Source organism: Chiloscyllium punctatum, chromosome 15 (genome assembly GCF_047496795.1).
Source record: "Chiloscyllium punctatum isolate Juve2018m chromosome 15, sChiPun1.3, whole genome shotgun sequence".
Taxonomy (NCBI): domain Eukaryota; kingdom Metazoa; phylum Chordata; class Chondrichthyes; order Orectolobiformes; family Hemiscylliidae; genus Chiloscyllium; species Chiloscyllium punctatum.
This window is the reverse complement of record NC_092753.1, coordinates 27,646,380-27,790,558: the sequence shown is the minus strand read 5'-3', so window position 1 is coordinate 27,790,558 and position 144,179 is coordinate 27,646,380.

Below are 144,179 nucleotides of genomic sequence, written 5' to 3'. Positions count from 1 at the left end.
ACCGCTTGTTTCAATGAATGAGTGAGTGTAGTTTGATTCATTGAATGAATGAATGCAGTTTCATACATTGAATAAATCAGTTAAGATCGTTACGTTGAATGAACGAGACAAGCTCAAAATGTTGAATCAAAACGTCTTATTTTATTGTTGGAATGAATGAATTATTGCAGTTTGTTTAATTGAATGAAGGCGTTAAGGTGTAGACATTGAATCAATGGGATAAGCTGGATTCAATGAATGAATGAATACCGCTTGTTTCAATGAATGAGTGAGTGTAGTTTGATTCATTGAATGAATGAATGCAGTTTCATACATTGAATCAATCAGTTAAGCTCGTTACGTTGAATGAATGAGACAAGCTCAAAACGTTGAATCAAAACGTCTTATTTTGTTCTTGGAATGAATGAATTATTGCAGTTTGTGTCATTGAATAAAGGCGTTAAGGTGTAGACATTGAATGAATGGGATAAGCTGGATTCAATGAATGAATGAATACCGCTTGTTTCATTGAATGTGTTTAGTTTGATTCATTGAATGAATGAATGCAGTTTTATACTTTCTATAAATCAGTTAAGCTCGTTACGTTGAATGAATGAGACAAGCTGAAAACGTTGAATCAAAACGTCTTATTTTGTTTTTGGAATAAATGAATTATTGCAGTTTGTTTCATTGAATGAAGGCGTTAATGTGTAGACATTGAATGAATGGGATAAGCTGGATTCAATGAATGAATGAATACCGCTTGTTTCACTGAATGTGTTTAGTTTGATTCATTGAATGAATGAATGCAGTTTTATACTTTCTATAAGTCAGTTATGCTCGTTACATTGAATGAATGAGACAAGCTCAAAACGTTGAATCCAAACGTCTTATTTTGTTGTTGGAATGAATGAATTATTGCAGTTTGTTACATTGAATAAAGGCGTTAAGGTGAATACATTCAATCAATGGGATAAGGTGGATTCAATGAATGAATGAAAACCGCTTGTTTCAATGAATGAGTGAGTGTAGTTTGATTCATTGAATGAGTGAATGCAGTTTCATCCATTGAATAAATCAGTTAAGCTCGTTACATTGAATGAATGAGACAAGCTCAAAACGTTGAATCCAAACGTCTTAGTTAGTTCTTTGAATGAATGAATGAATGCAGTTTGTTTCATTGAATGAAGGCGTTAATGTGTAGACATTGAATGAATGGGATAAGCTGCATTCAATGAATGAATGAATACCGCTTGTTTCACTGAATGTGTTTAGTTTGATTCATTGACTGAATGAATGCAGTTTTATACTTTCTATAAATCAGTTAAGCTCGTTACATTGAATGAATGAGACAAGCACAAAACGTTGAATCCAAACGTCTTATTTTGTTGTTGGAATGAATGAATTATTGCAGTTTGTTTAATAGAATTAAGGCGTTAAGGTGTAGACATTGAATGAATGGGTTAAGCTGGATTCAATGAATGAATGAATACCGCTTGTTTCAATGAATGAGTGAGTGTAGTTTGATTCATTGAATGAATGAATGCAGTTTTATCCTTTGAATCAATCAGTTAAGCTCGTTACATTGAATGAATGAGACAAGCTCAAAACGTTGAATCAAAACGTCTTATTTTGTTGTTGGAATAAGTGAATTATTGCAGTTTGTTTCATTGAATAAAGGCGTTAAGGTGTAGACATTGAATGAATGGGATAAGCTGGATTCAATGAATGAATGAACACCGCTTGTTTCAATGAATGAGTGAGTGTAGTTTGATTCATTGAATGAATGAATGCAGTTTCATACAGTGAATAAATCTGTTAAGCTCGTTACATTGAATGAATGAGACAAGCTCAAAACGTTGAATCAAAACGTCTTTTATAGTTCTTTGAATGAATGAATGAATGCAGTTTGCTACATTGAATAAAGGGGTTAAGGTGCAGACATTGAGTCAATGGGATAAGCTGGATTCAATGAATGAATGAATGCAGTTTCATACGTTGATTAAATCAGTTAAGCTCGTTACGTTGAATGAATGAGACAAGCTCAAAACGTTGAATCCAAACGTCTTAGTTAGTTCTTTGAATGAATGAATGAATGAATGCTGTTTGTTTCATTGAATGAAGGCGTTACGGTGTAGACATTGAATGATTGGGATAAGCTGGATTCAATGAATGAATGAATACCGCTTGTTTCAATGAATGAGTGAGTGTAGTTTGATTCATTGAATGAATGAATGCAGTTTTATCCTTTGAATCAATCAGTTAAGCTCGTTACATTGAATGAATGAGACAAGCTCAAAAGGTTGAATCAAAACGTCTTATTTTGTTCTTGGAATGAATGAATTATTGCAGTTTGTTTCATTGAATAAAGGCGTTAAGGTGTAGATATTGAATCAATGGGATAACTGGATTCAATGAATGAATGAATACCGCTTGTTTCAATGAATGAGTGAGTGTAGTTTGATTCATTGAATGAATGAATGCAGTTTTATCCTTTGAATCAGTCAGTTAAGCTCGTTACAGTGAATGAATGAGACAAGCTCAAAACGTTGAATCAAAACGTCTTAGTTAGTTCTTTGAATGAATGGATTATTGCAGTTTGTTTCATTGAATAAAGGCGTTAAGGTGAATACATTGAATCAATGGGATAAGGTCGATTCAATGAATGAATGAATACCGCTTGTTTCAATGAATGAGTGAGTGTAGTTTGATTCATTGAATGAGTGAATGCAGTTTCATACATTGAATAAATCAGTTAAGCTCGTTACATTGAATGAATGAGACAAGCTCAAAACGTTGAATCCAAACGTCTTAGTTAGTTCTTTGAATGAATGAATGAATGCAGTTTGTTTCATTGAATGAAGGCGTTAATGTGTAGACATTGAATGAATGGGATAAGCTGGATTCAATGAATGTATGAATACCGCTTGTTTCACTGAATGTGTTTAGTTTGATTCATTGAATGAATGAATGCAGTTTTATACTTTCTATAAGTCAGTTATGCTCATTACATTGAATGAATGAGACAAGCTCAAAACGTTGAATCCAAACGTCTTATTTTGTTGTTGGAATGAATGAATTATTGCAGTTTGTTTCATTGAATAAAGGCGTTAAGGTGAATACATTCAATCAATGGGATAACTTGGATTCAATGAATGAATGAAAACCGCTTGTTTCAATGAATGAGTGAGTGTAGTTTGATTCATTGAATGAGTGAATGCAGTTTCATCCATTGAATAAATCAGTTCAGCTCGTTACATTGAATGAATGAGACAAGCTCAAAACGTTGAATCCAAACGTCTTAGTTAGTTATTTGAATGAATGAATGCAGTTTGTTTCATTGAATGAAGGCGTTAATGTGTAGACATTGAATGAATGGGATAAGCTGCATTCAATGAATGAATGAATACCGCTTGTTTCACTGAATGTGTTTAGTTTGATTCATTGACTGAATGAATGCAGTTTTATACTTTCTATAAATCAGTTAAGCTCGTTACATTGAATGAATGAGACAAGCACAAAACGTTGAATCAAAACGTCTTATTTTGTTGTTGGAATGAATGAATTATTGCAGTTTGTTTAATAGAATGAAGGCGTTAAGGTGTAGACATTGAATGAATGGGATAAGCTGGATTCAATGAATGAATGAATACCGCTTGTTTCAATGAATGAGTGAGTGTAGTTTGATTCAGTGAATGAATGAATGCAGTTTCATACAGTGAATAAATCTGTTAAACTCGTTACATTGGATGAATGAGACAAGCTCAAAACGTTAAATCCAAACGTTTTAGTTAGTTCTTTGAATGAATGAATGAATGAATGCTGTTTGTTTCATTGAATGAAGGCGTTACGGTGAATACATTGAATGATTGGGATAAGCTGGATTCAATGAATGAATGAATACCGCTTGTTTCAATGAATGAGTGAGTGTAGTTTGATTCATTGAATGAATGAATGCAGTTTCATACATTGAATCAATCAGTTAAGCTCCTTACGTTGATAGAATGAGACAAGCTCAAAGCGTTGAATCAAAACGTCTTATTTTGTTGTTGGAATGAATGAATTATTGCAGTTTGTTTCATTGAATAAAGGCATTATGGTGTAGACAGTGAATCAATGGTATAAGCTGGATTCAATGAATGAATGAATACCGCTTGTTTCAATGAATGAGTGAATGTAGTTTGATTCATTGACTGAATGAATGCAGTTTCATACATTGAATAAATCAGTTAAGCTCGTTACATTGAATGAATAAGACAAGCTCAAAACGTTGAATCAAAACGTCTTATTTTGCAGTTGGAATAAATCAATTATTGCAGTTTGTTTCATTGAATAAAGGCGTTAAGGTGTAGACATTGAATCAATGGAATAAGCTGGATTCAATGAATGAATGAATACCGCTTGTTTCAATGAATGAGTGAGTGTAGTTTGATTCATTGAATGAATGAATGCAGTTTTATCCTTTGAATCAATCAGTTAAGCTCGTTACATTGAATGAATGAGACTAGCTCAAAAGGTTGAATCAAAACGTCTTATTTTGGTTTTGGAATGAATGAATTATTGCAGTTTGTTTCATTCAATGAAGGCGTTAAGGTGTAGACTTTGAATGAATGGGATAAGCTGGATTCAATGAATGAATGAATACCGCCTGTTTCAATGAATGAGTGAGTGTAGTTTGATTCATTGAATGAATGAATGCAGTTTTATCCTTTGAATCAATCAGTTAAGCTCATTACATTGAATGAATGAGACAAGCTCAAAACGTTGAATCTAAACGTCTTATATAGTTCTTTGAATGAATGAATGAATGCAGTTTGCTTCATTGAAAAAAGGCGTTAATGTGTTGACATTGAATGAATGGGATAAGCTGGATTCAATGAATGAATGAATACCGCTTGTTTCAATGAATGAGTGAGTGGAGTTTGATTCATTGAATGAATGAATGCAGTTTCATACATTGAATAAATCAGTTCAGCTCGTTACATTGAATGAATGAGACAAGCTCAAAACGTTGAATCAAAACGTCTTATTTTGTTGTTGGAATAAATGAATTATTGCAGTTTGTTTAATTGAATGAAGGCGTTAAGGTGTAGACATTGAATGAATGGGATAAGCTGGATTCAATGAATGAATGAACACCGCTTGTTTCAATGAATGATTGAGTGTAGTTTGATTCATTGAATGAATGAATGCAGTGTCATACATTGAATAAATCAGTTAAGCTCGTTACATTGAATGAATGAGACAAGCTCAAAACGTTGAATCCATACGTCTTAGTTAGTTCTTTGAATGAATGAATGAATGCAGTTTGTTTCATTGAATACAGGCGTTAAGGTGTAGACATTGAATCAATGGGATAAGCAGGATTCAATGAATTGAATGAATACCGCTTGTTTCAATGAATGAGTGAGTGTAGTTTGATTCATTGAATGAATGAATGCAGTTTCATACATTGAATAAATTAGTTAAGCTCGTTACATTGAATGAATGAGACAAGCTCAAAACGTTGAGTCAAAACGTCTTATTTAGTTCTTTGAATGAATGAAGGCGTTAAGCTGTAGACATTGAATGAATGGGATAAGCTGGATTCAATGTATGAATGATTGCAGTTTGATACATTGAATAAATCAGTTAAGCTCGTTACATTGAATGAATGAGACAAGCTCAAAACGTTGAATCCAAACGTCCTAGTTAGTTCTTTGAATGAATGAATGAATGCAGTTTGTTTCATTGAATGAAGGCGTTAAGGTGTAGACATTGAATCAATGGGATAAGCTGGATTCAATGAATGAATGTATACCGCTTGTTTCAATGAATGAGTGAGTGTAGTTTGATTCATTTAATGAATGAATGCAGTTTCATACATTGAAAAAATCAGTTCAGCTCGTTACATTGAATGAATGAGACAAGCTTAAAACGTTGAATCAAAACGTCTTATTTTGTTGTTGGAATAAGTTAATTATTGCATTTTGTTTCATTGAATAAAGGCGTTAAGGTGTAGACATTGAATGAATGGGAAAAGCTGGATTCAATGAATGAATGAACACCGCTTGTTTCAATGAATGAGTGAGTGTAGTTTGATTCATTGACTGAATGAATGCAGTTTTATCCTTTGAATCAATCAGTTAAGCTCGTTACATTGAATGAATGAGACAAGCTCAAAACGTTGAATCAAAACGTCTTATATAGTTCTTTGAATGAATGAATGAATGCAGTTTGCTACATTGAATAAAGGGGTTAAGGTGCAGACATTGAGTCAATGGGATAAGCTGGATTCAATGAATGAATGAATGCAGTTTCATACATTGAATAAATCATTTAAGCTCGTTACGTTGAATGAATGAGACAAGCTCAAAACGTTGAATCAAAACGTCTTATTTTGCAGTTGGAATAAATGAATTATTGCAGTTTGTTTCATTGAATAAAGGCGTTAAGGTGTAGACATTGAATGAATGGGATAAGCTGGATTCAATGAATGAATGAATACCGCTTGTTTCACTGAATGTGTTTAGTTTGATTCATTGAATGTATGAATGCAGTTTTATACTTTCTATAAATCAGTTAAGCTCGTTACATTGAATGAATGAGACAAGCACAAAACGTTGAATCAAAACTTATTATTTTGTTCTTGGAATGAATGAATTATTGCAGTTTGTTTAATAGAATTAAGGCGTTAAGGTGAAGACATTGAATGAATGGGATAAGCTGGATTCAATGAATGAATGAATACCGCTTGTTTCAATGAATGAGTGAGTTTAGTTTGATTCATTGAATGAATGAATGCAGTTTCATACAGTGATAAATCTGTTAAACTCGTTACATTGAATGAATGAGACTAGCTCAAAACGTTGAATCCAAACATCTTAGTTAGTTCTTTGAATGAATGAATGAATGAATGCAGTTTGTTTCATTGAATGAAGGCATTACGGTGTAGACATTGAATGATTGGGATAAGCTGGATTCAATGAATGAATGAATACCGCTTGTTTCATTGAATGAATGAATGCAGTTTCATACATTGAATCAATCAATTAAGGTCGTTACGTTGAATGAATGAGACAAGCTCAAAACGTTGAATCAAAACGTCTTATTTTGTTGTTGGAATGAATGAATTATTGCAGTTTGTTTCATTGAATAAAGGCGTTAAGGTGTAGATATTGAATCAATGGGATAAGCTGGATTCAATGAATGAATGAATACCGCTTGTTTCAATGAATGAGTGAGTGTAGTTTGATTCATTGAATGAATGAATGCAGTTTTATCCTTTGAATCAATCAGTTAAGCTCGTTACATTGAATGAATGAGACAAGCTCAAAACGTTGAATCAAAACGTCTTAGTTAGTTCTTTGAATGAATGGATTATTGCAGTTTGTTTCATTGAATAAAGGCGTTAAGGTGAATACATTGAATCAATGGGATAAGGTGGATTCAATGAATGAATGAATACCGCTTGTTTCAATGAATGAGTGAGTGTAGTTTGATTCATTGAATGAGTGAATGCAGTTTCATACATTGAATAAATCAGTTAAGCTCGTTACATTGAATGAATGAGACAAGCTCAAAACGTTGAATCCAAACGTCTTAGTTAGTTCTTTGAATGAATGAATGAATGCAGTTTGTTCCATTGAATGAAGGCGTTAATGTGTAGACATTGAATGAATGGGATAAGCTGGATTCAATGAATGAATGAATACCGCTTGTTTCACTGAATGTGTTTAGTTTGATTCATTGAATGAATGAATGCAGTTTTATACTTTCTATAAGTCAGTTATGCTCGTTACATTGAATGAATGAGACAAGCTCAAAACGTTGAATCCAAACGTCTTATTTTGTTGTTGGAATGAATGAATTATTGCAGTTTGTTTCATTGAATAAAGGCGTTAAGGTGAATACATTCAATCAATGGGATAAGGTGGATTCAATGAATGAATGAAAACCGCTTGTTTCAATGAATGAGTGAGTGTAGTTTGATTCATTGAATGAGTGAATGCAGTTTCATCCATTGAATAAATCAGTTAAGCTCGTTACATTGAATGAATGAGACAAGCTCAAAACGTTGAATCCAAACGTCTTAGTTAGTTCTTTGAATGAATGAATGAATGCAGTTTGTTTCATTGAATGAAGGCGTTAATGTGTAGACATTGAATGAATGGGATAAGCTGCATTCAATGAATGAATGAATACCGCTTGTTTCACTGAATGTGTTTAGTTTGATTCATTGACTGAATGAATGCAGTTTTATACTTTCTATAAATCAGTTAAGCTCGTTACATTGAATGAATGAGACAAGCACAAAACGTTGAATCCAAACGTCTTATTTTGTTGTTGGAATGAATGAATTATTGCAGTTTGTTTAATAGAATTAAGGCGTTAAGGTGTAGACATTGAATGAATGGGTTAAGCTGGATTCAATGAATGAATGAATACCGCTTGTTTCAATGAATGAGTGAGTGTAGTTTGATTCAGTGAATGAATGAATGCAGTTTCATACAGTGAATAAATCTGTTAAGCTCGTTACATTGGATGAATGAGACAAGCTCAAAACGTTGAATCCAAACGTCTTAGTTAGTTCTTTGAATGAATGAATGAATGAATGCTGTTTGTTTCATTGAATGAAGGCGTTACGGTGTAGACATTGAATGATTGGGATAAGCTGGATTCAATGAATGAATGAATACCGCTTGTTTCAATGAATGAGTGAGTGTAGTTTGATTCATTGAATGAATGAATGCAGTTTCATACATTGAATCAATCAGTTAAGCTCGTTACGTTGATAGAATGAGACAAGCTCAAAGCGTTGAATCAAAACGTCTTATTTTGTTGTTGGAATGAATGAATTATTGCAGTTTGTTTCATTGAATAAAGGCGTTATGGTGTAGACATTGAATCAATGGTATAAGCTGGATTCAATGAATGAATGAATACCGCTTGTTTCAATGAATGAGTGAGTGTAGTTTGATTCATTGACTGAATGAATGCAGTTTCATACATTCAATAAATCAGTTAAGCTCGTTACATTGAATGAATAAGACAAGCTCAAAACGTTGAATCAAAACGTCTTTTTTGGAGTTGGAATAAATCAATTATTGCAGTTTGTTTCATTGAATAAAGGCGTTAAGGTGTAGACATTGAATCAATGGGATAAGGTGGATTCAATGAAAGAATGAATACCGCTTGTTTCAATGAATGAGTGAGTGTAGTTTGATTCATTGAATGAATGAATGCAGTTTCATACAGTGAATAAATCAGTTAAGATCGTTACGTTGAATGAACGAGACAAGCTCAAAATGTTGAATCAAAACGTCTTATTTTATTGTTGGAATGAATGAATTATTGCAGTTTGTTTAATTGAATGAAGGCGTTAAGGTGTAGACATTGAATCAATGGGATAAGCTGGATTCAATGAATGAATGAATACCGCTTGTTTCAATGAATGAGTGAGTGTAGTTTGATTCATTGAATGAATGAATGCAGTTTCATACATTGAATCAATCAGTTAAGCTCGTTACGTTGAATGAATGAGACAAGCTCAAAACGTTGAATCAAAACGTCTTATTTTGTTCTTGGAATGAATGAATTATTGCAGTTTGTGTCATTGAATAAAGGCGTTAAGGTGTAGACATTGAATGAATGGGATAAGCTGGATTCAATGAATGAATGAATACCGCCTGTTTCAATGAATGAGTGAGTTTAGTTTGATTCATTGAATGAATGAATGCAGTTTTATACTTTCTATAAATCAGTTAAGCTCGTTACATTGAATGAATGAGACAAGCACAAAACGTTGAATCAAAACTTATTATTTTGTTCTTGGAATGAATGAATTATTGCAGTTTGTTTAATAGAATTAAGGCGTTAAGGTGAAGACATTGAATGAATGGGATAAGCTGGATTCAATGAATGAATGAATACCGCCTGTTTCAATGAATGAGTGAGTTTAGTTTGATTCATTGAATGAATGAATGCAGTTTCATACAGTGATAAATCTGTTAAGCTCGTTACATTGAATGAATGAGACAAGCTCAAAACGTTGAATCCAAACATCTTAGTTAGTTCTTTGAATGAATGAATGAATGAATGCAGTTTGTTTCATTGAATGAAGGCGTTACGGTGTAGACATTGAATGATGGGGATAAGCTGGATTCAATGAATGAATGCATACCGCTTGTTTCATTGAATGAATGAATGCAGTTTCATACATTGAATCAATCAATTAAGGTCGTTACGTTGAATGAATGAGACAAGCTCAAAACGTTGAATCAAAACGTCTTATTTTGTTGTTGGAATGAATGAATTATTGCAGTTTGTTTCATTGAATAAAGGCGTTAAGGTGTAGATATTGAATCAATGGGATAAGCTGGATTCAATGAATGAATGAATACCGCTTGTTTCAATGAATGAGTGAGTGTAGTTTGATTCATTGAATGAATGAATGCAATTTTATCCTTTGAATCAATCAGTTAAGCTCGTTACATTGAATGAATGAGACAAGCTCAAAAGGTTGAATCAAAACGTCTTATTTTGTTCTTGGAATGAATGGATTATTGCAGTTTGTTTCATTGAATAAAGGCGTTAAGGTGAATACATTGAATCAATGGGATAAGGTGGATTCAATGAATGAATGAATACCGCTTGTTTCAATGAATGAGTGAGTGTAGTTTGATTCATTGAATGAGTGAATGCAGTTTCATACATTGAATAAATCAGTTAAGCTCGTTACATTGAATGAATGAGACAAGCTCAAAACGTTGAATCCAAACGTCTTAGTTAGTTCTTTGAATGAATGAATGAATGCAGTTTGTTTCATTGAATGAAGGCGTTAATGTGTAGACATTGAATGAATGGGATAAGCTGGATTCAATGAATGTATGAATACCGCTTGTTTCACTGAATGTGTTTAGTTTGATTCATTGAATGAATGAATGCAGTTTTATACTTTCTATAAGTCAGTTATGCTCGTTACATTGAATGAATGAGACAAGCTCAAAACGTTGAATCCAAACGTCTTATTTTGTTGTTGGAATGAATGAATTATTGCAGTTTGTTTCATTGAATAAAGGCGTTAAGGGGAATACATTCAATCAATGGGATAAGGTGGATTCAATGAATGAATGAAAACCGCTTGTTTCAATGAATGAGTGAGTGTAGTTTGATTCATTGAATGAGTGAATGCAGTTTCATCCATTGAATAAATCAGTTAAGCTCGTTACATTGAATGAATGAGACAAGCTCAAAACGTTGAATCCAAACGTCTTAGTTAGTTCTTTGAATGAATGAATGCAGTTTGTTTCATTGAATGAAGGCGTTAATGTGTAGACATTGAATGAATGGGATAAGCTGCATTCAATGAATGAATGAATACCGCTTGTTTCACTGAATGTGTTTAGTTTGATTCATTGACTGAATGAATGCAGTTTTATACTTTCTATAAATCAGTTAAGCTCGTTACATTGAATGAATGAGACAAGCACAAAACGTTGAATCAAAACGTCTTATTTTGTTGTTGGAATGAATGAATTATTGCAGTTTGTTTAATAGAATGAAGGCGTTAAGGTGTAGACATTGAATGAATGGGATAAGCTGGATTCAATGAATGAATGAATACCGCTTGTTTCAATGAATGAGTGAGTGTAGTTTGATTCAGTGAATGAATGAATGCAGTTTCATACAGTGAATAAATCTGTTAAACTCGTTACATTGGATGAATGAGACAAGCTCAAAACGTTAAATCAAAACGTCTTATTTTGTTGTTGGAATGAATGAATTATTGCAGTTTGTTTCATTGAATAAAGGCATTATGGTGTAGACATTGAATCAATGGTATAAGCTGGATTCAATGAATGAATGAATACCGCTTGTTTCAATGAATGAGTGAATGTAGTTTGATTCATTGACTGAATGAATGCAGTTTCATACATTGAATAAATCAGTTAAGCTCGTTACATTGAATGAATAAGACAAGCTCAAAACGTTGAATCCAAACGTCTTAGTTAGTTCTTTGAATGAATGAATGAATGCAGTTTGTTTCATTGAATGAAGGCGTTAATGTGTAGACATTGAATGAATGGGACAAGCACAAAACGTTGAATCCAAACGTCTTAGTTAGTTCTTTGAATGAATGAATGCTGTTTGTTTCATTCAATGAAGGCGTTAAGGTGTAGACTTTGAATCAATGGGATAAGCTGGATTCAATGAATGAAAGAATACCGCTTGTTTCAATGAATGATTGAGTGCAGTTTGATTCATTGAATGAATGAATGCAGTTTCATACATTGAATAAATCAGTTAAGCTCGTTACGTTGAATGAATGAGAAAAGCTCAAAACATTGAATCAAAACGTCTTATTTTGTTGTTGGAATGAACGAAATATTGCAGTTTGTTTCATTGAATAAAAGCGTTAAAGAGCCGACATTGAATCAATGGGATAAGCTGGATTCAATGAATGAATGAATAACACTTGTTTCAATGAATGAGTGAGTGTAGTTTGATTCAGTGAATGAATGAATGCAGTTTCATACAGTGAATAAATCTGTTAAACTCGTTACATTGGATGAATGAGACAAGCTCAAAACGTTAAATCCAAACGTCTTAGTTAGTTCTTTGAATGAATGAATGCTGTTTGTTTCATTGAATGAAGGCGTTACGGTGAATACATTGAATGATTGGGATAAGCTGGATTCAATGAATGAATGAATACCGCTTGTTTCAATGAATGAGTGAGTGTAGTTTGATTCATTGAATGAATGAATGCAGTTTCATACATTGAATCAATCAGTTAAGCTCGTTACGTTGATAGAATGAGACAAGCTCAAAACGTTGAATCAAAACGTCTTATTTAGTTCTTTGAATGAATGAAGGCGTTAAGGTTAGATATTGAATGAATGGGATAAGCTGGATTCAATGTATGAATGAATGCAGTTTCATACATTGAATTAATCAGTTAAGCTCGTTACATTGAATGAATGAGACAAGCTCAAAACGTTGAATCAAAACGTCTTAATTAGTTCTTTGAATGAATAAAGGCGTTAAGGTGTAGACATTGAATGAATGGGATAAGCTGGATTCAATGAATGAATGAATACCGCTTGTTTCAATGAATGAGTGAGTTGAGTTTGATTCATTGAATGAATGAATGCAGTTTCATACATTGAATAAATCAGTTCAGCTCGTTACATTGAATGAATGAGACAAGCTCAAAACGTTGAATCAAAACGTCTTATTTTGTTGTTGGAATAAATGAATTATTGCAGTTTGTTTAATTGAATGAAGGCGTTAAGAAGTAGACATTGAATGAATGGGATAAGCTGGATTCAATGAATGAATGAACACCGCTTGTTTCAATGAATGATTGAGTGTAGTTTGATTCATTGAATGAATGAATGCAGTGTCATACATTGAATAAATCAGTTAAGCTCGTTACATTGAATGAATGAGACAAGCTCAAAACGTTGAATCCATACGTCTTAGTTAGTTCTTTGAATGAATGAATGAATGCAGTTTGTTTCATTGAATACAGGCGTTAAGGTGTAGACATTGAATCAATGGGATAAGCAGGATTCAATGAATTGAATGAATACCGCTTGTTTCAATGAATGAGTGAGTGTAGTTTGATTCATTGAATGAATGAATGCAGTTTCATACATTGAATAAATCAGTTAAGCTCGTTGCATTGAATGAATGAGACAAGCTCAAAACGTTGAATCCATACGTCTTATTTTGTTCTTGGAATGAATGAATTATTGCAGTTTGTTTCATTGAATAAAGGCGTTAAGGTGTAGACATTGAGTCAATGGTATAAGCTGGATTCAATGAATGAATGAATACCGCTTGTTTCAATGAATGAGTGAGTGTAGTTTGATTCATTGACTGAATGAATGCAGTTTCATACATTGAATAAATCAGTTCAGCTCGTTACATTGAATGAATGAGACAAGCTCAAAACGTTGAATCAAAACGTCTTATTTTGCAGTTGGAATAAATGAAATATTGCAGTTTGTTTCATTGAATAAAGGCGTTAAGGTGTACACATTGAATCAATGGGATAAGCTGGATTCAATGAATGAATGAATACCGCTTGTTTCATTGAATGTGTTTAGTTTGATTCATTGAATGAATGAATGCAGTTTTATCCTTTGAATCAATCAGTTAAGCTCGTTACATTGAATGAATGAGACAAGCTTAAAATGTTGAATCCAAACGTCTTATTTTGTTGTTGGAATGAATGAATTATTGCAGTTTGTTTCATTGAATAAAGGCGTTAAGGTGTAGACATTGAGTCAATGGGATAAGCTGGATTCAATGAATGAATGAATACCGCTTGTTTCAATGAATGAGTGAGTGTAGTTTCATACATTGAATAAATCAATTAAGATTGTTACATTGAATGAATGAGACAAGCTCAAAACGTTGAATCAAAACGTCTTATTTAGTTCTTCAAATGAATGAAGGCGTTATATTGTAGACATTGAATGAATGGGATAAGCTGGATTCAATGTATGAATGAATGCAGTTTCATACATTGAATAAATCAGTTAAGCTCGTTACATTGAATGAATGAGACAAGCTCAAAACGTTGAATCAAAACGTCTTATTTAGTTCTTTGAATGAATAAAGGCGTTAAGGTGTAGACATTGAATGAATGGGATAAGCTGGATTCAATGAATGAATGAATACCGCTTGTTTCAATGAATGAGTGAGTGTAGTTTGATTCATTGAATGAATGAATGCAGTTTTATCCTTTGAATCAATCAGTTAAGCTCATTACATTGAATGAATGAGACAAGCTCAAAACGTTGAATCTAAACGTCTTATATAGTTCTTTGAATGAATGAATGAATGCAGTTTGCTTCATTGAATAAAGGCGTTAATGTGTTGACATTGAATGAATGGGATAAGCTGGATTCAATGAATGAATGAATACCGCTTGTTTCAATGAATGAGTGAGTGTAGTTTGATTCATTGAATGAATGAATGCAGTTTCATACATTGAATAAATCAGTTCAGCTCGTTACATTGAATGAATGAGACAAGCTCAAAACGTTGAATCAAAACGTCTTATTTTGTTGTTGGAATAAATGAATTATTGCAGTTTGTTTCATTAAATAAAGGCGTTAAGGTGTAGACATTGAATGAATGGGATAAGCTGGATTCAATGAATGAATGAACACCGCGTGTTTCAATGAATGATTGAGTGTAGTTTGATTCATTGAATGAATGAATGCAGTTTCATACATTGAATAAATCAGTTAAGCTCGTTACATTGAATGAATGAGACAAGCTCAAAACGTTGAATCCATACGTCTTAGTTAGTTCTTTGAATGAATGAATGAATGCAGTTTGTTTCATTGAATACAGGCGTTAAGGTGTAGACATTGAATCAATGGGATAAGCAGGATTCAATGAATGAATGAATACCGCTTGTTTCAATGAATGAGTGAGTGTAGTTTGATTCATTGAATGAATGAATGAAGTTTCATACATTGAATAAATCAGTTAAGCTCGTTACGTTGAATGAATGAGACTAGCTCAAAACGTTGAATCAAAACGTCTTATTTTGTTGTGGAATGAATGAATTATTGCAGTTTGTTTCATTGAATAAAGGCGTTAAGGTGTAGATATTGAATCAATGGGATAAGCTGGATTCAATGAATGAATGAATACCGCTTGTTTCAATGAATGAGTGAGTGTAGTTTGATTCATTGAATGAATGAATGCAGTTTTATCCTTTGAATCAATCAGTTAAGCTCGTTACATTGAATGAATGAGACAAGCTCAAAACGTTGAATCAAAACGTCTTATTTTGCAGTTGGAGTAAATGAAATATTGCAGTTTGTTTCATTGAATAAAGGCGTTAAGGTGTACACATTGAATCAATGGGATAAGCTGGATTCAATGAATGAATGAATACCGCTTGTTTCATTGAATGTGTTTAGTTTGATTCATTGAATGAATGAATGCAGTTTTATACTTTCTATAAGTCAGTTAAGCTCGTTACATTGAATGAATGAGACAAGCTTAAAATGTTGAATCCAAACGTCTTATTTTGTTGTTGGAATGAATGAATTATTGCAGTTTGTTTCATTGAATAAAGGCGTTAAGGTGAATGCATTGAATCAATGGGATGAGTTGGATTCAATGAATGAATGAATACCGCTTGTTTCAATGAATGAGTGAGTGTAGTTTGATTCATTGAATGAGTGAATGCAGTTTCATACATTGAATAAATCTGTTGAGCTCGTTACGTTGAATGAATGAGACAAGCTCAAAACGTTGAATCAAAACGTCTTATTTTGTTGTTGGAATGAATGAATTATTGCAGTTTGTTTTATTGAATAAAGGCGTTAAGGTGTAGACATTGAGTCAATGGTATAAGCTGGATTCAATGAATGAATGAATACCGCTTGTTTCAATGAATGAGTGAGTGTAGTTTGATTCATTGACTGAATGAATGCAGTTTCATACATTGAATAAATCAGTTAAGCTCGTTACATTGAATGAATAAGACAAGCTCAAAACGTTGAATCAAAACGTCTTATTTTGCAGTTGGAATAAATGAATTATTGCAGTTTGTTTCATTGAATAAATGCGTTAAGGTGTAGATATTGAATCAATGGGATAAGCTGGATTCAATGAATGAATGAATACCGCTTGTTTCAATGAATGTGTTTAGTTTGATTCATTGAATGAATGAATGCAGTTTTATACTTTCTATAAGTCAGTTAAGCTCGTTACATTGAATGAATGCGACAAGCTTAAAATGTTGAATCCAAACGTCTTATTTTGTTGTTGGAATGAATGAATTATTGCAGTTTGTTTCATTGAATAAAGGCGTTAAGGTGAATGCATTGAATCAATGGGATAAGCTGGATTCAATGAATGAATGAATACCGCTTGTTTCAATGAATGAGTGAGTGTAGTTTGATTCATTGAATGAATGAATGCAGTTTTATCCTTTGAATCAATCAGTTAAGCTCGTTACATTGAATGAATGAGACAAGCTCAAAACGTTGAATCAAAACGTCTTATATAGTTCTTTGAATGAATGAATGCAGTTTGCTACATTGAATAAAGGGGTTAAGGTGCAGACATTGAGTCAATGGGATAAGCTGGATTCAATGAATGAATGAATGCAGTTTCATACGTTGAATAAATCAGTTAAGCTCGTTACGTTGAATGAATGAGACATGCTCAAAACGTTGAATCAAAACGTCTTATTTTGTTGTTGGAATGAATGAATTATTGCAGTTTGTTTCATTGAATAAAGGCGTTAAGGTGTAGATATTGAATCAATGGGATAAGCTGGATTAAATGAATGAATGACTACCGCTTGTTTCATTGAATGTGTTTAGTTTGATTCATTGAATGAATGAATGCAGTTTTATACTTTCTATAAGTCAGTTAAGCTCGTTACATTGAATGAATGAGACAAGCTTAAAATGTTGAATCCAAACGTCTTATTTTGTTGTTGGAATGAATGAATTATTGCAGTTTGTTTCATTGAATAAAGGCGTTCAGGTGAATGCATTGAATCAATGGGATGTGGTGGATTCAATGAATGAATGAATACCGCTTGTTTCAATGAATGAGTGAGTGTAGTTTGATTCATTGAATGAGTGAATGCAGTTTCATACATTGAATAAATCAGTTAAGATCGTTACATTGAATGAATGAGACAAGCTCAAAACGTTGAATCAAAACGTCTTATTTTGTTGTTGGAATGAATGAATTATTGCAGTTTGTTTCATTGAATAAAGGCGTTAAGGTGTAGACATTGAGTCAATGCGATAAGCTGGATTCAATGAATGAATGAATACCGCTTGTTTCAATGAATGAGTGAGTGTAGTTTCATTCATTGACTGAATGAATGCAGTTTCATACATTGAATAAATCAGTTAAGCTCGTTACATTGAATGAATAAGACAAGCTCAAAACGTTGAATCAAAACGTCTTATTTTGCAGTTGGAATAAATGAATTATTGCAGTTTGTTTCATTGAATAAAGGCGTTAAGGTGTAGACATTGAATGAATGGGATAAGCTGGATTCAATGAATGAATGAATACCGCTTGTTTCAATGAATGAGTGAGTGTAGTTTGGTTCATTGAATGAATGAATGCAGTTTCATACATTGAATAAATCAGTTAAGATCGTTACATTGAATGAATGAGACAAGCTCAAAACGTTGAATCAAAACGTCTTATTTTATTGTTGGAATGAAAGAATTATTGCACTTTGTTTAATTGAATGAAGGCGTTAAGGTGTAGACATTGAATCAATGGGATAAGCTGGATTCAATGAATGAATGAATACCGCTTGTTTCAATGAATGAGTGAGTGTAGTTTGATTCATTGAATGAATGAATGCAGTTTTATCCTTTGAATCAATCAGTTAAGCTCGTTACATTGAATGAATGAGACAAGCTCAAAACGTTGAATCTAAACGTCTTATATAGTTCTTTGAATGAATGAATGAATGCAGTTTGCTACATTGAATAAAGGGGTTAAGGTGCAGACATTGAGTCAATGGGATAAGCTGGATTCAATGAATGAATGAATGCAGTTTCATACGTTGAATAAATCAGTTAAGCTCGTTACGTTGAATGAATGAGACAAGCTCAAAACGTTGAATCAAAACGTCTTATTTTGTTGTTGGAATGAATGAATTATTGCAGTTTGTTTCATTGAATAAAGGCGTTAAGGTGTAGATATTGAATCAATGGGATAAGCTGGATTCAATGAATGAATGAATACCGCTTGTTTCAATGAATGAGTGAGTGTAGTTTGATTCATTGAATGAATGAATGCAGTTTTATCCTTTGAATCAATCAGTTAAGCTCGTTACATTGCATGAATGAGACAAGCTCAAAACGTTGAATCAAAACGTCTTATTTTGCAGTTGGAATAAATGAAATATTGCAGTTTGTTTCATTGAATAAAGGCGTTAAGGTGTACACATTGAATCAATGGGATAAGCTGGATTCAATGAATGAATGAATACCGCTTTTTTCATTGAATGTGTTTAGTTTGATTCATTGAATGAATGAATGCAGTTTTATCCTTTGAATCAATCAGTTAAGCTCGTTACATTGAATGAATGAGACAAGCTTAAAATGTTGAAACCAAACGTCTTATTTTGTTGTTGGAATGAATGAATTATTGCAGTTTGTTTCATTGAATAAAGGCGTTAAGGTGTAGACATTGAGTCAATGGGATAAGCTGGATTCAATGAATGAATGAATACCGCTTGTTTCAATGAATGAGTGAGTGTAGTTTGATTCATTGAATGAATGAATGTAGTTTCATACATTGAATAAATCAGTTAAGATCGTTACATTGAATGAATGAGACAAGCTCAAAACGTTGAATCAAAACGTCTTATTTAGTTCTTCAAATGAATGAAGGCATTATATTGTAGACATTGAATGAATGGAATAAGCTGGATTCAATGTATGAATGAATGCAGTTTCATACATTGAATAAATCAGTTAAGCTCGTTACATTGAATGAATGAGACAAGCTCAAAACGTTGAATCAAAACGTCTTATTTTGTTGTTGTAATAAATGAATTATTGCAGTTTGTTTCATTCAATAAGGGCGAAAAGGTGTAGACATTGAATCAATGGGATAAGCTGGATTCAATGAATGAATGAATACCGCTTGTTTCAATGAATGAGTGAGTGTAGATTGATTCATTGAATGAATGAATGCAGTTTCATACATTGAATAAATCAGTTAAGATCGTTACATTGAATGAATGAGACAAGCTCAAAACGTTGAATCAAAACGTCTTATTTTGTTGTTGAAATAAATGAATTATTGCAGTTTGTTTCATTTAATAAAGGCGTTAAGGTGTAGACATTCAATCAATGGGATAAGCTGGATTCAATGAATGAATGAATACCGCTTGTTTCAATGAATGAGTGAGTGTAGTTTGATTCATTGAATGAATGAATGAAGGTTCATACATTGAATAAATCAGTTAAGATCGTTACATTGAATGAATGAGACAAGCTCAAAACGTTGAATCAAAACGTCTTATTTTGTTGTTGGAAAGCATGAATTATTGCAGTTTGTTTCATTTAATAAAGGCGTTAAGGTGTAGACATTGAATCAATGGGATAAGCTGGATTCAATGAATGAATGAATACCGCTTGTTTCAATGAATGAGTGAGTGTAGTTTGATTCATTGAATGAATGAATGCAGTTTCATACATGAAATAAATCTGTTAAGCTCATTACAGTGAATGAATGGGACAAGCTCAAAACTTTGAATCAAAACGTCTTATTTTGTTTTTGGAATGAATGAATTTTTGCAGTTTGTATCATTGAATAAACGCGTTAAGGTGTAGACATTGAGCCAATGGGATAAGCTGGATTCAATGAATGAATGAATACCGCTTGTTTCAATGAATGAGTGAGTGTAGTTTGATTCATTGAATGAATGAATGCAGTTTCATACATTGAATAAATCAGTTAAGATCGTTACATTGAATGAATGAGACAAGCTCAAAACGTTGAATCAAAACGTCTTATTTTGTTGTTGGAATGAATGAATTATTGCAGTTTGTTTCATTGAATAAAGGCGTTAAGGAGTAGACATTGAATCAATGGGATAAGCTGGATTCAATGAATGGATGAACACCGCTTGTTTCAATGAATGAGTGAGTGTAGATTGATTCATTGAATAAATGATTGCAGTTTCATACATTGAATAAATCAGTTAAGATCGTTTCATTGAATGAATGAGACAAGCTCAAAACGTTGAATCAAAACGTCTTATTTTGTTGTTGAAATAAATGAATTATTGCAGTTTGTTTCATTGAATAAAGGCGTTAAGGTGTAGACATTGAATCAATGCGATAAGCTGGATTCAATGAATGAATGGATACCGCTTGTTTCATTGAATGAGTGAGTGTAATTTGATTCATTGAATGAATGAATGCAGTTTCATACATGGAATAAATCAGTTAAGCTCGTTACATTGAATGAATGAGACAAGCTTAAAATGTTGAATCCAAACGTCTTATTTTGTTGTTGGAATGAATGAATTATTGCAGTTTGTTTCATTGAATAAAGGCGTTAAGGTGAATGCATTGAATCAATGGGATAAGCTGGATTCAATGAATGAATGAATACCGCTTGTTTCAATGAATGAGTGAGTGTAGTTTGATTCATTGAATGAATGAATGCAGTTTTATCCTTTGAATCAATCAGTTAAGCTCGTTACATTCAATGAATGAGACAAGCTCAAAACGTTGAATCAAAACGTCTTATATAGTTCTTTGAATGAATGAATGAATGCAGTTTGCTACATTGAATAAAGGGGTTAAGGTGCAGACATTGAGTCAATGGGATAAGCTGGATTCAATGAATGAATGAATACCGCTTGTTTCATTGAATGTGTTTAGTTTGATTCATTGAATGAATGAATGCAGTTTTATACTTTCTATAAGTCAGTTAAGCTCGTTACATTGAATGAATGAGACAAGCTTAAAATGTTGAATCCAAACGTCTTATTTTGTTGTTGGAATGAATGAATTATTGCAGTTTGTTTCATTGAATAAAGGCGTTCAGGTGAATGCATTGAATCAATGGGATGTGGTGGATTCAATGAATGAATGAATACCGCTTGTTTCAATGAATGAGTGAGTGTAGTTTGATTCATTGAATGAGTGAATGCAGTTTCATACATTGAATAAATCAGTTAAGATCGTTACATTGAATGAATGAGACAAGCTCAAAACGTTGAATCAAAACGTCTTATTTTGTTGTTGGAATGAATGAATTATTGCAGTTTGTTTCATTGAATAAAGGCGTTAAGGTGTAGACATTGAGTCAATGGGATAAGCTGGATTCAATGAATGAATGAATACCGCTTGTTTCAATGAATGAGTGAGTGTAGTTTGATTCATTGAATGAATGAATGCAGTTTCATACATTGAATAAATCAGTTAAGCTCGTTATATTGAATGAATGAGACAAGCTGAAAAGGTTGAATCAAAACGTCTTATTTTGTTCTTGGAATGAATGAATTATTGCAGTTTGTTTCATTAAATGAAGGCGTTAAGGTGTAGACATTGAATGAATGGGATTAGCTGGATTCAATGAATGAATGAATACCGCTTGTTTCAATGAATGAGTGAGTGTAGTTTGATTCATTGAATGAATGAATGCAGTTTCATACATTGAATAAATCTGTTGAGCTCGTTACGTTGAATGAATGAGACAAGCACAAAACGTTGAATCAAAACGTCTTATTTTGTTGTTGGAATGAATGAATTATTGCAGTTTGTTTCATTGAATAAAGGCGTTAAGGTGTAGACATTGAGTCAATGGTATAAGCTGGATTCAATGAATGAATGAATACCGCTTGTTTCAATGAATGAGTGAGTGTAGTTTGATTCATTGACTGAATGAATGCAGTTTCATACATTGAATAAATCAGTTAAGCTCGTTACATTGAATGAATAAGACAAGCTCAAAACGTTGAATCAAAACGTCTTATTTTGCAGTTGGAATAAATGAATTATTGCAGTTTGTTTCATTGAATAAAGGCGTTAAGGTGTAGACATTGAATGAATGGGATAAGCTGGATTCAATGAATGAATGAATACCGCTTGTTTCAATGAATGAGTGAGTGTAGTTTGGTTCATTGAATGAATGAATGCAGTTTCATACATTGAATAAATCAGTTAAGATCGTTACATTGAATGAATGAGACAAGCTCAAAACGTTGAATCAAAACGTCTTATTTTGTTGTTGGAATGAATGAATTATTGCAGTTTGTTTCATTGAATAAAGGCGTTAAGGTGTAGATATTGAATCAATGGGATAAGCTGGATTCAATGAATGAATGAATACCGCTTGTTTCAATGAATGAGTGAGTGTAGTTTGATTCATTGAATGAATGAATGCAGTTTTATCCTTTGAATCAATCAGTTAAGCTCGTTATATTGCATGAATGAGACAAGCTCAAAACGTTGAATCAAAACGTCTTATTTTGCAGTTGGAATAAATGAAATATTGCAGTTTGTTTCATTGAATAAAGGCGTTAAGGTGTACACATTGAATCAATGGGATAAGCTGGATTCAATGAATGAATGAATACCGCTCTTTTCATTGAATGTGTTTAGTTTGATTCATTGAATGAATGAATGCAGTTTTATCCTTTGAATCAATCAGTTAAGCTCGTTACATTGAATGAATGAGACAAGCTTAAAATGTTGAAACCAAACGTCTTATTTTGTTGTTGGAATGAATGAATTATTGCAGTTTGTTTCATTGAATAAAGGCGTTAAGGTGTAGACATTGAGTCAATGGGATAAGCTGGATTCAATGAATGAATGAATACCGCTTGTTTCAATGAATGAGTGAGTGTAGTTTGATTCATTGAATGAATGAATGTAGTTTCATACATTGAATAAATCAGTTAAGATCGTTACATTGAATGAATGAGACAAGCTCAAAACGTTGAATCAAAACGTCTTATTTAGTTCTTCAAATGAATGAAGGCATTATATTGTAGACATTGAATGAATGGAATAAGCTGGATTCAATGTATGAATGAATGCAGTTTCATACATTGAATAAATCAGTTAAGCTCGTTACATTGAATGAATGAGACAAGCTCAAAACGTTGAATCAAAACGTCTTATTTTGTTGTTGTAATAAATGAATTATTGCAGTTTGTTTCATTCAATAAGGGCGAAAAGGTGTAGACATTGAATCAATGGGATAAGCTGGATTCAATGAATGAATGAATACCGCTTGTTTCAATGAATGAGTGAGTGTAGATTGATTCATTGAATGAATGAATGCAGTTTCATACATTGAATAAATCAGTTAAGATCGTTACATTGAATGAATGAGACAAGCTCAAAACGTTGAATCAAAACGTCTTATTTTGTTGTTGAAATAAATGAATTATTGCAGTTTGTTTCATTTAATAAAGGCGTTAAGGTGTAGACATTCAATCAATGGGATAAGCTGGATTCAATGAATGAATGAATACCGCTTGTTTCAATGAATGAGTGAGTGTAGTTTGATTCATTGAATGAATGAATGAAGGTTCATACATTGAATAAATCAGTTAAGATCGTTACATTGAATGAATGAGACAAGCTCAAAACGTTGAATCAAAACGTCTTATTTTGTTGTTGGAAAGCATGAATTATTGCAGTTTGTTTCATTTAATAAAGGCGTTAAGGTGTAGACATTGAATCAATGGGATAAGCTGGATTCAATGAATGAATGAATACCGCTTGTTTCAATGAATGAGTGAGTGTAGTTTGATTCATTGAATGAATGAATGCAGTTTCATACATGAAATAAATCTGTTAAGCTCATTACAGTGAATGAATGGGACAAGCTCAAAACTTTGAATCAAAACGTCTTTTTTTTGTTTTTGGAATGAATGAATTTTTGCAGTTTGTATCATTGAATAAACGCGTTAAGGTGTAGACATTGAGCCAATGGGATAAGCTGGATTCAATGAATGAATGAATACCGCTTGTTTCAATGAATGAGTGAGTGTAGTTTGATTCATTGAATGAATGAATGCAGTTTCATACATTGAATAAATCAGTTAAGATCGTTACATTGAATGAATGAGACAAGCTCAAAACGTTGAATCAAAACGTCTTATTTTGTTGTTGGAATAAATGAATTATTGCAGTTTGTTTCATTGAATAAAGGCGTTAAGGAGTAGACATTGAATCAATGGGATAAGCTGGATTCAATGAATGGATGAACACCGCTTGTTTCATTGAATGAGTGAGTGTAGTTTGATTCATTGAATGAATGAATGCAGTTTTATACTTTCTATAAGTCAGTTAAGCTCGTTACATTGAATGAATGAGACAAGCTTAAAATGTTGAATCCAAACGTCTTATTTTGTTGTTGGAATGAATGAATTATTGCAGTTTGTTTCATTGAATAAAGGCGTTCAGGTGAATGCATTGAATCAATGGGATGTGGTGGATTCAATGAATGAATGAATACCGCTTGTTTCAATGAATGAGTGAGTGTAGTTTGATTCATTGAATGAGTGAATGCAGTTTCATACATTGAATAAATCAGTTAAGATCGTTACATTGAATGAATGAGACAAGCTCAAAACGTTGAATCAAAACGTCTTATTTTGTTGTTGGAATGAATGAATTATTGCAGTTTGTTTCATTGAATAAAGGCGTTAAGGTGTAGACATTGAGTCAATGGGATAAGCTGGATTCAATGAATGAATGAATACCGCTTGTTTCAATGAATGAGTGAGTGTAGTTTGATTCATTGAATGAATGAATGCAGTTTCATACATTGAATAAATCAGTTAAGCTCGTTATATTGAATGAATGAGACAAGCTGAAAAGGTTGAATCAAAACGTCTTATTTTGTTCTTGGAATGAATGAATTATTGCAGTTTGTTTCATTAAATGAAGGCGTTAAGGTGTAGACATTGAATGAATGGGATTAGCTGGATTCAATGAATGAATGAATACCGCTTGTTTCAATGAATGAGTGAGTGTAGTTTGATTCATTGAATGAATGAATGCAGTTTCATACATTGAATAAATCTGTTGAGCTCGTTACGTTGAATGAATGAGACAAGCACAAAACGTTGAATCAAAACGTCTTATTTTGTTGTTGGAATGAATGAATTATTGCAGTTTGTTTCATTGAATAAAGGCGTTAAGGTGTAGACATTGAGTCAATGGTATAAGCTGGATTCAATGAATGAATGAATACCGCTTGTTTCAATGAATGAGTGAGTGTAGTTTGATTCATTGACTGAATGAATGCAGTTTCATACATTGAATAAATCAGTTAAGCTCGTTACATTGAATGAATAAGACAAGCTCAAAACGTTGAATCAAAACGTCTTATTTTGCAGTTGGAATAAATGAATTATTGCAGTTTGTTTCATTGAATAAAGGCGTTAAGGTGTAGACATTGAATGAATGGGATAAGCTGGATTCAATGAATGAATGAATACCGCTTGTTTCAATGAATGAGTGAGTGTAGTTTGGTTCATTGAATGAATGAATGCAGTTTCATACATTGAATAAATCAGTTAAGATCGTTACATTGAATGAATCGGACAAGCTCAAAACGTTGAATCAAAACGTCTTATTTTGTTGTTGGAATGAATGAATTATTGCAGTTTGTTTCATTGAATAAAGGCGTTAAGGTGTAGATATTGAATCAATGGGATAAGCTGGATTCAATGAATGAATGAATACCGCTTGTTTCAATGAATGAGTGAGTGTAGTTTGATTCATTGAATGAATGAATGCAGTTTTATCCTTTGAATCAATCAGTTAAGCTCGTTATATTGCATGAATGAGACAAGCTCAAAACGTTGAATCAAAACGTCTTATTTTGCAGTTGGAATAAATGAAATATTGCAGTTTGTTTCATTGAATAAAGGCGTTAAGGTGTACACATTGAATCAATGGGATAAGCTGGATTCAATGAATGAATGAATACCGCTTTTTTCATTGAATGTGTTTAGTTTGATTCATTGAATGAATGAATGCAGTTTTATCCTTTGAATCAATCAGTTAAGCTCGTTACATTGAATGAATGAGACAAGCTTAAAATGTTGAAACCAAACGTCTTATTTTGTTGTTGGAATGAATGAATTATTGCAGTTTGTTTCATTGAATAAAGGCGTTAAGGTGTAGACATTGAGTCAATGGGATAAGCTGGATTCAATGAATGAATGAATACCGCTTGTTTCAATGAATGAGTGAGTGTAGTTTGATTCATTGAATGAATGAATGTAGTTTCATACATTGAATAAATCAGTTAAGATCGTTACATTGAATGAATGAGACAAGCTCAAAACGTTGAATCAAAACGTCTTATTTAGTTCTTCAAATGAATGAAGGCATTATATTGTAGACATTGAATGAATGGAATAAGCTGGATTCAATGTATGAATGAATGCAGTTTCATACATTGAATAAATCAGTTAAGCTCGTTACATTGAATGAATGAGACAAGCTCAAAACGTTGAATCAAAACGTCTTATTTTGTTGTTGTAATAAATGAATTATTGCAGTTTGTTTCATTCAATAAGGGCGAAAAGGTGTAGACATTGAATCAATGGGATAAGCTGGATTCAATGAATGAATGAATACCGCTTGTTTCAATGAATGAGTGAGTGTAGATTGATTCATTGAATGAATGAATGCAGTTTCATACATTGAATAAATCAGTTAAGATCGTTACATTGAATGAATGAGACAAGCTCAAAACGTTGAATCAAAACGTCTTATTTTGTTGTTGAAATAAATGAATTATTGCAGTTTGTTTCATTTAATAAAGGCGTTAAGGTGTAGACATTCAATCAATGGGATAAGCTGGATTCAATGAATGAATGAATACCGCTTGTTTCAATGAATGAGTGAGTGTAGTTTGATTCATTGAATGAATGAATGAAGGTTCATACATTGAATAAATCAGTTAAGATCGTTACATTGAATGAATGAGACAAGCTCAAAACGTTGAATCAAAACGTCTTATTTTGTTGTTGGAAAGCATGAATTATTGCAGTTTGTTTCATTTAATAAAGGCGTTAAGGTGTAGACATTGAATCAATGGGATAAGCTGGATTCAATGAATGAATGAATACCGCTTGTTTCAATGAATGAGTGAGTGTAGTTTGATTCATTGAATGAATGAATGCAGTTTCATACATGAAATAAATCTGTTAAGCTCATTACAGTGAATGAATGGGACAAGCTCAAAACTTTGAATCAAAACGTCTTTTTTTTGTTTTTGGAATGAATGAATTTTTGCAGTTTGTATCATTGAATAAACGCGTTAAGGTGTAGACATTGAGCCAATGGGATAAGCTGGATTCAATGAATGAATGAATACCGCTTGTTTCAATGAATGAGTGAGTGTAGTTTGATTCATTGAATGAATGAATGCAGTTTCATACATTGAATAAATCAGTTAAGATCGTTACATTGAATGAATGAGACAAGCTCAAAACGTTGAATCAAAACGTCTTATTTTGTTGTTGGAATAAATGAATTATTGCAGTTTGTTTCATTGAATAAAGGCGTTAAGGAGTAGACATTGAATCAATGGGATAAGCTGGATTCAATGAATGGATGAACACCGCTTGTTTCATTGAATGAGTGAGTGTAGTTTGATTCATTGAATGAATGAATGCAGTTTCATACATGGAATAAATCAGTTAAGCTCGTTACATTGAATGAATGAGACAAGCTCAAAAAGTTGAATTAAAACGTCTTATTTTGTTCTTGGAATAAATGAATTATTGCAGTTTGTATCATTCAATAAAGGCGTTCAGGTGTAGCCATTGAATCAATGGAATAAGCTGGATTCAATGAATGAATGAATACCGCTTGTTTCAATGAATGAGTGAGTGTAGTTTGATTCATTGAATGAATGAATGCAGTTTCATACATTGAATAAATCAGTTACACTCGTTACATTGAATGAATGAGACAAGCTCAAAACGTTGAATCAAAACGTCTTATTTTGTTGTTGGAAAGCATGAATTATTGCAGTTTGTTTCATTGAATAAAGGCGTTAAGGTGTAGACATTGAATCAATGGGATAAGCTGGATTCTATGAATGAATGAATACCGCTTGTTTCAATGAATGAGTGAGTGTAGTTTGATTCATTGAATGAATGAATGCAGTTTCATAAATCAGTTAAACTCGTTACATTGAATGAATGAGACAAGCTCAAAACGTTGAATCAAAACGTCTTATTTTGTTGTTGGAATAAATGAATTATTGCAGTTTGTTTCATTCAATAAAGGCGTTAAGGTGTAGACATTGAATCAATGGGATAAGCTGGATTCAATGAATGAATGAATACCGCTTGTTTCAATGAATGAGTGAGTGTAGTTTGATTCATTGAATGAATGAATGCAGGTTCATGCATTAAATAAATCAGTTAAACTCGTTACATTGAATGAATGAGACAAGCTCAAAACGTTGAATCAAAACGTCTTATTGAGTTCGTTGAATGAATGAAGGCGTTATATTGTAGACATTGAATGAATGGGATAAGCTGGATTCAATGTATGAATGAATGCAGTTTCATACATTGAATAAATCAGTTAAGCTCGTTACATTGAATGAATGAGACAAGCTCAAAACGTTGAATCAAAACGTCTTATTTAGTTCTTTGAATGAATAAAGGCGTTAATGTGTAGACATTGAATCAATGGGATAAGCTGGATTCAATGAATGAATGAATACCGCTTGTTTCAATGAATGAGTGAGTGTAGTTGGATTCATTGAATGAATGAATACAGTTTCATACATTGAATAAATCAGTTAAGATCGTTACATTGAATGAATGAGACAAGCTCAAAACGTTGAATCAAAACGTCTTATTTTGTTGTTGGAAAGCATGAATTATTGCAGTTTTTTCATTGAATAAAGGCGTTAAGGTGTAGACTCTGAATCAATGGGATAATTTGGATTCAATGAATGAATGAATACCGCTTGTTTCAATGAATGAGTGAGTGCAGTTTGATTCATTGAATGAATGAATGCAGTTTCATACATTGAATAAATCAGTTAAGCTCGTTACATTCAATGAATGAGACAAGCTCAAAACGTTGAATCAAAACGTCTTATTTAGTTCTTTGAATGAATGAAGGCGTTAAGGTGTAGACATTGAATGAATGGGATAAGCTGGATTCAATGTATGAATGAATGCAGTTTCATACATTGAATAAATCAGTTAAGCTCGTTACATTGAATGAATGAGACAAGCTCAAAACGTTGAATCAAAACGTCTTATTTAGTTCTTTGAATGAATAAAGGCGTTAAGGTGTAGACATTGAATGAATGGGATAAGCTGGATTCAATGAATGAATGAACACCGCTTGTTTCAATGAATGAGTGAGTGTAGTTTGATTCATTGAATGAATGAATGCAGTTTTATCCTTTGAATCAATCAGTTAAGCTCATTACATTGAATGAATGAGACAAGCTCAAAACGTTGAATCTAAACGTCTTATATAGTTCTTTGAATGAATGAATGAATGCAGTTTGCTTCATTGAATACAGGCGTTATGGTGTAGACATTGAATCAATGGGATAAGCAGGATTCAATGAATGAATGAATACCGCTTGTTTCAATGAATGAGTGAGTGTAGTTTGATGCATTGAATGAATGAATGCAGTTTCATACATTGAATAAATCAGTTACACTCGTTACATTGAATGAATGAAACAAGCTCAAAACGGTGAATCAAAACGTCTTATTTTGTTGTTGGAATAAATGAATTATTGCAGTTTGTTTCATTCAATAAAGGCGTTAAGGTGTAGACATTGAATCAATGGGATAAGCTGGATTCAATGAATGAATGAATACCGCTTGTTTCAATGAATGAGTGAGTGTAGTTTGATTCATTGAATGAATGAATGCAGTTTCATGCATTAAATAAATCAGTTAAACTCGTTACATTGAATGAATGAGCCAAGCTCAAAACGTTGAATCAAAACGTCTTATTTTGTTCTTGGAATGAATGAATTATTGCAGTTTGTTTCATTCAATAAAGGCGTTAAGGTGTAGACATTGAATCAATGTGATAAGCTGGATTCAATGAATGAATGAATACCGCTTGTTTCAATGAATGAGTGAGTGTAGTTTGATTCATTGAATGAATGAATGCAGTTTTATACTTTCTATAAATCAGCTAAGCTCGTTACATTGAATGAATGAGACAAGCTCAAAACGTTGAATCCATACGTCTTATTTTGTAGTTGGAATGAATGAATTATTGCAGTTTGTTTCATTGAATAAAATCGTTATGGTGTAGACATTGAATCAATGGGATAAGCTGGATTTAATGAATGAATGAATACCGCTTGTTTCAATGAATGAGTGAGTGTAGTTTGATTCATTGAATGAATAAATGCAGTTTCATACATTGAATAAATCAGTTCAGCTCGTTACATTGAATGAATGAGACAAGCTCAAAACGTTGAATTAAAAAGGTCTTATTTTGTTGTTGGAATAAATGAATTATTGCAGTTTGTTTCATTGAATAAAGGCGTTAAGGTGTAGACATTGAATGAATGGGATAAGCTGGATTCAATGAATGAATGAACACCGCTTGTTTCAATGAATGATTGAGTGTAGTTTGATTCATTGAATGAATGAATGCAGTTTCATACATTGAATAAATCAGTTAAGCTCGTTACATTGAATGAATGAGACAAGCTCAAAACGTTGAATCAAAACGTCTTATTTAGTTCTTTGAATGAATAAAGGCGTTAAGGTGTAGACATTGAATGAATGGGATAAGCTGGATTCAATGAATGAATGAATACCGCTTGTTTCAATGAATGAGTGAGTGTAGTTTGATTCATTGAATGAATGAATGCAGTTTCATACTTTCTATAAATCAGTTAAGCTCGTTACGTTGAATGAATGAGACAAGCTCAAAACGTTGAATCAAAACGTCTTATTTTGTTGTTGGAATGAATGAATTATTGCAGTTTGTTTCATTGAATAAAGGCGTTAAGGTGTAGACATTGAGTCAATGGTATAAGCTGGATTCAATGAATGAATGAATAACACTTGTTTCAATGAATGTGTGAGTGTAGTTTGATTCATTGACTGAATGAATGCAGTTTCATACATTGAATAAATCAGTTAAGCTCGTTACATTGAATGAATGAGACAAGCTCAAAACGTTGAATCAAAACGTCTTATTTAGTTCTTTGAATGAATGAAGGCGTTCAGGTGTAGACATTGAATGAATGGGATAAGCTGGATTCAATGTATGAATGAATGCAGTTTCATACATTGAATAAATCTGTTAAGCTCGTTACGTTGAATGAATGAGACAAGCTCAAAACGTTGAATCAAAACGTCTTATTTAGTTCTTTGAATGAATGAAGGCGTTAAGGTGTAGACATTGAATGAATGGGATAAGCTGGATTCAATGTATGAATGAATGCAGTTTCATACATTGAATAAATCAGTTAAGCTCGTTACATTTAATGAATGAGACAAGCTCAAAACGTTGAATCAAAACGTCTTATTTAGTTCTTTGAATGAATAAAGGCGTTAAGGTGTAGACATTGAATGAATGGGATAAGCTGGATTCAATGAATGAATGAACACCGCTTGTTTCAATGAATGATTGAGTGTAGTTTGATTCATTGAATAAATGAATGCAGTTTCATACATTGAATAAATCAGTTAAGCTCGTTACATTGAATGAATGTGACAAGCTCAAAACGTTGAATCCATACGTCTTAGTTAGTTCTTTGAATGAATGAAGGCGTTGAGGTGTAGACATTGAATGAATGGGATAAGCTGGATTCAATGTATGAATGAATGCAGTTTCATACATTGAATAAATCAGTTAAGCTCGTTACATTGAATGAATGAGACAAGCTCAAAATGTTGAATTAAAACGTCTTATTTAGTTCTTTGAATGAATAAAGGCGTTCAGGTGTAGACATTGAATGAATGGGATAAGCTCGATTCAATGAATGAATGAACACCGCTTGTTTCAATGAATGAGTGAGTGTAGTTTGATTCATTGAATGAATGAATGCAGTTTTATCCTTTGAATCAATCAGTTAAGCTCATTACATTGAATGAATGAGACAAGCTCAAAACGTTGAATCTAAACGTCTTATATAGTTCTTTGAATGAATGAATGAATGCAGTTTGCTTCATTGAATAAAGGCGGTAATGTGTTGACATTGAATGAATGGGATAAGCTGGATTCAATGAATGAATGAATACCGCTTGTTTCAATGAATGAGTGAGTGTAGTTTGATTCATTGAATGAATGAATGCAGTTTCATACATTGAATAAATCAGTTCAGCTCGTTACATTGAATGAATGAGACAAGCTCAAAACGTTGAATCAAAACGTCTTATTTTGTTGTTGGAATAAATGAATTATTGCAGTTTGTTTCATTGAATAAAGGCGTTAAGGTGTAGACATTGAATGAATGGGATAAGCTGGATTCAATGAATGAATGAATACCGCTTGTTTCAATGAATGAGTGAGTGTAGTTTGATTCATTGAATGATTGAATGCAGTTTCATACATTGAATAAATCAGTTAAACTCGTTACATTGAATGAATGAGACAAGCTCAAAACGTTGAATCAAAACGTCTTATTTTGTTGTTGGAATAAATGAATTATTGCAGTTTGTTTCATTCAATAAAGGCGTTAAGGTGTAGACATTGAATCAATGGGATAAGCTGGATTCAATGAATGAATGAATACCGCTTGTTTCAATGAATGAGTGAGTGTAGTTTGATTCATTGAATGAATGAATGCAGTTTCATGCATTAAATAAATCAGTTAAACTCGTTACATTGAATGAATGAGACAAGCTCAACACGTTGAATCAAAACGTCTTATTTTGTTCTTGGAATGAATGAATTATTGCAGTTTGTTTCATTCAATAAAGGCGTTAAGGTGTCGACATTGAATCAATGGGATAAGCTGGATTCAATGAATGAATGAATACCGCTTGTTTCAATGAATGAGTGAGTGTAGATTGATTCATTGAATGAATGAATGCAGTTTCATACATTGAATAAATCAGTTAAGATCGTTACATTGAATGAATGAGACAAGCTCAAAACGTTGAATCAAAACGTCTTATTGAGTTCTTCAAATGAATGAAGGCGTTATATTGTAGACATTGAATGAATGGGATAAGCTGGATTCAATGTATGAATGAATGCAGTTTCATACATTGAATAAATCAGTTAAGCTCGTTACATTGAATGAATGAGACAAGCTCAAAACGTTGAATCAAAACGTCTTATTTAGTTCTTTGAATGAATAAAGGCGTTAAGGTGTAGACATTGAATCAATGGGATAAGCTGGATTCAATGAATGAATGAATACCGCTTGTTTCAATGAATGAGTGAGTGTAGTTGGATTCATTGAATGAATGAATGCAGTGTCATACATTGAATAAATCAGTTAAGATCGTTACATTGAATGAATGAGACAAGCTCAAAACGTTGAATCAAAACGTCTTATTTTGTTGTTGGAAAGCATGAATTATTGCAGTTTTTTTCATTGAATAAAGGCGTTAAGGTGTAGACTTTGAATCAATGGGATAATTTGGATTCAATGAATGAATGAATACCGCTTGCTTCAATGAATGAGTGAGTGCAGTTTGATTCATTGAATGAATGAATGCAGTTTCATACATTGAATAAATCAGTTAAGCTCGTTACGTTGAATGAATGAGACAAGCTCAAAACGTTGAATCAAAACGTCTTATTTTGTTGTTGGAATGAACGAAATATTGCAGTTTGTTTCATTGAATAAAAGCGTTAAAGGGTCGACATTGAATCAATGGGATAAGCTGGATTCAATGAATGAATGAATAACACTTGTTTCAATGAATGAGTGAGTGTAGTTTGATTCATTGAATGAATGAATGCCGTTTCATACATTGAATAAATCAGTTAAGCTCGTTACATTCAATGAATGAGACAAGCTCAAAACGTTGAATCAAAACGTCTTATTTAGTTCTTTGAATGAATGAAGGCGTTAAGGTGTAGACATTGAATGAATGGGATAAGCTGGATTCAATGTATGAATGAATGCAGTTGCATACATTGAATAAATCAGTTAAGCTCGTTACATTGAATGAATGAGACAAGCTCAAAACGTTGAATCAAAACGTCTTATTTAGTTCTTTGAATGAATAAAGGCGTTAAGGTGTAGACATTGAATGAATGGGATAAGCTGGATTCAATGAATGAATGAACACCGCTTGTTTCAATGAATGAGTGAGTGTAGTTTGATTCATTGAATGAATGAATGCAGTTTTATCCTTTGAATCAATCAGTTAAGCTCATTACATTGAATGAATGAGACAAGCTCAAAACGTTGAATCTAAACGTCTTATATAGTTCTTTGAATGAATGAATGAATGCAGTTTGCTTCATTGAATACAGGCGTTAAGGTGTAGACATTGAATCAATGGGATAAGCAGGATTCAATGAATGAATGAATACCGCTTGTTTCAATGAATGAGTGAGTGTAGTTTGATTCATTGAATGAATGAATGCAGTTTCATACATTGAATAAATCAGTTACACTCGTTACATTGAATGAATGAAACAAGCTCAAAACGGTGAATCAAAACGTCTTATTTTGTTGTTGGAATAAATGAATTATTGCAGTTTGTTTCATTGAATAAAATCGTTATGGTGTAGACATTGAATCAATGGGATAAGCTGGATTTAATGAATGAATGAATACCGCTTGTTTCAATGAATGAGTGAGTGTAGTTTGATTCATTGAATGAATAAATGCAGTTTCATACATTGAATAAATCAGTTCAGCTCGTTACATTGAATGAATGAGACAAGTTCAAAACGTTGAATTAAAAAGGTCTTATTTTGTTGTTGGAATAAATGAATTATTGCAGTTTGTTTCATTGAATAAAGGCGTTAAGGTGTAGACATTGAATGAATGGGATAAGCTGGATTCAATGAATGAATGAACACCGCTTGTTTCAATGAATGATTGAGTGTAGTTTGATTCATTGAATGAATGAATGCAGTTTCATACATTGAATAAATCAGTTAAGCTCGTTACATTGAATGAATGAGACAAGCTCAAAACGTTGAATCAAAACGTCTTATTTAGTTCTTTGAATGAATAAAGGCGTTAAGGTGTAGACATTGAATGAATGGGATAAGCTGGATTCAATGAATGAATGAATACCGCTTGTTTCAATGAATGAGTGAGTGTAGTTTGATTCATTGAATGAATGAATGCAGTTTCATACTTTCTATAAATCAGTTAAGCTCGTTACGTTGAATGAATGAGACAAGCTCAAAACGTTGAATCAAAACGTCTTATTTTGTAGTTGGAATGAATGAATTATTGCAGTTTGTTTCATTGAATAAAGGCGTTAAGGTGTAGACATTGAGTCAATGGTATAAGCTGGATTCAATGAATGAATGAATAACACTTGTTTCAATGAATGAGTGAGTGTAGTTTGATTCATTGACTGAATGAATGCAGTTTCATACATTGAATAAATCAGTTAAGCTCGTTACATTGAATGAATGAGACAAGCTCAAAACGTTGAATCAAAACGTCTTATTTAGTTCTTTGAATGAATGAAGGCGTTCAGGTGTAGACATTGAATGAATGGGATAAGCTGGATTCAATGTATGAATGAATGCAGTTTCATACATTGAATAAATCTGTCAAGCTCGTTACGTTGAATGAATGAGACAAGCTCAAAACGTTGAATCAAAACGTCTTATTTAGTTCTTTGAATGAATGAAGGCGTTAAGGTGTAGACATTGAATGAATGGGATAAGCTGGATTCAATGTATGAATGAATGCAGTTTCATACATTGAATAAATCAGTTAAGCTCGTTACATTTAATGAATGAGACAAGCTCAAAACGTTGAATCAAAACGTCTTATTTAGTTCTTTGAATGAATAAAGGCGTTAAGGTGTAGACATTGAATGAATGGGATAAGCTGGATTCAATGAATGAATGAACACCGCTTGTTTCAATGAATGATTGAGTGTAGTTTGATTCATTGAATAAATGAATGCAGTTTCATACATTGAATAAATCAGTTAAGCTCGTTACATTGAATGAATGTGACAAGCTCAAAACGTTGAATCCATACGTCTTAGTTAGTTCTTTGAATGAATGAAGGCGTTGAGGTGTAGACATTGAATGAATGGGATAAGCTGGATTCAATGTATGAATGAATGCAGTTTCATACATTGAATAAATCAGTTAAGCTCGTTACATTGAATGAATGAGACAAGCTCAAAATGTTGAATTAAAACGTCTTATTTAGTTCTTTGAATGAATAAAGGCGTTCAGGTGTAGACATTGAATGAATGGGATAAGCTCGATTCAATGAATGAATGAACACCGCTTGTTTCAATGAATGAGTGAGTGTAGTTTGATTCATTGAATGAATGAATGCAGTTTTATCCTTTGAATCAATCAGTTAAGCTCATTACATTGAATGAATGAGACAAGCTCAAAACGTTGAATCTAAACGTCTTATATAGTTCTTTGAATGAATGAATGAATGCAGTTTGCTTCATTGAATAAAGGCGGTAATGTGTTGACATTGAATGAATGGGATAAGCTGGATTCAATGAATGAATGAATACCGCTTGTTTCAATGAATGAGTGAGTGTAGTTTGATTCATTGAATGAATGAATGCAGTTTCATACATTGAATAAATCAGTTCAGCTCGTTACATTGAATGAATGAGACAAGCTCAAAACGTTGAATCAAAACGTCTTATTTTGTTGTTGGAATAAATGAATTATTGCAGTTTGTTTCATTGAATAAAGGCGTTAAGGTGTAGACATTGAATGAATGGGATAAGCTGGATTCAATGAATGAATGAATACCGCTTGTTTCAATGAATGAGTGAGTGTAGTTTGATTCATTGAATGATTGAATGCAGTTTCATACATTGAATAAATCAGTTAAACTCGTTACATTGAATGAATGAGACAAGCTCAAAACGTTGAATCAAAACGTCTTATTTTGTTGTTGGAATAAATGAATTATTGCAGTTTGTTTCATTCAATAAAGGCGTTAAGGTGTAGACATTGAATCAATGGGATAAGCTGGATTCAATGAATGAATGAATACCGCTTGTTTCAATGAATGAGTGAGTGTAGTTTGATTCATTGAATGAATGAATGCAGTTTCATGCATTAAATAAATCAGTTAAACTCGTTACATTGAATGAATGAGACAAGCTCAACACGTTGAATCAAAACGTCTTATTTTGTTCTTGGAATGAATGAATTATTGCAGTTTGTTTCATTCAATAAAGGCGTTAAGGTGTCGACATTGAATCAATGGGATAAGCTGGATTCAATGAATGAATGAATACCGCTTGTTTCAATGAATGAGTGAGTGTAGATTGATTCATTGAATGAATGAATGCAGTTTCATACATTGAATAAATCAGTTAAGATCGTTACATTGAATGAATGAGACAAGCTCAAAACGTTGAATCAAAACGTCTTATTGAGTTCTTCAAATGAATGAAGGCGTTATATTGTAGACATTGAATGAATGGGATAAGCTGGATTCAATGTATGAATGAATGCAGTTTCATACATTGAATAAATCAGTTAAGCTCGTTACATTGAATGAATGAGACAAGCTCAAAACGTTGAATCAAAACGTCTTATTTAGTTCTTTGAATGAATAAAGGCGTTAAGGTGTAGACATTGAATCAATGGGATAAGCTGGATTCAATGAATGAATGAATACCGCTTGTTTCAATGAATGAGTGAGTGTAGTTGGATTCATTGAATGAATGAATGCAGTGTCATACATTGAATAAATCAGTTAAGATCGTTACATTGAATGAATGAGACAAGCTCAAAACGTTGAATCAAAACGTCTTATTTTGTTGTTGGAAAGCATGAATTATTGCAGTTTTTTTCATTGAATAAAGGCGTTAAGGTGTAGACTTTGAATCAATGGGATAATTTGGATTCAATGAATGAATGAATACCGCTTGCTTCAATGAATGAGTGAGTGCAGTTTGATTCATTGAATGAATGAATGCAGTTTCATACATTGAATAAATCAGTTAAGCTCGTTACGTTGAATGAATGAGACAAGCTCAAAACGTTGAATCAAAACGTCTTATTTTGTTGTTGGAATGAACGAAATATTGCAGTTTGTTTCATTGAATAAAAGCGTTAAAGGGTCGACATTGAATCAATGGGATAAGCTGGATTCAATGAATGAATGAATAACACTTGTTTCAATGAATGAGTGAGTGTAGTTTGATTCATTGAATGAATGAATGCCGTTTCATACATTGAATAAATCAGTTAAGCTCGTTACATTCAATGAATGAGACAAGCTCAAAACGTTGAATCAAAACGTCTTATTTAGTTCTTTGAATGAATGAAGGCGTTAAGGTGTAGACATTGAATGAATGGGATAAGCTGGATTCAATGTATGAATGAATGCAGTTGCATACATTGAATAAATCAGTTAAGCTCGTTACATTGAATGAATGAGACAAGCTCAAAACGTTGAATCAAAACGTCTTATTTAGTTCTTTGAATGAATAAAGGCGTTAAGGTGTAGACATTGAATGAATGGGATAAGCTGGATTCAATGAATGAATGAACACCGCTTGTTTCAATGAATGAGTGAGTGTAGTTTGATTCATTGAATGAATGAATGCAGTTTTATCCTTTGAATCAATCAGTTAAGCTCATTACATTGAATGAATGAGACAAGCTCAAAACGTTGAATCTAAACGTCTTATATAGTTCTTTGAATGAATGAATGAATGCAGTTTGCTTCATTGAATACAGGCGTTAAGGTGTAGACATTGAATCAATGGGATAAGCAGGATTCAATGAATGAATGAATACCGCTTGTTTCAATGAATGAGTGAGTGTAGTTTGATTCATTGAATGAATGAATGCAGTTTCATACATTGAATAAATCAGTTACACTCGTTACATTGAATGAATGAAACAAGCTCAAAACGGTGAATCAAAACGTCTTATTTTGTTGTTGGAATAAATGAATTATTGCAGTTTGTTTCATTGAATAAAATCGTTATGGTGTAGACATTGAATCAATGGGATAAGCTGGATTTAATGAATGAATGAATACCGCTTGTTTCAATGAATGAGTGAGTGTAGTTTGATTCATTGAATGAATAAATGCAGTTTCATACATTGAATAAATCAGTTCAGCTCGTTACATTGAATGAATGAGACAAGTTCAAAACGTTGAATTAAAAAGGTCTTATTTTGTTGTTGGAATAAATGAATTATTGCAGTTTGTTTCATTGAATAAAGGCGTTAAGGTGTAGACATTGAATGAATGGGATAAGCTGGATTCAATGAATGAATGAACACCGCTTGTTTCAATGAATGATTGAGTGTAGTTTGATTCATTGAATGAATGAATGCAGTTTCATACATTGAATAAATCAGTTAAGCTCGTTACATTGAATGAATGAGACAAGCTCAAAACGTTGAATCAAAACGTCTTATTTAGTTCTTTGAATGAATAAAGGCGTTAAGGTGTAGACATTGAATGAATGGGATAAGCTGGATTCAATGAATGAATGAATACCGCTTGTTTCAATGAATGAGTGAGTGTAGTTTGATTCATTGAATGAATGAATGCAGTTTCATACTTTCTATAAATCAGTTAAGCTCGTTACGTTGAATGAATGAGACAAGCTCAAAACGTTGAATCAAAACGTCTTATTTTGTTGTTGGAATGAATGAATTATTGCAGTTTGTTTCATTGAATAAAGGCGTTAAGGTGTAGACATTGAGTCAATGGTATAAGCTGGATTCAATGAATGAATGAATAACACTTGTTTCAATGAATGAGTGAGTGTAGTTTGATTCATTGACTGAATGAATGCAGTTTCATACATTGAATAAATCAGTTAAGCTCGTTACATTGAATGAATGAGACAAGCTCAAAACGTTGAATCAAAACGTCTTATTTAGTTCTTTGAATGAATGAAGGCGTTCAGGTGTAGACATTGAATGAATGGGATAAGCTGGATTCAATGTATGAATGAATGCAGTTTCATACATTGAATAAATCTGTTAAGCTCGTTACGTTGAATGAATGAGACAAGCTCAAAACGTTGAATCAAAACGTCTTATTTAGTTCTTTGAATGAATGAAGGCGTTAAGGTGTAGACATTGAATGAATGGGATAAGCTGGATTCAATGTATGAATGAATGCAGTTTCATACATTGAATAAATCAGTTAAGCTCGTTACATTGAATGAATGAGACAAGCTCAAAACGTTGAATCAAAACGTCTTATTTAGTTCTTTGAATGAATAAAGGCGTTAAGGTGTAGACATTGAATGAATGGGATAAGCTGGATTCAATGAATGAATGAACACCGCTTGTTTCAATGAATGATTGAGTGTAGTTTGATTCATTGAATAAATGAATGCAGTTTCATACATTGAATAAATCAGTTAAGCTCGTTACATTGAATGAATGTGACAAGCTCAAAACGTTGAATCCATACGTCTTAGTTAGTTCTTTGAATGAATGAAGGCGTTGAGGTGTAGACATTGAATGAATGGGATAAGCTGGATTCAATGTATGAATGAATGCAGTTTCATACATTGAATAAATCAGTTAAGCTCGTTACATTGAATGAATGAGACAAGCTCAAAATGTTGAATTAAAACGTCTTATTTAGTTCTTTGAATGAATAAAGGCGTTCAGGTGTAGACATTGAATGAATGGGATAAGCTCGATTCAATGAATGAATGAACACCGCTTGTTTCAATGAATGAGTGAGTGTAGTTTGATTCATTGAATGAATGAATGCAGTTTTATCCTTTGAATCAATCAGTTAAGCTCATTACATTGAATGAATGAGACAAGCTCAAAACGTTGAATCTAAACGTCTTATATAGTTCTTTGAATGAATGAATGAATGCAGTTTCATACATTGAATAAATCAGTTCAGCTCGTTACATTGAATGAATGAGACAAGCTCAAAACGTTGAATCAAAACGTCTTATTTTGTTGTTGGAATAAATGAATTATTGCAGTTTGTTTCATTGAATAAAGGCGTTAAGGTGTAGACATTGAATGAATGGGATAAGCTGGATTCAATGAATGAATGAATACCGCTTGTTTCAATGAATGAGTGAGTGTAGTTTGATTCATTGAATGATTGAATGCAGTTTCATACATTGAATAAATCAGTTAAACTCGTTACATTGAATGAATGAGACAAGCTCAAAACGTTGAATCAAAACGTCTTATTTTGTTGTTGGAATAAATGAATTATTGCAGTTTGTTTCATTCAATAAAGGCGTTAAGGTGTAGACATTGAATCAATGGGATAAGCTGGATTCAATGAATGAATGAATACCGCTTGTTTCAATGAATGAGTGAGTGTAGTTGGATTCATTGAATGAATGAATGCAGGTTCATACATTGAATAAATCAGTTAAGATCGTTACGTTGAATGAATGAGACAAGCTCAAAACGTTGAATCAAAGCGTCTTATTTTGTTGTTGGAATGAATGAAGTATTGCAGTTTGTTTCATTGAATAAAGGCGTTAGGGTGTAGTCATTGAATCAATGCGACAAGCTGGATTCAATGAATGAATGAATACCGCTTGTTTCATTGAATGAGTGAGTGTAGTTTGATTCATTGAATGAAAGCATGCATGTTCATACATTGAATAAATCAGTTAAGATCGTTACGTTGAATGAATGAGACAAGCTCAAAACGTTGAATCAAAACGTCTTATTTTGTTGTTGGAATGAATGAATTATTGCAGTTTGTTTCATTGAATTAAAGCGTTAAAGAGTAGACATTGAATCAATGGGATAAGCTGGATTCAATGAATGAATGAATACCGCTTGTTTCAATGAATGAGTGAGTGTAGTTTGATTCATTGAATGAATTAAAGCAGTTTCATACATTGAATAAATCAGTTAAGCTCGTTACATTGAATGAATGAGACAAGCTCAAAACGTTGAATCAAAACGTCTTATTTCGTTCTTGGAATGAATGATTGATTGCAGTTTGTTTCATTGAATAAAGGCGTTAAGGTGTAGACATTGAATCAATGGGATAAGCTGGATTCAATGAATGAATGAATACCGCTTGTTTCAATGAATGAGTGAGTGTAGTTTGATTCATTGAATGAATGAATGCAGTTTCATACATTGAATAACTCAGTTAAGATCGTTACATTGAATGAATGAGACGAGCTCAAAACGTTGAATCAAAACGTCTTATTTTGTTGTTGGAATAAATGAATTATTGCAGTGTCTTTCATTGAATAAAGGCGTTAAGGTGTAGACATTGAATCAATGGGATAAGCTGGATTCAATGAATGAATGAATACCGCTTGTTTCAATGAATGAGTGAGTGCAGTTTGATTCATTGAATGAATGAATGCAGTTTCATACATTGAATAAATCAGTTAAACTCGTTACATTGAATGAATGAGACAAGCTCAAAACGTTGAATCAAAACGTCTTATTTAGTTCTTTGAATGAATAAAGGCGTTAAGGTGTAGACATTGAATGAATGGGATAAGCTGGATTCAATGAATGAATGAACACCGCTTGTTTCAATGAATGATTGAGTGTAGTTTGATTCATTGAATAAATGAATGCAGTTTCATACATTGAATAAATCAGTTAAGCTCGTTACATTGAATGAATGTGACAAGCTCAAAACGTTGAATCCATACGTCTTAGTTAGTTCTTTGAATGAATAAAGGCGTTAAGGTGTAGACATTGAATCAATGGGATAAGCTGGATTCAATGAATGAATGAATACCGCTTGTTTCAATGAATGAGTGAGTGTAGTTGGATTCATTGAATGAATGAATGCAGTGTCATACATTGAATAAATCAGTTAAGATCGTTACATTGAATGAATGAGACAAGCTCAAAACGTTGAATCAAAACGTCTTATTTTGTTGTTGGAAAGCATGAATTATTGCAGTTTTTTTCATTGAATAAAGGCGTTAAGGTGTAGACTTTGAATCAATGGGATAATTTGGATTCAATGAATGAATGAATACCGCTTGCTTCAATGAATGAGTGAGTGCAGTTTGATTCATTGAATGAATGAATGCAGTTTCATACATTGAATAAATCAGTTAAGCTCGTTACGTTGAATGAATGAGACAAGCTCAAAACGTTGAATCAAAACGTCTTATTTTGTTGTTGGAATGAACGAAATATTGCAGTTTGTTTCATTGAATAAAAGCGTTAAAGGGTCGACATTGAATCAATGGGATAAGCTGGATTCAATGAATGAATGAATAACACTTGTTTCAATGAATGAGTGAGTGTAGTTTGATTCATTGAATGAATGAATGCCGTTTCATACATTGAATAAATCAGTTAAGCTCGTTACATTCAATGAATGAGACAAGCTCAAAACGTTGAATCAAAACGTCTTATTTAGTTCTTTGAATGAATGAAGGCGTTAAGGTGTAGACATTGAATGAATGGGATAAGCTGGATTCAATGTATGAATGAATGCAGTTGCATACATTGAATAAATCAGTTAAGCTCGTTACATTGAATGAATGAGACAAGCTCAAAACGTTGAATCAAAACGTCTTATTTAGTTCTTTGAATGAATAAAGGCGTTAAGGTGTAGACATTGAATGAATGGGATAAGCTGGATTCAATGAATGAATGAACACCGCTTGTTTCAATGAATGAGTGAGTGTAGTTTGATTCATTGAATGAATGAATGCAGTTTTATCCTTTGAATCAATCAGTTAAGCTCATTACATTGAATGAATGAGACAAGCTCAAAACGTTGAATCTAAACGTCTTATATAGTTCTTTGAATGAATGAATGAATGCAGTTTGCTTCATTGAATACAGGCGTTAAGGTGTAGACATTGAATCAATGGGATAAGCAGGATTCAATGAATGAATGAATACCGCTTGTTTCAATGAATGAGTGAGTGTAGTTTGATTCATTGAATGAATGAATGCAGTTTCATACATTGAATAAATCAGTTACACTCGTTACATTGAATGAATGAAACAAGCTCAAAACGGTGAATCAAAACGTCTTATTTTGTTGTTGGAATAAATGAATTATTGCAGTTTGTTTCATTGAATAAAATCGTTATGGTGTAGACATTGAATCAATGGGATAAGCTGGATTTAATGAATGAATGAATACCGCTTGTTTCAATGAATGAGTGAGTGTAGTTTGATTCATTGAATGAATAAATGCAGTTTCATACATTGAATAAATCAGTTCAGCTCGTTACATTGAATGAATGAGACAAGTTCAAAACGTTGAATTAAAAAGGTCTTATTTTGTTGTTGGAATAAATGAATTATTGCAGTTTGTTTCATTGAATAAAGGCGTTAAGGTGTAGACATTGAATGAATGGGATAAGCTGGATTCAATGAATGAATGAACACCGCTTGTTTCAATGAATGATTGAGTGTAGTTTGATTCATTGAATGAATGAATGCAGTTTCATACATTGAATAAATCAGTTAAGCTCGTTACATTGAATGAATGAGACAAGCTCAAAACGTTGAATCAAAACGTCTTATTTAGTTCTTTGAATGAATAAAGGCGTTAAGGTGTAGACATTGAATGAATGGGATAAGCTGGATTCAATGAATGAATGAATACCGCTTGTTTCAATGAATGAGTGAGTGTAGTTTGATTCATTGAATGAATGAATGCAGTTTCATACTTTCTATAAATCAGTTAAGCTCGTTACGTTGAATGAATGAGACAAGCTCAAAACGTTGAATCAAAACGTCTTATTTTGTAGTTGGAATGAATGAATTATTGCAGTTTGTTTCATTGAATAAAGGCGTTAAGGTGTAGACATTGAGTCAATGGTATAAGCTGGATTCAATGAATGAATGAATAACACTTGTTTCAATGAATGAGTGAGTGTAGTTTGATTCATTGACTGAATGAATGCAGTTTCATACATTGAATAAATCAGTTAAGCTCGTTACATTGAATGAATGAGACAAGCTCAAAACGTTGAATCAAAACGTCTTATTTAGTTCTTTGAATGAATGAAGGCGTTCAGGTGTAGACATTGAATGAATGGGATAAGCTGGATTCAATGTATGAATGAATGCAGTTTCATACATTGAATAAATCTGTCAAGCTCGTTACGTTGAATGAATGAGACAAGCTCAAAACGTTGAATCAAAACGTCTTATTTAGTTCTTTGAATGAATGAAGGCGTTAAGGTGTAGACATTGAATGAATGGGATAAGCTGGATTCAATGTATGAATGAATGCAGTTTCATACATTGAATAAATCAGTTAAGCTCGTTACATTTAATGAATGAGACAAGCTCAAAACGTTGAATCAAAACGTCTTATTTAGTTCTTTGAATGAATAAAGGCGTTAAGGTGTAGACATTGAATGAATGGGATAAGCTGGATTCAATGAATGAATGAACACCGCTTGTTTCAATGAATGATTGAGTGTAGTTTGATTCATTGAATAAATGAATGCAGTTTCATACATTGAATAAATCAGTTAAGCTCGTTACATTGAATGAATGTGACAAGCTCAAAACGTTGAATCCATACGTCTTAGTTAGTTCTTTGAATGAATGAAGGCGTTGAGGTGTAGACATTGAATGAATGGGATAAGCTGGATTCAATGTATGAATGAATGCAGTTTCATACATTGAATAAATCAGTTAAGCTCGTTACATTGAATGAATGAGACAAGCTCAAAATGTTGAATTAAAACGTCTTATTTAGTTCTTTGAATGAATAAAGGCGTTCAGGTGTAGACATTGAATGAATGGGATAAGCTCGATTCAATGAATGAATGAACACCGCTTGTTTCAATGAATGAGTGAGTGTAGTTTGATTCATTGAATGAATGAATGCAGTTTTATCCTTTGAATCAATCAGTTAAGCTCATTACATTGAATGAATGAGACAAGCTCAAAACGTTGAATCTAAACGTCTTATATAGTTCTTTGAATGAATGAATGAATGCAGTTTGCTTCATTGAATAAAGGCGGTAATGTGTTGACATTGAATGAATGGGATAAGCTGGATTCAATGAATGAATGAATACCGCTTGTTTCAATGAATGAGTGAGTGTAGTTTGATTCATTGAATGAATGAATGCAGTTTCATACATTGAATAAATCAGTTCAGCTCGTTACATTGAATGAATGAGACAAGCTCAAAACGTTGAATCAAAACGTCTTATTTTGTTGTTGGAATAAATGAATTATTGCAGTTTGTTTCATTGAATAAAGGCGTTAAGGTGTAGACATTGAATGAATGGGATAAGCTGGATTCAATGAATGAATGAATACCGCTTGTTTCAATGAATGAGTGAGTGTAGTTTGATTCATTGAATGATTGAATGCAGTTTCATACATTGAATAAATCAGTTAAACTCGTTACATTGAATGAATGAGACAAGCTCAAAACGTTGAATCAAAACGTCTTATTTTGTTGTTGGAATAAATGAATTATTGCAGTTTGTTTCATTCAATAAAGGCGTTAAGGTGTAGACATTGAATCAATGGGATAAGCTGGATTCAATGAATGAATGAATACCGCTTGTTTCAATGAATGAGTGAGTGTAGTTTGATTCATTGAATGAATGAATGCAGTTTCATGCATTAAATAAATCAGTTAAACTCGTTACATTGAATGAATGAGACAAGCTCAACACGTTGAATCAAAACGTCTTATTTTGTTCTTGGAATGAATGAATTATTGCAGTTTGTTTCATTCAATAAAGGCGTTAAGGTGTCGACATTGAATCAATGGGATAAGCTGGATTCAATGAATGAATGAATACCGCTTGTTTCAATGAATGAGTGAGTGTAGATTGATTCATTGAATGAATGAATGCAGTTTCATACATTGAATAAATCAGTTAAGATCGTTACATTGAATGAATGAGACAAGCTCAAAACGTTGAATCAAAACGTCTTATTGAGTTCTTCAAATGAATGAAGGCGTTATATTGTAGACATTGAATGAATGGGATAAGCTGGATTCAATGTATGAATGAATGCAGTTTCATACATTGAATAAATCAGTTAAGCTCGTTACATTGAATGAATGAGACAAGCTCAAAACGTTGAATCAAAACGTCTTATTTAGTTCTTTGAATGAATAAAGGCGTTAAGGTGTAGACATTGAATCAATGGGATAAGCTGGATTCAATGAATGAATGAATACCGCTTGTTTCAATGAATGAGTGAGTGTAGTTGGATTCATTGAATGAATGAATGCAGTGTCATACATTGAATAAATCAGTTAAGATCGTTACATTGAATGAATGAGACAAGCTCAAAACGTTGAATCAAAACGTCTTATTTTGTTGTTGGAAAGCATGAATTATTGCAGTTTTTTTCATTGAATAAAGGCGTTAAGGTGTAGACTTTGAATCAATGGGATAATTTGGATTCAATGAATGAATGAATACCGCTTGCTTCAATGAATGAGTGAGTGCAGTTTGATTCATTGAATGAATGAATGCAGTTTCATACATTGAATAAATCAGTTAAGCTCGTTACGTTGAATGAATGAGACAAGCTCAAAACGTTGAATCAAAACGTCTTATTTTGTTGTTGGAATGAACGAAATATTGCAGTTTGTTTCATTGAATAAAAGCGTTAAAGGGTCGACATTGAATCAATGGGATAAGCTGGATTCAATGAATGAATGAATAACACTTGTTTCAATGAATGAGTGAGTGTAGTTTGATTCATTGAATGAATGAATGCCGTTTCATACATTGAATAAATCAGTTAAGCTCGTTACATTCAATGAATGAGACAAGCTCAAAACGTTGAATCAAAACGTCTTATTTAGTTCTTTGAATGAATGAAGGCGTTAAGGTGTAGACATTGAATGAATGGGATAAGCTGGATTCAATGTATGAATGAATGCAGTTGCATACATTGAATAAATCAGTTAAGCTCGTTACATTGAATGAATGAGACAAGCTCAAAACGTTGAATCAAAACGTCTTATTTAGTTCTTTGAATGAATAAAGGCGTTAAGGTGTAGACATTGAATGAATGGGATAAGCTGGATTCAATGAATGAATGAACACCGCTTGTTTCAATGAATGAGTGAGTGTAGTTTGATTCATTGAATGAATGAATGCAGTTTTATCCTTTGAATCAATCAGTTAAGCTCATTACATTGAATGAATGAGACAAGCTCAAAACGTTGAATCTAAACGTCTTATATAGTTCTTTGAATGAATGAATGAATGCAGTTTGCTTCATTGAATACAGGCGTTAAGGTGTAGACATTGAATCAATGGGATAAGCAGGATTCAATGAATGAATGAATACCGCTTGTTTCAATGAATGAGTGAGTGTAGTTTGATTCATTGAATGAATGAATGCAGTTTCATACATTGAATAAATCAGTTACACTCGTTACATTGAATGAATGAAACAAGCTCAAAACGGTGAATCAAAACGTCTTATTTTGTTGTTGGAATAAATGAATTATTGCAGTTTGTTTCATTGAATAAAATCGTTATGGTGTAGACATTGAATCAATGGGATAAGCTGGATTTAATGAATGAATGAATACCGCTTGTTTCAATGAATGAGTGAGTGTAGTTTGATTCATTGAATGAATAAATGCAGTTTCATACATTGAATAAATCAGTTCAGCTCGTTACATTGAATGAATGAGACAAGTTCAAAACGTTGAATTAAAAAGGTCTTATTTTGTTGTTGGAATAAATGAATTATTGCAGTTTGTTTCATTGAATAAAGGCGTTAAGGTGTAGACATTGAATGAATGGGATAAGCTGGATTCAATGAATGAATGAACACCGCTTGTTTCAATGAATGATTGAGTGTAGTTTGATTCATTGAATGAATGAATGCAGTTTCATACATTGAATAAATCAGTTAAGCTCGTTACATTGAATGAATGAGACAAGCTCAAAACGTTGAATCAAAACGTCTTATTTAGTTCTTTGAATGAATAAAGGCGTTAAGGTGTAGACATTGAATGAATGGGATAAGCTGGATTCAATGAATGAATGAATACCGCTTGTTTCAATGAATGAGTGAGTGTAGTTTGATTCATTGAATGAATGAATGCAGTTTCATACTTTCTATAAATCAGTTAAGCTCGTTACGTTGAATGAATGAGACAAGCTCAAAACGTTGAATCAAAACGTCTTATTTTGTTGTTGGAATGAATGAATTATTGCAGTTTGTTTCATTGAATAAAGGCGTTAAGGTGTAGACATTGAGTCAATGGTATAAGCTGGATTCAATGAATGAATGAATAACACTTGTTTCAATGAATGAGTGAGTGTAGTTTGATTCATTGACTGAATGAATGCAGTTTCATACATTGAATAAATCAGTTAAGCTCGTTACATTGAATGAATGAGACAAGCTCAAAACGTTGAATCAAAACGTCTTATTTAGTTCTTTGAATGAATGAAGGCGTTCAGGTGTAGACATTGAATGAATGGGATAAGCTGGATTCAATGTATGAATGAATGCAGTTTCATACATTGAATAAATCTGTTAAGCTCGTTACGTTGAATGAATGAGACAAGCTCAAAACGTTGAATCAAAACGTCTTATTTAGTTCTTTGAATGAATGAAGGCGTTAAGGTGTAGACATTGAATGAATGGGATAAGCTGGATTCAATGTATGAATGAATGCAGTTTCATACATTGAATAAATCAGTTAAGCTCGTTACATTGAATGAATGAGACAAGCTCAAAACGTTGAATCAAAACGTCTTATTTAGTTCTTTGAATGAATAAAGGCGTTAAGGTGTAGACATTGAATGAATGGGATAAGCTGGATTCAATGAATGAATGAACACCGCTTGTTTCAATGAATGATTGAGTGTAGTTTGATTCATTGAATAAATGAATGCAGTTTCATACATTGAATAAATCAGTTAAGCTCGTTACATTGAATGAATGTGACAAGCTCAAAACGTTGAATCCATACGTCTTAGTTAGTTCTTTGAATGAATGAAGGCGTTGAGGTGTAGACATTGAATGAATGGGATAAGCTGGATTCAATGTATGAATGAATGCAGTTTCATACATTGAATAAATCAGTTAAGCTCGTTACATTGAATGAATGAGACAAGCTCAAAATGTTGAATTAAAACGTCTTATTTAGTTCTTTGAATGAATAAAGGCGTTCAGGTGTAGACATTGAATGAATGGGATAAGCTCGATTCAATGAATGAATGAACACCGCTTGTTTCAATGAATGAGTGAGTGTAGTTTGATTCATTGAATGAATGAATGCAGTTTTATCCTTTGAATCAATCAGTTAAGCTCATTACATTGAATGAATGAGACAAGCTCAAAACGTTGAATCTAAACGTCTTATATAGTTCTTTGAATGAATGAATGAATGCAGTTTCATACATTGAATAAATCAGTTCAGCTCGTTACATTGAATGAATGAGACAAGCTCAAAACGTTGAATCAAAACGTCTTATTTTGTTGTTGGAATAAATGAATTATTGCAGTTTGTTTCATTGAATAAAGGCGTTAAGGTGTAGACATTGAATGAATGGGATAAGCTGGATTCAATGAATGAATGAATACCGCTTGTTTCAATGAATGAGTGAGTGTAGTTTGATTCATTGAATGATTGAATGCAGTTTCATACATTGAATAAATCAGTTAAACTCGTTACATTGAATGAATGAGACAAGCTCAAAACGTTGAATCAAAACGTCTTATTTTGTTGTTGGAATAAATGAATTATTGCAGTTTGTTTCATTCAATAAAGGCGTTAAGGTGTAGACATTGAATCAATGGGATAAGCTGGATTCAATGAATGAATGAATACCGCTTGTTTCAATGAATGAGTGAGTGTAGTTGGATTCATTGAATGAATGAATGCAGGTTCATACATTGAATAAATCAGTTAAGATCGTTACGTTGAATGAATGAGACAAGCTCAAAACGTTGAATCAAAGCGTCTTATTTTGTTGTTGGAATGAATGAAGTATTGCAGTTTGTTTCATTGAATAAAGGCGTTAGGGTGTAGTCATTGAATCAATGCGACAAGCTGGATTCAATGAATGAATGAATACCGCTTGTTTCATTGAATGAGTGAGTGTAGTTTGATTCATTGAATGAAAGCATGCATGTTCATACATTGAATAAATCAGTTAAGATCGTTACGTTGAATGAATGAGACAAGCTCAAAACGTTGAATCAAAACGTCTTATTTTGTTGTTGGAATGAATGAATTATTGCAGTTTGTTTCATTGAATTAAAGCGTTAAAGAGTAGACATTGAATCAATGGGATAAGCTGGATTCAATGAATGAATGAATACCGCTTGTTTCAATGAATGAGTGAGTGTAGTTTGATTCATTGAATGAATTAAAGCAGTTTCATACATTGAATAAATCAGTTAAGCTCGTTACATTGAATGAATGAGACAAGCTCAAAACGTTGAATCAAAACGTCTTATTTCGTTCTTGGAATGAATGATTGATTGCAGTTTGTTTCATTGAATAAAGGCGTTAAGGTGTAGACATTGAATCAATGGGATAAGCTGGATTCAATGAATGAATGAATACCGCTTGTTTCAATGAATGAGTGAGTGTAGTTTGATTCATTGAATGAATGAATGCAGTTTCATACATTGAATAACTCAGTTAAGATCGTTACATTGAATGAATGAGACGAGCTCAAAACGTTGAATCAAAACGTCTTATTTTGTTGTTGGAATAAATGAATTATTGCAGTGTCTTTCATTGAATAAAGGCGTTAAGGTGTAGACATTGAATCAATGGGATAAGCTGGATTCAATGAATGAATGAATACCGCTTGTTTCAATGAATGAGTGAGTGCAGTTTGATTCATTGAATGAATGAATGCAGTTTCATACATTGAATAAATCAGTTAAACTCGTTACATTGAATGAATGAGACAAGCTCAAAACGTTGAATCAAAACGTCTCATTTTGTTGTTGTAAAGCATGAATTATTGCAGTTTGTTTCATTGAATAAAGGCGTTAAGGTGTAGACATTGAATCAATGGGATAAGCTGGATTCAATGAATGAATGAATACCGCTTGTTTCAATGAATGCAGAGTGCAGATTGATTCATTGAATGAATGAATGCAGTTTCATACATTGAATAACTCAGTTAAGCTCGTTACATTGAATGAATGAGACGAGCTCAAAACGTTGAATCTAAACGTCTTATTTTGTTGTTGGAATAAATGAATTATTGCAGTTTGTTTCATTGAATAAAAGCGTTAAAGAGTAGACATTGAATCAATGGGATAAGCTGGATTCAATGAATGAATGAATACCGCTTGTTTCAATGAATGAGTGAGTGTAGTTCGATTCAATGAATGAACGAATGCAGTTTCATACACTGATTAAATCAGTTAAGCTCTTTACATTGAATGAATGAGACAAGCTCAAAACGTTGAATCAAAACGTCTTATTTTGTTGTTGGAATAAATGAATTATTGCAGTTTGTTTCATTGAATAAAGGCGTTAAGGTGTAGACATTGAATCAATGGAATAAGCTGGATTCAATGAATGAATGAATACCGCTTGTTTCAATGAATGAGTGAGTGTAGTTTGATTCAATGAATGAACGAATGCAGTTTCATACACTGATTAAATCAGTTAAGCTCGTTACATTGAATGAATAAGACAAGCTCAAAACGTTGAATCAAAACGTCTTATTTGGTTGTTGGAATAAATGAATTATTGCAGTTTCTTTAATTGAATAAAGGCGTTAGGGTGTAGACATTGAATCAATGGGATAAGCTGGATTCAATGAATGAATGAATACCGCTTGTTTCAATGAATGAGTGCGTGTTGATTGAATCATTGAATGAATGAATGCAGTTTCATACATTGAATAAATCAGTTAAGATCGTTACATTGAATGAATGAGACAAGCTCAAAACGTTGAATCAAAACGTCTTATTTTGTTGTTGGAATGAATGAAATATTGCAGTTTGTTTCATTGAATAAAAGCGTTAAAGAGTAGACATTGAATCTTTGGGATAAGCTGGATTCAATGAATGAATGAATAACATTTGTTTCAATGAATGAGTGAGTGTAGTTTGATTCATTGAATGAATTAAAGCAGTTTCATACATTGAATAAATCAGTTAAGCTCGTTACATTGAATGAATGAGATAAGCTCAAAACGTTGAATCAAAACGTCTTATTTAGTTCTTTGAATGAATGAAGGCGTGAAGGTGTAGACATTGAATGAATGGGATAAGCTGGATTCAATGTATGAATGAATGCAGTTTCATACATGAAATAAATCTGTTAAGCTCGGTACAGTGAATGAATGAGAAAAGCTCAAAACGTTGAATCAAAACGTCTTATTTTGTTGTTGGAATGAATGAATTATTGCAGTATGTTTCATTGAATAAAGGCGTTAAGGTGTAGACATTGAATCAATGGGAAAAGCTGGATTCAATGAATGAATGAATACCGCTTGTTTCAATGAATGAGTGAGTGTAGTTGGATTCAATGAATGAATGAATGCAGGTTCATACATTGAATAAATCAGTTAAGCTCGTTACATTGAATGAATGAGACAAGCTCAAAACGTTGAATCAAAACGTCTTATTTAGTTCTTTGAATGAATGAAGGCGTTCAGGTGTAGACATTGAATGAATGGGATAAGCTGGATTCAATGTATGAATGAATGCAGTTTCATACATTGAATAAATCTGTTAAGCTCGTTACGTTGAATGAATGAGACAAGCTCAAAACGTTGAATCAAAACGTCTTATTTAGTTCTTTGAATGAATGAAGGCGTTAAGGTGTAGACATTGAATGAATGGGATAAGCTGGATTCAATGTATGAATGAATGCAGTTTCATACATTGAATAAATCAGTTAAGCTCGTTACATTGAATGAATGAGACAAGCTCAAAACGTTGAATCAAAACGTCTTATTTAGTTCTTTGAATGAATAAAGGCGTTAAGGTGTAGACATTGAATGAATGGGATAAGCTGGATTCAATGAATGAATGAACACCGCTTGTTTCAATGAATGATTGAGTGTAGTTTGATTCATTGAATAAATGAATGCAGTTTCATACATTGAATAAATCAGTTAAGCTCGTTACATTGAATGAATGTGACAAGCTCAAAACGTTGAATCCATACGTCTTAGTTAGTTCTTTGAATGAATGAAGGCGTTGAGGTGTAGACATTGAATGAATGGGATAAGCTGGATTCAATGTATGAATGAATGCAGTTTCATACATTGAATAAATCAGTTAAGCTCGTTACATTGAATGAATGAGACAAGCTCAAAATGTTGAATTAAAACGTCTTATTTAGTTCTTTGAATGAATAAAGGCGTTCAGGTGTAGACATTGAATGAATGGGATAAGCTCGATTCAATGAATGAATGAACACCGCTTGTTTCAATGAATGAGTGAGTGTAGTTTGATTCATTGAATGAATGAATGCAGTTTTATCCTTTGAATCAATCAGTTAAGCTCATTACATTGAATGAATGAGACAAGCTCAAAACGTTGAATCTAAACGTCTTATATAGTTCTTTGAATGAATGAATGAATGCAGTTTGCTTCATTGAATAAAGGCGGTAATGTGTTGACATTGAATGAATGGGATAAGCTGGATTCAATGAATGAATGAATACCGCTTGTTTCAATGAATGAGTGAGTGTAGTTTGATTCATTGAATGAATGAATGCAGTTTCATACATTGAATAAATCAGTTCAGCTCGTTACATTGAATGAATGAGACAAGCTCAAAACGTTGAATCAAAACGTCCTATTTTGTTGTTGGAATAAATGAATTATTGCAGTTTGTTTCATTGAATAAAGGCGTTAAGGTGTAGACATTGAATGAATGGGATAAGCTGGATTCAATGAATGAATGAATACCGCTTGTTTCAATGAATGAGTGAGTGTAGTTTGATTCATTGAATGATTGAATGCAGTTTCATACATTGAATAAATCAGTTAAACTCGTTACATTGAATGAATGAGACAAGCTCAAAACGTTGAATCAAAACGTCTTATTTTGTTGTTGGAATAAATGAATTATTGCAGTTTGTTTCATTCAATAAAGGCGTTAAGGTGTAGACATTGAATCAATGGGATAAGCTGGATTCAATGAATGAATGAATACCGCTTGTTTCAATGAATGAGTGAGTGTAGTTGGATTCATTGAATGAATGAATGCAGGTTCATACATTGAATAAATCAGTTAAGATCGTTACGTTGAATGAATGAGACAAGCTCAAAACGTTGAATCAAAGCGTCTTATTTTGTTGTTGGAATGAATGAAGTATTGCAGTTTGTTTCATTGAATAAAGGCGTTAGGGTGTAGTCATTGAATCAATGCGACAAGCTGGATTCAATGAATGAATGAATACCGCTTGTTTCATTGAATGAGTGAGTGTAGTTTGATTCATTGAATGAAAGCATGCATGTTCATACATTGAATAAATCAGTTAAGATCGTTACGTTGAATGAATGAGACAAGCTCAAAACGTTGAATCAAAACGTCTTATTTTGTTGTTGGAATGAATGAATTATTGCAGTTTGTTTCATTGAATTAAAGCGTTAAAGAGTAGACATTGAATCAATGGGATAAGCTGGATTCAATGAATGAATGAATACCGCTTGTTTCAATGAATGAGTGAGTGTAGTTTGATTCATTGAATGAATTAAAGCAGTTTCATACATTGAATAAATCAGTTAAGCTCGTTACATTGAATGAATGAGACAAGCTCAAAACGTTGAATCAAAACGTCTTATTTTGTTCTTGGAATGAATGATTGATTGCAGTTTGTTTCATTGAATAAAGGCGTTAAGGTGTAGACATTGAATCAATGGGATAAGCTGGATTCAATGAATGAATGAATACCGCTTGTTTCAATGAATGAGTGAGTGTAGTTTGATTCATTGAATGAATGAATGCAGTTTCATACATTGAATAACTCAGTTAAGATCGTTACATTGAATGAATGAGACGAGCTCAAAACGTTGAATCAAAACGTCTTATTTTGTTGTTGGAATAAATGAATTATTGCAGTGTCTTTCATTGAATAAAGGCGTTAAGGTGTAGACATTGAATCAATGGGATAAGCTGGATTCAATGAATGAATGAATACCGCTTGTTTCAATGAATGAGTGAGTGCAGTTTGATTCATTGAATGAATGAATGCAGTTTCATACATTGAATAAATCAGTTAAACTCGTTACATTGAATGAATGAGACAAGCTCAAAACGTTGAATCAAAACGTCTCATTTTGTTGTTGTAAAGCATGAATTATTGCAGTTTGTTTCATTGAATAAAGGCGTTAAGGTGTAGACATTGAATCAATGGGATAAGCTGGATTCAATGAATGAATGAATACCGCTTGTTTCAATGAATGCAGAGTGCAGATTGATTCATTGAATGAATGAATGCAGTTTCATACATTGAATAACTCAGTTAAGCTCGTTACATTGAATGAATGAGACGAGCTCAAAACGTTGAATCTAAACGTCTTATTTTGTTGTTGGAATAAATGAATTATTGCAGTTTGTTTCATTGAATAAAAGCGTTAAAGAGTAGACATTGAATCAATGGGATAAGCTGGATTCAATGAATGAATGAATACCGCTTGTTTCAATGAATGAGTGAGTGTAGTTCGATTCAATGAATGAACGAATGCAGTTTCATACACTGATTAAATCAGTTAAGCTCTTTACATTGAATGAATGAGACAAGCTCAAAACGTTGAATCAAAACGTCTTATTTTGTTGTTGGAATAAATGAATTATTGCAGTTTGTTTCATTGAATAAAGGCGTTAAGGTGTAGACATTGAATCAATGGAATAAGCTGGATTCAATGAATGAATGAATACCGCTTGTTTCAATGAATGAGTGAGTGTAGTTTGATTCAATGAATGAACGAATGCAGTTTCATACACTGATTAAATCAGTTAAGCTCGTTACATTGAATGAATAAGACAAGCTCAAAACGTTGAATCAAAACGTCTTATTTGGTTGTTGGAATAAATGAATTATTGCAGTTTCTTTAATTGAATAAAGGCGTTAGGGTGTAGACATTGAATCAATGGGATAAGCTGGATTCAATGAATGAATGAATACCGCTTGTTTCAATGAATGAGTGCGTGTTGATTGAATCATTGAATGAATGAATGCAGTTTCATACATTGAATAAATCAGTTAAGATCGTTACATTGAATGAATGAGACAAGCTCAAAACGTTGAATCAAAACGTCTTATTTTGTTGTTGGAATGAATGAAATATTGCAGTTTGTTTCATTGAATAAAAGCGTTAAAGAGTAGACATTGAATCTTTGGGATAAGCTGGATTCAATGAATGAATGAATAACATTTGTTTCAATGAATGAGTGAGTGTAGTTTGATTCATTGAATGAATTAAAGCAGTTTCATACATTGAATAAATCAGTTAAGCTCGTTACATTGAATGAATGAGATAAGCTCAAAACGTTGAATCAAAACGTCTTATTTAGTTCTTTGAATGAATGAAGGCGTGAAGGTGTAGACATTGAATGAATGGGATAAGCTGGATTCAATGTATGAATGAATGCAGTTTCATACATGAAATAAATCTGTTAAGCTCGGTACAGTGAATGAATGAGAAAAGCTCAAAACGTTGAATCAAAACGTCTTATTTTGTTGTTGGAATGAATGAATTATTGCAGTATGTTTCATTGAATAAAGGCGTTAAGGTGTAGACATTGAATCAATGGGAAAAGCTGGATTCAATGAATGAATGAATACCGCTTGTTTCAATGAATGAGTGAGTGTAGTTGGATTCAATGAATGAATGAATGCAGGTTCATACATTGAATAAATCAGTTAAGATCGTTACGTTGAATGAATGAGACAAGCTCAAAACGTTGAATCAAAACGTCTTATTTTGTTGTTGGAATGAATGAAGTATTGCAGTTTGTTTCATTGAATAAAGGCGTTAGGGTGTAGTCTTTGAATCAATGCGACAAGCTGGATTCAATGAATGAATGAATACCGCTTGTTTCATTGAATGAGTGAGTGTAGTTTGATTCATTGAATTTATGCATGCATGTTCATACATTGAATAAATCAGTTAAGATCGTTACGTTGAATGAATGAGACAAGCTCAAAACGTTGAATCAAAACGTCTTATTTTGTTGTTGGATTGAATGAATTATTGCAGTTTGTTTCATTGAATAAAGTCGTTAGGGTGTAGACATTGAATCAATGGGATAAGCTGGATTCAATGAATGAATGAATACCGCTTGTTTCATTGAATGAGTGAGTGCAGATTGATTCATTGAATGAATGAATGCAGTTTCATACATTGAATAACTCAGTTAAGATCGTTACATTGAATGAATGAGACGAGCTCAAAACGTTGAATCTAAACGTCTTATTTTGTTGTTGGAATAAATGAATTATTGCAGTGTCTTTCATTGAATAAAGGCGTTAAGGTGTAGACATTGAATCAATGGGATAAGCTGGATTCAATGAATGAATGAATACCGCTTGTTTCAATGAATGAGTGAGTGTAGTTGGATTCATTGAATGATTGAATGCAGTTTCATACATTGAATAAATCAGTTAAGATCGTTACATTGAATGAATGAGACAAGCTCAAAACGTTGAATCAAAACGTCTTATTTTGTTGTTGGAAAGCATGAATTATTGCAGTTTGTTTCATTGAATAAAGGCGTTAAAGTGTAGACATTGAATCAATGGGATAAGCTGGATTCAATGAATGAATGAATACCGCTTGTCTCAATGAATGGGTGAGTGTAGTTTGATTCATTGAATGAATGAATGCAGTTTCATACATTGAATAAATCAGTTAAGCTCGTTACGTTGAATGAATGAGACAAGCTCAAAACGTTGAATCAAAACGTCTTATTTTGTTGTTGGAATGAATGAAATATTGCAGTTTGTATCATTGAATAAAAGCGTTAAAGAGTAGACATTGAATCAATGGGATAAGCTGGATTCAATGAATGAATGAATACCGCTTTTTTCAATGAATGAGTGAGTGTAGTTCGATTCAATGAATGAACGAATGCAGTTTCATACACTGATTAAATCAGTTAAGTTCTTTACATTGAATGAATGAGACAAGCTCAAAACGTTGAATCAAAACGTCTTATTTTGTTGTTGGAATAAATGAATTATTGCAGTTTGTTTCATTGAATAAAGGCGTTAAGGTGTAGACATTGAATCAATGGAATAAGCTGGATTCAATGAATGAATGAATACCGCTTGTTTCAATGAATGAGTGAGTGTAGTTTGATTCAATGAATGAACGAATGCAGTTTCATACACTGATTAAATCAGTTAAGCTCGTTACATTGAATGAATAAGACAAGCTCAAAACGTTGAATCAAAACGTCTTATTTGGTTGTTGGAATAAATGAATTATTGCAGTTTCTTTAATTGAATAAAGGCGTTAGGGTGTAGACATTGAATCAATGGGATAAGCTGGATTCAATGAATGAATGAATACCGCTTGTTTCAATGAATGAGTGCGTGTAGTTTGATTCATTGAATGAATGAATGCAGTTTCATACATTGAATAAATCAGTTAAGATCGTTTCATTGAATGAATGAGACAAGCTCAAAACGTTGAATCAAAACGTCTTCTTTTGTTGTTGGAATGAATGAAATATTGCAGTTTGTTTCATTGAATAAAAGCGTTAAAGAGTAGACATTGAATCTTTGGGATAAGCTGGATTCAATGAATGAATGAATAACACTTGTTTCAATGAATGAGTGAGTGTAGTTTGATTCATTGAATGAATTAAAGCAGTTTCATACATTGAATCAATCAGTTAAGCTCGTTACATTGAATGAATGAGATAAGCTCAAAACGTTGAATCAAAACGTCTTATTTAGTTCTTTGAATGAATGAAGGCGTGAAGGTGTAGACATTGAATGAATGGGATAAGCTGGATTCAATGTATGAATGAATGCAGTTTCATACATGAAATAAATCTGTTAAGCTCGGTACAGTGAATGAATGAGAAAAGCTCAAAACGTTGAATCAAAACGTCTTATTTTGTTGTTGGAATGAATGAATTATTGCAGTATGTTTCATTGAATAAAGGCGTTAAGGTGTAGACATTGAATCAATGGGAAAAGCTGGATTCAATGAATGAATGAATACCGCTTGTTTCAATGAATGAGTGAGTGTAGTTGGATTCAATGAATGAATGAATGCAGGTTCATACATTGAATAAATCAGTTAAGATCGTTACGTTGAATGAATGAGACAAGCTCAAAACGTTGAATCAAAACGTCTTATTTTGTTGTTGGAATGAATGAAGTATTGCAGTTTGTTTCATTGAATAAAGGCGTTAGGGTGTAGTCTTTGAATCAATGCGACAAGCTGGATTCAATGAATGAATGAATACCGCTTGTTTCATTGAATGAGTGAGTGTAGTTTGATTCATTGAATTTATGCATGCATGTTCATACATTGAATAAATCAGTTAAGATCGTTACATTGAATGAATGAGACAAGCTCAAAACGTTGAATCAAAACGTCTTATTTTGTTGTTGGAAAGCATGAATTATTGCAGTTTGTTTCATTGAATAAAGTCGTTAAAGTGTAGACATTGAATCAATGGGATAAGCTGGATTCAATGAATGAATGAATACCGCTTGTCTCAATGAATGGGTGAGTGTAGTTTGATTCATTGAATGAATGAATGCAGTTTCATACATTGAATAAATCAGTTAAGCTCGTTACGTTGAATGAATGAGACAAGCTCAAAACGTTGAATCAAAACGTCTTATTTTGTTGTTGGAATGAATGAAATATTGCAGTTTGTATCATTGAATAAAAGCGTTAAAGAGTAGACATTGAATCAATGGGATAAGCTGGATTCAATGAATGAATGAATACCGCTTGTTTCAATGAATGAGTGAGTGTAGTTCGATTCAATGAATGAACGAATGCAGTTTCATACACTGATTAAATCAGTTAAGCTCTTTACATTGAATGAATGAGACAAGCTCAAAACGTTGAATCAAAACGTCTTATTTTGTTGTTGGAATAAATGAATTATTGCAGTTTGTTTCATTGAATAAAGGCGTTAAGGTGTAGACATTGAATCAATGGAATAAGCTGGATTCAATGAATGAATGAATACCGCTTGTTTCAATGAATGAGTGAGTGTAGTTTGATTCAATGAATGAACGAATGCAGTTTCATACACTGATTAAATCAGTTAAGCTCGTTACATTGAATGAATGAGACAAGCTCAAAACGTTGAATCAAAACGTCTTATTTGGTTGTTGGAATAAATGAATTATTGCAGTTTCTTTAATTGAATAAAGGCGTTAGGGTGTAGACATTGAATCAATGGGATAAGCTGGATTCAATGAATGAATGAATACCGCTTGTTTCAATGAATGAGTGCGTGTAGTTTGATTCATTGAATGAATGAATGCAGTTTCATACATTGAATAAATCAGTTAAGATCGTTACATTGAATGAATGAGACAAGCTCAAAACGTTGAATCAAAACGTCTTATTTTGTTGTTGGAATGAATGAAATATTGCAGTTTGTTTCATTGAATAAAAGCGTTAAAGAGTAGACATTGAATCTTTGGGATAAGCTGGATTCAATGAATGAATGAATAACACTTGTTTCAATGAATGAGTGAGTGTAGTTTGATTCATTGAATGAATTAAAGCAGTTTCATACATTGAATAAATCAGTTAAGCTCGTTACATTGAATGAATGAGATAAGCTCAAAACGTTGAATCAAAACGTCTTATTTAGTTCTTTGAATGAATGAAGGCGTGAAGGTGTAGACATTGAATGAATGGGATAAGCTGGATTCAATGTATGAATGAATGCAGTTTCATACATGAAATAAATCTGTTAAGCTCGGTACAGTGAATGAATGAGTAAAGCTCAAAACGTTGAATCAAAACGTCTTATTTTGTTGTTGGAATGAATGAATTATTGCAGTATGTTTCATTGAATAAAGGCGTTAAGGTGTAGACATTGAATCAATGGGAAAAGCTGGATTCAATGAATGAATGAATACCGCTTGTTTCAATGAATGAGTGAGTGTAGTTGGATTCAATGAATGAATGAATGCAGGTTCATACATTGAATAAATCAGTTAAGATCGTTACGTTGAATGAATGAGACAAGCTCAAAACGTTGAATCAAAACGTCTTATTTTGTTGTTGGAATGAATGAAGTATTGCAGTTTGTTTCATTGAATAAAGGCGTTAGGGTGTAGTCTTTGAATCAATGCGACAAGCTGGATTCAATGAATGAATGAATACCACTTGTTTCATTGAATGAGTGAGTGTAGTTTGATTCATTGAATTTATGCATGCATGTTCATACATTGAATAAATCAGTTAAGATCGTTACGTTGAATGAATGAGACAAGCTCAAAACGTTGAATCAAAACGTCTTATTTTGTTGTTGGATTGAATGAATTATTGCAGTTTGTTTCATTGAATAAAGTCGTTAGGGTGTAGACATTGAATCAATGGGATAAGCTGGATTCAATGAATGAATGAATACCGCTTGTTTCAATGAATGAGTGAGTGCAGATTGATTCATTGAATGAATGAATGCAGTTTCATACATTGAATAACTCAGTTAAGATCGTTACATTGAATGAATGAGACGAGCTCAAAACGTTGAATCTAAACGTCTTATTTTGTTGTTGGAATAAATGAATTATTGCAGTGTCTTTCATTGAATAAAGGCGTTAAAGTGTAGACATTGAATCAATGGGATAAGCTGGATTCAATGAATGAATGAATACCGCTTATCTCAATGAATGGGTGAGTGTAGTTTGATTCATTGAATGAATGAATGCAGTTTCATACATTGAATAAATCAGTTAAGCTCGTTACGTTGAATGAATGAGACAAGCTCAAAACGTTGAATCAAAACGTCTTATTTTGTTGTTGGAATGAATGAAATATTGCAGTTTGTTTCATTGAAAAAAAGCGTTAAAGAGTAGACATTGAATCAATGGGATAAGCTGGATTCAATGAATGAATGAATACCGCTTGTTTCAATTAATGAGTGAGTGTAGTTTGATTCAATGAATGAACGAATGCAGTTTCATACACTGATTAAATCAGTTAAGCTCGTTACATTGAATGAATGAGACAAGCTCAAAACGTTGAATCAAAACGTCTTATTTGGTTGTTGGAATAAATGAATTATTGCAGTTTCTTTCATTGAATAAAGGCGTTAAGGTGTAGACATTGAATCAATGGGATAAGCTGGATTCAATGAATGAATGAATACCGCTTGTTTCAATGAATGATTGAGTGTAGTTTGATTCATTGAATGAATGAATGCAGTTTCATACATTGAATAAATCAGTTAAGCTCGTTACATTGAATGAGTGAGACAAGCTCAAAACGTTGATTCCATACGTCTTAGTTAGTTCTTTGAATGAATGAATGAATGCAGTTTGTTTCATTGAATACAGGCGTTAAGGTGTAGACATTGAATCAATGGGATAAGCTGGACTCAATGAATGAATGAATGCAGTTTCATACGTTGAATAAATCAGTTAATCTCGTTACGTTGAATGAATGAGACAAGCTCAAAACGTTGAATCAAAACGTCTTATTTTGTTGTTGGAATGAATGAATTGTTGCAGTTTGTTTCATTGAATAAAGGCGTTAAGGTGTAGATATTGAATCAATGGGATAAGCTGGATTCAATGAATGAATGAATACCGCTTGTTTCAATGAATGAGTGAGTGTAGTTTGATTCATTGAATGAATGAATGCAGTTTTATCCTTTGAATCAATCAGTTAAGCTCGTTACATTGAATGAATGAGACAAGCTCAAAACGTTGAATCAAAACGTCTTATTTTGTTGTTGGAATGAATGAATTATTGCAGTTTGTTTCATTGAATAAAGGCGTTAAGGTGAATGCATTGAATCAATGGGATAATTGGATTCAATGAATGAATGAATACCGCTTGTTTCAATGAATGAGTGAGTGTAGTTTGATTCATTGAATGAGTGAATGCAGTTTCATACATTGAATAAATCAGTTAAGATCGTTACATTGAATGAATGAGACAAGCTCAAAACGTTGAATCAAAACGTCTTATGTTGTTGTTGCAAAGCATGAATTATTGCAGTTTGTTTCATTGAATAAAGGCGTTAAGGTGTAGACATTGAATTTTTGGGATAAGCTGGATTCAATGAATGAATGAATACCGCTTGTCTCAATGAATGGGTGAGTGTAGTTTGATTCATTGAATGAATGAACACAGTTTCATACATTGAATAAATCAGTTAAGCTCGTTACGTTGAATGAATGAGACAAGCTCAAAACGTTGAATCAAAACGTCTTATTTTGTTGTTGGAATGAATTATTGCAGTTTGTTTCATTGAATAAAGGCGTTAAGGTGTAGACATTGAATCATTGGGATAAGCTGGATTCAATGAATGAATGAATACCGCTTGTTTCAATGAATGAGTGAGTGTAGTTTGATTCATTGAATGAATGAATGCAGTTTCATACATTGAATAAATCAGTTAAGCTCGTTACGTTGAATGAATGAGACAAGCTCAAAACGTTGAATCAAAACGTCTTATTTTGTTGTTGGAATGAATGAAATATTGCAGTTTGTTTCATTGAATAAATGCGTTAAAGAGTAGACATTGAATCAATGGGATAAGCTGGATTCAATGAATGAATGAATACCGCTTGTTTCAATGAATGAGTGAGTGTAGTTTGATTCAATGAATGAACGAATGCAGTTTCATACACTGATTAAATCAGTTACGCTCGTTACATTGAATGAATGAGACAAGCTCAAAACGTTGAATCAAAACGTCTTATTTGGTTGTTGGAATAAATGAATTATTGCAGTGTCTTTCATTGAATAAAGGCGTTAAGGTGTAGACATTGAATCAATGGGATAAGCTGGATTCAATGAATGAATGAATACCGCTTGTTTCAATGAATGAGTGAGTGTAGTTGGATTCATTGAATGAATGAATGCAGTTTCATACATTGAATAAATCAGTTAAGATCGTTACATTGAATGAATGAGACAAGCTCAAAACGTTGAATCAAAACGTCTTATTTTGTTTTTGGAAAGCATGAATTATTGCAGTTTGTTTCATTGAATAAAGGCGTTAAGGTGTAGACATTGAATCAATGGGATAAGCTGGATTCAATGAATGAATGAATACCGCTTGTTTCAATGAATGAGTGAGTGCAGATTGATTCATTGAATGAATGAATGCAGTTTCATACATTGAATAACTCAGTTAAGATCGTTATATTGAATGAATGAGACGAGCTCAAAACGTTGAATCAAAACGTCTTATTTTGTTGTTGGAATAAATGAATTATTGCAGTGTCTTTCATTGAATAAAGGCGTAAAGGTGTAGACATTGAATCAATGGGATAAGCTGGATTCAATGAATGAATGAATACCGCTTGTTTCAATGAATGAGTGAGTGTAGTTGGATTCATTGAATGATTGAATGCAGTTTCATACATTGAATAAATCAGTTAAGATCGTTACATTGAATGAATGAGACAAGCTCAAAACGTTGAATCAAAACGTCTTATTTTGTTGTTGGAAAGCATGAATTATTGCAGTTTGTTTCATTGAATAAAGGCGTTAAAGTGTAGACATTGAATCAATGGGATAAGCTGGATTCAATGAATGAATGAATACCGCTTGTCTCAATGAATGGGTGAGTGTAGTTTGATTCATTGAATGAATGAATGCAGTTTCATACATTGAATAAATCAGTTAAGCTCGTTACGTTGAATGAATGAGACAAGCACAAAACGTTGAATCAAAACGTCTTATTTTGTTGTTGGAATGAATGAAATATTGCAGTTTGTTTCATTGAATAAAAGCGTTAAAGAGTAGACATTGAATCAATGGGATAAGCTGGATTCAATGAATGAATGAATACCGCTTGTTTCAATTAATGAGTGAGTGTAGTTTGATTCAATGAATGAACGAATGCAGTTTCATACACTGATTAAATTAGTTAAGCTCGTTACATTGAATGAATGAGACAAGCTGAAAACTTTGAATCAAAACGTCTTATTTGGTTGTTGGAATAAATGAATTATTGCAGTTTCTTTCATTGAATAAAGGCGTTAAGGTGTAGACATTGAATCAATGGGATAAGCTGGATTCAATGAATGAATGAATACCGCTTGTTTCAATGAATGAGTGAGTGTAGTTTGATTCATTGAATGAATGAATGCAGTTTCATACATTGAATAAATCAGTTAAGCTCGTTACGTTGAATGAATGAGACAAGCTCAAAACGTTGAATCAAAACGTCTTATTTTGTTGTTGGAATGAATGAAATATTGCAGTTTGTTTCATTGAATAAAGGCGTTAAGGTGTAGACATTGAATCAATGGAATGAGCTGGATTCAATGAATGAATGAATACCGCTTGTTTCAATGAATGAGTGAGTGTAGTTTGATTCAATGAATGAACGAATGCAGTTTCATACACTGATTAAATCAGTTAAGCTCGTTACATTGAATGAATAAGACAAGCTCAATACGTTGAATCAAAACGTCTTATTTTGTTGTTGGAATGAATGAAATATTGCAGTTTGTTTCATTGAATAAAAGCGTTAAAGAGTAGACATTGAATCAATGGGATAAGCTGGATTCAATGAATGAATGAATAACACTTGTTTTTATCAATGAGTGAGTGCAGTTTGATTCATTGAATGAATGAATGCAGTTTCAAACATTGAATAAATCATTAAGATCGTTACATTGAATGAATGAGACGAGCTCAAAACGTTGAATCAAAACGTCTTATTTTGTTGTTGGAATAAATGAATTATTGCAGTGTCTTTCATTGAATAAAGGCGTTAAGGTGTAGACATTGAATCAATGGGATAAGCTGGATTCAATGAATGAATGAATACCGCTTGTTTCAATGAATGAGTGAGTGCAGATTGATTCATTGAATGAATGAATGCAGTTTCATACATTGAATAACTCGGTTAAGATCGTTACATTGAATGAATGAGACGAGCTCAAAACGTTGAATCAAAACGTCTTATTTTGTTGTTGGAATGAATGAATTATTGCAGTTTGTTTCATTGAATAAAAGCGTTAAAGAGTAGACATTGAATCAATGGGATAAGCTGGATTCAATGAATGAATGAATACCGCTTGTTTCAATGAATGAGTGAGTGTAGTTTGATACAATGAATGAACGAATGCAGTTTCATACACTGATTAATCAGTTAAGCTCGTTACATTGAATGAATAAGACAAGCTCAAAACGTTGAATCAAAACGTCTTATTTGGTTGTTGGAATAAATGAATTATTGCAGTTTCTTTAATTGAATAAAGGCGTTAGGGTGTAGACATTGAATCAATGGGATAAGCTGGATTCAATGAATGAATGAATACCGCTTGTTTCAATGAATGAGTGCGTGTAGTTTGATTCATTGAATGAATGAATGCAGTTTCATACATTGAATAAATCAGTTAAGATCGTTACATTGAATGAATGAGATAAGCTCAAAACGTTGAATCAAAACGTCTTCTTTTATTGTTGGAATGAATGAAATATTGCAGTTTGTTTCATTGAATAAAAGCGTTAAAGAGTAGACATTGAATCAATGGGATAAGCTGGATTCAATGAATGAATGAATAACACTTGTTTCAATGAATGAGTGAGTGTAGTTTGATTCATTGAATGATTTAAAGCAGTTTCATACATTGAATAAATCAGTTAAGCTCGTTACATTGAATGAATGAGATAAGCTCAAAACGTTGAATCAAAACGTCTTATTTAGTTCTTTGAATGAATGAAGGCGTGAAGGTGTAGACATTGAATGAATGGGTTAAGCTGGATTCAATGTATGAATGAATGCTGTTTCATACATGAAATAAATCTGTTAAGCTCGGTACAGTGAATGAATGAGACGAGCTCATAACGTTGAATGAAAACGTCTTATTTTGTTGTTGGAATGAATGAATTATTGCAGTATGTTTCATTGAATAAAGGCGTTAAGGTGTAGACATTGAATCAATGGGATAAGCTGGATTCAATGAATGAATGAATACCGCTTGTCTCAATGAATGGGTGAGTGTAGTTTGATTCATTGAATGAATGAATGCAGTTTCATACATTGAATAAATCAGTTAAGCTCGTTACGTTGAATGAATGAGACAAGCTCAAAACGTTGACTCAAAACGTCTTATTTGGTTGTTGGAATAAATGAATTATTGCAGTTTCTTTCATTTAATAAAGGCGTTAAGGTGTAGACATTGAATCAATGGGATAAGCTGGATTCAATGAATGAATGAATACCGCTTGTTTCAATTAATGAGTGAGTGTAGTTTGATTCAATGAATGAACGAATGCAGTTTCATACACTGATTAAATCAGTTAAGCTCGTTACATTGAATGAATGAGACAAGCTCAAAACGTTGAATCAAAACGTCTTATTTTGTTGTTGGAATGAATGAAATATTGCAGTGTCTTTCATTGAATAAAGGCGTTAAGGTGTAGACATTGAATCAATGGGATAAGCTGGATTTAATGAATGAATGAATACCGCTTGTTTCAATTAATGAGTGAGTGTAGTTTGATTCAATGAATGAACGAATGCAGTTTCATACACTGATTAAATCAGTTAAGCTCGTTACATTGAATGAATGAGACAAGCTCAAAACGTTGAATCAAAACGTCTTATTTTGTTGTTGGAATAAATGAATTATTGCAGTTTCTTTCATTGAATAAAGGCGTTAAGGTGTACACATTGAATCAATGGGATAAGCTGGATTCAATGAATGAATGAATACCGCTTGTTTCAATGAATGAGTGAGTGTAGTTTGATTCATTGAATGAATGAATGCAGTTTCATACATTGAATAAATCAGTTAAGCTCGTTACGTTGAATGAATGAGACAAGCTCAAAACGTTGAATCAAAACGTCTTATTTTGTTGTTGGAATGAATGAAATATTGCAGTTTGTTTCATTGAATAAAAGCGTTAAAGAGTAGACATTAAATCAATGGGATAAGCTGGATTCAATGAATGAATGAATACCGCTTGTTTCAATGAATGAGTGAGTGTATATTGATTCATTGAATGAATGAATGCAGTTTCATACATTGAATAAATCAGTTAAGATCGTTACATTGAATGAATGAGACAAACTCAAAACGTTATATCAAAACGTCTTATTTTGTTGTTGGAATAAATGAATTATTGCAGTTTGTTTCATTGAATAAAAGCGTTAAAGAGTAGACATTGAATCAATGGGATAAGCTGGATTCAATGAATGAATGAATACCGCTTGTTTCAATGAATGAGTGAGTGTAGTTGGATTCATTGAATGAATGAATGCAGGTTCATACATTGAATAAATCAGTTAAGATCGTTACGTTGAATGAATGAGACAAGCTCAAAACGTTGAATCAAAGCGTCTTATTTTGTTGTTGGAATGAATGAAGTATTGCAGTTTGTTTCATTGAATAAAGGCGTTAGGGTGTAGTCATTGAATCAATGCGACAAGCTGGATTCAATGAATGAATGAATACCGCTTGTTTCATTGAATGAGTGAGTGTAGTTTGATTCATTGAATGAATGCATGCATGTTCATACATTGAATAAATCAGTTAAGATCGTTACGTTGAATGAATGAGACAAGCTCAAAACGTTGAATCAAAACGTCTTATTTTGTTTTTGGAATGAATGAATTATTGCAGTTTGTTTCATTGAATAAAGGCGTTAAGGTGTAGACATTGAATCAATGGGATAAGCTGGATTCAATGAATGAATGAATACCGCTTGTTTCAATGAATGAGTGAGTGTAGTTGGATTCATTGAATGAATGAATGCAGGTTCATACATTGAATAACTCAGTTAAGATCGTTACGTTGAATGAATGAGACAAGCTCAAAACGTTGAATCAAAACGTCTTATTTTGTTGTTGGAATGAATGAATTATTGCAGTTTGTTTCATTGAATAAAGTCGTTAGGGTGTAGTCATTGAATCAATGCGATAAGCTGGATTCAATGAATGAATGAATACCGCTTGTTTCATTGAATGAGTGAGTGTAGTTTGATTCATTGAATGAATGAATGCAGATTCATACATGGAATAAATCAGTTAAGCGTTTTATGTTGAATGAATGAGACAAGCTCAAAACGTTGAATTAAAACGTCTTATTTTGTTCTTGGAATAAATGAATTATTGCAGTTTGTTTCATTGAATAAAGGCGTTAAGGTGTAGACATTGAATCAATGGGATAAGCTGGATTCAATGAATGAATGAATACCGCTTGTTTCAATGAATGAGTGAGTGTAGTTGGATTCATTGAATGAGTGAATGCAGGTTCATACATTGAATAAATCAGTTAAATTCGTTACATTGAATGAATGAGACGAGCTCAAAACGTTGAATGAAAACGTCTTATTTTGTTGTTGGAATGAATGAAGTATTGCAGTTTGTTTCATTGAATAAAGGCGTTAGGGTGTAGTCATTGAATCAATGGGATAAGCTGGATTCAATGAATGAATGAATACCGCTTGTTTCAATGAATGAGTGAGTGTAGTTTGATTCATTGAATGAATTAAAGCAGTTTCATACATTGAATAAATCAGTTAAGCTCGTTACATTGAATGAATGAGATAAGCTCAAAACGTTGAATCAAAACGTCTTATTTTGTTGTTGGAAAGCATGAATTATTGCAGTTTGTTTCATTGAATAAAGGCGTTAAGGTGTAGACATTGAATCAATGGGATAAGCTGGATTCAATGAATGAATGAATACCGCTTGTTTCAATGAATGAGTGAGTGTAGTTGGATTCATTGAATGAATGAATGCAGTTTCATACATTGAATAAATCAGTTAAGATCGTTACGTTGAATGAATGAGACAAGCTCAAAACGTTGAATCAAAACGTCTTATTTTGTTGGAATGAATGAAGTATTGCAGTTTGTTTCATTGAATAAAGGCGTTAAGGTGTAGACATTGAATGAATGGGATAAGATGGATTCAATGTATGAATGACTGCAGTTTCATACATTGAATAAATGTGTTAAGCTCGTTACATTGAATGAATGAGACAAGCTCAAAACGTTGAATCAAAACGTCTTATTTTGTTGTTGGAAAGCATGAATTATTGCAGTTTGATTCATTGAATAAAGGCGTTAAGGTGTTGACATTGAATGAATGGGATAAGCTGGATTCAATGAATGAATGAACACCGCTTGTTTCAATGAATGATTGAGTGTAGTTTGATTGATTGAATGAATGAATGCAGTTTCATACATTGAATAAATCAGTTAAGCTCGTTACATTGAATGAATGAGACAAGCTCAAAACGTTGATTCAATACGTCTTAGTTAGTTCTTTGAATGAATGAATGAATGCAGTTTGTTTCATTGAATACAGGCGTTAAGGTGTAGACATTGAATCAATGGGATAACCTGGACTCAATGAATGAATGAATGCAGTTTCATACGTTGAATAAATCAGTTAAGCTCGTTAAGTTGAATGAATGAGACAAGCTCAAAACGTTGAATCAAAACGTCTTATTTTGTTGTTGGAATGAATGAATTATTGCAGTTTGTTTCATTGAATAAAGGCGTTAAGGTGTAGATATTGAATCAATGGGATAAGCTGGATTCAATGAATGAATGAATACCGCTTGTTTCAATGAATGAGTGAGTGTAGTTTGATTCATTGAATGAATGAATGCAGTTTTATCCTTTGAATCAATCAGTTAAGATCGTTACATTGAATGAATGAGACAAGCTCAAAACGTTGAATCAAAACGTCTTATTTTGTTGTTGGAATGAATGAATTATTGCAGTTTGTTTCATTGAATAAAGGCGTTAAGGTGAATGCATTGAATCAATGGGATAAGGTGATTTCAATGAATGAATGAATACCGCTTGTTTCAATGAATGAGTGAGTGTAGTTTGAGTCATTGAATGAGTGAATGCAGTTTCATACATTGAATAAATCAGTTAAGATCGTTACATTGAATGAATGAGACAAGCTCAAAACGTTGAATCAAAACGTCTTATTTTGTTGTTGGAATGAATGAATTATTGCAGTTTGTTTCATTGAATAAAGGCGTTAAGGTGTAGACATTGAATCAATGGGATAAGCTGGATTCAATGAATGAATGAATACCGCTTGTTTCAATGAATGAGTGAGTGTAGTTGGATTCATTGAATGAATGAATGCAGTTGCATACATTGAATAAATCAGTTAAGATCGTTACATTGAATGAATGAGACAAGCTCAAAACGTTGAATCAAAACGTCTTATTTTGTTGTTGGAAAGCATGAATTATTGCAGTTTGTTTCATTGAATAAAGGCGTTAAGGTGTAGACATTGAATCAATGGGATAAGCTGGATTCAATGAATGAATGAATACCGCTTGTTTCAATGAATGAGTGAGTGCAGATTGATTCATTGAATGAATGAATGCAGTTTCATACATTGAATAACTCAGTTAAGATCGTTACATTGAATGAATGAGACGAGCTCAAAACGTTGAATCAATACGTCTTATTTTGTTGTTGGAATAAATGAATTATTGCAGTGTCTTTCATTGAATAAAGGCGTTAAGGTGTAGACATTGAATCAATGGGATAAGCTGGATTCAATGAATGAATGAATACCGCTTGTTTCAATGAATGAGTGAGTGCAGTTGGATTCATTGAATGAATGAATGCAGTTTCATACATTGAATAAATCAGTTAAGCTCGTTACGTTGAATGAATGAGACAAGCTCAAAACGTTGAATCAAAACGTCTTATTTTGTTGTTGGAATGAATGAATTATTGTAGTTTGTTTCATTCAATAAAGGCGTTAAGGTGTAGACATTGAATCAATGGGATAAGCTGGATTCAATGAATGAATGAATACCGCTTGTTTCAATGAATGAGTGAGTGCAGTTGGATTCATTGAATGAATGAATGCAGTTTCATACATTGAATAAATCAGTTAAGCTCGTTACGTTGAATGAATGAGACAAGCTCAAAACGTTGAATCAAAACGTCTTATTTTGTTGTTGGAATGAATGAATTATTGTAGTTTGTTTCATTCAATAAAGGCGTTAAGGTGTAGACATTGAATCAATGGGATAAGCTGGATTCAATGAATGAATGAATACCGCTTGTTTCAATGAATGAGTGAGTGTAGTTTGATTCAATGAATGAACGAATGCAGTTTCATACACTGATTAAATCAGTTAAGCTCGTTACATTGAATGAATAAGACAAGCTCAAAACGTTGAATCAAAACGTCTTATTTGGTTGTTGGAATAAATGAATTATTGCAGTTTCTTTCATTGAATAAAGGCGTTAAGGTGTAGACATTGAATCAATGGGATAAGCTGGATTCAATGAATGAATGAATACCGCTTGTTTCAATGAATGAGTGAGTGTAGTTTGATTCATTGAATGAATGAATGCAGTTTCATACATTGAATAAATCAGTTAAGATCGTTACATTGAATGAATGAGACAAGCTCAAAACGTTGAGTCAAAACGTCTTATTTTGTTGTTGGAATGAATGAAATATTGCAGTTTTTTTCATTGAATAAAAGCGTTAAAGAGTAGACATTGAATCAATGGGATAAGCTGGATTCAATGAATGAATGAACAACACTTGTTTCAATGAATGCGTGAGTGTAGTTTGATTCATTGAATGAATGAATGCAGTTTCATACATTGAATAAATCAGTTTAGCTCGTTACATTGAATGAATGAGATAAGCTCAAAACGTTGAATCAAAACGTCTTATTTAGTTCTTTGAATGAATGAAGGCGTTATGGTGTAGACATTGAATGAATGGGATAAGCTGGATTCAATGTATGAATGAATGCAGTTTCATACATTGAATAAATCAGTTAAGATTGTTACATTGAATGAATGAGACAAGCTCAAAACGTTGAATCAAAACGTCTTATTTTGTTGTTGGAATAAATGAATTATTGCAGTTTGTTTCATTGAATAAAGGCGTTAAGGTGTAGACATTGAATCAATGGAATAAGCTGGATTCAATGAATGAATGAATACCGCTTGTTTCAATGAATGAGTGAGTGTAGTTTGATTCAATGAATGAACGAATGCAGTTTCATACACTGATTAAATCAGTTAAGCTCGTTACATTGAATGAATAAGACAAGCTCAAAACGTTGAATCAAAACGTCTTATTTGGTTGTTGGAATAAATGAATTATTGCAGTTTCTTTCATTGAATAAAGGCGTTAAGGTGTAGACATTGAATCAATGGGATAAGCTGGATTCAATGAATGAATGAATACCGCTTGTTTCAATGAATGAGTGAGTGTAGTTTGATTCATTGAATGAATGAATGCAGTTTCATACATTGAATAAATCAGTTAAGCTCGTTACATTGAATGAATGAGATAAGCACAAAACGTTGAATCAAAACGTCTTATTTAGTTCTTTGAATGAATGAAGGCGTTAAGGTGTAGACATTGAATGAATGGGATAAGCTGGATTCAATGTATGAATGAATGCAGTTTCATACATGAAATAAATTTGTTTAGCTCGGTACAGTGAATGAATGAGACGAGCTCAAAACGTTGAATGAAAACGTCTTATTTTGTTGTTGGAATAATGAATTATTGCAGTATGTTTCATTGAATAAAGGCGTTAAGGTGTAGACATGGAATCAATGGGATAAGCTGGATTCAATGAATGAATGAATACCGCTTGTTTCAATGAATGAGTGAGTGTAGTTGGATTCATTGAATGAATGAATGCAGTTTCATACATTGAATAAATCAGTTAAGCTCGTTACATTGAATGAATGAGACAAGCTCAAAACGTTGAATCAAAACGCCTTATTTTGTTGTTGGAAAGCATGAATTATTGCAGTTTGTTTCATTGAATAAAGGCGTTAAGGTGTAGACATTGAATCAATGGGATAAGCTGGATTCAATGAATGAATGAATACCGCTTGTTTCAATGAATGAGTGAGTGTAGTTGGATTCATTGAATGAATGAATGCAGGTTCATACATTGAATAAATCAGTTAAGATCGTTACGTTGAATGAATGAGACAAGCTCAAAACGTTGAATCAATACGTCTTATTTTGTTGTTGGAATGAATGAAGTATTGCAGTTTGTTTCATTGAATAAAGGCGTTAGGGTGTAGTCATTGAATCAATGCGACAAGCTGGATTCAATGAATGAATGAATACCGCTTGTTTCATTGAATGAGTGAGTGTAGTTTGATTCATTGAATGAATGAATGCAGTTTCATACATTGAATAAATCAGTTAAGCTCGTTACGTTGAATGAATGAGACAAGCTCAAAACGTTGAATCAAAACGTCTTATTTTGTTGTTGGAATGAATGAATTATTGCAGTTTGTTTCATTGAATAAAGACGTTAGGGTGTAGTCATTGAATCAATGCGATAAGCTGGATTCAATGAATGAATACCGCTTGTTTCATTGAATGAGTGAGTGTAGTTTGATTCATTGAATGAATGAATGCAGTTTCATACATGGAATAAATCAGTTAAGCTCGTTACATTGAATGAATGAGACAAGCTCAAAAAGTTGAATTAAAACGTCTTATTTTGTTCTTGGAATAAATGAATTATTGCAGTTTGTTTCATTGAATAAAGGCGTTAAGGTGTAGACATTGAATCAATGGGATAAGCTGGATTCAATGAATGAATGAATACCGCTTGTTTCAATGAATGAGTGAGTGTAGTTTGATTCATTGAATGAATGAATGCAGTTTCATACATGGAATAAATCAGTTAAGCTCGTTACATTGAATGAATGAGACAAGCTCAAAAAGTTGAATTAAAACGTCTTATTTTGTTCTTGGAATAAATGAATTATTGCAGTTTGTTTCATTGAATAAAGGCGTTAAGGTGTAGACATTGAATCAATGGGATAAGCTGGATTCAATGTATGAATGAATGCAGTTTCATACATGAAATAAATCAGTTAAGCTCGTTACATTGAATGAATGAGACAAGCTCAAAACGTTGAATCAAAACGTCTTATTTTGTTCTTGGAATAAATGAATTATTGCAGTTTGTTTCATTGAATAAAGGCGTTAAGGTGTAGACATTGAATCAATGGGATAAGCTGGATTCAATGAATGAATGCTTACCGCTTGTTTCAATGAATGAGTGAGTGTAGTTTGATTCATTGAATGAATGAATGCAGTTTCATACATTGAATAAATCAGTTAAGCTCGTTACGTTGAATGAATGAGAAAAGCTCAAAACGTTGAATCAAAACGTCTTATTTTGTTGTTGGAATAAATGAATTATTGCAGTTTGTTTCATTCAATAAAGGCGTTAAGGTGTAGACATTGAATCAATGGGATAAGCTGGATTCAATGAATGAATGAATACCGCTTGTTTCAATGAATGAGTGAGTGTAGTTGGATTCATTGTATGAATGAATGCAGTTTCATACATTGAATAAATCAGTTAAACTCGTTACATTGAATGAATGAGACAAGCTCAAAACGTTGAATGAAAACGTCTTATTTTGTTGTTGGAATGAATGAATTATTGCAGTATGTTTCATTGAATAAAGGCGTTAAGGTGTAGACATTGAATCAATGGGATAAGCTGGATTCAATGAATGAATGAATACCGCTTGTTTCAATGAATGAGTGCGTGTAGTTGGATTCATTGAATGAATGAATGCAGGTTCATACATTGAATAAATCAGTTAAGATCGTTACGTTGAATGAATGAGACAAGCTCAAAACGTTGAATCAAAACGTCTTATTTTGTTGTTGGAATGAATGAAGTATTGCAGTTTGTTTCATTGAATAAAGGCGTTAGGGTGTAGTCATTGAATCAATGCGACAAGCTGGATTCAATGAATGAATGAATACCGCTTGTTTCATTGAATGAGTGAGTGTAGTTTGATTCATTGAATGAATGAATGCAGTTTCATGCATGGAATAAATCAGTTAGGCTCGTTACATTGAATGAATGAGACAAGCTCAAAACGTTGAATCAAAACGTCTTATTTTGTTGTTGGAAAGCATGAATTATTGCAGTTTGTTTCATTGAATAAAGGCGTTAAGGTGTAGACATTGAATCAATGGGATAAGCTGGATTCAATGAATGAATGAATACCGCTTGTTTCAATGAATGAGTGTGTGTAGTTGGATTCATTGAATGAATGAATGCAGGTTCATATATTGAATAAATCAGTTAAGATCGTTACGTTGAATGAATGAGACAAGCTCAAAACGTTGAATCAAAACGTCTTATTTTGTTGTTGGAATGAATGAAGTATTGCAGTTTGTTTCATTGAATAAAGGCGTTAGGGTGTAGTCATTGAATCAATGCGACAAGCTGGATTCAATGAATGAATGAATACCGCTTGTTTCATTGAATGAGTGAGTGTAGTTTGATTCATTGAATGAATGAATGCAGTTTCATACATGGAATAAATCAGTTAAGCTCGTTACATTGAATGAATGAGACAAGCTCAAAAAGTTGAATTAAAACGTCTTATTTTGTTCTTGGAATAAATGAATTATTGCAGTTTGTTTCATTGAATAAAGGCGTTAACGTGTAGACATTGAATCAATGGGATAAGCTGGATTCAATGAATGAATGAATACCGCTTGTTTCAATGAATGAGTGAGTGTAGTTTGAATCATTGAATGAATGAATGCAGTTTCATACATTGAATAAATCAGTTAAGCTCGTTACATTGAATGAATGAGACAAGCTCAAAACGTTGAATCAAAACGTCTTATTTTGTTCTTGGAATGAATGATTGATTGCAGTTTGTTTCATTCAATAAAGGCGTTAAGGTGTAGACATTGAATCAATGGGATAAGCTGGATTCAATGAATGAATGAATACCGCTTGTTTCAATGAATGAGTGAGTGTAGTTTGATTCATTGAATGAATGAATGCAGTTTCATACATTGAATAAATCAGTTAAGCTCGTTACATTGAATGAATGAGACAAGCTCAAAACGTTGAATCGAAACGTCTTATTTTGTTGTTGGAATGAATGAAATATTGCAGTTTGTTTCATTGAATAAAAGCGTTAAAGAGTAGACATTGAATCAATGGGATAAGCTGGATTCAATGATTGAATGAATACCGCTTGTTTCAATGAATGAGTGAGTGTAGTTTGATTCATTGAATGAATGAATGCAGTTTCATACATTGAATAAATCAGTTAAACTCGTTACATTGAATGAATGAGACAAGCTCAAAACGTTGAATCAAAACGTCTTATTTTGTTGTTGGAATGAATGAAATATTGCAGTTTGTTTCATTGAATAAAAGCGTTAAAGAGTAGACATTGAATCAATGGGATAAGCAGGATTCAATGATTGAATGAATACCGCTTGTTTCAATGAATGTGTGAGTTTAGTTTGATTCATTGAATGAATGAATGCAGTTTCATACATTGAAAAAATCAGTTAAACTCGTTACATTGAATGAATGAGACAAGCTCAAAACGTTGAATCAAAACGTCTTATTTTGTTGTTGGAATAAATGAATTATTGCAGTTTGTTTCATTGAATAAAGGCGTTAACGTGTAGACATTGAATCAATGGGATAAGCTGGATTCAATGAATGAATGAATACCGCTTGTTTCAATGAATGAGTGAGTGTAGTTTGAATCATTGAATGAATGAATGCAGTTTCATACATTGAATAAATCAGTTAAGCTCGTTACATTGAATGAATGAGACAAGCTCAAAACGTTGAATCAAAACGTCTTCTTTTGTTCTTGGAATGAATGATTGATTGCAGTTTGTTTCATTCAATAAAGGCGTTAAGGTGTAGACATTGAATCAATGGGATAAGCAGGATTCACTGATTGAATGAATACCGCTTGTTTCAATGAATGAGTGAGTGTAGTTTGATTCATTGAATGAATGAATGCAGTTTCATACATTTAATAAATCAGTTAAACTCGTTACATTGAATGAATGAGACAAGCTCAAAACGTTGAATCAAAACGTCTTATTTTGTTGTTGGAATGAATGAAATATTGCATTTTGTTTCATTGAATAAAAGCGTTAAAGAGTAGACATTGAATCAATGGGATAAGCAGGATTCAATGATTGAATGAATACCGCTTGTTTCAATGAATGAGTGAGTGTAGTTTGATTCACTGAATGAATGAATGCAGTTTCATACATTGAATAAATCAGTTAAACTCGTTACATTGAATGAATGAGACAAGCTCAAAACGTTGAATCAAAACGTCTTATTTTGTTGTTGGAATGAATGAAATATTGCAGTTTGTTTCATTGAATAAAAGCGTTAAAGAGTAGACATTGAATCAATGGGATAAGCTGGATTCAATGAATGAATGAATACCGCTTGTTTCAATGAATGAGTGAGTGTAGTTTGATTCAATGAATGAACGAATGCAGTTTCATACACTGAGTAAATCAGTTAAGCTCGTTACATTGAATGAATGAGACAAGCTCAAAACGTTGAATCAAAACGTCTTATTTGGTTGTTGGAATAAATGAATTATTGCAGTTTCTTTCATTGAATAAAGGCGTTAAGGTGTAGACATTGAATCAATGGGATAAGCTGGATTCAATGAATGAATGAATACCGCTTGTTTCAATGAATGAGTGAGTGTAGTTTGATTCATTGAATGAATGAATGCAGTTTCATACATTGAATAAATCAGTTAAGCTCGTTACATTGAATGAATGAGACAAGCTCAAAACGTTGAATCAAAACGTCTTATTTTGTTGTTGGAATGAATGAAATATTGCAGTTTGTTTCATTGAATAAAAGCGTTAAAGAGTAGACATTGAATCAATGGGATAAGCTGGATTCAATGATTGAATGAATACCGCTTGTTTCAATGAATGGGTGAGTGTAGTTTGATTCATTGAATGAATGAATGCAGTTTCATACATTGAATAAATCAGTTAAACTCGTTACATTGAATGAATGAGACAAGCTCAAAACGTTGAATCAAAACGTCTTATTTTGTTGTTGGAATGAATGAAATATTGCAGTTTGTTTCATTGAATAAAAGCGTTAAAGAGTAGACATTGAATCAATGGGATAAGCAGGATTCAATGATTGAATGAATACCGCTTGTTTCAATGAATGAGTGAGTGTAGTTTGATTCATTGAATGAATGAATGCAGTTTCATACATTGAATAAATCAGTTAAACTCGTTACATTGAATGAATGAGACAAGCTCAAAACGTTGAATCAAAACGTCTTATTTTGTTGTTGGAATAAATGAATTATTGCAGTTTGCTTCATTGAATAAAGGCGTTAAGGTGTAGACATTGAATCAATGGAATAAGCTGGATTCAATGAATGAATGAATACCGCTTGTTTCAATGAATGAGTGAGTGTAGTTTGATTCATTGAATGAATGAATGCAGTTTCATACATTGAATAAAACAGTTAAGATCGTTACATTGAATGAATGAGACAAGCTCAAAACGTTGAATCAAAACGTCTTATTTTGTTGTTGGAATGAATGAAATATTGCAGTTTGTTTCATTGAATAAAAGCGTTAAAGAGTAGACATTGAATCAATGGGATAAGCTGGATTCAATGAATGAATGAACAACACTTGTTTCAATGAATGAGTGAGTGTATTTTGATTCATTGTATGAATGAATGCAGTTTCATACATTGAATAAATCAGTTAAGCTCGTTACATTGAATGAATGAGATAAGCTCAAAACGTTGAATCAAAACGTCTTATTTTGTTGTTGGAATGAATGAATTATTGCAGTATGTTTCATTGAATAAAGGCGTTAAGGTTTAGACATGGAATCAATGGGATAAGCTGGATTCAGTGAATGAATGAATATCGCTTGTTTCAATGAATGAGTGAGTGTAGTTGGATTCATTGAATGAATGAATGCAGTTTCATACATTGAATAAATCAGCTAAGCTCGTTACATTGAATGAATGAGACATGCTCAAAACGTTGAATCAAAACGTCTTATTTTGTTGTTGGAAAGCATGAATTATTGCAGTTTGTTTCATTGAATAAAGGCGTTAAGGTGTAGACATTGAATCAATGGGATAAGCTGGATTCAATGAATGAATGAATACCGCTTGTTTCAATGAATGAGTGAGTGTAGTTGGATTCATTGAATGAATGAATGCAGGTTCATACATTGAGTAAATCAGTTAAGATCGTTACGTTCAATGAATGAGACAAGCTCAAAACGTTGAATCAAAACGTCTTATTTTGTTGTTGGAATGAATGAAGTATTGCAGTTTGTTTCATTGAATTAAGGCGTTAGGGTGTAGTCATTGAATCAATGCGACAAGCTGGATTCAATGAATGAATGAATACCGCTTGTTTCATTGAATGAGTGAGTGTAGTTTGATTCATTGAATGAATGAATGCAGTTTCATACATTGAATAAATCAGTTAAGCTCGTTACGTTGAATGAATGAGACAAGCTCAAAACGTTGAATCAAAACGTCTTATTTTGTTGTTGGAATGAATGAATTATTGCAGTTTGTTTCATTGAATAAAGACGTTAGGGTGTAGTCATTGAATCAATGCGATAAGCTGGATTCAATGAATGAATACCGCTTGTTTCATTGAATGAGTGAGTGTAGTTTGATTCATTGAATGAATGAATGCAGTTTCATACATGGAATAAATCAGTTAAGCTCGTTACATTGAATGAATGAGACAAGCTCAAAACGTTGAATTAAAACGTCTTATTTTGTTCTTGGAATAAATGAATTATTGCAGTTTGTTTCATTGAATAAAGGCGTTAAGGTGTAGACATTGAATCAATGGGATAAGCTGGATTCAATGTATGAATGAATGCAGTTTCATACATGAAATAAATCTGTTAAGCTCGGTACAGTGAATGAATGAGACGAGCTCAAAACGTTGAATTAAAACGTCTTATTTTGTTGTTGGAATGAATGAATTATTGCAGTATGTTTCATTGAATAAAGGCGTTAAGGTGTAGACATTGAATCAATGGGATAAGCTGGATTCAATGAATGAATGAATACCGCTTGTTTCAATGAATGAGTGAGTGTAGTTGGATTCATTGAATGAATGAATGCAGGTTCATACATTGAATAAATCAGTTAAGATCGTTACGTTGAATGAATGAGACAAGCTCAAAACGTTGAATCAAAACGTCTTATTTTGTTGTTGGAATGAATGAAGTATTGCAGTTTGTTTCATTGAATAAAGACGTTAGGGTGTAGTCATTGAATCAATGCGATAAGCTGGATTCAATGAATGAATACCGCTTGTTTCATTGAATGAGTGAGTGTAGTTTGATTCATTGAATGAATGAATGCAGTTTCATACATGGAATAAATCAGTTAAGCTCGTTACATTGAATGAATGAGACAAGCTCAAAACGTTGAATTAAAACGTCTTATTTTGTTCTTGGAATAAATGAATTATTGCAGTTTGCTTCATTGAATAAAGGCGTTAAGGTGTAGACATTGAATCAATGGAATAAGCTGGATTCAATGAATGAATGAATACCGCTTGTTTCAATGAATGAGTGAGTGTAGTTTGATTCAATGAATGAACGAATGCAGTTTCATACACTGAGTAAATCAGTTAAGCTCGTTACATTGAATGAATGAGACAAGCTCAAAACGTTGAATCAAAACGTCTTATTTTGTTGTTGGAATAAATGAATTATTGCAGTTTGTTTCATTCAATAAAGGCGTTAAGGTGTAGACATGGAATCAATGGGATAAGCTGGATTCAATGAATGAATGAATACCGCTTGTTTCAATGAATGAGTGAGTGTAGTTGGATTCATTGAATGAATGACTGCAGTTTCATACATTGAATAAATCAGTTAAGCTCGTTACATTGAATGAATGAGACAAGCTCAAAACGTTGAATCAAAACGTCTTATTTTGTTGTTGGAATGAATGAAATATTGCAGTTTGTTTCATTGAATAAAGGCGTTAAGGTGTAGACATTGAATCAATGGGATAAGGTGGATTCAATGAATGAATGAATACCGCTTGTTTCAATGAATGAGTGAGTGTAGTTGGATTCATTGAATGAACGAATGCAGTTTCATACACTGAGTAAATCAGTTAAGCTCGTTACATTGAATGAATGAGACAAGCTCAAAACGTTGAATCAAAACGTCTTATTTTGTTGTTGGAATAAATGAATTATTGCAGTTTGTTTCATTCAATAAAGGCGTTAAGGTGTAGACATGGAATCAATGGGATAAGCTGGATTCAATGAATGAATGAATACCGCTTGTTTCAATGAATGAGTGAGTGTAGTTGGATTCATTGAATGAATGACTGCAGTTTCATACATTGAATAAATCAGTTAAGCTCGTTACATTGAATGAATGAGACAAGCTCAAAACGTTGAATCAAAACGTCTTATTTTGTTTTTGGAAAGCATGAATTATTGCAGTTTGTTTCATTGAATAAAGGCGTTAAGGTGTAGACATTGAATCAATGGGATAAGCTGGATTCAATGAATGAATGAATACCGCTTGTTTCAATGAATGAGTGAGTGTAGTTGGATTCAATGAATGAATGAATGCAGGTTCATACATTGAATAAATCAGTTAAGATCGTTACGTTGAATGAATGAGACAAGCTCAAAACGTTGAATCAAAACGTCTTATTTTGTTGTTGGAATGAATGAAGTATTGCAGTTTGTTTCATTGAATAAAGGCGTTAGGGTGTAGTCATTGAATCAATGCGACAAGCTGGATTCAATGAATGAATGAATACCGCTTGTTTCATTGAATGAGTGAGTGTAGTTTGATTCATTGAATGAATGAATGCAGTTTCATACATGGAATAAATCAGTTAAGCTCGTTACATTGAATGAATGAGACAAGCTCAAAAAGTTGAATTAAAACGTCTTATTTTGTTCTTGGAATAAATGAATTATTGCAGTTTGTTTCATTGAATAAAGGCGTTAACGTGTAGACATTGAATCAATGGGATAAGCTGGATTCAATGAATGAATGAATACCGCTTGTTTCAATGAATGAGTGAGTGTAGTTTGAATCATTGAATGAATGAATGCAGTTTCATACATTGAATAAATCAGTTAAGCTCGTTACATTGAATGAATGAGACAAGCTCAAAACGTTGAATCAAAACGTCTTCTTTTGTTCTTGGAATGAATGATTGATTGCAGTTTGTTTCATTCAATAAAGGCGTTAAGGTGTAGACATTGAATCAATGGGATAAGCAGGATTCAATGATTGAATGAATACCGCTTGTTTCAATGAATGAGTGAGTGTAGTTTGATTCATTGAATGAATGAATGCAGTTTCATACATTTAATAAATCAGTTAAACTCGTTACATTGAATGAATGAGACAAGCTCAAAACGTTGAATCAAAACGTCTTATTTTGTTGTTGGAATGAATGAAATATTGCATTTTGTTTCATTGAATAAAAGCGTTAAAGAGTAGACATTGAATCAATGGGATAAGCAGGATTCAATGATTGAATGAATACCGCTTGTTTCAATGAATGAGTGAGTGTAGTTTGATTCACTGAATGAATGAATGCAGTTTCATACATTGAATAAATCAGTTAAACTCGTTACATTGAATGAATGAGACAAGCTCAAAACGTTGAATCAAAACGTCTTATTTTGTTGTTGGAATGAATGAAATATTGCAGTTTGTTTCATTGAATAAAAGCGTTAAAGAGTAGACATTGAATCAATGGGATAAGCTGGATTCAATGAATGAATGAATACCGCTTGTTTCAATGAATGAGTGAGTGTAGTTTGATTCAATGAATGAACGAATGCAGTTTCATACACTGAGTAAATCAGTTAAGCTCGTTACATTGAATGAATGAGACAAGCTCAAAACGTTGAATCAAAACGTCTTATTTGGTTGTTGGAATAAATGAATTATTGCAGTTTCTTTCATTGAATAAAGGCGTTAAGGTGTAGACATTGAATCAATGGGATAAGCTGGATTCAATGAATGAATGAATACCGCTTGTTTCAATGAATGAGTGAGTGTAGTTTGATTCATTGAATGAATGAATGCAGTTTCATACATTGAATAAATCAGTTAAGCTCGTTACATTGAATGAATGAGACAAGCTCAAAACGTTGAATCAAAACGTCTTATTTTGTTGTTGGAATGAATGAAATATTGCAGTTTGTTTCATTGAATAAAAGCGTTAAAGAGTAGACATTGAATCAATGGGATAAGCTGGATTCAATGATTGAATGAATACCGCTTGTTTCAATGAATGAGTGAGTGTAGTTTGATTCATTGAATGAATGAATGCAGTTTCATACATTGAATAAATCAGTTAAACTCGTTACATTGAATGAATGAGACAAGCTCAAAACGTTGAATCAAAACGTCTTATTTTGTTGTTGGAATGAATGAAATATTGCAGTTTGTTTCATTGAATAAAAGCGTTAAAGAGTAGACATTGAATCAATGGGATAAGCAGGATTCAATGATTGAATGAATACCGCTTGTTTCAATGAATGAGTGAGTTTAGTTTGATTCATTGAATGAATGAATGCAGTTTCATACATTGAATAAATCAGTTAAACTCGTTACATTGAATGAATGAGACAAGCTCAAAACGTTGAATCAAAACGTCTTATTTTGTTGTTGGAATAAATGAATTATTGCAGTTTGCTTCATTGAATAAAGGCGTTAAGGTGTAGACATTGAATCAATGGAAAAAGCTGGATTCAATGAATGAATGAATACCGCTTGTTTCAATGAATGAGTGAGTGTAGTTTGATTCATTGAATGAATGAATGCAGTTTCATACATTGAATAAATCAGTTAAGATCGTTACATTGAATGAATGAGACAAGCTCAAAACGTTGAATCAAAACGTCTTATTTTGTTGTTGGAATGAATGAAATATTGCAGTTTGTTTCATTGAATAAAAGCGTTAAAGAGTAGACATTGAATCAATGGGATAAGCTGGATTCAATGAATGAATGAACAACACTTGTTTCAATGAATGAGTGAGTGTATTTTGATTCATTGTATGAATGAATGCAGTTTCATACATTGAATAAATCAGTTAAGCTCGTTACATTGAATGAATGAGATAAGCTCAAAACGTTGAATCAAAACGTCTTATTTTGTTGTTGGAATGAATGAATTATTGCAGTATGTTTCATTGAATAAAGGCGTTAGGGTTTAGACATATAATCAATGGGATAAGCTGGATTCAATGAATGAATGAATATCGCTTGTTTCAATGAATGAGTGAGTGTAGTTGGATTCATTGAATGAATGAATGCAGTTTCATACATTGAATAAATCAGCTAAGCTCGTTACATTGAATGAATGAGACAAGCTCAAAACGTTGAATCAAAACGTCTTATTTTGTTGTTGGAATGAATGAAGTATTGCAGTTTGTTTCATTGAATTAAGGCGTTAGGGTGTAGTCATTGAATCAATGCGACAAGCTGGATTCAATGAATGAATGAATACCGCTTGTTTCATTGAATGAGTGAGTGTAGTTTGATTCATTGAATGAATGAATGCAGTTTCATACATTGAATAAATCAGTTAAGCTCGTTACGTTGAATGAATGAGACAAGCTCAAAACGTTGAATCAAAACGTCTTATTTTGTTGTTGGAATGAATGAATTATTGCAGTTTGTTTCATTGAATAAAGACGTTAGGGTGTAGTCATTGAATCAATGCGATAAGCTGGATTCAATGAATGAATACCGCTTGTTTCATTGAATGAGTGAGTGTAGTTTGATTCATTGAATGAATGAATGCAGTTTCATACATGGAATAAATCAGTTAAGCTCGTTACATTGAATGAATGAGACAAGCTCAAAACGTTGAATTAAAACGTCTTATTTTGTTCTTGGAATAAATGAATTATTGCAGTTTGTTTCATTGAATAAAGGCGTTAAGGTGTAGACATTGAATCAATGGGATAAGCTGGATTCAATGTATGAATGAATGCAGTTTCATACATGAAATAAATCTGTTAAGCTCGGTACAGTGAATGAATGAGACGAGCTCAAAACGTTGAATTAAAACGTCTTATTTTGTTGTTGGAATGAATGAATTATTGCAGTATGTTTCATTGAATAAAGGCGTTAAGGTGTAGACATTGAATCAATGGGATAAGCTGGATTCAATGAATGAATGAATACCGCTTGTTTCAATGAATGAGTGAGTGTAGTTTGATTCATTGAATGAATGAATGCAGTTTCATACATTGAATAAATCAGTTAAGCTCGTTACATTGAATGAATGAGACAAGCTCAAAACGTTGAATTAAAACGTCTTATTTTGTTCTTGGAATAAATGAATTATTGCAGTTTGTTTCATTGAATAAAGGCGTTAAGGTGTAGACATTGAATCAATGAGATAAGCTGGATTCAATGTATGAATGAATGCAGTTTCATACATGAAATAAATCTGTTAAGCTCGGTACAGTGAATGAATGAGACGAGCTCAAAACGTTGAATGAAAACGTCTTATTTTGTTGTTGGAATGAATGAATTATTGCAGTATGTTTCATTGAATAAAGGCGTTAAGGTGTAGACATTGAATCAATGGGATAAGCTGGATTCAATGAATGAATGAATACCGCTTGTTTCAATGAATGAGTGAGTGTAGTTTGATTCATTGAATGAATGAATGCAGTTTCATACATTGAATAAATCAGTTAAGCTCGTTACATTGAATGAATGAGACAAGCTCAAAACGTTGAATCAAAACGTCTTATTTTGTTGTTGGAATAAATGAATTATTGCAGTTTGTTTCATTGAATAAAGGCGTTAAGGTGTAGACATTGAATCAATGGGATAAGCTGGATTCAATGAATGAATGAATACCGCTTGTTTCAATGAATGAGTGAGTGTAGTTGGATTCATTGTATGAATGAATGCAGTTTCATACATTGAATAAATCAGTTAAGCTCGTTACATTGAATGAATGAGACAAGCTCAAAACGTTGAATCAAAACGTCTTATTTTGTTGTTGGAAAGCATGAATTATTGCAGTTTGTTTCATTGAATAAAGGAGTTAAGGTGTAGACATTGAATCAATGGGATAAGCTGGATTCAATGAATGAATGAATACCGCTTGTTTCAATGAATGAATGAGTGTAGTTTGATTCATTGAATGAATGAATGCAGTTTTATCCTTTGAATCAATCACTTAAGCTCGATACATTGAATGAATGAGACAAGCTCAAAACGTTGAATCAAAACGTCTTATTTTGTTCTTGGAATGAATGATTGATTGCAGTTTGTTTCATTCAATAAAGGCGTTAAGGTGTAGACATTGAATCAATGGGATAAGCAGGATTCAATGATTGAATGAATACCGCTTGTTTCAATGAATGAGTGAGTGTAGTTTGATTCATTGAATGAATGAATGCAGTTTCATACATTGAATAAATCAGTTAAACTCGTTACATTGAATGAATGAGACAAGCTCAAAACGTTGAATCAAAACGTCTTATTTTGTTGTTGGAATGAATGAAATATTGCAGTTTGTTTCATTGAATAAAAGCGTTAAAGAGTAGACATTGAATCAATGGGATAAGCAGGATTCAATGATTGAATGAATACCGCTTGTTTCAATGAATGAGTGAGTGTAGTTTGATTCATTGAATGAATGAATGCAGTTTCATACATTGAATAAATCAGTTGAACTCGTTACATTGAATGAATGAGACAAGCTCAAAACGTTGAATCAAAACGTCTTATTTTGTTGTTGGAATGAATGAAATATTGCAGTTTGTTTCATTGAATAAAAGCGTTAAAGAGTAGACATTGAATCAATGGGATAAGCTGGATTCAATGAATGAATGAATACCGCTTGTTTCAATGAATGAGTGAGTGTAGTTTGATTCAATGAATGAACGAATGCAGTTTCATACACTGAGTAAATCAGTTAAGCTCGTTACATTGAATGAATGAGACAAGCTCAAAACGTTGAATCAAAACGTCTTATTTGGTTGTTGGAATAAATGAATTATTGCAGTTTCTTTCATTGAATAAAGGCGTTAAGGTGTAGACATTGAATCAATGGGATAAGCTGGATTCAATGAATGAATGAATACCGCTTGTTTCAATGAATGAGTGAGTGTAGTTTGATTCATTGAATGAATGAATGCAGTTTCATACATTGAATAAATCAGTTAAGCTCGTTACATTGAATGAATGAGACAAGCTCAAAACGTTGAATCAAAACGTCTTATTTTGTTGTTGGAATGAATGAAATATTGCAGTTTGTTTCATTGAATAAAAGCGTTAAAGAGTAGACATTGAATCAATGGGATAAGCTGGATTCAATGATTGAATGAATACCGCTTGTTTCAATGAATGAGTGAGTGTAGTTTGATTCATTGAATGAATGAATGCAGTTTCATACATTGAATAAATCAGTTAAACTCGTTACATTGAATGAATGAGACAAGCTCAAAACTTTGAATCAAAACGTCTTATTTTGTTGTTGGAATGAATGAAATATTGCAGTTTGTTTCATTGAATAAAGGCGTTAAGGTGTAGACATTGAATCGATGGAATAAGCTGGATTCAATGAATGAATGAATACCGCTTGTTTCAATGAATGAGTGAGTGTAGTTTGATTCAATTAATGAACGAATGCAGTTTCATACACTGATTAAATCAGTTAAGCTCGTTACATTGAATGAATGAGATAAGCTCAAAACGTTGAATCAAAACGTCTTATTTAGTTCTTTGAATGAATGAAGGCGTTAAGGTGTAGACATTGAATGAATGGGATAAGCTGGATTCAATGTATGAATGAATGCAGTTTCATACATGAAATAAATCTGTTAAGCTCGGTACAGTGAATGAATGAGACGAGCTCAAAACGTTGAATGAAAACGTCTTATTTTGTTGTTGGAATTAATGAATTATTGCAGTATGTTTCATTGAATAAAGGCGTTAAGGTGTAGACATTGAATCAATGGGATAAGCTGGATTCAATGAATGAATGAATACCGCTTGTTTCAATGAATGAGTGAGTGTAGTTGGATTCATTGAATGAATGAATGCAGTTTCATACATTGAATAAATCAGTTAAGCTCGTTACATTGAATGAATGAGACAAGCTCAAAACGTTGAATCAAAACGTCTTATTTTGTTGTTGGAATAAATGAATTATTGCAGTTTGGTTCATTGAATAAAGACGTTAAGGTGTAGACATTGAATCAATGGGATAAGCTGGATTCAATGAATGAATGAATACCGCTTGTTTCAATGAATGAGTGAGTGTAGATTGATTCATTGAATGAATGAATGCAGTTTCATACATTGAATAAATCAGTTAAGATTGTTACATTGAATGAATGAGACAAGCTCAAAACGTTGAATCAAAACGTCTTATTTTGTTGTTGGAATAAATGAATTATTGCAGTTTGTTTCATTGAATAAAGGCGTTAAGGTGTAGACATTGAATCGATGGAATAAGCTGGATTCAATGAATGAATGAATACCGCTTGTTTCAATGAATGAGTGAGTGTAGTTTGATTCAATTAATGAACGAATGCAGTTTCATACACTGATTAAATCAGTTAAGCTCGTTACATTGAATGAATAAGACAAGCTCAAAACGTTGAATCAAAACGTCTTATTTGGTTGTTGAAATAAATGAATTATTGCAGTTTGTTTCATTCAATAAAGGCGTTAAGGTGTAGACATTGAATCAATGGGATAAGCTGGATTCAATGAATGAATGAATACCGCTTGTTTCAATGAATGAGTGAGTGTAGTTTGATTCATTGAATGAATGAATGCAGTTTCATACATTGAATAAATCAGTTAAGATCATTACATTGAATGAATGAGACAAGCTCAAAACGTTGAATCAAAACGTCTTATTTTGTTGTTGGATGAATGAAATATTGCAGTTTGTTTCATTGAATAAAGGCGTTAAGGTGTAGACATTGAATCAATGGGATAAGCTGGATTCAATGAATGAATGAACAACACTTGTTTCAATGAATGAGTGAGTGTAGTTTGAATCATTGAATGAATTAAAGCAGTTTCATACATTGAATAAATCAGTTAAGCTCGTTACATTGAATGAATGAGATAAGCTCAAAACGTTGAATCAAAACGTCTTATTTAGTTCTTTGAATGAATGAATGCGTTAAGGTGTAGACATTGAATGAATGGGATAAGCTGGATTCAATGTATGAATGAATGCAGTTTCATACATGAAATAAATCTGTTAAGCTCGGTACAGTGAATGAATGAGACGAGCTCAAAACGTTGAATGAAAACGTCTTATTTTGTTGTTGGAATGAATGAATTATTGCAGTATGTTTCATTGAATAAAGGCGTTAAGGTGTAGACATGGAATCAATGGGATAAGCTGGATTCAATGAATGAATGAATACCGCTTGTTTCAATGAATGAGTGAGTGTAGTTGGATTCATTGAATGAATGAATGCGGTTTCATACATTGAATAAATCAGTTAAGCTCGTTACATTGAATGAATGAGACAAGCTCAAAACGTTGAATCAAAACGTCTTATTTTGTTCTTGGAATGAATGATTGATTGCAGTTTGTTTCATTCAATAAAGGCGTTAAGGTGTAGACATTTAATCAATGGGATAAGCAGGATTCAATGCTTGAATGAATACCGCTTGTTTCAATGAATGAGTGAGTGTAGTTTGATTCATTGAATGAATGAATGCAGTTTCATACATTGAATAAATCAGTTAAACTCGTTACATTGAATGAATGAGACAAGCTCAAAACGTTGAATCAAAACGTCTTATTTTGTTGTTGGAATGAATGAAATATTGCAGTTTGTTTCATTGAATAAAAGCGTTAAAGAGTAGACATTGAATCAATGGGATAAGCTGGATTCAATGAATGAATGAATACCGCTTGTTTCAATGAATGAGTGAGTGTAGTTTGATTCAATGAATGAACGAATGCATTTTCATACACTGAGTAAATCAGTTAAGCTCGTTACATTGAATGAATGAGACAAGCTCAAAACGTTGAATCAAAACGTCTTATTTGGTTGTTGGAATAAATGAATTATTGCAGTTTCTTTAATTGAATAAAGGCGTTAAGGTGTAGACATTGAATCAATGGGATAAGCTGAATTCAATGAATGAATGAATACCGCTTGTTTCAATGAATGAGTGAGTGTAGTTTGATTCATTGAATGAATGAATGCAGTTTCATACATTGAATAAATCTGTTAAGCTCGTTACATTGAATGAATGAGACAAGCTCAAAACGTTGAATCAAAACGTCTTATTTTGTTGTTGGAATGAATGAAATATTGCAGTTTGTTTCATTGAATAAAAGCGTTAAATCAAAACGTCTTATTTTGTTGTTGGAATGAATGAAATATTGCAGTTTGTTTCATTGAATAAAAGCGTTAAAAAGTAGACATTGAATCAATGGGATAAGCTGGATTCAATGAATGAATGAACAACACTTGTTTCAATGAATGAGTGAGTGTAGTTTGATTCATTGAATGAATTAAAGCAGTTTCATACATTGAATAAATCAGTTAAGCTCGTTACATTGAATGAATGAGATAAGCTCAAAACGTTGAATCAAAACGTCTTATTTAGTTCTTTGAATGAATGAATGCGTTAAGGTGTAGACATTGAATGAATGGGATAAGCTGGATTCAATGTATGAATGAATGCAGTTTCATACATGAAATAAATCTGTTAAGCTCGGTACAGTGAATGAATGAGACGAGCTCAAAACATTGAATGAAAACGTCTTATTTTGTTGTTGGAATGAATGAATTATTGCAGTATGTTTCATTGAATAAAGGCGTTAAGGTGTAGACATGGAATCAATGGGATAAGCTGGATTCAATGAATGAATGAATACCGCTTGTTTCAATGAATGAGTGAGTGTAGTTGGATTCATTGAATGAATGAATGCAGTTTCATACATTGAATAAATCAGTTAAGCTCGTTACATTGAATGAATGAGACAAGCTCAAAACGTTGAATCAAAACGTCTTATTTTGTTGTTGGAATGAATGAAATATTGCAGTTTGTTTCATTGAATAAAAGCGTTAAAGAGTAGACATTGAATCAATGGGATAAGCTGGATTCAATGATTGAATGAATACCGCTTGTTTCAATGAATGAGTGAGTGTAGTTTGATTCATTGAATGAATGAATGCAGTTTCATACATTGAATAAATCAGTTAAGCTCGTTACATTGAATGAATGAGACGAGCTCAAAACGTTGAATCAAAACGTCTTATTTTGTTGTTGGAATGAATGAAATATTGCAGTTTGTTTCATTGAATAAAAGCGTTAAAGAGTAGACATTGAATCAATGGGATAAGCTGGATTCAATGAATGAATGAATACCGCTTGTTTCAATGAATGAGTGAGTGTAGTTTGATTCAATGAATGAACGAATGCAGTTTCATACACTGAGTAAATCAGTTAAGCTCGTTACATTGAATGAATGAGACAAGCTCAAAACGTTGAATCAAAACGTCTTATTTGGTTGTTGGAATAAATGAATTATTGCAGTTTCTTTCATTGAATAAAGGCGTTAAGGTGTAGACATTGAATCAATGGGATAAGCTGGATTCAATGAATGAATGAATACCGCTTGTTTCAATGAATGAGTGAGTGTAGTTTGATTCATTGAATGAATGAATGCAGTTTCATACATTGAATAAATCAGTTAAGCTCGTTACATTGAATGAATGAGACAAGCTCAAAACGTTGAATCAAAACGTCTTATTTTGTTGTTGGAATGAATGAAATATTGCAGTTTGTTTCATTGAATAAAAGCGTTAAAGAGTAGACATTGAATCAATGGGATAAGCTGGATTCAATGATTGAATGAATACCGCTTGTTTCAATGAATGAGTGAGTGTAGTTTGATTCATTGAATGAATGAATGCAGTTTCATACATTGAATAAATCAGTTAAACTCGTTACATTGAATGAATGAGACAAGCTCAAAACGTTGAATCAAAACGTCTTATTTTGTTGTTGGAATGAATGAAATATTGCAGTTTGTTTCATTGAATAAAAGCGTTAAAGAGTAGACATTGAATCAATGGGATAAGCAGGATTCAATGATTGAATGAATACCGCTTGTTTCAATGAATGAGTGAGTTTAGTTTGATTCATTGAATGAATGAATGCAGTTTCATACATTGAATAAATCAGTTAAACTCGTTACATTGAATGAATGAGACAAGCTCAAAACGTTGAATCAAAACGTCTTATTTTGTTGTTGGAATAAATGAATTATTGCAGTTTGCTTCATTGAATAAAGGCGTTAAGGTGTAGACATTGAATCAATGGAAAAAGCTGGATTCAATGAATGAATGAATACCGCTTGTTTCAATGAATGAGCGAGTGTAGTTTGATTCATTGAATGAATGAATGCAGTTTCATACATTGAATAAATCAGTTAAGATCGTTACATTGAATGAATGAGACAAGCTCAAAACGTTGAATCAAAACGTCTTATTTTGTTGTTGGAATGAATGAAATATTGCAGTTTGTTTCATTGAATAAAAGCGTTAAAGAGTAGACATTGAATCAATGGGATAAGCTGGATTCAATGAATGAATGAACAACACTTGTTTCAATGAATGAGTGAGTGTATTTTGATTCATTGTATGAATGAATGCAGTTTCATACATTGAATAAATCAGTTAAGCTCGTTACATTGAATGAATGAGATAAGCTCAAAACGTTGAATCAAAACGTCTTATTTTGTTGTTGGAATGAATGAATTATTGCAGTATGTTTCATTGAATAAAGGCGTTAGGGTTTAGACATATAATCAATGGGATAAGCTGGATTCAATGAATGAATGAATATCGCTTGTTTCAATGAATGAGTGAGTGTAGTTGGATTCATTGAATGAATGAATGCAGTTTCATACATTGAATAAATCAGCTAAGCTCGTTACATTGAATGAATGAGACAAGCTCAAAACGTTGAATCAAAACGTCTTATTTTGTTGTTGGAATGAATGAAGTATTGCAGTTTGTTTCATTGAATTAAGGCGTTAGGGTGTAGTCATTGAATCAATGCGACAAGCTGGATTCAATGAATGAATGAATACCGCTTGTTTCATTGAATGAGTGAGTGTAGTTTGATTCATTGAATGAATGAATGCAGTTTCATACATTGAATAAATCAGTTAAGCTCGTTACGTTGAATGAATGAGACAAGCTCAAAACGTTGAATCAAAACGTCTTATTTTGTTGTTGGAATGAATGAATTATTGCAGTTTGTTTCATTGAATAAAGACGTTAGGGTGTAGTCATTGAATCAATGCGATAAGCTGGATTCAATGAATGAATACCGCTTGTTTCATTGAATGAGTGAGTGTAGTTTGATTCATTGAATGAATGAATGCAGTTTCATACATGGAATAAATCAGTTAAGCTCGTTACATTGAATGAATGAGACAAGCTCAAAACGTTGAATTAAAACGTCTTATTTTGTTCTTGGAATAAATGAATTATTGCAGTTTGTTTCATTGAATAAAGGCGTTAAGGTGTAGACATTGAATCAATGGGATAAGCTGGATTCAATGTATGAATGAATGCAGTTTCATACATGAAATAAATCTGTTAAGCTCGGTACAGTGAATGAATGAGACGAGCTCAAAACGTTGAATTAAAACGTCTTATTTTGTTGTTGGAATGAATGAATTATTGCAGTATGTTTCATTGAATAAAGGCGTTAAGGTGTAGACATTGAATCAATGGGATAAGCTGGATTCAATGAATGAATGAATACCGCTTGTTTCAATGAATGAGTGAGTGTAGTTTGATTCATTGAATGAATGAATGCAGTTTCATACATTGAATAAATCAGTTAAGCTCGTTACATTGAATGAATGAGACAAGCTCAAAACGTTGAATTAAAACGTCTTATTTTGTTCTTGGAATAAATGAATTATTGCAGTTTGTTTCATTGAATAAAGGCGTTAAGGTGTAGACATTGAATCAATGAGATAAGCTGGATTCAATGTATGAATGAATGCAGTTTCATACATGAAATAAATCTGTTAAGCTCGGTACAGTGAATGAATGAGACGAGCTCAAAACGTTGAATGAAAACGTCTTATTTTGTTGTTGGAATGAATGAATTATTGCAGTATGTTTCATTGAATAAAGGCGTTAAGGTGTAGACATTGAATCAATGGGATAAGCTGGATTCAATGAATGAATGAATACCGCTTGTTTCAATGAATGAGTGAGTGTAGTTTGATTCATTGAATGAATGATTGCAGTTTCATACATTGAATAAATCAGTTAAGCTCGTTACATTGAATGAATGAGACAAGCTCAAAACGTTGAATCAAAACGTCTTATTTTGTTGTTGGAATAAATGAATTATTGCAGTTTGTTTCATTGAATAAAGGCGTTAAGGTGTAGACATTGAATCAATGGGATAAGCTGGATTCAATGAATGAATGAATACCGCTTGTTTCAATGAATGAGTGAGTGTAGTTGGATTCATTGTATGAATGAATGCAGTTTCATACATTGAATAAATCAGTTAAGCTCGTTACATTGAATGAATGAGACAAGCTCAAAACGTTGAATCAAAACGTCTTATTTTGTTGTTGGAAAGCATGAATTATTGCAGTTTGTTTCATTGAATAAAGGAGTTAAGGTGTAGACATTGAATCAATGGGATAAGCTGGATTCAATGAATGAATGAATACCGCTTGTTTCAATGAATGAATGAGTGTAGTTTGATTCATTGAATGAATGAATGCAGTTTTATCCTTTGAATCAATCACTTAAGCTCGATACATTGAATGAATGAGACAAGCTCAAAACGTTGAATCAAAACGTCTTATTTTGTTCTTGGAATGAATGATTGATTGCAGTTTGTTTCATTCAATAAAGGCGTTAAGGTGTAGACATTGAATCAATGGGATAAGCAGGATTCAATGATTGAATGAATACCGCTTGTTTCAATGAATGAGTGAGTGTAGTTTGATTCATTGAATGAATGAATGCAGTTTCATACATTGAATAAATCAGTTAAACTCGTTACATTGAATGAATGAGACAAGCTCAAAACGTTGAATCAAAACGTCTTATTTTGTTGTTGGAATGAATGAAATATTGCAGTTTGTTTCATTGAATAAAAGCGTTAAAGAGTAGACATTGAATCAATGGGATAAGCAGGATTCAATGATTGAATGAATACCGCTTGTTTCAATGAATGAGTGAGTGTAGTTTGATTCATTGAATGAATGAATGCAGTTTCATACATTGAATAAATCAGTTGAACTCGTTACATTGAATGAATGAGACAAGCTCAAAACGTTGAATCAAAACGTCTTATTTTGTTGTTGGAATGAATGAAATATTGCAGTTTGTTTCATTGAATAAAAGCGTTAAAGAGTAGACATTGAATCAATGGGATAAGCTGGATTCAATGAATGAATGAATACCGCTTGTTTCAATGAATGAGTGAGTGTAGTTTGATTCAATGAATGAACGAATGCAGTTTCATACACTGAGTAAATCAGTTAAGCTCGTTACATTGAATGAATGAGACAAGCTCAAAACGTTGAATCAAAACGTCTTATTTGGTTGTTGGAATAAATGAATTATTGCAGTTTCTTTCATTGAATAAAGGCGTTAAGGTGTAGACATTGAATCAATGGGATAAGCTGGATTCAATGAATGAATGAATACCGCTTGTTTCAATGAATGAGTGAGTGTAGTTTGATTCATTGAATGAATGAATGCAGTTTCATACATTGAATAAATCAGTTAAGCTCGTTACATTGAATGAATGAGACAAGCTCAAAACGTTGAATCAAAACGTCTTATTTTGTTGTTGGAATGAATGAAATATTGCAGTTTGTTTCATTGAATAAAAGCGTTAAAGAGTAGACATTGAATCAATGGGATAAGCTGGATTCAATGATTGAATGAATACCGCTTGTTTCAATGAATGAGTGAGTGTAGTTTGATTCATTGAATGAATGAATGCAGTTTCATACATTGAATAAATCAGTTAAACTCGTTACATTGAATGAATGAGACAAGCTCAAAACTTTGAATCAAAACGTCTTATTTTGTTGTTGGAATGAATGAAATATTGCAGTTTGTTTCATTGAATAAAGGCGTTAAGGTGTAGACATTGAATCGATGGAATAAGCTGGATTCAATGAATGAATGAATACCGCTTGTTTCAATGAATGAGTGAGTGTAGTTTGATTCAATTAATGAACGATTGCAGTTTCATACACTGATTAAATCAGTTAAGCTCGTTACATTGAATGAATGAGATAAGCTCAAAACGTTGAATCAAAACGTCTTATTTAGTTCTTTGAATGAATGAAGGCGTTAAGGTGTAGACATTGAATGAATGGGATAAGCTGGATTCAATGTATGAATGAATGCAGTTTCATACATGAAATAAATCTGTTAAGCTCGGTACAGTGAATGAATGAGACGAGCTCAAAACGTTGAATGAAAACGTCTTATTTTGTTGTTGGAATTAATGAATTATTGCAGTATGTTTCATTGAATAAAGGCGTTAAGGTGTAGACATTGAATCAATGGGATAAGCTGGATTCAATGAATGAATGAATACCGCTTGTTTCAATGAATGAGTGAGTGTAGTTGGATTCATTGAATGAATGAATGCAGTTTCATACATTGAATAAATCAGTTAAGCTCGTTACATTGAATGAATGAGACAAGCTCAAAACGTTGAATCAAAACGTCTTATTTTGTTGTTGGAATAAATGAATTATTGCAGTTTGGTTCATTGAATAAAGACGTTAAGGTGTAGACATTGAATCAATGGGATAAGCTGGATTCAATGAATGAATGAATACCGCTTGTTTCAATGAATGAGTGAGTGTAGATTGATTCATTGAATGAATGAATGCAGTTTCATACATTGAATAAATCAGTTAAGATTGTTACATTGAATGAATGAGACAAGCTCAAAACGTTGAATCAAAACGTCTTATTTTGTTGTTGGAATAAATGAATTATTGCAGTTTGTTTCATTGAATAAAGGCGTTAAGGTGTAGACATTGAATCGATGGAATAAGCTGGATTCAATGAATGAATGAATACCGCTTGTTTCAATGAATGAGTGAGTGTAGTTTGATTCAATTAATGAACGAATGCAGTTTCATACACTGATTAAATCAGTTAAGCTCGTTACATTGAATGAATAAGACAAGCTCAAAACGTTGAATCAAAACGTCTTATTTGGTTGTTGAAATAAATGAATTATTGCAGTTTGTTTCATTCAATAAAGGCGTTAAGGTGTAGACATTGAATCAATGGGATAAGCTGGATTCAATGAATGAATGAATACCGCTTGTTTCAATGAATGAGTGAGTGTAGTTTGATTCATTGAATGAATGAATGCAGTTTCATACATTGAATAAATCAGTTAAGATCATTACATTGAATGAATGAGACAAGCTCAAAACGTTGAATCAAAACGTCTTATTTTGTTGTTGGAATGAATGAAATATTGCAGTTTGTTTCATTGAATAAAGGCGTTAAGGTGTAGACATTGAATCAATGGGATAAGCTGGATTCAATGAATGAATGAACAACACTTGTTTCAATGAATGAGTGAGTGTAGTTTGAATCATTGAATGAATTAAAGCAGTTTCATACATTGAATAAATCAGTTAAGCTCGTTACATTGAATGAATGAGATAAGCTCAAAACGTTGAATCAAAACGTCTTATTTAGTTCTTTGAATGAATGAATGCGTTAAGGTGTAGACATTGAATGAATGGGATAAGCTGGATTCAATGTATGAATGAATGCAGTTTCATACATGAAATAAATCTGTTAAGCTCGGTACAGTGAATGAATGAGACGAGCTCAAAACGTTGAATGAAAACGTCTTATTTTGTTGTTGGAATGAATGAATTATTGCAGTATGTTTCATTGAATAAAGGCGTTAAGGTGTAGACATGGAATCAATGGGATAAGCTGGATTCAATGAATGAATGAATACCGCTTGTTTCAATGAATGAGTGAGTGTAGTTGGATTCATTGAATGAATGAATGCGGTTTCATACATTGAATAAATCAGTTAAGCTCGTTACATTGAATGAATGAGACAAGCTCAAAACGTTGAATCAAAACGTCTTATTTTGTTCTTGGAATGAATGATTGATTGCAGTTTGTTTCATTCAATAAAGGCGTTAAGGTGTAGACATTTAATCAATGGGATAAGCAGGATTCAATGCTTGAATGAATACCGCTTGTTTCAATGAATGAGTGAGTGTAGTTTGATTCATTGAATGAATGAATGCAGTTTCATACATTGAATAAATCAGTTAAACTCGTTACATTGAATGAATGAGACAAGCTCAAAACGTTGAATCAAAACGTCTTATTTTGTTGTTGGAATGAATGAAATATTGCAGTTTGTTTCATTGAATAAAAGCGTTAAAGAGTAGACATTGAATCAATGGGATAAGCTGGATTCAATGAATGAATGAATACCGCTTGTTTCAATGAATGAGTGAGTGTAGTTTGATTCAATGAATGAACGAATGCATTTTCATACACTGAGTAAATCAGTTAAGCTCGTTACATTGAATGAATGAGACAAGCTCAAAACGTTGAATCAAAACGTCTTATTTGGTTGTTGGAATAAATGAATTATTGCAGTTTCTTTTATTGAATAAAGGCGTTAAGGTGTAGACATTGAATCAATGGGATAAGCTGAATTCAATGAATGAATGAATACCGCTTGTTTCAATGAATGAGTGAGTGTAGTTTGATTCATTGAATGAATGAATGCAGTTTCATACATTGAATAAATCTGTTAAGCTCGTTACATTGAATGAATGAGACAAGCTCAAAACGTTGAATCAAAACGTCTTATTTTGTTGTTGGAATGAATGAAATATTGCAGTTTGTTTCATTGAATAAAAGCGTTAAATCAAAACGTCTTATTTTGTTGTTGGAATGAATGAAATATTGCAGTTTGTTTCATTGAATAAAAGCGTTAAAAAGTAGACATTGAATCAATGGGATAAGCTGGATTCAATGAATGAATGAACAACACTTGTTTCAATGAATGAGTGAGTGTAGTTTGATTCATTGAATGAATTAAAGCAGTTTCATACATTGAATAAATCAGTTAAGCTCGTTACATTGAATGAATGAGATAAGCTCAAAACGTTGAATCAAAACGTCTTATTTAGTTCTTTGAATGAATGAATGCGTTAAGGTGTAGACATTGAATGAATGGGATAAGCTGGATTCAATGTATGAATGAATGCAGTTTCATACATGAAATAAATCTGTTAAGCTCGGTACAGTGAATGAATGAGACGAGCTCAAAACGTTGAATGAAAACGTCTTATTTTGTTGTTGGAATGAATGAATTATTGCAGTATGTTTCATTGAATAAAGGCGTTAAGGTGTAGACATGGAATCAATGGGATAAGCTGGATTCAATGAATGAATGAATACCGCTTGTTTCAATGAATGAGTGAGTGTAGTTGGATTCATTGAATGAATGAATGCAGTTTCATACATTGAATAAATCAGTTAAGCTCGTTACATTGAATGAATGAGACAAGCTCAAAACGTTGAATCAAAACGTCTTATTTTGTTGTTGGAATGAATGAAGTATTGCAGTTTGTTTCATTGAATAAAGGCGTTAGGGTGTAGTCATTGAATCAATGCGACAAGCTGGATACAATGAATGAATGAATACCGCTTGTTTCATTGAATGAGTGAGTGCAGTTTGATGCATTGAATGAATGAATCCAGTTTCATACATGGAATAAATCAGTTAAGCTCGTTACGTTGAATGAATGAGACAAGCTCAAAACGTTGAATCAAAACGTCTTATTTTGTTGTTGGAATGAATGAATTATTGCAGTTTGTTTCATTGAATAAAGACGTTAGGGTGTAGTCATTGAATCAATGCGATAAGCTGGATTCAATGAATGAATGAATACCGCTTGTTTCATTGAATGAGTGAGTGTAGTTTGATTCATTGAATGAATGAATGCAGTTTCATACATGGAATAAATCAGTTAAGCTCGTTACATTGAATGAATGAGACAAGCTCAAAAAGTTGAATTAAAACGTCTTATTTTGTTCTTGGAATAAATGAATTATTGCAGTTTGTTTCATTGAATAAAGGCGTTAAGGTGTAGACATTGAATCAATGGGATAAGCTGGATTCAATGAATGAATGAATACCGCTTGTTTCAATGAATGAGTGAGTGTAGTTTGATTCATTGAATGAATGAATGCGGTTTCATACATTGAATAAATCAGTTAAGCTCGTTACATTGAATGAATGAGACAAGCTCAAAACGTTGAATTAAAACGTCTTATTTTGTTCTTGGAATAAATGAATTATTGCAGTTTGTTTCATTGAATAAAGGCGTTAAGGTGTAGACATTGAATCAATGGGATAAGCTGGATTCAATGTATGAATGAATGCAGTTTCATACATGAAATAAATCTGTTAAGCTCGGTACAGTGAATGAATGAGACGAGCTCAAAACGTTGAATTAAAACGTCTTATTTTGTTGTTGGAATGAATGAATTATTGCAGTATGTTTCATTGAATAAAGGCGTTAAGGTGTAGACATTGAATCAATGGGATAAGCTGGATTCAATGAATGAATGAATACCACTTGTTTCAATGAATGAGTGAGTGTAGTTTGATTCATTGAATGAATGAATGCAGTTTCATACATTGAATAAATCAGTTAAGCTCGTTACATTGAATGAATGAGACAAGCTCAAAACGTTGAATTAAAACGTCTTATTTTGTTCTTGGAATAAATGAATTATTGCAGTTTGTTTCATTGAATAAAGGCGTTAAGGTGTAGACATTGAATCAATGGGATAAGCTGGATTCAATGTATGAATGAATGCAGTTTCATACATAAAATAAATCTGTTAAGCTCGGTACAGTGAATGAATGAGACGAGCTCAAAACGTTGAATGAAAACGTCTTATTTTGTTGTTGGAATGAATGAATTATTGCAGTATGTTTCATTGAATAAAGGCGTTAAGGTGTAGACATTGAATCAATGGGATAAGCTGGATTCAATGAATGAATGAATACCGCTTGTTTCAATGAATGAGTGAGTGTAGTTTGATTCATTGAATGAATGATTGCAGTTTCATACATTGAATAAATCAGTTAAGCTCGTTACATTGAATGAATGAGACAAGCTCAAAACGTTGAATCAAAACGTCTTATTTTGTTGTTGGAATAAATGAATTATTGCATTTGTTTCATTGAATAAAGGCGTTAAGGTGTAGACATTGAATCAATGGGATAAGCTGGATTCAATGAATGAATGAATACCGCTTGTTTCAATGAATGAGTGAGTGTAGTTGGATTCATTGTATGAATGAATGCAGTTTCATACATTGAATAAATCAGTTAAGCTCGTTACATTGAATGAATGAGACAAGCTCAAAACGTTGAATCAAAACGTCTTATTTTGTTGTTGGAATAAATGAATTATTGCAGTTTGTTTCATTGAATAAAGGCGTTAAGGTGTAGACATTGAATCAATGGAATAAGCTGGATTCAATGAATGAATGAATACCGCTTGTTTCAATGAATGAGTGAGTGTAGTTTGATTCATTGAATGAATGAATGCAGTTTCATACATTGAATAAATCAGTTAAGATCGTTACATTGAATGAATGAGACAAGCTCAAAACGTTGAATCAAAACGTCTTATTTTGTTGTTGGAATGAATGAAATATTGCAGTTTGTTTCATTGAATAAAAGCGTTAAAGAGTAGACATTGAATCAATGGGATAAGCTGGATTCAATGAATGAATGAACAACACTTGTTTCAATGAATGAGTGAGTGTAGTTTGATTCATTGAATGAATTAAAGCAGTTTCATACATTGAATAAATCAGTTAAGCTCGTTACATTGAATGAATGAGATAAGCTCAAAACGTTGAATCAAAACGTCTTATTTAGTTCTTTGAATGAATGAAGGCGTTAAGGTGTAGACATTGAATGAATGGGATAAGCTGGATTCAATGTATGAATGAATGCAGTTTCATACATGAAATAAATCTGTTAAGCTCGGTACAGTGAATGAATGAGACGAGCTCAAAACGTTGAATGAAAACGTCTTATTTTGTTGTTGGAATTAATGAATTATTGCAGTATGTTTCATTGAATAAAGGCGTTAAGGTGTAGACATTGAATCAATGGGATAAGCTGGATTCAATGAATGAATGAATACCGCTTGTTTCAATGAATGAGTGAGTGTAGTTGGATTCATTGAATGAATGAATGCAGTTTCATACATTGAATAAATCAGTTAAGCTCGTTACATTGAATGAATGAGACAAGCTCAAAACGTTGAATCAAAACGTCTTATTTTGTTGTTGGAATAAATGAATTATTGCAGTTTGGTTCATTGAATAAAGACGTTAAGGTGTAGACATTGAATCAATGGGATAAGCTGGATTCAATGAATGAATGAATACCGCTTGTTTCAATGAATGAGTGAGTGTAGATTGATTCATTGAATGAATGAATGCAGTTTCATACATTGAATAAATCAGTTAAGATTGTTACATTGAATGAATGAGACAAGCTCAAAACGTTGAATCAAAACGTCTTATTTTGTTGTTGGAATAAATGAATTATTGCAGTTTGTTTCATTGAATAAAGGCGTTAAGGTGTAGACATTGAATCGATGGAATAAGCTGGATTCAATGAATGAATGAATACCGCTTGTTTCAATGAATGAGTGAGTGTAGTTTGATTCAATTAATGAACGAATGCAGTTTCATACACTGATTAAATCAGTTAAGCTCGTTACATTGAATGAATAAGACAAGCTCAAAACGTTGAATCAAAACGTCTTATTTGGTTGTTGAAATAAATGAATTATTGCAGTTTGTTTCATTCAATAAAGGCGTTAAGGTGTAGACATTGAATCAATGGGATAAGCTGGATTCAATGAATGAATACCGCTTGTTTCAATGAATGAGTGAGTGTAGTTTGATTCATTGAATGAATGAATGCAGTTTCATACATTGAATAAATCAGTTAAGATCGTTACATTGAATGAATGAGACAAGCTCAAAACGTTGAATCAAAACGTCTTATTTTGTTGTTGGAATGAATGAAATATTGCAGTTTGTTTCATTGAATAAAGGCGTTAAGGTGTAGACATTGAATCAATGGGATAAGCTGGATTCAATGAATGAATGAACAACACTTGTTTCAATGAATGAGTGAGTGTCGTTTGATTCATTGAATGAATTAAAGCAGTTTCATACATTGAATAAATCAGTTAAGCTCGTTACATTGAATGAATGAGATAAGCTCAAAACGTTGAATCAAAACGTCTTATTTAGTTCTTTGAATGAATGAATGCGTTAAGGTGTAGACATTGAATGAATGGGATAAGCTGGATTCAATGTATGAATGAATGCAGTTTCATACATGAAATAAATCTGTTAAGCTCGGTACAGTGAATGAATGAGACGAGCTCAAAACGTTGAATGAAAACGTCTTATTTTGTTGTTGGAATGAATGAATTATTGCAGTATGTTTCATTGAATAAAGGCGTTAAGGTGTAGACATGGAATCAATGGGATAAGCTGGATTCAATGAATGAATGAATACCGCTTGTTTCATTGAATGAGTGAGTGTAGTTTGATTCATTGAATGAATGAATGCAGTTTCATACATGGAATAAATCAGTTAAGCTCGTTACATTGAATGAATGAGACAAGCTCAAAAAGTTGAATTAAAACGTCTTATTTTGTTCTTGGAATAAATGAATTATTGCAGTTTGTTTCATTGAATAAAGGCGTTAAGGTGTAGACATTGAATCAATGGGATAAGCTGGATTCAATGAATGAATGAATACCGCTTGTTTCAATGAATGAGTGAGTGTAGTTTGATTCATTGAATGAATGAATGCGGTTTCATACATTGAATAAATCAGTTAAGCTCGTTACATTGAATGAATGAGACAAGCTCAAAACGTTGAATCAAAACGTCTTATTTTGTTCTTGGAATGAATGATTGATTGCAGTTTGTTTCATTCAATAAAGGCGTTAAGGTGTAGACATTTAATCAATGGGATAAGCAGGATTCAATGCTTGAATGAATACCGCTTGTTTCAATGAATGAGTGAGTGTAGTTTGATTCATTGAATGAATGAATGCAGTTTCATACATTGAATAAATCAGTTAAACTCGTTACATTGAATGAATGAGACAAGCTCAAAACGTTGAATCAAAACGTCTTATTTTGTTGTTGGAATGAATGAAATATTGCAGTTTGTTTCATTGAATAAAAGCGTTAAAGAGTAGACATTGAATCAATGGGATAAGCTGGATTCAATGAATGAATGAATACCGCTTGTTTCAATGAATGAGTGAGTGTAGTTTGATTCAATGAATGAACGAATGCATTTTCATACACTGAGTAAATCAGTTAAGCTCGTTACATTGAATGAATGAGACAAGCTCAAAACGTTGAATCAAAACGTCTTATTTGGTTGTTGGAATAAATGAATTATTGCAGTTTCTTTCATTGAATAAAGGCGTTAAGGTGTAGACATTGAATCAATGGGATAAGCTGAATTCAATGAATGAATGAATACCGCTTGTTTCAATGAATGAGTGAGTGTAGTTTGATTCATTGAATGAATGAATGCAGTTTCATACATTGAATAAATCTGTTAAGCTCGTTACATTGAATGAATGAGACAAGCTCAAAACGTTGAATCAAAACGTCTTATTTTGTTGTTGGAATGAATGAAATATTGCAGTTTGTTTCATTGAATAAAAGCGTTAAATCAAAACGTCTTATTTTGTTGTTGGAATGAATGAAATATTGCAGTTTGTTTCATTGAATAAAAGCGTTAAAAAGTAGACATTGAATCAATGGGATAAGCTGGATTCAATGAATGAATGAACAACACTTGTTTCAATGAATGAGTGAGTGTAGTTTGATTCATTGAATGAATTAAAGCAGTTTCATACATTGAATAAATCAGTTAAGCTCGTTACATTGAATGAATGAGATAAGCTCAAAACGTTGAATCAAAACGTCTTATTTAGTTCTTTGAATGAATGAATGCGTTAAGGTGTAGACATTGAATGAATGGGATAAGCTGGATTCAATGTATGAATGAATGCAGTTTCATACATGAAATAAATCTGTTAAGCTCGGTACAGTGAATGAATGAGACGAGCTCAAAACGTTGAATGAAAACGTCTTATTTTGTTGTTGGAATGAATGAATTATTGCAGTATGTTTCATTGAATAAAGGCGTTAAGGTGTAGACATGGAATCAATGGGATAAGCTGGATTCAATGAATGAATGAATACCGCTTGTTTCAATGAATGAGTGAGTGTAGTTGGATTCATTGAATGAATGAATGCAGTTTCATACATTGAATAAATCAGTTAAGCTCGTTACATTGAATGAATGAGACAAGCTCAAAACGTTGAATCAAAACGTCTTATTTTGTTGTTGGAATGAATGAAGTATTGCAGTTTGTTTCATTGAATAAAGGCGTTAGGGTGTAGTCATTGAATCAATGCGACAAGCTGGATACAATGAATGAATGAATAACGCTTGTTTCATTGAATGAGTGAGTGCAGTTTGATGCATTGAATGAATGAATCCAGTTTCATACATGGAATAAATCAGTTAAGCTCGTTACGTTGAATGAATGAGACAAGCTCAAAACGTTGAATCAAAACGTCTTATTTTGTTGTTGGAATGAATGAATTATTGCAGTTTGTTTCATTGAATAAAGACGTTAGGGTGTAGTCATTGAATCAATGCGATAAGCTGGATTCAATGAATGAATGAATACCGCTTGTTTCATTGAATGAGTGAGTGTAGTTTGATTCATTGAATGAATGAATGCAGTTTCATACATGGAATAAATCAGTTAAGCTCGTTACATTGAATGAATGAGACAAGCTCAAAAAGTTGAATTAAAACGTCTTATTTTGTTCTTGGAATAAATGAATTATTGCAGTTTGTTTCATTGAATAAAGGCGTTAAGGTGTAGACATTGAATCAATGGGATAAGCTGGATTCAATGAATGAATGAATACCGCTTGTTTCAATGAATGAGTGAGTGTAGTTTGATTCATTGAATGAATGAATGCGGTTTCATACATTGAATAAATCAGTTAAGCTCGTTACATTGAATGAATGAGACAAGCTCAAAACGTTGAATCAAAACGTCTTATTTTGTTCTTGGAATGAATGATTGATTGCAGTTTGTTTCATTCAATAAAGGCGTTAAGGTGTAGACATTGAATCAATGGGATAAGCAGGATTCAATGATTGAATGAATACCGCTTGTTTCAATGAATGAGTGAGTGTAGTTTGATTCATTGAATGAATGAATGCAGTTTCATACATTGAATAAATCAGTTAAACTCGTTATATTGAATGAATGAGACAAGCTCAAAACGTTGAATCAAAACGTCTTATTTTGTTGTTGGAATGAATGAAATATTGCAGTTTGTTTCATTGAATAAAAGCGTTAAAGAGTAGACATTGAATCAATGGGATAAGCTGGATTCAATGAATTAATGAATACCGCTTGTTTCAATGAATGAGTGAGTGTAGTTTGATTGAATGAATGAACGAATGCAGTTTCATACACTGAGTAAATCAGTTAAGCTCGTTACATTGAATGAATGAGACAAGCTCAAAACGTTGAATCAAAACGTCTTATTTTGTTGTTGGAATAAATGAATTATTGCAGTTTCTTTCATTGAATAAAGGCGTTAAGGTGTAGACATTGAATCAATGGGATAAGCTGGATTCAATGAATGAATGAATACCGCTTGTTTCAATGAATGAGTGAGTGTAGTTTGATTCATTGAATGAATGAATGCAGTTTCATACATTGAATAAATCAGTTAAGCTCGTTACATTGAATGAATGAGACAAGCTCAAAACGTTGGATCAAAACGTCTTATTTTGTTGTTGGAATGAATGAAATATTGCAGTTTGTTTCATTGAATAAAAGCGTTAAAGAGTAGACATTGAATCAGTGGGATAAGCTGGATTCAATGAATTAATGAATACCGCTTGTTTCAATGAATGAGTGAATGTATATTGATTCATTGAATGAATGAATGCAGTTTCATACATTGAATAAATCAGTTAAGCTCGTTACATTGAATGAATGAGACAAGCTCAAAACGTTGAATTAAAACGTCTTATTTTGTTCTTGGAATAAATGAATTATTGCAGTTTGTTTCATTGAATAAAGGCGTTAAGGTGTAGACATTGAATCAATGGGATAAGCAGGATTCAATGAATGAATGAATACCGCTTGTTTCAATGAATGACTGAGTGTAGTTTGATTCATTGAATGAATGAATGCAGTTTCATACATTGAATAAATCAGTTAAACTCGTTACATTGAATGAATGAGACGAGCTCAAAACGTTGAATGAAAACGTCTTATTTTGTTGTTGGAATGAATGAATTATTGCAGTATGTTTCATTGAATAAAGGCGTTAAGGTGTAGACATTGAATCAATGGGATAAGCTGGATTCAATGAATGAATGAATACCGCTTGTTTCAATGAATGAGTGAGTGTAGTTGGATTCATTGAATGAATGAATGCAGTTTCATACATTGAATAAATCAGTTAAGATCGTTACGTTGAATGAATGAGACAAGCTCAAAACGTTGAATCAAAACGTCTTATTTTGTTGTTGGAATGAATGAAGTATTGCAGTTTGTTTCATTGAATAAAGGCGTTAGGGTGTAGTCATTGAATCAATGCGACAAGCTGGATTCAATGAATGAATGAATACCGCTTGTTTCATTGAATGAGTGAGTGTAGTTTGATTCATTGAATGAATGAATGCAGTTTCATACATGGAATAAATCAGTTAAGCTCGTTACATTGAATGAATGAGACAAGCTCAAAAAGTTGAATTAAAACGTCTTATTTTGTTCTTGGAATAAATGAATTATTGCAGTTTGTTTCGTTGAATAAAGGCGTTAACGTGTAGACATTGAATCAATGGGATAAGCTGGATTCAATGATTGAATGAATACCGCTTGTTTCAATGAATGAGTGTGTGTAGTTGGATTCATTGAATGATTGAATGCAGTTTCATACATTGAATAAATCAGTTAAGCTCGTTACGTTTAATGAATGAGACAAGCTCAAAACGTTGAATCAAAACGTCTTATTTTGTTGTTGGAATGAATGAAATATTGCAGTTTGTTTCATTTGAATAAAAGCGTTAAAGAGTAGACATTAAATCAATGGGATAAGCTGGATTCAATGAATGAATGAATACCGCTTGTTTCAATGAATGAGTGAGTGTATATTGATTCATTGAATGAATGAATGCAGTTTCATACATTGAATCAATCAGTTAAGATCGTTACGTTGAATGAATGAGACAAGCTCAAAACGTTGAATCAAAACGTCTTATTTTGTTGTTGGAATGAATGAAATATTGCAGTTTGTTTCATTTGAATAAAAGCGTTAAAGAGTAGACATTAAATCAATGGGATAAGCTGGATTCAATGAATGAATGAATACCGCTTGTTTCAATGAATGAGTGAGTGTATATTGATTCATTGAATGAATGAATGCAGTTTCATACATTGAATCAATCAGTTAAGATCGTTACATTGAATGAATGAGACAAGCTCAAAACGTTATATCAAAACGTCTTATTTTGTTGTTGGAATAAATGAATTATTGCAGTTTGTTTCATTGAATAAAAGCGTTAAAGAGTAGACATTGAATCAATGGGATAAGCTGGATTCAATGAATGAATGAATACCGCTTGTTTCAATGAAATAGTGAGTGTAGTTGGATTCATTGAATGAATGAATGCAGGTTCATACATTGAATAAATCAGTTAAGATCGTTACGTTGAATGAATGAGACAAGCTCAAAACGTTGAATCAAAACGTCTTATTTGGTTGTTGGAATAAATGAATTATTGCACTTTCTTTAATTGAATAAAGGCGTTAGGGTGTAGACATTGAATCAATGGGATAAGCTGGATTCAATGAATGAATGAATACCGCTTGTATCAATGAATGAGTGAGTGTAGTTTGATTCATTGAATGAATGAATGCAGTTTCATACATTGAATAAATCAGTTAAGATCGTTACATTGAATGAATGAGACAAGCTCAAAACGCTGAATCAAAACGTCTTATTTTGTTGTTGGAATGAATGAAATATTGCAGTTTGTTTCATTGAATAAAAGCGTTAAAGAGTAGACATTGAATCAATGGGATAAGCTGGATTCAATGAATGAATGAATAACACTTGTTTTTATCAATGAGTGAGTGCAGTTTGATTCATTGAATGAATGAATGCAGTTTCATACATTGAATAAATCAGTTAAGATCGTTACATTGAATGAATGAGACGAGCTCAAAACGTTGAATCAAAACGTCTTATTTTGTTGTTGGAATAAATGAATTATTGCAGTGTCTTTCATTGAATAAAGGCGTTAAGGTGTAGACTATGAATCAATGGGATAAGCTGGATTCAATGAATGAATGAATACCGCTTGTTTCAATGAATGAGTGAGTGCAGATTGATTCATTGAATGAATGAATGCAGTTTCATACATTGAATAACTCGGTTAAGATCGTTACATTGAATGAATGAGACGAGCTCAAAACGTTGAATCAAAACGTCTTATTTTGTTGTTGGAATGAATGAATTATTGCAGTTTGTTTCATTGAATAAAGGCGTTAAGGTGTAGACATTGAATCAATGGGATAAGCTGGATTCAATGAATGAATGAATACCGCTTGTTTCAATGAATGAGTGAGTGTAGTTTGATTCAATGAATGAACGAATGCAGTTTCATACACTGATTAAATCAGTGAAGCTCGTTACATTGAATGAATGAGACAAGCTGAAAACGTTGAATCAAAACGTCTTATTTGGTTGTTGGAATAAATGAATTATTGAAGTTTCTTTCATTGAATAAAGACGTTAAGGTGTAGACATTGAATCAATGGGATAAGCTGGATTCAATGAATGAATGAATACCGCTTGTTTCAATGAATGAGTGAGTGTAGTTTGATTCATTGAATGAATGAATGCAGTTTCATACATTGAATAAATCAGTTAAGCTCGTTACGTTGAATGAATGAGACAAGCTCAAAACGTTGAATCAAAACGTCTTATTTTGTTGTTGGAATGAATGAAATATTGCAGTTTGTTTCATTGAATAAAAGCGTTAAAGAGTAGACATTAAATCAATGGGATAAGCTGGATTCAATGAATGAATGAATACCGCTTGTTTCAATGAATGAGTGAGTGTATATTGATTCATTGAATGAATGAATGCAGTTTCATACATTGAATAAATCAGTTAAGATCGTTACATTGAATGAATGAGACAAGCTCAAAACGTTATATCAAAACGTCTTATTTTGTTGTTGGAATAAATGAATTATTGCAGTTTGTTTCATTGAATAAAGGCGTTAAGGTGTAGACATTGAATCAATGGAATAAGCTGGATTCAATGAATGAATGAATACCGCTTGTTTCAATGAATGAGTGAGTGTAGTTTGATTCAATGAATGAACGAATGCAGTTTCATACACTGATTAAATCAGTTAAGCTCGTTACATTGAATGAATAAGACAAGCTCAAAACGTTGAATCAAAACGTCTTATTTGGTTGTTGGAATAAATGAATTATTGCACTTTCTTTAATTGAATAAAGGCGTTAGGGTGTAGACATTGAATCAATGGGATAAGCTGGATTCAATGAATGAATGAATACCGCTTGTTTCAATGAATGAGTGAGTGTAGTTTGATTCATTGAATGAATGAATGCAGTTTCATACATTGAATAAATCAGTTAAGATCGTTACATTGAATGAATTTGACAAGCTCAAAACGCTGAATCAAAACGTCTTATTTTGTTGTTGGAATGAATGAAATATTGCAGTTTGTTTCATTGAATAAAAGCGTTAAAGAGTAGACATTGAATCAATGGGATAAGCTGGATTCAATGAATGAATGAATAACACTTGTTTTTATCAATGAGTGAGTGCAGTTTGATTCATTGAATGAATGAATGCAGTTTCATACATTGAATAAATCAGTTAAACTCGTTACATTGAATGAATGAGACAAGCTCAAAACGTTGAATCAAAACGTCTTATTTTGTTCTTGGAATGAATGAAATATTGCAGTTTGTTTCATTGAATAAAGGCGTTAAGGTGTAGACATTGAATCAATGGGATAAGCTGGATTCAATGAATGAATGAATACCGCTTGTCTCAATGAATGGGTGAGTGTAGTTTGATTCATTGAATGAATGAATGCAGTTTCATACATTGATTAAATCAGTTAAGCTCGTTACGTTGAATGAATGAGACAAGCTCAAAACGTTGAATCAAAACGTCTTATTTTGTTGTTGGAATGAATGAAATATTGCAGTTTGTTTCATTGAATAAAAGCGTTAAAGAGTAGACATTGAATCAATGGGATAAGCTGGATTCAATGAATGAATGAATACCGCTTGTTTCAATGAATGAGTGAGTGTAGTTTGATTCAATGAATGAACGAATGCAGTTTCATACACTGATTAAATCAGTTAAGCTCGTTACATTGAATGAATGAGACGAGCTCAAAACTTTGAATCAAAACGTCTTATTTGGTTGTTGGAATAAATGATTTATTGCAGTTTGTTTCATTCAATAAAGGCGTTAAGGTGTAGACATGGAATCAATGGGATAAGCTGGATTCAATGAATGAATGAATACCGCTTGTTTCAATGAATGAGTGAGTGTAGTTGGATTCATTGAATGAATGAATGCAGTTTCATACATTGAATAAATCAGTTAAGCTCGTTACATTGAACTAATGAGACAAGCTCAAAACGTTGAATCAAAACGTCTTATTTTATTGTTGAAATGAATAAAATATTGCAGTTTGTTTCATTGAATAAAAGCGTTAAAGAGTAGACATTGAATCAATGGGATCAGCTGGATTCAATGAATGAATGAATACCGCTTGTTTCAATGAATGAGTGAGTGTAGTTGGATTCATTGAATGAATGAATGCAGGTTCATACATTGAATAAATCAGTTAAGATCGTTACGTTGAATGAATGAGACAAGCTCAAAACGTTGGAGCAAAACGTCTTATTTTGTTGTTGGAATGAATGAAGTATTGCGGTTTGTTTCATTGAATAAAGGCGTTAGGGTGTAGTCATTGAATCAATGCGACAAGCTGGATTCAATGAATGAATGAATACCGCTTGTTTCATTGAATGAGTGAGTGTAGTTTTATTCATTGAATGAATGAATGCAGTTTCATTCATGGAATAAATCAGTTAAGCTCGTTACGTTGAATAAATGAGACAAGCTCAAAACGTTGAATCAAAACGTCTTATTTTGTTGTTGGAATGAATGAATTATTGCAGTTTGTTTCATTGAATAAAGACGTTAGGGTGTAGTCATTGAATCAATGCGATAAGCTGGATTCAATGAATGAATGAATACCGCTTGTTTCATTGAATGAGTGAGTGTAGTTTGATTCATTGAATGAATGAATGCAGTTTCATACATTGAATAAATCAGTTAAGCTCGTTACATTGAATGAATGAGAAAAGCTCAAAACGTTGAATTAAAACGTCTTATTTTGTTCTTGGAATAAATGAATTATTGCAGTTTGTTTCATTGAATAAAGGCGTTAAGGTGTAGACATTGAATCAATGGGATAAGCAGGATTCAATGAATGAATGAATACCGCTTGTTTCAATGAATGAGTGAGTGTAGTTTGATTCATTGAATGAATGAATGCAGTTTCATACATTGAATAAATCAGTTAAGCTCGTTACATTGAATGAATGAGACGAGCTCAAAACGTTGAATGAAAACGTCTTATTTTGTTGTTGGAATGAATGAATTATTGCAGTATGTTTCATTGAATAAAGGCGTTAAGGTGTAGACATTGAATCAATGGGATAAGCTGGATTCAATGAATGAATGAATACCGCTTGTTTCAATGAATGAGTGAGTGTAGTTGGATTCATTGAATGAATGAATGCAGTTTCATACATTGAATAAATCAGTTAAGCTCGTTACATTGAATGAATGAGACAAGCTCAAAACGTTGAATCAAAACGTCTTATTTTGTTGTTGGAATGAATGAAATATTGCAGTTTGTTTCATTGAATAAAAGCGTTAAAGAGTAGATATTGAATCAATGGGATAAGCTGGATTCAATGAATGAATGAATACCGCTTGTTTCAATGAATGAGTGAGTGTAGTTTGATTCAATGAATGAACGAATGCAGTTTCATACACTGAGTAAATCAGTTAAGCTCGTTACATTGAATGAATGAGACAAGCTCAAAACGTTGAATCAAAACGTCTTATTTGGTTGTTGGAATAAATGAATTATTGCAGTTTGTTTCATTGAATAAAGGCGTTAAGGTGTAGACATTGAATCAATGGGATAAGCTGGATTCAATGAATGATTGAATACCGCTTGTTTCAATGAATGAGTGAGTGTAGTTTGATTCATTGAATGAATGAATGCAGTTTCATACATTGAATAAATCAGTTAAGCTCGTTACATTGAATGAATGAGACAAGCTCAAAACGTTGAATTGAAACGTCTTATTTTGTTCTTGGAATAAATGAATTATTGCAGTTTGTTTCATTGAATAAAGGCGTTAAGGTGTAGACATTGAATCAATGGGATAAGCAGGATTCAATGAATGAATGAATACCGCTTGTTTCAATGAATGAGTGAGTGTAGTTTGATTCATTGAATGAATGAATGCAGTTTCATACATTGAATAAATCAGTTAAACTCGTTACATTGAATGAATGAGACGAGCTCAAAACGTTGAATGAAAACGTCTTATTTTGTTGTTGGAATGAATGAATTATTGCAGTATGTTTCATTGAATAAAGGCGTTAAGGTGTAGACATTGAATCAATGGGATAAGCTGGATTCAATGAATGAATGAATACCGCTTGTTTCAATGAATGAGTGAGTGTAGTTGGATTCATTGAATGAATGAATGCAGTTTCATACATTGAATAAATCAGTTAAGCTCGTTACATTGAATGAATGAGACAAGCTCAAAACGTTGAATCAAAACGTCTTATTTTGTTGTTGGAATGAATGAAATATTGCAGTTTGTTTCATTGAATAAAAGCGTTAAAGAGTAGATATTGAATCAATGGGATAAGCTGGATTCAATGAATGAATGAATACCGCTTGTTTCAATGAATGAGTGAGTGTAGTTTGATTCAATGAATGAACGAATGCAGTTTCATACACTGAGTAAATCAGTTAAGCTCGTTACATTGAATGAATGAGACAAGCTCAAAACGTTGAATCAAAACGTCTTATTTGGTTGTTGGAATAAATGAATTATTGCAGTTTCTTTCATTGAATAAAGGCGTTAAGGTGTAGACATTGAATCAATGGGATAAGCTGGATTCAATGAATGAATGAATACCGCTTGTTTCAATGAATGAGTGAGTGTAGTTTGATTCATTGAATGAATGAATGCAGTTTCATACATTGAATAAATCAGTTAAGCTCGTTACATTGAATGAATGAGACAAGCTCAAAACGTTGAATTAAAACGTCTTATTTTGTTCTTGGAATAAATGAATTATTGCAGTTTGTTTCATTGAATAAAGGCGTTAAGGTGTAGACATTGAATCAATGGGATAAGCAGGATTCAATGAATGAATGAATACCGCTTGTTTCAATGAATGAGTGAGTGTAGTTTGATTCATTGAATGAATGAATGCAGTTTCATACATTGAATAAATCAGTTAAACTCGTTACATTGAATGAATGAGACGAGCTCAAAACGTTGAATGAAAACGTCTTATTTTGTTGTTGGAATGAATGAATTATTGCAGTATGTTTCATTGAATAAAGGCGTTAAGGTGTAGACATTGAATCAATGGGATAAGCTGGATTCAATGAATGAATGAATACCGCTTGTCTCAATGAATGGGTGAGTGTAGTTTGATTCATTGAATGAATGAATGCAGTTTCATACATTGAATAAATCAGTTAAGCTCGTTACGTTGAATGAATGAGACAAGCTCAAAACGTTGAATCAAAATGTCTTATTTTGTTCTTGGAATGAATGAAATATTGCAGTTTGTTTCATTGAATAAAAGCGTTAAAGAGTAGACATTGAATCAATGGGATAAGCAGGATTCAATGATTGAATGAATACCGCTTGTTTCAATGAATGAGTGAGTGTAGTTTGATTCAATGAATGAACGAATGCATTTTCATACACTGATTATATCAGTTAAGCTCGTTACATTGAATGAATGAGACGAGCTCAAAACTTTGAATCAAAACGTCTTATTTTGTTGTTGGAATAAATGATTTATTGCAGTTTGTTTCATTCAATAAAGGCGTTAAGGTGTAGACATGGAATCAATGGGATATGCTGGATTCAATGAATGAATGAATACCGCTTGTTTCAATGAATGAGTGAGTGTAGTTGGATTCATTGAATGAATGAATGCAGTTTCATACATTGAATAAATCAGTTAAGCTCGTTACATTGAATGAATGAGACAAGCTCAAAACGTTGAATCAAAACGTCTTACTTTGTTGTTGGAAAGCATGAATTATTGCAGTTTGTTTCATTGAATAAAGGCGTTAAGGTGTAGACATTGAATCAATGGGATAAGCTGGATTCAATGAATGAATGAATACCGCTTGTTTCAATGAATGAGTGAGTGTAGTTGGATTCATTGAATGAATGAATGCAGGTTCATACATTGAATAAATCAGTTAAGATCGTTACGTTGAATGAATGAGACAAGCTCAAAACGTTGGAGCAAAACGTCTTATTTTGTTGTTGGAATGAATGAAGTATTGCGGTTTGTTTCATTGAATAAAGGCGTTAGGGTGTAGTCATTGAATCAATGCGACAAGCTGGATTCAATGAATGAATGAATACCGCTTGTTTCATTGAATGAGTGAGTGTAGTTTTATTCATTGAATGAATGAATGCAGTTTCATTCATGGAATAAATCAGTTAAGCTCGTTACGTTGAATAAATGAGACAAGCTCAAAACGTTGAATCAAAACGTCTTATTTTGTTGTTGGAATGAATGAATTATTGCAGTTTGTTTCATTGAATAAAGACGTTAGGGTGTAGTCATTGAATCAATGCGATAAGCTGGATTCAATGAATGAATGAATACCGCTTGTTTCATTGAATGAGTGAGTGTAGTTTGATTCATTGAATGAATGAATGCAGTTTCATACATTGAATAAATCAGTTAAGCTCGTTACATTGAATGAATGAGAAAAGCTCAAAACGTTGAATTAAAACGTCTTATTTTGTTCTTGGAATAAATGAATTATTGCAGTTTCTTTCATTGAATAAAGGCGTTAAGGTGTAGACATTGAATCAATGGGATAAGCTGGATTCAATGAATGAATGAATACCGCTTGTTTCAATGAATGAGTGAGTGTAGTTTGATTCATTGAATGAATGAATGCAGTTTCATACATTGAATAAATCAGTTAAGCTCGTTACATTGAATGAATGAGACAAGCTCAAAACGTTGAATTAAAACGTCTCATTTTGTTCTTGGAATAAATGAATTATTGCAGTTTGTTTCATTGAATAAAGGCGTTAAGGTGTAGACATTGAATCAATGGGATAAGCAGGATTCAATGAATGAATGAATACCGCTTGTTTCAATGAATGAGTGAGTGTAGTTTGATTCATTGAATGAATGAATGCAGTTTCATACATTGAATAAATCAGTTAAACTCGTTACATTGAATGAATGAGACGAGCTCAAAACGTTGAATGAAAACGTCTTATTTTGTTGTTGGAATGAATGAATTATTGCAGTATGTTTCATTGAATAAAGGCGTTAAGGTGTAGACATTGAATCAATGGGATAAGCTGGATTCAATGAATGAATGAATACCGCTTGTTTCAATGAATGAGTGAGTGTAGTTGGATTCATTGAATGAATGAATGCAGGTTCATACATTGAATAAATCAGTTAAGATCGTTACGTTGAATGAATGAGACAAGCTCAAAACGTTGAATCAAAACGTCTTATTTTGTTGTTGGAATGAATGAAATATTGCAGTTTGTTTCATTGCATAAAAGCGTTAAAGAGTAGACATTGAATCAATGGGATAAGCAGGATTCAATGAATGAATGAATACCGCTTGTTTCAATGAATGAGTGAGTGCAGATTTATTCATTGAATGAATGAATGCAGTTTCATACATTGAATAACTCAGTTAAGATCGTTACATTGAATGAATGAGGCGAGCTCAAAACGTTGAATCAAAACGTCTTATTTTGTTGTTGGAAAGCATGAATTATTGCAGTTTGTTTCAATGAATAAAGGCGTTAAGGTGTAGACATTGAATCAATGGGATAAGCTGGATTCAATGAATGAATGAATACCGCTTGTCTCAATGAATGGGTGAGTGTAGTTTGATTCATTGAATGAATGAATGCAGTTTCATACATTGAATAAATCAGTTAAGCTCGTTACGTTGAATGAATGAGACAAGCTCAAAACGTTGAATCAAAATGTCTTATTTTGTTCTTGGAATGAATGAAATATTGCAGTTTGTTTCATTGAATAAAAGCGTTAAAGAGTAGACATTGAATCAATGGGATAAGCTGGATTCAATGAATGAATGAATACCGCTTGTTTCAATGAATGAGTGAGTGTAGTTTGATTGAATGAATGAACGAATGCAGTTTCATACACTGAGTAAATCAGTTAAGCTCGTTACATTGAATGAATGAGACAAGCTCAAAACGTTGAATCAAAACGTCTTATTTGGTTGTTGGAATAAATGAATTATTGCAGTTTGTTTCATTGAATAAAGGCGTTAAGGTGTAGACATTGAATCAATGGGATAAGCTGGATTCAATGAATGAATGAATACCGCTTGTTTCAATGAATGAGTGAGTGTAGTTTGATTCATTGAATGAATGAATGCAGTTTCATACATTGAATAAATCAGTTAAGCTCGTTACATTGAATGAATGAGACAAGCTCAAAACGTTGAATCAAAACGTCTTATTTTGTTGTTGGAATGAATGAAATATTGCAGTTTGTTTCATTGAATAAAAGCGTTAAAGAGTAGACATTGAATCAGTGGGATAAGCTGGATTCAATGAATGAATGAATACCGCTTGTTTCAATGAATGAGTGAGTGTATATTGATTCATTGAATGAATGAATGCAGTTTCATACATTGAATAAATCAGTTAAGCTCGTTACATTGAATGAATGAGACAAGCTCAAAACGTTGAATTAAAACGTCTTATTTTGTTCTTGGAATAAATGAATTATTGCAGTTTGTTTCATTGAATAAAGGCGTTAAGGTGTAGACATTGAATCAATGGGATAAGCAGGATTCAATGAATGAATGAATACCGCTTGTTTCAATGAATGAGTGAGTGTAGTTTGATTCATTGAATGAATGAATGCAGTTTCATACATTGAATAAATCAGTTAAGATCGTTACATTGAATGAATGAGACGAGCTCAAAACGTTGAATGAAAACGTCTTATTTTGTTGTTGGAATGAATGAATTATTGCAGTATGTTTCATTGAATAAAGGCGTTAAGGTGTAGACATTGAATCAATGGGATAAGCTGGATTCAATGAATGAATGAATACCGCTTGTTTCAATGAATGAGTGAGTGTAGTTGGATTCATTGAATGAATGAATGTAGTTTCATACATTGAATAAATCAGTTAAGCTCGTTACATTGAATGAATGAGACAAGCTCTAAACGTTGAATCAAAACGTCTTATTTTGTTGTTGGAAAGCATGAATTATTGCAGTTTGTTTCATTGAATAAAGGCGTTAAGGTGTAGACATTGAATCAATGGGATAAGCTGGATTCAATGAATGAATGAATACCGCTTGTTTCAATGAATGAGTGAGTGTAGTTGGATTCATTGAATGAATGAATGCAGGTTCATACATTGAATAAATCAGTTAAGATCGTTACGTTGAATGAATGAGACAAGCTCAAAACGTTGAATCAAAACGTCTTATTTTGTTGTTGGAATGAATGAATTATTGCAGTTTGTTTCATTGAATAAAGGCGTTAGGGTGTAGTCATTGAATCAATGCGACAAGCTGGATTCAATGAATGAATGAATATCGCTTGTTTCATTGAATGAGTGAGTGTAGTTTGATTCATTGATTGAATGAATGCAGTTTCATACATTGAATAAATCAGTTAAGCTCGTTACATTGAATGAATGAGACAAGCTCAAAACGTTGAATTAAAACGTCTTATTTTGTTCTTGGAATAAATGAATTATTGCAGTTTGTTTCATTGAATAAAGGCGTTAAGGTGTAGACATTGAATCAATGGGATAAGCTGGATTCAATGAATGTTTGAATACCGCTTGTTTCAATGAATGAGTGCGTGTAGTTTGATTCATTGAATGAATGAATGCAGTTTCATACATTGAATAAATCAGTTAAGCTCGTTACATTGAATGAATGAGACAAGCTCAAAACGTTGAATCAAAACGTCTTATTTTGTTGTTGGAATAAATGAATTATTGCAGTTTGTTTCATTCAATAAAGGCCTTAAGGTGTAGACATGGAATCAATGGGATAAGCTGGATTCAATGAATGAATGAATACCGCTTGTTTCAATGAATGAGTGAGTGTAGTTGGATTCATTGAATGAATGACTGCTGTTTCATACATTGAATAAATCAGTTAAGCTCGTTACATTGAATGAATGAGACAAGCTCAAATCGTTGAATCAAAACGTCTTACTTTGTTGTTGGAAAGCATGAATTATTGCAGTTTGTTTCATTGAATAAAGGCGTTAAGGTGTAGACATTGAATCAATGGGATAAGCTGGATTCAATGAATGAATGAATACCGCTTGTTTCAATGAATGAGTGAGTGTAGTTGGATTCATTGAATGAATGAATGCAGGTTCATACATTGAATAAATCAGTTAAGATCGTTACGTTGAATGAATGAGACAAGCTCAAAACGTTGAATCAAAACGTCTTATTTTGTTGTTGGAATGAATGAAGTATTGCAGTTTGTTTCATTGAATAAAGGCGTTAGGGTGTAGTCATTGAATCAATGCGACGAGCTGGATTCAATGAATGAATGAATACCGCTTGTTTCATTGAATGAGTGAGTGTAGTTTGATTCATTGAATGAATGAATGCAGTTTTATACATTGAATAAATCAGTTAAACTCGTTACATTGAATGAATGAGACAAGATGAAAACGTTGAATCAAAACGTCTTATTTTGTTGTTGGAATGAATGAAATATTGCAGTTTGTTTCATTGAATAAAAGCGTTAAAGAGTAGACATTGAATCAATGGGATAAGCTGGATTCAATGAATGAATGAATACCGCTTGTTTCAATGAATGAGTGAGTGTAGTTTGATTCATTGAATGAATGAATGCAGTTTTATACATTGAATAAATCAGTTAAACTCGTTACATTGAATGAATGAGACAAGATCAAAACGTTGAGTCAAAACGTCTTATTTTGTTGTTGGAATGAATGAAATATTGCAGTTTGTTTCATTGAATAAAAGCGTTAAAGAGTAGACATTGAATCAATGGGATAAGCAGGATTCAATGATTGAATGAATACCGCTTGTTTCAATGAATGAGTGAGTGTAGTTTGATTCAATGAATGAACGAATGCATTTTCATACACTGATTAAATCAGTTAAGCTCGTTACATTGAATGAATGAGACGAGCTCAAAACTTTGAATCAAAACGTCTTATTTTGTTGTTGGAATAAATGATTTATTGCAGTTTGTTTCATTCAATAAAGGCGTTAAGGTGTAGACATGGAATCAATGGGATAAGCTGGATTCAATGAATGAATGAATACCGCTTGTTTCAATGAATGAGTGAGTGTAGTTGGATTCATTGAATGAATGAATGCAGTTTCATACATTGAATAAATCAGTTAAGCTCGTTACATTGAATGAATGAGACAAGCTCAAAACGTTGAATCAAAACGTCTTACTTTGTTGTTGGAAAGCATGAATTATTGCAGTTTGTTTCATTGAATAAAGGCGTTAAGGTGTAGACATTGAATCAATGGGATAAGCTGGATTCAATGAATGAATGAATACCGCTTGTTTCAATGAATGAGTGAGTGTAGTTGGATTCATTGAATGAATGAATGCAGGTTCATACATTGAATAAATCAGTTAAGATCGTTACGTTGAATGAATGAGACAAGCTCAAAACGTTGGAGCAAAACGTCTTATTTTGTTGTTGGAATGAATGAAGTATTGCAGTTTGTTTCATTGAATAAAGGCGTTAGGGTGTAGTCATTGAATCAATGCGACAAGCTGGATTCAATGAATGAATGAATACCGCTTGTTTCATTGAATGAGTGAGTGTAGTTTTATTCATTGAATGAATGAATGCAGTTTCATTCATGGAATAAATCAGTTAAGCTCGTTACGTTGAATAAATGAGACAAGCTCAAAACGTTGAATCAAAACGTCTTATTTTGTTGTTGGAATGAATGAATTATTGCAGTTTGTTTCATTGAATAAAGACGTTAGGGTGTAGTCATTGAATCAATGCGATAAGCTGGATTCAATGAATGAATGAATACCGCTTGTTTCATTGAATGAGTGAGTGTAGTTTGATTCATTGAATGAATGAATGCAGTTTCATACATTGAATAAATCAGTTAAGCTCGTTACATTGAATGAATGAGAAAAGCTCAAAACGTTGAATTAAAACGTCTTATTTGGTTGTTGGAATAAATGAATTATTGCAGTTTCTTTCATTGAATAAAGGCGTTAAGGTGTAGACATTGAATCAATGGGATAAGCTGGATTCAATGAATGAATGAATACCGCTTGTTTCAATGAATGAGTGAGTGTAGTTTGATTCATTGAATGAATGAATGCAGTTTCATACATTGAATAAATCAGTTAAGCTCGTTACATTGAATGAATGAGACAAGCTCAAAACGTTGAATTAAAACGTCTTATTTTGTTCTTGGAATAAATGAATTATTGCAGTTTGTTTCATTGAATAAAGGCGTTAAGGTGTAGACATTGAATCAATGGGATAAGCAGGATTCAATGAATGAATGAATACCGCTTGTTTCAATGAATGAGTGAGTGTAGTTTGATTCATTGAATGAATGAATGCAGTTTCATACATTGAATAAATCAGTTAAACTCGTTACATTGAATGAATGAGACGAGCTCAAAACGTTGAATGAAAACGTCTTATTTTGTTGTTGGAATGAATGAATTATTGCAGTATGTTTCATTGAATAAAGGCGTTAAGGTGTAGACATTGAATCAATGGGATAAGCTGGATTCAATGAATGAATGAATACCGCTTGTTTCAATGAATGAGTGAGTGTAGTTGGATTCATTGAATGAATGAATGCAGTTTCATACATTGAATAAATCAGTTAAGCTCGTTACATTGAATGAATGAGACAAGCTCAAAACGTTGAATCAAAACGTCTTATTTTGTTGTTGGAATGAATGAAATATTGCAGTTTGTTTCATTGAATAAAAGCGTTAAAGAGTAGACATTGAATCAGTGGGATAAGCTGGATTCAATGAATGAATGAATACCGCTTGTTTCAATGAATGAGTGAGTGTATATTGATTCATTGAATGAATGAATGCAGTTTCATACATTGAATAAATCAGTTAAGCTCGTTACATTGAATGAATGAGACAAGCTCAAAACGTTGAATTAAAACGTCTTATTTTGTTCTTGGAATAAATGAATTATTGCAGTTTGTTTCATTGAATAAAGGCGTTAAGGTGTAGACATTGAATCAATGGGATAAGCTGGATTCAATGAATGAATGAATACCGCTTGTTTCAATGAATGAGTGAGTGTAGTTGGATTCATTGAATGAATGAATGCAGTTTCATACATTGAATAAATCAGTTAAGCTCGTTACATTGAATGAATGAGACAAGCTCAAAACGTTGAATCAAAACGTCTTATTTTGTTGTTGGAAAGCATGAATTATTGCAGTTTGTTTCATTGAATAAAGGCGTTAATGTGTAGACATTGAATCAATGGGATAAGCTGGATTCAATGAATGAATGAATACCGCTTGTTTCAATGAATGAGTGAGTGTAGTTGGATTCATTGAATGAATGAATGCAGGTTCATACATTGAATAAATCAGTTAAGATCGTTACGTTGAATGAATGAGACAAGCTCAAAACGTTGAATCAAAACGTCTTATTTTGTTGTTGGAATAAATGAATTATTGCAGTGTCTTTCATTGAATAAATGTGTTAAGGTGTAGACATTGAATCAATGGGATAAGCTGGATTCAATGAATGAATGAATACCGCTTGTTTCAATGAATGAGTGAGTGTAGTTGGATTCATTGAATGAATGAATGCAGTTTCATACATTGAATAAATCAGTTAAGCTCGTTACATTGAATGAATGAGACAAGCTCAAAAAGTTGAATTAAAACGTCTTATTTTGTTCTTGGAATAAATGAATTATTGCAGTTTGTTTCATTGAATAAAGGCGTTAACGTGTAGACATTGAATCAATGGGATAAGCTGGATTCAATGATTGAATGAATACCGCTTGTTTCAATGAATGAGTGAGTGTAGTTTGATTCATTGAATGAAAGAATGCAGTTTCATACATTGAATACATCAGTTAAACTCGTTACATTGAATGAATGAGACAAGCTCAAAACGTTGAATCAAAACGTCTTATTTTGTTGTTGGAATGAATGAAATATTGCAGTTTGTTTCATTGAATAAAAGCGTTAAAGAGTAGACATTGAATCAATGGGATAAGCAGGATTCAATGAATGAATGAATACCGCTTGTTTCAATGAATGAGTGAGTGCAGATTGATTCATTGAATGAATGAATGCAGTTTCATACATTGAATAACTCAGTTAAGATCGTTACATTGAATGAATGAGACGAGCTCAAAATAGTTGAATCAAAACGTCTTATTTTGTTGTTGGAATAAATGAATTATTGCAGTGTCTTTCATTGAATAAATGTGTTAAGGTGTAGACATTGAATCAATGGGATAAGCTGGATTCAATGAATGAATGAATACCGCTTGTTTCAATGAATGAGTGAGTGTAGTTGGATTCATTGAATGATTGAATGCAGTTTCATACATTGAATAAATCAGTTAAGCTCGTTACGTTGAATGAATGAGACAAGCTCAAAACGTTGAATCAAAACGTCTTATTTTGTTGTTGGAATGAATGAAATATTGCAGTTTGTTTCATTGAATAAAAGCGTTAAAGAGTAGACATTAAATCAATGGGATAAGCTGGATTCAATGAATGAATGAATACCGCTTGTTTCAATGAATGAGTGAGTGTATATTGATTCATTGAATGAATGAATGCAGTTTCATACATTGAATCAATCAGTTAAGATCGTTACATTGAATGAATGAGACAAGCTCAAAACGTTATATCAAAACGTCTTATTTGTTGTTGGAATAAATGAATTATTGCAGTTTGTTTCATTGAATAAAAGCGTTAATGAGTAGACATTGAATCAATGGGATAAGCTGGATTCAATGAATGAATGAATACCGCTTGTTTCAATGAAATAGTGAGTGTAGTTGGATTCATTGAATGAATGAATGCAGGTTCATACATTGAATAAATCAGTTAAGATCGTTACGTTGAATGAATGAGACGAGCTCAAAACGTTGAATGAAAACGTCTTATTTTGTTGTTGGAATGAATGAAGTATTGCAGTTTGTTTCATTGAATAAAGGCGTTAGGGTGTAGTCATTGAATCAATGGGATAAGCTGGATTCAATGAATGAATGAATACCGCTTGTTTCAATGAATGAGTGAGTGTAGTTTGATTCATTGAATGAATTAAAGCAGTTTCATACATTGAATAAATCAGTTAAGCTCGTTACATTGAATGAATGAGACAAGCTCAAAACGTTGAATCAAAACGTCTTATTTTGTTGTTGGAAAGCATGAATTATTGCAGTTTGTTTCATTGAATAAAGGCGTTAAGGTGTAGACATTGAATCAATGGGATAAGCTGGATTCAATGAATGAATGAATACCGCTTGTTTCAATGAATGAGTGAATAGTAGTTGGATTCATTGAATGAATGAATGCAGGTTCATACATTGAATAAATCAGTTAAGATCGTTACGTTGAATGAATGAGACAAGCTCAAAACGTTGAATCAAAACGTCTTATTTTGTTGGAATGAATGAAGTATTGCAGTTTGTTTCATTGAATAAAGGCGTTAGGGTGTAGTCATTGAATCAATGCGACAAGCTGGATTCAATGAATGAATGAATACCGCTTGTTTCATTGAATGAGTGAGTGTAGTTTGATTCATTGAATGAATGAATGCAGTTTCATACATGGAATAAATCAGTTAAGCTCGTTACGTTGAATGAATGAGACAAGCTCAAAACGTTGAAGTAAAACGTCTTATTTTGTTCTTGGAATAAATGAATTATTGCAGTTTGTTTCATTGAATAAAGGCGTTAAGGTGTAGACATTGAATCAATGGGATAAGCTGGATTCAATGAATGAATGAATACCGCTTGTTTCAATGAATGAGTGAGTGTAGTTGGATTCATTGAATGAATGAATGCAGGTTCATACATTGAATAAATCAGTTAAGATCGTTACGTTGAATGAATGAGACAAGCTCAAAACGTTGAATCAAAACGTCTTATTTTGTTGTTGGAATGAATGAAGTATTGCAGTTTGTTTCATTGAATAAAGGCGTTAGGGTGTAGTCATTGAATCAATGCGACAAGCTGGATTCAATGAATGAATGAATACCGCTTGTTTCATTGAATGAGTGAGTGTAGTTTGATTCATTGAATGAATGAATGCAGTTTCATACATGGAATAAATCAGTTAAGCTCGTTACGTTGAATGAATGAGACAAGCTCAAAACGTTGAATTAAAACGTCTTATTTTGTTCTAAGAATAAATGAATTATTGCAGTTTGTTTCATTGAATAAAGGCGTTAAGGTGTAGACATTGAATCAATGGGATAAGCTGGATTCAATGAATGAATGAATACCGCTTGTTTCAATGAATGAGTGAGTGTAGTTGGATTCATTGAATGAATGAATGCAGGTTCATACATTGAATAAATCAGTTAAGATCGTTACATTGAATGAATGAGACAAGCTCAAAACGTTGAATCAAAACGTCTTATTTTGTTGTTGGAATGAATGAATTATTGCAGTTTGTTTCATTGAATAAAGGCGTTAGGGTGTAGTCATTGAATCAATGCGATAAGCTGGATTCAATGAATGAATGAATATCGCTTGTTTCATTGAATGAGTGAGTGTAGTTTGATTCATTGAATGAATGAATGCAGTTTCATACATTGAATAAATCAGTTAAGCTCGTTACATTGAATGAATGAGACAAGCTCAAAACGTTGAATTAAAACGTCTTATTTTGTTCTTGGAATAAATGAATTATTGCAGTTTGTTTCATTGAATAAAGGCGTTAAGGTGTAGACATTGAATTAATGGGATAAGCAGGATTCAATGAATGAATGAATACCGCTTGTTTCAATGAATGAGTGAGTGTAGTTTGATTCATTGAATGAATGAATGCAGTTTCATACATTGAATAAATCAGTTAAACTCGTTACATTGAATGAATGAGACGAGCTCAAAACGTTGAATGAAAACGTCTTATTTTGTTGTTGGAATGAATGAATTATTGCAGTATGTTTCATTGTATAAAGGCGTTAAGGTGTAGACATGGAATCAATGGGATAAGCTGGTATCAATGAATGAATGAATACCGCTTGTTTCAATGAATGAGTGAGTGTAGTTGGATTCATTGAATGAATGACTGCTGTTTCATACATTGAATAAATCAGTTAAGCTCGTTACATTGAATGAATGAGACGATCTCAAAACGTTGAATCAAAACGTCTTATTTTGTTGTTGGAATGAATGAAGTATTGCAGTTTGTTTCATTGAATAAAGGCGTTAGGGTGTAGTTATTGAATCAATGCGACAAGCTGGATTCAATGAATGAATGAATATCGCTTGTTTCATTGAATGAGTGAGTGTAGTTTGATTCATTGAATGAATGAATGCAGTTTCATACATTGAATAAATCAGTTAAGCTCGTTACATTGAATGAATGAGACAAGCTCAAAACGTTGAATGAAAACGTCTTATTTTGTTGTTGGAATGAATGAATTATTGCAGTATGTTTCATTGTATAAAGGCGTTAAGGTGTAGACATGGAATCAATGGGATAAGCTGGTATCAATGAATGAATGAATACCGCTTGTTTCAATGAATGAGTGAGTGTAGTTGGATTCATTGAATGAATGACTGCTGTTTCATACATTGAATAAATCAGTTAAGCTCGTTACATTGAATGAATGAGACGATCTCAAAACGTTGAATCAAAACGTCTTATTTTGTTGTTGGAATGAATGAATTATTGCAGTTTGTTTCATTGAATAAAGGCGTTAGGGTGTAGTCATTGAATCAATGCGATAAGCTGGATTCAATGAATGAATGAATATCGCTTGTTTCATTGAATGAGTGAGTGTAGTTTGATTCATTGAATGAATGAATGCAGTTTCATACATTGAATAAATCAGTTAAGCTCGTTACATTGAATGAATGAGACAAGCTCAAAACGTTGAATTAAAACGTCTTATTTTGTTCTTGGAATAAATGAATTATTGCAGTTTGTTTCATTGAATAAAGGCGTTAAGGTGTAGACATTGAATTAATGGGATAAGCAGGATTCAATGAATGAATGAATACCGCTTGTTTCAATGAATGAGTGAGTGTAGTTTGATTCATTGAATGAATGAATGCAGTTTCATACATTGAATAAATCAGTTAAACTCGTTACATTGAATGAATGAGACGAGCTCAAAACGTTGAATGAAAACGTCTTATTTTGTTGTTGGAATGAATGAATTATTGCAGTATGTTTCATTGTATAAAGGCGTTAAGGTGTAGACATGGAATCAATGGGATAAGCTGGTATCAATGAATGAATGAATACCGCTTGTTTCAATGAATGAGTGAGTGTAGTTGGATTCATTGAATGAATGACTGCTGTTTCATACATTGAATAAATCAGTTAAGCTCGTTACATTGAATGAATGAGACGATCTCAAAACGTTGAATCAAAACGTCTTACTTTGTTGTTGGAAAGCATGAATTATTGCAGTTTGTTTCATTGAATAAAGGCGTTAAGGTGTAGACATTGAATCAATGGGATAAGCTGGATTCAATGAATGAATGAATACCGCTTGTTTCAATGAATGAGTGAGTGTAGTTGGATTCATTGAATGAATGAATGCAGGTTCATACATTGAATAAATCAGTTAAGATCGTTACGTTGAATGAATGAGACAAGCTCAAAACGTTGAATCAAAACGTCTTATTTTGTTGTTGGAATGAATGAAGTATTGCAGTTTGTTTCATTGAATAAAGGCGTTAGGGTGTAGTTATTGAATCAATGCGACAAGCTGGATTCAATGAATGAATGAATACCGCTTGTTTCATTGAATGAGTGAGTGTAGTTTGATTCATTGAATGAATGAATGCAGTTTCATACATGGAATAAATCAGTTAAGCTCGTTACATTGAATGAATGAGACAAGCTCAAAAAGTTGAATTAAAACGTCTTATTTTGTTCTTGGAATAAATGAATTATTGCAGTTTGTTTCATTGAATAAAGGCGTTAACGTGTAGACATTGAATCAATGGGATAAGCTGGATTCAATGAATGAATGAATACCGCTTGTTTCAATGAATGAGTGAGTGTAGTTTGAATCATTGAATGAATGAATGCAGTTTCATACATTGAATAAATCAGTTAAGATCGTTACGTTGAATGAATGAGACAAGCTCAAAACGTTGAATCAAAACGTCTTATTTTGTTGTTGGAAATCATGAATTATTGCAGTTTGTTTCATTGAATAAAGGCGTTAGGGTGTAGTCATTGAATCAATGCGATAAGCTGGATTCAATGAATGAATGAATACCGCTTGTTTCAATGATGAGTGAGTGTAGTTTGATTCATTGAATGAATGAATGCAGTTTCATACATTGAATAAATCAGTTAAGCTCGTTACATTGAATGAATGAGACAAGCTCAAAACGTTGAATCAAAACGTCTTATTTTGTTGTTGGAAAGCATGAATTATTGCAGTTTGTTTCATTGAATAAAGGCGTTAAGGTGTAGACATTGAATCAATGGGATAAGCTGGATTCAATGAGTGAATGAATACCGCTTGTTTCATTGAATGAGTGAGTGTAGTTTGATTCATTGAATGAATGAATGCAGTTTCATACATGGAATAAATCAGTTAAGCTCGTTACGTTGAATGAATGAGACAAGCTCAAAACGTTGAATTAAAACGTCTTATTTTGTTCTTGGAATAAATGAATTATTGCAGTTTGTTTCATTGAATAAAGGCGTTAGGGTGTAGTCATTGAATCAATGCGACAAGCTGGATTCAATGAATGAATGAATACCGCTTGTTTCATTGAATGAGTGAGTGTAGTTTGATTCATTGAATGAATGAATGCAGTTTCATACATGGAATAAATCAGTTAAGCTCGTTACGTTGAATGAATGAGACAAGCTCAAAACGTTGAATTAAAACGTCTTATTTTGTTCTTGGAATAAATAAATTATTGCAGTTTGTTTCATTGAATAAAGGCGTTAAGGTGTAGACATTGAATCAATGGGATAAGCTGGATTCAATGAATGAATGAATACCGCTTGTTTCAATGAATGAGTGAGTGTAGTTGGATTCATTGAATGAATGAATGCAGGTTCATACATTGAATAAATCAGTTAAGATCGTTACGTTGAATGAATGAGACAAGCTCAAAACGTTGAATCAAAACGTCTTATTTTGTTGTTGGAATGAATGAATTATTGCAGTTTGTTTCATTGAATTAAGGCGTTAGGGTGTAGTCATTGAATCAATGCGACAAGCTGGATTCAATGAATGAATGAATATCGCTTGTTTCATTGAATGAGTGAGTGTAGTTTGATTCATTGATTGAATGAATGCAGTTTCATACATTGAATAAATCAGTTAAGCTCGTTACATTGAATGAATGAGACAAGCTCAAAACGTTGAATTAAAACGTCTTATTTTGTTCTTGGAATAAATGAATTATTGCAGTTTGTTTCATTGAATAAAGGCGTTAAGGTGTAGACATTGAATCAATGGGATAAGCTGGATTCAATGAATGTTTGAATACCGCTTGTTTCAATGAATGAGTGCCTGTAGTTTGATTCATTGAATGAATGAATGCAGGTTTATACATTGAATAAATCAGTTAAACTCGTTACATTGAATGAATGAGACAAGATCAAAACGTTGAATCAAAACGTCTTATTTTGTTGTTGGAATGAATGAAATATTGCAGTTTGTTTCATTGAATAAAAGCGTTAAAGAGTAGACATTGAATCAATGGGATAAGCAGGATTCAATGATTGAATGAATACCGCTTGTTTCAATGAATGAGTGAGTGTAGTTTGATTCATTGAATGAATGAATGCAGTTTTATACATTGAATAAATCAGTTAAACTCGTTACATTGAATGAATGAGACAAGATCAAAACGTTGAATCAAAACGTCTTATTTTGTTGGAATGAATGAAATATTGCAGTTTGTTTCATTGAATAAAAGCGGTAAAGAGTAGACATTGAATCAATGGGATAAGCTGGATTCAATGAATGAATAAATACCGCTTGTTTCAATGAATGAGTGAGTGTAGTTTGAATCATTGAATGAATGAATGCAGTTTCATACATTGAATAAATCAGTTAAACTCGTTACATTGAATGAATGAGACAAGCTCAAAACGTTGAATCAAAACGTCTTATTTTGTTGTTGGAATAAATGAAATATTGCAGTTTGTTTCATTGAATAAAAGCGTTAAAGAGTAGACATTGAATCAATGGGATAAGCAGGATTCAATGATTGAATGAATACCGCTTGTTTCAATGAATGAGTGAGTGTAGTTTGATTCATTGAATGAATGAATGCAGTTTTATACATTGAATAAATCAGTTAAACTCGTTAAATTGAATGAATGAGACAAGATCAAAACGTTGAATCAAAACGTCTTATTTTGTTGTTGGAATGAATGAAATATTGCAGTTTGTTTCATTGAATAAAAGCGTTAAAGAGTAGACATTGAATCAATGGGATAAGCTGGATTCAATGAATGAATGAATACCGCTTGTTTCAATGAATGAGTGAGTGTAGTTTGATTCAATGAATGAACGAATGCAGTTTCATACACTGAGTAAATCAGTTAAGCTCATTACATTGAATGAATGAGACGAGCTCAAAACGTTGAATCAAAACGTCTTATTTGGTTCTTGGAATAAATGAATTATTGCAGTTTCTTTCATTGAATAAAGGCGTTAAGGTGTAGACATTGAATCAATGGGATAAGCTGGATTCAATGAATGAATGAATACCGCTTGTTTCAATGAATGAGTGAGTGTAGTTTGATTCATTGAATGAATGAATGCAGTTTCATACATTGAATAAATCAGTTAAGCTCGTTACATTGAATGAATGAGACAAGCTCAAAACGTTGAATCAAAACGTCTTATTTTGTTGTTGGAATGAATGAAATATTGCAGTTTGTTTCATTGAATAAAAGCGTTAAAGAGTAGACATTGAATCAATGGGATAAGCTGGATTCAATGATTGAATGAATACCGCTTGTTCCAATGAATGAGTGAGTGTAGTTTGATTCATTGAATGAATGAATGCAGTTTCATACATTGAATAAATCAGTTAAACTCGTTACATTGAATGAATGAGACAAGCTCAAAACGTTGAATCAAAAGGTCTTATTTTGTTGTTGGAATGAATGAAATATTGCAGTTTGTTTCATTGAATAAAAGCGTTAAAGAGTAGACATTGAATCAATGGGATAAGCAGGATTCAATGATTGAATGAATACCGCTTGTTTCAATGAATGAGTGAGTGTAGTTTAATTCAATGAATGAACGAATGCATTTTCATACACTGATTAAATCAGTTAAGCTCGTTACATTGAATGAATGAGACGAGCTCAAAACTTTGAATCAAAACGTCTTATTTTGTTGTTGGAATAAATGATTTATTGCAGTTTGTTTCATTCAATAAAGGCGTTAAGGTGTAGACATGGAATCAATGGGATAAGCTGGATTCAATGAATGAATGAATACCGCTTGTTTCAATGAATGAGTGAGTGTAGTTGGATTCATTGAATGAATGAATGCAGTTTCATACATTGAATAAATCAGTTAAGCTCGTTACATTGAATGAATGAGACAAGCTCAAAACGTTGAATCAAAACGTCTTACTTTGTTGTTGGAAAGCATGAATTATTGCAGTTTGTTTCATTGAATAAAGGCGTTAAGGTGTAGACATTGAATCAATGGGATAAGCTGGATTCAATGAATGAATGAATACCGCTTGTTTCAATGAATGAGTGAGTGTAGTTGGATTCATTGAATGAATGAATGCAGGTTTATACATTGAATAAATCAGTTAAGATCGTTACGTTGAATGAATGAGACAAGCTCAAAACGTTGAATTAAAACGTCTTATTTTGTTCTTGGAATAAATGAATTATTGCAGTTTGTTTCATTGAATAAAGGCGTTAGGGTGTAGTCATTGAATCAATGCGACAAGCTGGATTCAATGAATGAATGAATACCGCTTGTTTCATTGAATGAGTGAGTGTAGTTTGATTCATTGAATGAATGAATGCAGTTTCATACATGGAATAAATCAGTTAAGCTCGTTACGTTGAATGAATGAGACAAGCTCAAAACGTTGAATTAAAACGTCTTATTTTGTTCTTGGAATAAATAAATTATTGCAGTTTGTTTCATTGAATAAAGGCGTTAAGGTGTAGACATTGAATCAATGGGATAAGCTGGATTCAATGAATGAATGAATACCGCTTGTTTCAATGAATGAGTGAGTGTAGTTGGATTCATTGAATGAATGAATGCAGGTTCATACATTGAATAAATCAGTTAAGATCGTTACGTTGAATGAATGAGACAAGCTCAAAACGTTGAATCAAAACGTCTTATTTTGTTGTTGGAATGAATGAATTATTGCAGTTTGTTTCATTGAATTAAGGCGTTAGGGTGTAGTCATTGAATCAATGCGACAAGCTGGATTCAATGAATGAATGAATATCGCTTGTTTCATTGAATGAGTGAGTGTAGTTTGATTCATTGATTGAATGAATGCAGTTTCATACATTGAATAAATCAGTTAAGCTCGTTACATTGAATGAATCAGACAAGCTCAAAACGTTGAATTAAAACGTCTTATTTTGTTCTTGGAATAAATGAATTATTGCAGTTTGTTTCATTGAATAAAGGCGTTAAGGTGTAGACATTGAATCAATGGGATAAGCTGGATTCAATGAATGTTTGAATACCGCTTGTTTCAATGAATGAGTGCCTGTAGTTTGATTCATTGAATGAATGAATGCAGTTTCATACATTGAATAAATCAGTTAAGCTCGTTACATTGAATGAATGAGACAAGCTCAAAACGTTGAATCAAAACGTCTTATTTTGTTGTTGGAATAAATGAATTATTGCAGTATGTTTCATTCAATAAAGGCGTTAAGGTGTAGACATGGAATCAATGGGATAAGCTGGATTCAATGAATGAATGAATACCGCTTGTTTCAATGAATGAGTGAGTGTAGTTGGATTCATTGGATGAATGACTGCTGTTTCATACATTGAATAAATCAGTTAAGCTCGTTACATTGAATGAATGAGACGAGCTCAAATCGTTGAATCAAAACGTCTTACTTTGTTGTTGGAAAGCATGAATTATTGCAGTTTGTTTCATTGAATAAAGGCGTTAAGGTGTAGACATTGAATCAATGGGATAAGCTGGATTCAATGAATGAATGAATACCGCTTGTTTCAATGAATGAGTGAGTGTAGTTGGATTCATTGAATGAATGAATGCAGGTTCATACATTGAATAAATCAGTTAAGATCGTTACGTTGAATGAATGAGACAAGCTCAAAACGTTGAATCAAAACGTCTTATTTTGTTGTTGGAATGAATGAAGTATTGCAGTTTGTTTCATTGAATAAAGGCGTTAGGGTGTAGTCATTGAATCAATGCGACGAGCTGGATTCAATGAATGAATGAATACCGCTTGTTTCATTGAATGAGTGAGTGTAGTTTGATTCATTGAATGAATGAATGCAGTTTTATACATTGAATAAATCAGTTAAACTCGTTACATTGAATGAATGAGACAAGATCAAAACGTTGAATCAAAACGTCTTATTTTGTTGTTGGAAAGAATGAAATATTGCAGTTTGTTTCATTGAATAAAAGCGTTAAAGAGTAGACATTGAATCAATGGGATAAGCAGGATTCAATGATTGAATGAATACCGCTTGTTTCAATGAATGAGTGAGTGTAGTTTGATTCATTGAATGAATGAATGCAGTTTTATACATTGAATAAATCAGTTAAACTCGTTACATTGAATGAATGAGACAAGATCAAAACGTTGAATCAAAACGTCTTATTTTGTTGGAATGAATGAAATATTGCAGTTTGTTTCATTGAATAAAAGCGGTAAAGAGTAGACATTGAATCAATGGGATAAGCTGGATTCAATGAATGAATAAATACCGCTTGTTTCAATGAATGAGTGAGTGTAGTTTGAATCATTGAATGAATGAATGCAGTTTCATACATTGAATAAATCAGTTAAACTCGTTACATTGAATGAATGAGACAAGCTCAAAACGTTGAATCAAAACGTCTTATTTTGTTGTTGGAATGAATGAAATATTGCAGTTTGTTTCATTGAATAAAAGCGTTAAAGAGTAGACATTGAATCAATGGGATAAGCAGGATTCAATGATTGAATGAATACCGCTTGTTTCAATGAATGAGTGAGTGTAGTTTGATTCATTGAATGAATGAATGCAGTTTTATACATTGAATAAATCAGTTAAACTCGTTAAATTGAATGAATGAGACAAGATCAAAACGTTGAATCAAAACGTCTTATTTTGTTGTTGGAATGAATGAAATATTGCAGTTTGTTTCATTGAATAAAAGCGTTAAAGAGTAGACATTGAATCAATGGGATAAGCTGGATTCAATGAATGAATGAATACCGCTTGTTTCAATGAATGAGTGAGTGTAGTTTGATTCAATGAATGAACGAATGCAGTTTCATACACTGAGTAAATCAGTTAAGCTCATTACATTGAATGAATGAGACGAGCTCAAAACGTTGAATCAAAACGTCTTATTTGGTTCTTGGAATAAATGAATTATTGCAGTTTCTTTCATTGAATAAAGGCGTTAAGGTGTAGACATTGAATCAATGGGATAAGCTGGATTCAATGAATGAATGAATACCGCTTGTTTCAATGAATGAGTGAGTGTAGTTTGATTCATTGAATGAATGAATGCAGTTTCATACATTGAATAAATCAGTTAAGCTCGTTACATTGAATGAATGAGACAAGCTCAAAACGTTGAATCAAAACGTCTTATTTTGTTGTTGGAATGAATGAAATATTGCAGTTTGTTTCATTGAATAAAAGCGTTAAAGAGTAGACATTGAATCAATGGGATAAGCTGGATTCAATGATTGAATGAATACCGCTTGTTCCAATGAATGAGTGAGTGTAGTTTGATTCATTGAATGAATGAATGCAGTTTCATACATTGAATAAATCAGTTAAACTCGTTACATTGAATGAATGAGACAAGCTCAAAACGTTGAATCAAAAGGTCTTATTTTGTTGTTGGAATAAATGAAATATTGCAGTTTGTTTCATTGAATAAAAGCGTTAAAGAGTAGACATTGAATCAATGGGATAAGCTGGATTCAATGAATGAATGAATACCGCTTGTTTCAATGAATGAGTGAGTGTAGTTTGATTCATTGAATGAATGAATGCAGTTTCATACATTGAATAAATCAGTTAAACTCGTTACATTGAATGAATGAGACAAGATCAAAACGTTGAATCAAAACGTCTTATTTTGTTGGAATGAATGAAATATTGCAGTTTGTTTCATTGAATAAAAGCGGTAAAGAGTAGACATTGAATCAATGGGATAAGCTGGATTCAATGAATGAATAAATACCGCTTGTTTCAATGAATGAGTGAGTTTAGTTTGAATCATTGAATGAATGAATGCAGTTTCATACATTGAATAAATCAGTTAAACTCGTTACATTGAATGAATGAGACAAGCTCAAAACGTTGAATCAAAACGTCTTATTTTGTTGTTGGAATAAATGAAATATTGCAGTTTGTTTCATTGAATAAAAGCGTTAAAGAGTAGACATTGAATCAATGGGATAAGCAGGATTCAATGATTGAATGAATACCGCTTGTTTCAATGAATGAGTGAGTGTAGTTTGATTCATTGAATGAATGAATGCAGTTTTATACATTGAATAAATCAGTTAAACTCGTTAAATTGAATGAATGAGACAAGATCAAAACGTTGAATCAAAACGTCTTATTTTGTTGTTGGAATGAATGAAATATTGCAGTTTGTTTCATTGAATAAAAGCGTTAAAGAGTAGACATTGAATCAATGGGATAAGCTGGATTCAATGAATGAATGAATACCGCTTGTTTCAATGAATGAGTGAGTGTAGTTTGATTCAATGAATGAACGAATGCAGTTTCATACACTGAGTAAATCAGTTAAGCTCATTACATTGAATGAATGAGACGAGCTCAAAACGTTGAATCAAAACGTCTTATTTGGTTCTTGGAATAAATGAATTATTGCAGTTTCTTTCATTGAATAAAGGCGTTAAGGTGTAGACATTGAATCAATGGGATAAGCTGGATTCAATGAATGAATGAATACCGCTTGTTTCAATGAATGAGTGAGTGTAGTTTGATTCATTGAATGAATGAATGCAGTTTCATACATTGAATAAATCAGTTAAGCTCGTTACATTGAATGAATGAGACAAGCTCAAAACGTTGAATCAAAACGTCTTATTTTGTTGTTGGAATGAATGAAATATTGCAGTTTGTTTCATTGAATAAAAGCGTTAAAGAGTAGACATTGAATCAATGGGATAAGCTGGATTCAATGATTGAATGAATACCGCTTGTTCCAATGAATGAGTGAGTGTAGTTTGATTCATTGAATGAATGAATGCAGTTTCATACATTGAATAAATCAGTTAAACTCGTTACATTGAATGAATGAGACAAGCTCAAAACGTTGAATCAAAAGGTCTTATTTTGTTGTTGGAATGAATGAAATATTGCAGTTTGTTTCATTGAATAAAAGCGTTAAAGAGTAGACATTGAATCAATGGGATAAGCAGGATTCAATGATTGAATGAATACCGCTTGTTTCAATGAATGAGTGAGTGTAGTTTAATTCAATGAATGAACGAATGCATTTTCATACACTGATTAAATCAGTTAAGCTCGTTACATTGAATGAATGAGACGAGCTCAAAACTTTGAATCAAAACGTCTTATTTTGTTGTTGGAATAAATGATTTATTGCAGTTTGTTTCATTCAATAAAGGCGTTAAGGTGTAGACATGGAATCAATGGGATAAGCTGGATTCAATGAATGAATGAATACCGCTTGTTTCAATGAATGAGTGAGTGTAGTTGGATTCATTGAATGAATGAATGCAGTTTCATACATTGAATAAATCAGTTAAGCTCGTTACATTGAATGAATGAGACAAGCTCAAAACGTTGAATCAAAACGTCTTACTTTGTTGTTGGAAAGCATGAATTATTGCAGTTTGTTTCATTGAATAAAGGCGTTAAGGTGTAGACATTGAATCAATGGGATAAGCTGGATTCAATGAATGAATGAATACCGCTTGTTTCAATGAATGAGTGAGTGTAGTTGGATTCATTGAATGAATGAATGCAGGTTTATACATTGAATAAATCAGTTAAGATCGTTACGTTGAATGAATGAGACAAGCTCAAAACGTTGAATCAAAACGTCTTATTTTGTTGTTGGAATGAATGAAGTATTGCAGTTTGTTTCATTGAATAAAGGCGTTAGGGTGTAGTCATTGAATCAATGCGACAAGCTGGATTCAATGAATGAATGAATACCGCTTGTTTCATTGAATGAGTGAGTGTAGTTTTATTTATTGAATGAATGAATGCAGTTTCATTCATGGAATAAATCAGTTAAGCTCGTTACGTTGAATAAATGAGACAAGCTCAAAACGTTGAATCAAAACGTCTTATTTTGTTGTTGGAAATCATGAATTATTGCAGTTTGTTTCATTGAATAAAGGCGTTAGGGTGTAGTCATTGAATCAATGCGATAAGCTGGATTCAATGAATGAATGAATACCGCTTGTTTCAATGATGAGTGAGTGTAGTTTGATTCATTGAATGAATGAATGCAGTTTCATACATTGAATAAATCAGTTAAGCTCGTTACATTGAATGAATGAGACAAGCTCAAAACGTTGAATCAAAACGTCTTATTTTGTTGTTGGAAAGCATGAATTATTGCAGTTTGTTTCATTGAATAAAGGCGTTAAGGTGTAGACATTGAATCAATGGGATAAGCTGGATTCAATGAATGAATGAATACCGCTTGTTTCATTGAATGAGTGAGTGTAGTTTGATTCATTGAATGAATGAATGCAGTTTCATACATGGAATAAATCAGTTAAGCTCGTTACGTTGAATGAATGAGACAAGCTCAAAACGTTGAATTAAAACGTCTTATTTTGTTCTTGGAATAAATAAATTATTGCAGTTTGTTTCATTGAATAAAGGCGTTAAGGTGTAGACATTGAATCAATGCGACAAGCTGGATTCAATGAATGAATGAATACCGCTTGTTTCATTGAATGAGTGAGTGTAGTTTGATTCATTGAATGAATGAATGCAGTTTCATACATGGAATAAATCAGTTAAGCTCGTTACGTTGAATGAATGAGACAAGCTCAAAACGTTGAATTAAAACGTCTTATTTTGTTCTTGGAATAAATAAATTATTGCAGTTTGTTTCATTGAATAAAGGCGTTAAGGTGTAGACATTGAATCAATGCGACAAGCTGGATTCAATGAATGAATGAATACCGCTTGTTTCATTGAATGAGTGAGTGTAGTTTGATTCATTGAATGAATGAATGCAGTTTCATACATGGAATAAATCAGTTAAGCTCGTTACGTTGAATGAATGAGACAAGCTCAAAACGTTGAATTAAAACGTCTTATTTTGTTCTTGGAATAAATAAATTATTGCAGTTTGTTTCATTGAATAAAGGCGTTAAGGTGTAGACATTGAATCAATGGGATAAGCTGGATTCAATGAATGAATGAATACCGCTTGTTTCAATGAATGAGTGAGTGTAGTTGGATTCATTGAATGAATGAATGCAGGTTCATACATTGAATAAATCAGTTAAGATCGTTACGTTGAATGAATGAGACAAGCTCAAAACGTTGAATCAAAACGTCTTATTTTGTTGTTGGAATGAATGAATTATTGCAGTTTGTTTCATTGAATTAAGGCGTTAGGGTGTAGTCATTGAATCAATGCGACAAGCTGGATTCAATGAATGAATGAATATCGCTTGTTTCATTGAATGAGTGAGTGTAGTTTGATTCATTGATTGAATGAATGCAGTTTCATACATTGAATAAATCAGTTAAGCTCGTTACATTGAATGAATGAGACAAGCTCAAAACGTTGAATTAAAACGTCTTATTTTGTTCTTGGAATAAATGAATTATTGCAGTTTGTTTCATTGAATAAAGGCGTTAAGGTGTAGACATTGAATCAATGGGATAAGCTGGATTCAATGAATGTTTGAATACCGCTTGTTTCAATGAATGAGTGCCTGTAGTTTGATTCATTGAATGAATGAATGCAGTTTCATACATTGAATAAATCAGTTAAGCTCGTTACATTGAATGAATGAGACAAGCTCAAAACGTTGAATCAAAACGTCTTATTTTGTTGTTGGAATAAATGAATTATTGCAGTATGTTTCATTCAATAAAGGCGTTAAGGTGTAGACATGGAATCAATGGGATAAGCTGGATTCAATGAATGAATGAATACCGCTTGTTTCAATGAATGAGTGAGTGTAGTTGGATTCATTGGATGAATGACTGCTGTTTCATACATTGAATAAATCAGTTAAGCTCGTTACATTGAATGAATGAGACGAGCTCAAATCGTTGAATCAAAACGTCTTACTTTGTTGTTGGAAAGCATGAATTATTGCAGTTTGTTTCATTGAATAAAGGCGTTAAGGTGTAGACATTGAATCAATGGGATAAGCTGGATTCAATGAATGAATGAATACCGCTTGTTTCAATGAATGAGTGAGTGTAGTTGAATTCATTGAATGAATGAATGCAGGTTCATACATTGAATAAATCAGTTAAGATCGTTACGTTGAATGAATGAGACAAGCTCAAAACGTTGAATCAAAACGTCTTATTTTGTTGTTGGAATGAATGAAGTATTGCAGTTTGTTTCATTGAATAAAGGCGTTAGGGTGTAGTCATTGAATCAATGCGACGAGCTGGATTCAATGAATGAATGAATACCGCTTGTTTCATTGAATGAGTGAGTGTAGTTTGATTCATTGAATGAATGAATGCAGTTTTATACATTGAATAAATCAGTTAAACTCGTTACATTGAATGAATGAGACAAGATCAAAACGTTGAATCAAAACGTCTTATTTTGTTGTTGGAAAGAATGAAATATTGCAGTTTGTTTCATTGAATAAAAGCGTTAAAGAGTAGACATTGAATCAATGGGATAAGCAGGATTCAATGATTGAATGAATACCGCTTGTTTCAATGAATGAGTGAGTGTAGTTTGATTCATTGAATGAATGAATGCAGTTTTATACATTGAATAAATCAGTTAAACTCGTTACATTGAATGAATGAGACAAGATCAAAACGTTGAATCAAAACGTCTTATTTTGTTGGAATGAATGAAATATTGCAGTTTGTTTCATTGAATAAAAGCGGTAAAGAGTAGACATTGAATCAATGGGATAAGCTGGATTCAATGAATGAATAAATACCGCTTGTTTCAATGAATGAGTGAGTGTAGTTTGAATCATTGAATGAATGAATGCAGTTTCATACATTGAATAAATCAGTTAAACTCGTTACATTGAATGAATGAGACAAGCTCAAAACGTTGAATCACAACGTCTTATTTGGTTGTTGGAATAAATGAATTATTGCAGTTTCTTTCATTGAATAAAGGCGTTAAGGTGTAGACATTGAATCAATGGGATAAGCTGGATTCAATGAATGAATGAATACCGCTTGTTTCAATGAATGAGTGAGTGTAGTTTGATTCATTGAATGAATGAATGCAGTTTCATACATTGAATAAATCAGTTAAGCTCGTTACATTGAATGAATGAGACAAGCTCAAAACGTTGAATTAAAACGTCTTATTTTGTTCTTGGAATAAATGAATTATTGCAGTTTGTTTCATTGAATAAAGGCGTTAAGGTGTAGACATTGAATCAATGGGATAAGCAGGATTCAATGAATGAATG